Below are 144,179 nucleotides of genomic sequence, written 5' to 3'. Positions count from 1 at the left end.
GCAATTATTCGTTTTCTAGAATGGAAAAACTGTTCTATTTATTTTGTATTTTATGCTTCGTGCGTTGACTTCTTAGGCCCTAACTATTCGGACTGGTGTAACAACGCCCTAGAGTGAAGCCTATGTTGCCCGCAACGTAGAAATGACCATTACTTTCACACTGTATGCAAATATACATTATATACGATGGAAAACCTGTTGTATTTATATTGTATTTTATGCTTCTGGCGTCGACTTCTTAGGCCCTAACTATTTGATCTGGTGGAGCACCGCCCTAGAGTGAAGACTAGGTTGCCCGGAACGTAGAACGCACCATTACCTTCACACTGGTTGCAATTATTGCTGTTATACGATGGAAAAACTGTTGCATCTTTATTGTATTTTATAGTTCTGGAGTTGACTTCTTAGGCCCTATCTATTCGATCTGGTGAAGCAACGCCCTAGAGTGAAGCCTAGGTTGTCCGGAACGTAGAAATGACCATAACTTTCACACTGGTTGCAATTATTCGTTTTATACGATGGAAAAGCTGTTGTATTTATATCGTATTTTATGCTTCTGGTGTTGACTTCTTAGGCCCTAACTATTCCATCTGGTGGAACAACGCACTAGGGTGAAGCCTAGGTTGCCCGGAACGTATAAATGACCATAACGTTCACACTGGTAGCAATTATTCGTTTTATAGAATGGAAAAACTGTTCTATTTATTTTGTATTTTATGCTTCGGCCGTTGACTTCTAAGGCCCTAACTATTCGATCTGGTGGAGCAACGCCCTAGAGTGAAACCTAGGTTGCCCGGAACGTACAAATGAGCATCACTTTGAAACTGGTTGCAATTATTCGTTCTATACGGTGGAAAAACTGGTGTATTTATTTTGTATTTGGTGCTTCTGACGTTGACTTCTTAGGCCCTAGCTATTCGATCTGGAGGAGCAACGCCATAGAGTGAATCGTAGGTTGCCGGTACGTAGAAATGACCAGTACTTTCACACTGTTTGCAAATATACATTATATACGATGGAAATGCTGTTGTATTTATATCGTATTTTATGCTTCTGGCGTTGACTTCTTAGGCCCTAACTATTCCATCTGGTGGAACAACGCCCTAGGGTGAAGCGTAGGTTGCCCGGAACATAGAAATGACCATAACTTTCTCACTGGTAGCAATTATTCATTTTATACGGAGGAAAAACTGTTGTATTTATATTGTGTTTTGTGCTTCTGGCCTTCACTTCTTTGGCCCTCACTATTCGATCTTGTGGAACAACGCCGTAGGGTGAAGCCTAGGTTGCCCGGAACGTAGAAATGACCATTACCTTCACGCTTGTTGCAATTATTCCTGTTACACGAAGATAAAACTGTTGCATTTTTATGGTATTTTATGCTTCAGGCGTTGACTTCTAAGGCCGGGACTATTCTATGTTGTCGAGCTACACACTAGAGTGTAGCCTGGGTTGCCCGGAACGTAAAAATGACCATTCCTTTCGTACTGTTTGCAAATATACATTATATACGATGGAAAAGCTGTTGTATTTATATCGTATTTAATGCTTCTGGCGATGACTTCTTAGGCTCTAACTATTCCTTCTGGTGTAACAACGGCCCAGAGTGAAGCCTAGGTTGCCCGGAACGTAGGAATGACCATTACTTTCACACTGGTTGCAATTATTCGTCTTATACGATGGAAAAGCTGGTGTATATATTTTGTATTTGGTGCTTCTGGCGTTGACTTCTTAGGCCCTAACTATTCGATCTGGTACAGCAACGCCCTAGAGTGAGACCCAGGTTACCCGGGCCGTAGAAGTGACCTGTACTTTCACACTGGCTGCAGTTATTCCTGTTATACGACGGAAAAACTGTTGCATCTTTATCGTGTTTTATGCTTCTGGCGTTGACTTCTAAGGCCCAAACTATTCGATCTAGTGGAGCAACGCCCTAGAGTGAAGCCTAGGTAGCTCGGAATGTAGAAATGTCCATAACTTTCACACTGGTTGCAATTATTCGTTTTATACGATGGAAAAGCTGTTGCATTTTTATTGCATTTCATGCTTCGGGCGTTGACTTCTAAGGCCCTAACTATTCAATCTGTCAGAGCAACGCCCTAGGGTGAAGCCTAGGTTGTCCGAAACGTAGAAATGACCATTACTTTCACACTGTTTGCAAATATACATTATATACGATGGAAAGGCTGTTGTATTTATATTGCATTTTATGCTTCTGGCGTTGACATCTTAGGCCCTAACTATTCGATCTGGAGGAGCAACACCCTAGAGTGTAGCCTAGGTTGCCCGGAACGTACAACACACCATTACCTTCACACTGGTTGCAATTATTCCTGTTATACGATGGAAGACCTGTTGCATTTGTTTTGTATTTTACGCTTCTGGCGTTGAATTCTAACTCCCTAACTATTCGATCTGGTGGTGCAACGCCCTAGAGTGAAGCCTAGGTTGTCCGGAACGTAGAAATGACCATTACTTTCACACTGTTTGCAAATATACGTTATATACGATGGAAAACCTGTTGTATTTATATTGCATTTTACGCTTCTCTGCGTTGACTTCTTAGGCCCTAAGTATTCCATCTGGTGGAACAACGCCCCAGTGTGAAGCCTAGGTTGCCCGGAACGTAGAAATGACCATAACTTTCACACTGGTAGCAATTATTCGTTTTATACAATGGAAAAACCGTTGTATTTATATTGTATTTTATGTTTCTGGCGTTGACTTCTAAGGCACTAACTACTCGATCTGGTGGAGCAATGCCTCAGAGTTAACAACAGGATGCCCGAAACGCCGAAATGATCATTACTTTCACACTGGTTGCAATTATCCATGCTATACAATGGAAAAACTGTTGCATTTATATTGTATTTTATGTTTCTGGCGTTGACTCCTAAGTCCATAGCTATTCGGTATGGTGGATCAACGCCCCAGAGTGAGACCCAGGTTACCCGGAACGTAGAAGTGACCAGTACTTTCACACTGGTTGCAGTTAATCCAGTTATACGATGGAAAAACTGTTGCATCTTTATCGTGGTTGTTGCTTCTGGCGTTGACTTCTAAGGCCCTAACTATTCGATCTGGTGGAGCAACGCCCTAGAGTGAAGCCTAGGTCGTTCGGAATGTAGAAATGTCCATAACCTTCACACTGGTTGCAATTATCCGTTTTATACGATGGAAAAGCTATTGCATTTTTATTGCATTTTATGCTTCGGGCGTTGACTTCTTAGGCCCTAAGTATTCCATCTGGTGGAACAACTCCCTAAGGTGAAGCCTAGGTTGCACGGAACGTAGAAATGACCATTACCTTCACGCTTGTTGCAATTATTCCTGTTATACGAAGATAAAACTGTTGTATTTTATGGTATTTTATGTTTCAGGCATTGACTTCTAAGGCCGGAGCTATTCTATGTGGTGGAGCTACACACTAGAGTGTAGCCTAGGTTGCCCGGAACGTAGAAATGACCATTACTTTCACACTGGTTGCAATTATTCGTTTTATACGATGGAAAAGCTGTTGTATTTATATCGTATTTTATGCTTCTGGCGTTGACTTCCTAGGCCCTAGCTATGCGATCTGGTGGAGCAACGCCCTAGAGTTAAGCCTAGGTTGACCGGAACGTAGAAATGACCATTACTTTCACACTGGTTGCAATTATTCGTTTTATACGATGGAAAAACTGGTGTATATATTTTGTATTTGGTGCTTCCGGCGTTGACTTCTTAGGCCCTAACTATTCGATCTGGTGGAACAACGCCCTAGGGTGAAGCCTAGGTTGCCAGGAACATAGATATGACCATAACTTTCACACTGGTAGCAATTATTCGTTTTATACAATGGAAAAACTGTTCTATTTATTTTGTATTTTATGCTCCGAGCGTTGACTTCTAAGGCCCTAACTATTCGATCTGGTGGAGCAACGCCCTAGGGTGAAGCCTAGGTTGCTCAGAACGTAGAAATGACCATTACTTTCACACAGGTTGCAATTATTCGTTTTATACGATGGAAAAGCTGTTGTATTTATATCGTATTTGATGCTTATGGCGTTCACTTCTTAGGCCCTAGCTATGCGGTCTGGAGGAGCAACGCCCTAGAGTGAATCCTAGGTAGCTCGGAATGTAGAAATGTCCATAACTTTCACACTGGTTGCAATTATTCGTTTTATACGATGGTAAAGCTGTTGCATTTTTATTGCATTTTATGCTTCGGGCGCTGACTTCTAAGGCCCTAACTATTCAATTTGTCAGAGCAACGCCCTGGGGTGAAGCCTAGGTTGCCCGGAAAGTAGAAATGACCATAACTTTCATACTGGTTGCAATTATTCGTTTTATACGGTGGAAAAACTGTTGTATTTATATTGTATTTTATGCTTCTGGCGTTGACTTCTAAGGCACTAACTACTCGATCTGGTGGAGCAATGCCTCGGAGTTAACAACAGGATGCCCGAAACGCCGAAATGGTCATTACTTTCACACTGGTTGCAATTATCCATGCTATACAATGGAAAAACTGTTGTATTTATACGGTATTTTATGCTTCTGGCGTTGACATCTTAGGCCCTAACTATTCGATCTGGTGGAACAACGCCCTAGGGTGAAGCCTAGGTTGCCAGGAACATAGATATGACCATAACTTTCACACTGGTAGCAATTATTCGTTTTATACAATGGAAAAACTGTTCTATTTATTTTGTATTTTATGCTCCGAGCGTTGACTTCTAAGGCCCTAACTATTCGATCTGGTGGAGCAACGCCCTAGAGTGAAGCCTAGGTTGTTCGGAACGTAGAAATGACCAGTACTTTCACACTGTTTGCAATTATTCATTTTATACGGTGGAAAAACTGTTGTATTTATTTTGTATTTTATGCTTCTGGCGTTCACTTCTTTGGCCCTCACTATTCGATCTTGTGGAACAACGCCGTAGGGTGAAGCCTAGGTTACCCGTAACGTAGAAATGACCATTACCTTCACGCTTGTTGCAATTATTCCTGTTATACGAAGATAAAACTGTTGTATTTTTATGGTATTTTAAGCTTCAGGCGTTGACTTCTAAGGCCGGGACTATTCTATGTGGTGGAGCTACACACCAGAGTGTAGCCTAGGTTGCCCGGAACGTAGAAATGACCATTACTTTCACACTGTTTGAAAATATACATTATATACGATGGAAAATCTGTTGAATTTATATCGTATTTTATGCTTCTGGCGTTGACTTCTTAGGCCCTAACTATTCCATCTGGTGTAACAACGGCCCAGAGTGAAGCGTAGGTTGCCCGGAACGTAGCAAAGACCACTACCTTCCAACTGTTTGCAATTACTCCTCTTATACGATGGAAAAACTCTTGTATCTCTATTGTATAATATACTTCGGGTGTTGACCTCTATGGCCGTACCTGTTCGACCTGGTGGAGCAACGCCCTACAGTGAAGCCCAGTTTGCCCGGAACGTAGAAATGACCATCCCTTTCAAACTGGTTGCAATTATTCCTGTTATACGATGGAAAAGCTGTTGTAATTATATCGTATTTTATACTTCTGGCGTTGACTTCTTAGGCCCTAGCTATTCGATCTGATGGAGCAACGCCCTAGAGTGAAGCCTAGGTTGCCCGGAACATAGAAATGACCATTACTATCACACTGGTTGCAATTATTCGTTTTATACGATGGAAAAGCTGTTGTATTTATATCGTATTTGATGCTTCTGGCGTTGACTTCTTAGGCCCTAGCTATTCGATATGGAGGAGCAACGCCCTAGAGTGAAGCCTAGGTTGTCGGGAACGTAGAAATGACCATAACTTTCAGACTGGTTGCAATTATTCGTTTTATACGATGGAAAAGCTGTTGCATTTATATCGTATTTTATGCTTCTGGCGTTGACTTCTTAGGCCCTAACTATTCCATCTGGCGGAACAACGCACTAGGGTGAAGCCTAGGCTGCCCGGAACGTAGAAATGACCATAACTTTCACACCGGTAGCAATTATTCCTTTTTATAGAATGGAAAAACTGTTCTATTTATTTTGTTTTTTATGCTTCGTGCGTTGACTTCTAAAGCCCTAACTATTCGATCTGGTGGAGCAACGCCCTAGAGTGAAACCTAGGTTGCCCGGAACGTAGAAATCAGCATCACTTTCAAACTGGTTGCAATTATTCGTTTTATACGATGGAAAAGCTGTTGTATTTATATCGTATTTTATGCTTCTGGCGTTGACTTCGTAGGCCCTAACTATTCCATCTGGCGGAACAACGCACTATGGTGAAGACTAGGTTGCCCGGAACGTAGAAATGACAATAACTTTCACGCCGGTAGCAATTATTCGTTTTATACGATGGAAAGACTGGTGTATTTATTTAGTATTTGGTGCTTCTGACGTTGACTTCTTAGGCCCTAACTATTCGATCTGGTGGAGCAACGCCCTAGAGTGAGACCTAGGTTGCCCGGAACGTAGAAATGACCATCACTTTCAAACTGGTTGCAATTATTCCTGTTATACGTTGGAAAAACTGTTGTATTTTTATTGCATTTTATGCTTCGGGCGTTGACTTCTAAGGCCCTAACTATTCGATCTGGTGGAGCAACGCCCTAGAGTGAAGCCTAGGTTACCCGGAACGTACAAATGACCAGTACTTACACAATGTTCGCAATTATTCATTTTATACGATGGAAAAGCTGTTGTATTTATATCGTATTTTATGTTTGTGGCGTTGACTTCTTAGGCCCTACCTATGCGATCTGGTGGAGCAACGCCCTAGAGTTAAGCCTAGGTTGACCGGAACGTAGAAATGACCATTACTTTCACACTGGTTGCAATTATTCGTTTTATACGATGGAAAGACTGGTGTATTTATTTAGTATTTGGTGCTTCTGACGTTGACTTCTTAGGCCCTGACTATTCGATCTGGTGGAGCAACGCCCTAGAGTGAGACCCAGGTTACCCGGAACGTAGAAGTGACCTGTACTTTCACACTGGTTGCAGTTATTCCTGTTATACGACGGAAAAACTGTTGCATCTTTATCGTGTTTTATGCTTCTGGCGTTGACTTCTAAGGCCCAAACTATTCGATCTGGTGGAGCAACGCCCTAGAGTGAAGCCTAGGTAGCTCGGAATGTAGAAATGTCCATAACTTTCACACTGGTTGCAATTATTCGTTTTATACGATGGAAAAGCTGTTGCATCTTTATTCTATTTTATGCTTCTGGTGTTGACTTCTAAGGCCCTAACTATGCGATCTGGAGGTGCAATGCCCTAGAGTGAAGCCTAGGTTGCTCGGAACGTAGAAATGGCCATTTCTTTCACAGTGGTTGCAATTACTCCTGTTATACGAAGGAAAAACAGTTGCATTTTTATTGTATTTTATGCTTCAGGCGTTGACTTCTAAGGCCGGGACTATTCTATGTGGTGGAGCTACACACCAGAGTGTAGCCTAGGTTGCCCGGAACGTAGAAATGACCATTACTATCACACTGGTTGCAATTATTCGTTTTATACGATGGAAAAGCTGTTGCATCTTTATTCTATTTTATGCTTCTGGTGTTGACTTCTAAGGCCCTAACTATGCGATCTGGAGGTGCAATGACCTAGAGTGAAGCCTAGGTTGTCCGGAACGTAGAAATGACCATTACTTTCACACTGTTTGCAAATATACATTATATACGATGGAAAGGCTGTTGTATTTATATTGCATTTTATGCTTCTGGCGTTGACATCTTAGGCCCTAACTATTCGATCTGGAGGAGCAACACCCTAGAGTGAAGCCTAGGTTGACCGGAACGTAGAACACACCATTACCTTCACACTGGTTGCAATTATTCCTGTTATACGAAGGAAAAACAGTTGCATTTTTATGGTATTTTATGCTTCAGGCGTTGACTTCTAAGGCCGGGACTATTCTATGTGGTGGAGCTACACACCAGAGTGTAGCCTAGGTTGCCCGGAACGTAGAAATGACCATTACTTTCACACTGTTTGCAAATATACATTATATACGATGGAAAAGCTGTTGTATTTATATCGTATTTTATGTTTCTGGCGTTGACTTCTTAGGCCCTAGCTATGCGATCTGGTGGAGCAACGCCCTAGAGTTAAGCCTAGGTTGACCGGAACGTAGAAATGACCATTACTTTCACACTGGTTGCAATTATTCGTTTTATACGGTGGAAAGACTGGTGTATTTATTTAGTATTTGGTGCTTCTGGCGTTGACTTCTTAGGCCCTAACTATTCGATCTGGTGGAGCAACGCCCTAGAGTGAGACCCAGGTTACCCGGAACGTAGAAGTGACCTGTACTTTCACACTGGTTGCAATTATTCGTTTTATACGATGGAAAAGCTGTTGCATCTTTATTCTATTTTATGCTTCTGGTGTTGACTTCTAAGGCCCTAACTATGCGATCTGGAGGTGCAATGACCTAGAGTGAAGCCTAGGTTGTCCGGAACGTAGAAATGACCATTACTTTCACACTGTTTGCAAATATACATTATATACGATGGAAAGGCTGTTGTATTTATATTGCATTTTATGCTTCTGGCGTTGACATCTTAGGCCCTAACTATTCGATCTGGAGGAGCAACACCCTAGAGTGAAGCCTAGGTTGACCGGAACGTAGAACACACCATTACCTTCACACTGGTTGCAATTACTCCTGTTATACGATGGAAAAACTGTTGCATCTTTATTGTATTTTATGCTTCTGGCGCTGACTTCTAAGGCCCTATCCATTCGATCTGGTGGAGCAACGCCCTAGAGTGAAGCCTAGATTGTCCGGAACGTAGAAATGACCATAACTTTCAGACTGGTTGCAATTATTCGTTTTATACGATGGAAAAGCTGTTGTATTTATATCGTATTTTATGCTTCTGGCGTTGACTTCTTAGGCCCTAACTATTCCATCTGGCGGAACAACGCACTAGGGTGAAGCCTAGGTTGCCCGGAACGTAGAAATGACCATAACTTTCACACCGGTAGCAAGTATTCCTTTTTATAGAATGGAAAAACTGTTCTATTTATTTTGTATTTTATGCTTCGTGCGTTGACTTCTAAAGCCCTAACTATTCGATCTGGTGGAGCAACGCCCTAGAGTGAAACCTAGGTTGCCCGGAACGTAGAAATGACCATCACTTTCAAACTGGTTGCAATTATTCGTTTTATACGATGGAAAAGCTGTTGTATTTATATCGTATTTTATGCTTCTGGCGTTGACTTCTTAGGCCCTAACTATTCCATCTGGCGGAACAACGCACTATGGTGAAGACTAGGTTGCCCGGAACGTAGAAATGAACAATACTTACACAATGTTCGCAATTATTCATTTTATACGATGGAAAAGCTGTTGTATTTATATCGTATTTTATGTTTGTGGCGTTGACTTCTTAGGCCCTACCTATGCGATCTGGTGGAGCAACGCCCTAGAGTTAAGCCTAGGTTGACCGGAACGTAGAAATGACCATTACTTTCACACTGGTTGCAATTATTCGTTTTATACGATGGAAAGACTGGTGTATTTATTTAGTATTTGGTGCTTCTGACGTTGACTTCTTAGGCCCTAACTATTCGATCTGGTGGAGCAACGCCCTAGAGTGAGACCCAGGTTAACCGGAACGTAGAAGTGACCTGTACTTTCACACTGGTTGCAGTTATTCCTGTTATACGACGGAAAAACTGTTGCATCTTTATCGTGTTTTATGCTTCTGGCGTTGACTTCTAAGGCTCAAACTATTCGATCTGGTGGAGCAACGCCCTAGAGTGAAGCCTAGGTAGCTCGGAATGTAGAAATGTCCATAACTTTCACACTGGTTGCAATTATTCGTTTTATACGATGGAAAAGCTGTTGCATCTTTATTCTATTTTATGCTTCTGGTGTTGACTTCTAAGGCCCTAACTATGCGATCTGGAGGTGCAATGCCCTAGAGTGAAGCCTAGGTTGCTCGGAACGTAGAAATGGCCATTTCTTTCACAGTGGTTGCAATTACTCCTGTTATACGAAGGAAAAACAGTTGCATTTTTATTGTATTTTATGCTTCAGGCGTTGACTTCTAAGGCCGGGACTATTCTATGTGGTGGAGCTACACACCAGAGTGTAGCCTAGGTTGCCCGGAACGTAGAAATGACCATTACTTTCACACTGTTTGCAAATATACATTATATACGATGGAAAATCTGTTGTATTTATATCGTATTTTATGCTTCTGGAGTTGACTTCTTAGGCCCTAACTATTCCATCTGGCGTAACGAGGGCCCAGAGTGAAGCCTAGGTTGCCCGGAACGTAGCAAAGACCTCTACCTTCCAACTGTTTGCAATTACTCCTCTTATACGATGGAAAAACTCTTGTATCTCTATTGTATAATATACTTCGGGTGCTGACCTCTATGGCCCTACCTGTTCGACCTGGTGGAGCAACGCCCTACAGTGAAGCCCAGATTGCCCGGAACGTAGAAATGACCATCACTTTCAAACTGGTTGCAATTATTCCTGTTATACGATGGAAAAGCTGTTGTAATTATATCGTATTTTATACTTCTGGCGTTGACTTCTTAGGCCCTAGCTATTCGATCTGGTGGAGCAACGCCCTAGAGTTAAGCCTAGGTTGACCGGAACGTAGAAATGACCATTACTTTCACACTGGTTGCAATTATTCGTTTTATACGGTGGAAAGACTGGTGTATTTATTTAGTATTTGGTGCTTCTGGCGTTGACTTCTTAGGCCCTAACTATTCCATCTGGCGGAACAACGCACTATGGTGAAGACTAGGTTGCCCGGAACGTAGAAATGACAATAACTTTCACGCCGGTAGCAATTATTCGTTTTATACGATGGAAAGACTGGTGTATTTATTTAGTATTTGGTGCTTCTGACGTTGACTTCTTAGGCCCTAACTATTCGATCTGGTGGAGCAACGCCCTAGAGTGAGACCTAGGTTGCCCGGAACGTAGAAATGACCATCACTTTCAAACTGGTTGCAATTATTCCTGTTATACGTTGGAAAAACTGTTGTATTTTTATTGCATTTTATGCTTCGGGCGTTGACTTCTAAGGCCCTAACTATTCGATCTGGTGGAGCAACGCCCTAGAGTGAAGCCTAGGTTACCCGGAACGTACAAATGACCAGTACTTACACAATGTTCGCAATTATTCATTTTATACGATGGAAAAGCTGTTGTATTTATATCGTATTTTATGTTTGTGGCGTTGACTTCTTAGGCCCTACCTATGCGATCTGGTGGAGCAACGCCCTAGAGTTAAGCCTAGGTTGACCGGAACGTAGAAATGACCATTACTTTCACACTGGTTGCAATTATTCGTTTTATACGATGGAAAGACTGGTGTATTTATTTAGTATTTGGTGCTTCTGACGTTGACTTCTTAGGCCCTGACTATTCGATCTTGTGGAGCAACGCCCTAGAGTGAGACCCAGGTTACCCGGAACGTAGAAGTGACCTGTACTTTCACACTGGTTGCAGTTATTCCTGTTATACGACGGAAAAACTGTTGCATCTTTATCGTGTTTTATGCTTCTGGCGTTGACTTCTAAGGCCCAAACTATTCGATCTGGTGGAGCAACGCCCTAGAGTGAAGCCTAGGTAGCTCGGAATGTAGAAATGTCCATAACTTTCACACTGGTTGCAATTATTCGTTTTATACGATGGAAAAGCTGTTGCATCTTTATTCTATTTTATGCTTCTGGTGTTGACTTCTAAGGCCCTAACTATGCGATCTGGAGGTGCAATGCCCTAGAGTGACGCCTAGGTTGCTCGGAACGTAGAAATGGCCATTTCTTTCACAGTGGTTGCAATTACTCCTGTTATACGAAGGAAAAACAGTTGCATTTTTATTGTATTTTATGCTTCAGGCGTTGACTTCTAAGGCCGGGACTATTCTATGTGGTGGAGCTACACACCAGAGTGTAGCCTAGGTTGCCCGGAACGTAGAAATGACCATTACTATCACACTGGTTGCAATTATTCGTTTTATACGATGGAAAAGCTGTTGCATCTTTATTCTATTTTATGCTTCTGGTGTTGACTTCTAAGGCCCTAACTATGCGATCTGGAGGTGCAATGACCTAGAGTGAAGCCTAGGTTGTCCGGAACGTAGAAATGACCATTACTTTCACACTGTTTGCAAATATACATTATATACGATGGAAAGGCTGTTGTATTTATATTGCATTTTATGCTTCTGGCGTTGACATCTTAGGCCCTAACTATTCGATCTGGAGGAGCAACACCCTACAGTGAAGCCTAGGTTGACCGGAACGTAGAACACACCATTACCTTCACACTGGTTGCAATTATTCCTGTTATACGAAGGAAAAACAGTTGCATTTTTATTGTATTTTATGCTTCAGGCGTTGACTTCTAAGGCCGGGACTATTCTATGTGGTGGAGCTACACACCAGAGTGTAGCCTAGGTTGCCCGGAACGTAGAAATGACCATTACTATCACACTGGTTGCAATTATTCGTTTTATACGATGGAAAAGCTGTTGCATCTTTATTCTATTTTATGCTTCTGGTGTTGACTTCTAAGGCCCTAACTATGCGATCTGGAGGTGCAATGCCCTAGAGTGAAGCCTAGGTTGTCCGGAACGTAGAAATGACCATTACTTTCACACTGTTTGCAAATATACATTATATACGATGGAAAGGCTGTTGTATTTATATTGCATTTTATGCTTCTGGCGTTGACATGTTAGGCCCTAACTATTCGATCTGGAGGAGCAACACCCTAGAGTGAAGCCTAGGTTGACCGGAACGTAGAACACACCATTACCTTCACACTGGTTGCAATTATTCCTGTTATACGATGGAAAAACTGTTGCATCTTTATTGTATTTTATGCTTCTGGCGCTGACTTCTAAGGCCCTATCCATTCGATCTGGTGGATCAACGCCCTAGAGTGAAGCCTAGATTGTCCGGAACGTAGAAATGACCATAACTTTCAGACCGGTTGCAATTATTCGTTTTATACGATGGAAAAGCTGTTGTATTTATATCGTATTTTATGCTTCTGGCGTTGACTTCTTAGGCCCTAACTATTCCATCTGGCGGAACAACGCACTAGGGTGAAGCCTAGGTTGCCCGGAACGTAGAAATGACCATAACTTTCACACCGGTAGCAATTATTCCTTTTTATAGAATGGAAAAACTGTTCTATTTATTTTGTATTTTATGCTTCGTGCGTTGACTTCTAAAGCCCTAACTATTCGATCTGGTGGAGCAACGCCCTAGAGTGAAGCCTAGGTTGCCCGGAACGTAGAAATGACCATCACTTTCAAACTGGTTGCAATTATTCGTTTTATACGATGGAAAAGCTGTTGTATTTATATCGTATTTTATGCTTCTGGCGTTGACTTCTTAGGCCCTAACTATTCCATCTGGCGGAACAACGCACTATGGTGAAGACTAGGTTGCCCGGAACGTAGAAATGACCAATACTTACACAATGTTCGCAATTATTCATTTTATACGATGGAAAAGCTGTTGTATTTATATCGTATTTTATGTTTGTGGCGTTGACTTCTTAGGCCCTACCTATGCGATCTGGTGGAGCAACGCCCTAGAGTTAAGCCTAGGTTGACCGGAACGTAGAAATGACCATTACTTTCACACTGGTTGCAATTATTCGTTTTATACGATGGAAAGACTGGTGTATTTATTTAGTATTTGGTGCTTCTGACGTTGACTTCTTAGGCCCTAACTATTCGATCTGGTGGAGCAACGCCCTAGAGTGAGACCCAGGTTACCCGGAACGTAGAAGTGACCTGTACTTTCACACTGGTTGCAGTTATTCCTGTTATACGACGGAAAAACTGTTGCATCTTTATCGTGTTTTATGCTTCTGGCGTTGACTTCTAAGGCTCAAACTATTCGATCTGGTGGAGCAACGCCCTAGAGTGAAGCCTAGGTAGCTCGGAATGTAGAAATGTCCATAACTTTCACACTGGTTGCAATTATTCGTTTTATACGATGGAAAAGCTGTTGCATCTTTATTCTATTTTATGCTTCTGGTGTTGACTTCTAAGGCCCTAACTATGCGATCTGGAGGTGCAATGCCCTAGAGTGAAGCCTAGGTTGCTCGGAACGTAGAAATGGCCATTTCTTTCACAGTGGTTGCAATTACTCCTGTTATACGAAGGAAAAACAGTTGCATTTTTATTGTATTTTATGCTTCAGGCGTTGACTTCTAAGGCCGGGACTATTCTATGTGGTGGAGCTACACACCAGAGTGTAGCCTAGGTTGCCCGGAACGTAGAAATGACCATTACTATCACACTGGTTGCAATTATTCGTTTTATACGATGGAAAAGCTGTTCCATCTTTAATCTATTTTATGCTTCTGGTGTTGACTTCTAAGGCCCTAACTATGCGATCTGGAGGTGCAATGCCCTAGAGTGAAGCCTAGGTTGTCCGGAACGTACAAATGACCATTACTTTCACACTGTTTGCAAATATACATTATATACGATGGAAAGGCTGTTGTATTTATATTGCATTTTATGCTTCTGGCGTTGACATCTTAGGCCCTAACTATTCGATCTGGAGGAGCAACACCCTAGAGTGAAGCCTAGGTTGACCGGAACGTAGAACACACCATTACCTTCACACTGGTTGCAATTATTCCTGTTATACGATGGAAAAACTGTTGCATCTTTATTGTATTTTATGCTTCTGGCGCTGACTTCTAAGGCCCTATCCATTCGATCTGGTGGAGCAACGCCCTAGAGTGAAGCCTAGATTGTCCGGAACGTAGAAATGACCATAACTTTCAGACTGGTTGCAATTATTCGTTTTATACGATGGAAAAGCTGTTGTATTTATATCGTATTTTATGCTTCTGGCGTTGACTTCTTAGGCGCTAACTATTCCATCTGGCGGAACAACGCACTAGGGTGAAGCCTAGGTTGCCCGGAACGTAGAAATGACCATAACTTTCACACCGGTAGCAATTATTCCTTTTTATAGAATGGAAAAACTGTTCTATTTATTTTGTATTTTATGCTTCGTGCGTTGACTTCTAAAGCCCTAACTATTCGATCTGGTGGAGCAACGCCCTAGAGTGAAACCTAGGTTGCCCGGAACGTAGAAATGACCATCACTTTCAAACTGGTTGCAATTATTCGTTTTATACGATGGAAAAGCTGTTGTATTTATATCGTATTTTATGCTTCTGGCGTTGACTTCTTAGGCCCTAACTATTCCATCTGGCGGAACAACGCACTATGGTGAAGACTAGGTTGCCCGGAACGTAGAAATGACCAATACTTACACAATGTTCGCAATTATTCATTTTATACGATGGAAAAGCTGTTGTATTTATATCGTATTTTATGTTTGTGGCGTTGACTTCTTAGGCCCTACCTATGCGATCTGGTGGAGCAACGCCCTAGAGTTAAGCCTAGGTTGACCGGAACGTAGAAATGACCATTACTTTCACACTGGTTGCAATTATTCGTTTTATACGATGGAAAGACTGGTGTATTTATTTAGTATTTGGTGCTTCTGACGTTGACTTCTTAGGCCCTAACTATTCGATCTGGTGGAGCAACGCCCTAGAGTGAGACCCAGGTTACCCGGAACGTAGAAGTGACCTGTACTTTCACACTGGTTGCAGTTATTCCTGTTATACGACGGAAAAACTGTTGCATCTTTATCGTGTTTTATGCTTCTGGCGTTGACTTCTAAGGCTCAAACTATTCGATCTGGTGGAGCAACGCCCTAGAGTGAAGCCTAGGTAGCTCGGAATGTAGAAATGTCCATAACTTTCACACTGGTTGCAATTATTCGTTTTATACGATGGAAAAGCTGTTGCATCTTTATTCTATTTTATGCTTCTGGTGTTGACTTCTAAGGCCCTAACTATGCGATCTGGAGGTGCAATGCCCTAGAGTGAAGCCTAGGTTGCTCGGAACGTAGAAATGGCCATTTCTTTCACAGTGGTTGCAATTTCTCCTGTTATACGAAGGAAAAACAGTTGCATTTTTATTGTATTTTATGCTTCAGGCGCTGACTTCTAAGGCCGGGACTATTCTATGTGGTGGAGCTACACACCAGAGTGTAGCCTAGGTTGCCCGGAACGTAGAAATGACCATTACTTTCACACTGTTTGCAAATATACATTATATACGATGGAAAATCTGTTGTATTTATATCGTATTTTATGCTTCTGGCGTTGACTTCTTAGGCCCTAACTATTCCATCTGGCGTAACAAGGGCCCAGAGTGAAGCCTAGGTTGCCCGGAACGTAGCAAAGACCTCTACCTTCCAACTGTTTGCAATTACTCCTCTTATACGATGGAAAAACTCTTGTATCTCTATTGTATAATATACTTCGGGTGCTGACCTCTATGGTCCTACCTGTTCGACCTGGTGGAGCAACGCCCTACAGTGAAGCCCAGATTGCCCGGAACGTAGAAATGACCATCACTTTCAAACTGGTTGCAATTATTCCTGTTATACGATGGAAAAGCTGTTGTAATTATATCGTATTTTATACTTCTGGCGTTGACTTCTTAGGCCCTAGCTATTCGATCTGATGGAGCAACGACCTAGAGTGAAGCCTAGGTTGCCCGGAACGTAGAAATGACCATTACTTTCACACTGGTTGCAATTATTCGTTTTATACGATGGAAAAGCTGTTGTATTTATATCGTATTTGATGCTTCTGGCGTTGACTTCTTAGGCCCTAGCTATTCGATATGGAGGAGCAGCGCCCTAGAGTGAAGCCTAGGTTGCCCGGAACGTAGAAATGACCATTACTTCCACACTGGTTGCAATTATTCCTGTTATACGATGGAAAAACTGTGGTATTTTTATTGTATTTTATGCTTTTGGCGTTGAATACTAATTTCCTAGTTATTCGATCTGGTGGAGCAACGCCCTAGAGTGAAGCCTAGGTAGCTCGGAATGTAGAAATGTCCATAACTTTCACACTGGTTGCAATTATTCGTTTTATACGATGGTAAAGCTGTTGCATTATTATTGCATTTTATGCTTCGGGCGCTGACTTCTAAGGCCCTAACTATTCCATCTGGTGGAACAAGGCACTAGGGTGAAGACTAGGTTGCCCGGAACGTGGAAATGACCATAACTTTCACACTGGTAGCAATTATTCGTTTTATAGAATGGAAAAACTGTTCTATTTATTTTGTATTTTATGCTTCGGGCGTTGACTTCTAAGGCCCTAACTATTCGTTCTGGTAGAGCAACGCCCTAGAGTGAAACCTAGGTTGCCCGGAACGTAGAAATGACCATCACTTTCAAACTGGTTGCAATTATTCCGGTTATACGTTGGAAAAAGTGTTGTATTTTTATTGCATTTTGTGCTTCGGGCGTTGACTTCTAATGGTCTAACTATTCAATCTGATGGAGCAACGCACTAGGATGAAGCCTAGGTTGCCCGGAACGTAGAGATGACCATTACTTTCACAATGTTTGCAATTATTCATTTTATACGATGAAACAACTGTTGTACTTATATTGTATTTCATCCTTCTGGCGTTGATTTCTAAGTCCCTAGCTATTCGATCGGGTGGAGCAACGCCCTAGAGGGAAGCCTAGGTTACCCGGAACGTAGAAATGACCATAACCTTCACACTGGATGCAATTATTCGTTTTATACGATGGAAAAGCTGTTGTATTTATATCGTATTTTATGCTTCTGGCGTTGACTTCTTAGGCCCTAACTATTCCATCTGGTGGAACAGCGCACTAGTGTGAAGCCTAGGTTGCCCGGAACGTAGAAATGACCATAACTTTCACACTGGTAGCAATTATTCGCTTTATAGAATGGAAAAACTGTTCTATTTATTTTGTATTTTATGCTTCGGGCGAAGACTTCTAAGGCCCTAACTATTCGGTCTGGTGGAGCAACGCCCTAGAGTGAACCCTAGGTTACCCGGAACGTACAAATGACCAGTACTTACACAATGTTTCCAATTATTCATTTGATACGATGGAAAAACTGTTGTACTTATATTGTATTTTATTCTTATGGCGTTGAATTCTAAGTCCCCAGCTATGCGATCTGGTGGAGCAACGCCCTAGAGTGAAACCTAGGTTGCCCGGAACGTAGAAATGACCATAACGTTCATACTGGTTGCAATTATTCGTTTTATACGATGGAAAAACTGTTGTTTTTATATTGCATTTTATGCCTCTGGCGTTGACTTCTAAGGCCCTAACTATTCAATCTGTTGGAGCAACGCCCTAGTGCCAAGCCTAGGTTGCCCGTAAAGTAGAAATGACCATAGCTTTCATTCTGGTTGCAATTATTCATTTTATATGATGGAAAAACTGTTGTATTTATATTGTATTTTATGCTTCTGGCGTTCACTTCTTAGGCCCTAACTATTCGATCTGGTGGAACAACGCCTTGGGGTGAAGCCTAGGTTGCCCGGAACGTAGAAATGACCATAACTTTCACACTGGTTGCTATTATTCGTTCTATACGATGGAAAAACTGTTATATTTATATTGTATCTTATGCTTCCGGCGTTGACTTCTCAGGCCCTAACAATTCGATCTGGTGGAACAACGCCCTAGAGTGAAGCCTAGGTTGCCTGGAACGTACAAATGACCATCACTTTCACAAGGGTTGCAATTATTCCTGTTATAGGATGGCAAGACTGTTGAATTTTTATTGTATTTTATGCTTCAGGCGTTGACTTCTGAAGCCGTAGCTATTCGATGTGGTGGAAGAACGCCATAGAGTGAAGCCTAGGTTGCCCGGAACGTAGAAATGACCATAACTTTCACACCGGTAGCAATTACTCGTTTTATGCGATAGAAAAACTGTTGTATTAATATTGCATTTTATGCTTCTGGCTTCGACTTCTAAGGTCGTAGCTATTCGATCTGGTGGAGCAACGCCCTAGGGTGAAGCCTAGGTTGCCCGGAAAGTAGAAATGACGTTAACTTTCACACTGGTTGCTATTATTCGTTCTATACGATGGAAAAACTGTTATATTTATATTGTATCTTATGCTTCTGGCGTTTACTTATTAGGCCCTAACAATTCGATCTGGTGGAACAACGACCTAGAGTGAGGCCTAGGTTGCCCGGAACGTAGAACTGACCATACCTTTTACACTGGTAGCAATTATTCGTTTTATACAATGGAAAAACTGTTCTATTTATTTTGTGTTTTATGCTTCGGGCGTTGACTTCTAAAGCCCTAGCTGTTTGATCTGGTGGAGCAACGCCCTAGAGTGAAGCCTAGGTTGCCCGGAACGTAGAAATGACCATAACTTTCGCACTGGTTGCAATTAGTCATGCTATACGAAGGAAAATCTGTTGCATATTTATTGTGTTTTATGCTTCTGGCGTTGTCTTCTAAGGCCCTAACTATTTAACCTGTTGGAGCACCGCCCTAGAGTGAAGCCAAGGTTGCCCGGAACGTAGAACATACCATTACCTTCACACTGGTTGCAATTATTCCTGTTATACGATGGAAAAACTGTTGCATCTTCATTGTATTTTATGCTTCTGGCGTTGACTTCTTAGGCCCTAACTATTCCATCAGGTGGAACAACGCCCTAGGGTGAAGCCTAGGTTGCCCGGAACGTAGAAATGACCAACTCTTTCACACTGGTAGCAATTATTCGTTTTATACATGGAAAAGCTGTTATATATATATTGCATTTTATGCTTCTGGCATTGAATTCTAAGTCCCTAGTTATTCGATCTGGTGGAGCAACGCCCTAGAGTGAAACCTGGATTACCCGGAACGTAGAAATGACCTGTACTTTCACACTGTTTGCAATTATTCCTGTTAAACGATGGAACAACTGTTGCATCTTTATTGTATTTTATGCTTCTGGCGTTGACTTCTTAGGCCCTAACGATTCGATCCGGTGGAACATCGTCCTAGAGTGAAGCCTTGGTTGCCGGAACGTAGAAATGACCATAACTTTCACACTGGTTACCATTATTCGTTTTATACGATGGAAAAGCTGTTGTATTTATATCGTATTTTATGTTTCTGGCGTTGACTTCTTAGGCCCTAACTATTCCATGTGATGGAACAACGCCCTCGAGTGAAGCCTAGGTTGCCCGGAACGTAGAAATGACCATAACTTTCACACTGGCAGCAATTATTCGTTCTATACATGGAAAAACTGTTCTATTTATTTTGTATTTTATGCTTCTGGCGTTGACTTCTAAGGCCCTACCTATTCGATCTGGCGGAGCAACCCCCTACAGTGAAGCCTAGGTTGCTCGGAACGTAGAAATGACCATTATCTTCACACTGTTTGCAATAAATCATTTTATACGATGGCAAAGCTGTTGTATTTATATGGTATTTTATGCATCTGGCGTTGACTTCTAAGGCCCTATCTCTTCGATTTGGTGGAGCAACGCCTCAGGGTTAAGACTAGGATGCCCGAAACGTCGAAATGGTCATTACTTTCGCACTGGTTGCAATTAGTCATGCTATACGATGGAAAATCAGTGGCATATTTATTGTGTTTTATGCTTCTGGCGTTGACTTCTAAGGCCCAAACTATTCGATATGGTGGAGCAATGCCCTAGAGTGAAGCCTAGGTTGCCCGGATCGTAGAAATGACCATTACTTTCACACTGGTTGCAATTATTCATTTTATACGATGGAAAAGCTGTTGTATTTATATTGTACTTTATGCTTCTGGCGTTGACTTCTAAGGCCGTAGCTATTAGATGTGGTGGAGCAACGTCCTAGAGTGACGGCTAGGTTGCCGGGAACGTAGAAATGACCATTACTTTCACAATGTTTGCAATCACTCATTTTATACGATGGAAAAACTGTTGTACTTATATTGTATTTTATCCATCTGGCGTTGAATTCTAAGTCCCTAGCTGTTAGATCTGGTGGGGCAACGCCCTAGAGTGAAACCTCGGTTACCTGGAACGTAGAAATGACCATTACTTTCACACTGTTTGCAATTATCCTTTTTATACGATGGAAAAGCTGTTGTTTTTATTTTGTATTTTATGCTTCGGGCGTTGACTTCTTAGTCCCTAACAATTTGATCTGGTGGAGCGCCGCCCTAGAGTGAAGCCTAGGTTCCCGGAACGTAGAAATGATCATAACTTTCACACAGGTTGCTATTATTCGTTTTATACGATGGAAAAGCTGTTGTATTTATATTGCATTTTATGCTTCTGGCGTTCACTTGTTAGGCCCTAACTATTCGATCTGGTGGAGCAATGCCTCAGAGTTAAGTCTAGGATGCCCGAAACGCCGAAATGATCATTACTTTCACGCTTGTTGCAATTATTCCTGTCATACCATGAAAAGACTGTTGTATTTTTATTGTATTTTGTGCCTCAGGCGTAGGCTTCTAAGGCCGTAGCTATTCGATATGGTGGAGCACCGCCCTAGAGTGAAGCCTAGGTTGCTCGGAACGTAGAAATGACCACTTCTTTCACACTGTTTGCAATTATTCATTTAATATGATGGAAAAGCTGTTGTATTTATATCGTATTTTATGCTTCGGGCGTTGACTTCTTAGGCCCTAACATTTCGATGTGGTGGAGCAACGCCCTAGAGTGTAGCCTAGGTTGTTCGGAATGTAGAAATGACCATAACTTTCACACTGGTTGCAATTATTCGTTTTATACGATGGAAAAACTGTTCTATTTATTTTATATTTTATGCTCCTGGCGTTGACTTCTAAGGCACTAACTATTCGATCTGGTGGAGCAACGCCCTTTGGTGTAGCATAGGTTGCCCGTAAAGTAGAAATGACCATAGCTTTCATACTGGTTACAATTATTCGTTTTATATGATGGAAAATCTGTTAAAGTTTTATTGTATTTTATGCTTCTGGCGTTGACTTCTAAGGCACTAACCAGTCGATCTGGTGGAGCAACGCCCTAGGGTGTAGCCTAGGTTGCCCGTAAAGTAGAAATGACCACAGCTTTCACACTGGTTGCTATTATTCGTTCTATACGATGGAAAAACTGTTATATTTATATTGTATCTTATGCTTCTGGCGTTGACTTGTTAGGCCCTAACAATTCGATCTGGTGGAACAACGACCTAGAGTGAGGCCTAGGTAGCCCGGAACGTAGAAATGACGTTAACTTTCACACTGGTTGCAATTATTCGTTCTATACGATGGAAAAACTGTTATATTTATATTGTATCTTATGCTTCTGGCGTTGACTTCTTAGGCCCTAACAATTCGATCTGGTGGAAAAACGACCTAGAGTGAGGCCTAGGTTGCCCGGAACGTAGAACTGACCATAACTTTTACACTGGTAGCATCTATTCGTTTTATACGATGGAAAAACTGTTGTATTTATATTGTATTTTATGCTTCTGGCGTTGACTTCTAAGGCTCTAACTATTCGATCTGATGGAGCAACGCCCTAGAGTGAAGCCTAGGTTTCACGGAAAGTAGAAATGACAATAACTTTCACACTGGTTGCAATTATTCGTTTTCTACGATGGCAAAGCTGTTGCATCTGTATTGTATTTTATGCTTCTGTCGTTGACGTCTAAGGCCGTAGCTATTTGATGTGGTGGAGCAACGCACTAGAGTGACGCCTAGGTTGCCCGGAACGTAGAAATGTCCATTACTTTCGCAATGTTTGCAATTATTCGTTTTATACGATGGAAAAGCTGTAGTACTTATATCGTATTTTATGCTTCTGGCGTTGACTTCTTATGCCCTAACTATTCCATCTGGTGGAACAACGCCCTAGGGTGGAGCCTAGGTTGCTCGGAACGTAGAAATGGAAATAACTTTCACACCGGTAGCAATTATTCGTTTTATACGGTGGAAAAACGGTTCTATTTATTTTGTATTTTATGCTTCGGCCGTTGACTTCTAAAACCATAACTATTCGATCTGTTGGAGCAACGCCCTAGAGTGAGGCCTAGGTTGCCCGGAACGTAGAACTGACCATAACTTTTACACTGGTAGCATTTATTCGTTTTATACGATGGAAAAACTGTTGTATTTATATTCTATTTTATGCCTCTGGCGTTGACTTCTAAGGCACTAACTTTTCGATCTGGTGGAGCAACGCCCTAGGGTGAAGCCTAAGTTGCCGGAAAGTAGAAATGACCATCACTTTCAAACTGGTTGCAACTAATCCTGTTATACGATGGAAAAACTGTTGTATTTATATTGTATTTTATGCTTCGGGCGTTGACTTCTTAGGCCCTAACTATTCGATCTGGTGGAACAACGGCCTAGGGTGAAGCCTAGGTTGCCCGGAACGCAGAAATGACCATAACTTCACACTGGTAGCAATTATTCGTTTTATACAATGGAAAAACAGTTCTATTTATTTTGTATTTAATGCTTCTGGCGTTGGCTTCTAAGGCCCTAACTGTTTGATCTGGTGGAGCAACGCCCTAGAGTGAAGCCTAGGTTGCCCGGAACTTAGAAATGACCATAACTTTCACACTGGCTGCTATTATTCGTTTTATACGATGGAAAAACTGTTATATTTATATTGTATTTAATGCTTCTGGCGTTGACTTCTTAGCCCCTAACTATTCGATCTAGTGGAACAACGCAATAGAGTGAAGCCTCGGTTGTCTGGAACGTAGAATTGGCCATCACTTTCAAACTGGTTGCAATTATTCCTGTCATATGATGGTAACACTGTTGTATTTCTTTTGCATTTTATGTTTCGGGCGTTGACTTCTACGTCCCTAACTATTCAACCTGTTGGAGGAACGCCCTAGGGTGAAGCCTAGGTTGCTCGGAAATTAGGAATGACCATAAGTTTCATACTGGTTGCAATTATTCGTTTTATACGATGGAAAAACTGTTGTATTTATATTGTATTTTATGCTTCTGGCGTTGACTTCTAAGGCACTAACTATTCGATCTGGTGGAGCAACGCAATAGAGTGAAGCCTAGGTTGCCCGGAACGTAGAATTGGCCATCACTTTCAAACTGGTTGCAATTATTCCTGTTATATGATGGTAACACTGTTGTATTTTTTTTGCATTTTATGGTTCGAGCGTTGACTTCTACGACCCTAACTATTCAATCTGTTGGAGCAACGCCCTAGGGTGAAGCCTAAGTTGCTCGGAAAGTAGAAATGACCATAAGTTTCATACTGGTTGCAATTATTCGTTTTATACGATGGAAAAGCTGTTGTATTTATATTGTATTTTAAGCTTCTGGCGTCGACATCTAAGGCACTAACTATTCGATCTGGTGGAGCAACGCAATAGAGTGAAGCCTAGGTTGCCCGGAACGTAGAAATGACCATAAGTTTCTTACTGGTTGCAATTATTCGTTTTATACGATGGAAAAACTGTTGTATTTATATTGTATTTTATGCTGCTGGCGTTCACTTCTTAGGCCCTAACTATTCGATCTGGTGTAACAACGCCCTGGGGTGAAGCCTAGGTTGCCGGAACGTAGAAATGACCATAACTTTCATACTGGTTGCAATTATTCGTTTTATATGATGGAAGAACTGTTGTATTTATATTGTATTTTATGCTTCGGGCGTTCACTTCTTAGGCCCTAACTATTCGATCTGGTGGAACAACGCCCTGGGGTGAAGCCTAAGTTGCCGGAACGTAGAAATGACCATAACTTTCACACTGGTTGCTATTATTCGTTTTATACGATGGAAAAACTGTTCTATTTATATTGTATTTTATGCTGCTGGCGTTCACTTCTTAGGCCCTAACAATTTGATCTGGTGGAACAACGCCCTGAGGTGAAGCCTAGGTTGCCGGAACGTAGAAATGACCATAACTTTCACGCTGGTTGCTATTATTCGTTTTATACGATGGAAAAACTGTTGTATTTATATTGTATTACATGCTTCTGGCGTTGACTTTTAATGCACTAACTATTCGAACTGGTGGAGCAACGCCCTAGAGTGAAGTCTAGGTTGCCCGGAACGTAGAAATGACCATAACGTTCACACTGGTTGCTATTATTCGGTCTATACGATGGAAAAACTGTTATATTTATATTGTATCTTATGCTTCTGGTGTTGACTTCTTAGGCCCTAACAATTTGATCTGGTGGAACAACGCCCTAGAGTTAAGCCTAGGTTGCCTGGAACGTACAAATGACCATCACTTTCACAAGGGTTGCAATTATTCCTGTTATAGGATGGAAATACTGTTGTATTTCTATTGTATTTTATGCTTCAGGCGTTGACTTCTGAGGCCTCAGCTATTCGACGTGGTGGAAGAACGCCGTAGAGTGAAGCCTAGGTTGCCCGGAACGTAGAAATGACCATAACTTTCATACTGGTTGCAATTATTCGTTTTATACGATGGAAAAACTGTTATATTTATATTGTATTTTATGCTTCTGGCGTTGACTTATAAGGCACTAACTATTCGATCTGGTGGAGCAACACCCTAGAGAGAAGCCTAGGTTGCCCGGAACGTAGAAATGACCATCACTTTCAAACTGGTTGCAATTATTCCTGTTATATGATGGAAAAACTGTTGTATTTATATTGTATTTTATGCTTCGGGCGTTGACTGCTAAGGCCCTAACTATTCAATCTGTTGGATCAACGCCCTAGAATGAAGCCTAGGTTGCTCGGAATGTAGAAATGACCATAACATTCAGGCTGGTTGAAATTATTCGTTTAATACGGTGGAAAAGCTGTTGCATCTTTATTGTATTTTATGATTTTGGCGTTGACTTCTAAGGCTCTAACTATTCGAACTGGTGGAGCAACGCCCTAGAGTAAAGCCTAGGTTGCCCGGAACGTAGAAATGACCATCACTTTCAAACTGGTTGCAATTATTCCTGTTATATGATGGAAAAACTGTTGTATTTTTATTGCATTTTATGCTTCTGGCGTTGACTTGTTAGATCCTAACAATTCGATCTGGTGGAACAACGGCCTAGAGTGAGGCCTAGGTATACCGGAACGTAGAAGTGACCATCACTTCCATACTGGTAGCAATTATTCGTTTTATACGATGGAAAAACTGTTTTATTTATATTGTATTTTATGCATCTAACGCTGACTTCTAAGGCTCTAACTATTCGATCTGGTAGAGCAACGCCCTAGAGTGAAGCCTAGGTTGCCCGGAACGTAGAAATGACCATCACTTTCAAACTGGTTGCAATTATTCCTGTTATATGATGGAAAAACTGTTGTATTTTTATTGCATTTTATGCTTCGGGCATTGACTTCTTAGGCCCTAACAATTCGATCTGGTGGAACAACGCCCTAGAGTGAAGCCTAGGTTGCCTGGAACGTGCAAATGACCATCACTTTCACACGGGTTGTAATTATTCCTGTTATAGGACGGAAAGACTGTTGTATTTTTATTGTATTTTATGCTTCTGGCGTTGTCTTCTGAGGCCGTTGCTATTCGATGTAGTGGAAGAACGCCATAGAGTGAAGCCTAGGTTGCCCGGAACGTAGAAATGTCCATAACTTTAATACTGGTTGCAATTATTCGTTTTATACGATGGAAAAACTGTTATATTTATATTGTACTTTATGCTTCTGGCGTTGACTTATAAGGCACTAACTATACGATCTGGTGGAGCAACACCCTAGAGAGAAGCCTAGGTTGCCCGGAACGTAGAAATGACCATCACTTTCAAACTGGTTGCAATTATTCCTGTTATATGATGGAAAAACTGTTGTATTTATATTGTATTTTATGCTTCGGGCGTTGACTGCTAAGGCCCTAACTATTCAATCTGTTGGATCAACGCCCTAGAGTGAAGCCTAGGTTGCTCGGAATGTAGAAATGACCATAACATTCAGGCTGGTTGAAATTATTCGTTTAATACGGTGGAAAAGCTGTTGCATCTTTATTGTATTTTATGATTCTGGCGTTGACTTCTAAGGCCCTAACTATTCGATCTGGTGGAGCAACGCCCTAGAGTGAAGCCTATGTTGCCCGGAACGTAGAACTGACCATCACTTTCAAACTGGTTGCAATTAATCCTTTTATACGATGGAAAAACTGTTGTATTTTTATTGCATTTTATGCTTCCGGCGTTGACTTCTAAGGCCCTAACTATTCAATGTGTTGGAGCAACGCCCAAGGGTGAAGCCTATGTTGCCCGGGAAGAAGAAATGACGTTAACTTTCATACTGGTTGCAATTATTCGTTTTATTCGATGGAAAAACTGTTGTATTTATATTGCATTTTATGCTTCTGGCGTTGACTTCTATTGCACTAACTATTCGATCTGGTGGAACAGCGCCCTAGGGTGAAGCCTAGGTTGCCCGGAACGTAGAAATGACCATTACTTTTACACTGGTTGCAATTATTCGTTTTATACAATGGAAAAACTGTTCTATTTATTTTGTATTTTATGCTTCGGGCGTTGACTTCTAAGGCCCTAACTGTTTGATCTGGTGGAGCAACGCCCTAGAGTGAAGCCTAGGTTGCCCGGAACGTAGAAATGACCATAACTTTCACACTGGTTGCTATTATTCGTTCTATACGTTGGAAAAACTGTTATATTTATATTGTATCTTATGCTTCTGGCGTTGACTTCTTAGACCCTAACAATTCGATCTGGTGGAACAACGCCCTAGAGTGAAGCCTAGCTTGCCTGGAACGTACAAATGACCATCACTTTCACAAGGGTTGCAATTATTCCTGTTATAGGATGGAAATACAGTTGTATTTATATTGTATTTTATGCTTCTGGCGTTGACTTATAAGGCACTAACTATACGATCTGGTGGAGCAACACCCTAGAGAGAATCCTAGGTTGCCCGGAACGTAGAAATGACCATAACTTTCAAACTGGTTGCAATTATTCCTGTTATATGATGGAAAAACTGTTGTATTTATATTGTATTTTATGCTTCGGGCGTTGACTGCTAAGGCCCTAACTATTCAATCTGTTGGAGCAACGCCCTAGGGTGTAGCCTAGTTTGACCGGAAAGTAGAAATGACCACAACTTTCATACTGGTTGTAATTACTCGTTTTATATGATGGAAATACTGTTGTATTTATATTGTATTTTATGCTTCTGGCGTTCACTTCTTAGGCCCTAACTATTCGATCTGATGGAACAGCGCCCTAGGGTGAAGCCTAGGTTGCCCGGAACGTAGAAATGACCATAACTTTTACACTGGTAGCAATTATTCGTTTTATACAATGGAAAAACTGTTCTATTTATTTTGTATTTTATGCTTCTGGCGTTGACTTCTAAGGCACTAACTATTCGATCTGGTGGAGCAACGCAACAGAGTGAAGCCTAGGTTGCCCGGAACGTGGAATTGGCCATCACTTTCAAACTGGATGCAATTAGTCCTGTTATACGATGGAAAAACTGTTGTATTTATATCGTATTTTATGCTTCAAGCGTAGACTTCGGAGGTCCTGGCTACTCGAGCTGGTGGAGCAACGCCCTAGAGTGAAACCTAGGTTGCCCGGAACGTAGAAATAACCATTACTTTCACACTGGTTGCAATTATTCCTGTTATACAATGGAAAAACTGTTGTATTTTTATTGTATTTTGTGCTTCTGGCGTTTAATTCTAAGTCCCTAGCTATTCGATATGGTGGAGCAATGCCCTAGAGTGAAGCCTAGGTTGCCCGGATCGTAGAAATGACCATTACTTTCACACTGGTTGCAATTATTCGTTTTATACGATGGAACAGCTGTTGTATTTATATCGTATTTTATGCTTCTTGCGTTGACATCTAAGGACCTAACTATTCGATCTGGTGGAGCAACGCCCTAGAGTGGAACCTGGGTTGCCCGGAACGTAGAAATGACCACTACTATCACACTGGTTGCAAATTATTCCCGCTAAACGATGGAAAAACTGTTGTATTTTTATTGGATTTTATGCTTCTGGCGTTCACTTCTTAGGCCCTAACTATTCGATCTGGTGGAACAACGGCCTAGGCCGAAGCCTAGGTTGCCCGGAACGTAGAAATGACCATAACTTTCATACTGGTTGCAATTATCGTTTTATATGATGGAAGAACTGTTGCATTTACATTGTATTTTATGCTGCTGGCGTTTACTTCTTAGGCCCTAACTATTCGATCTGGTGGAACAACGCCCTGGGGTGAAGCCTAGGTTGCCGGAACGTAGAAATGACAATAACTTTCACACTGGTTGCAATTATTCGTTTTATACGATGGAAAAGCTGTTGCATCTGTATTGTATTTTATGCTTCTGTCGTTGACGTCTAAGGCCGTAGCTATTAGATGTGGTGGAGCAACGCACTAGAGTGACGCCTAGGTTGCCCGGAACGTAGAAATGTCCATTACTTTCGCAATGTTTGCAATTATTCGTTTTATACGATGGAAAAGCTGTAGTACTTATATCGTATTTTATGCTTCTGGCGTTGACTTCTTATGCCCTAACTATTCCATCTGGTGGAACAACGCCCTAGGGTGGAGCCGAGGTTGCTCGGAACGTAGAAATGGAAATAACTTTCACACCGGTAGCAATTATTCGTTTTATACGATGGAAAAACGGTTCTATTTATTTTGTATTTTATGCTTCGGCCGTTGACTTCTAAAGCCATAACTATTCGATCTGTTGGAGCAACGCCCTAGAGTGAGGCCTAGGTTGCCCGGAACGTAGAACTGACCATAACTTTTACACTGGTAGCATTTATTCGTTTTATACGATGGAAAAACCGTTGTATTTATATTGTATTTTATGCTTCTGGCGTTGACTTCTAAGACACTAACTATTCGATCTGGTTTAGCAACGCCCTAGAGTGAAGCCTAGGTTTCACGGAAAGCAGAAATGACAATAACTTTCACACTGGTTGCAATTATTCGTTTTATACGATGGAAAAGCTGTTGCATGTGTATTGTATTTTATGCTTCTGTCGTTGACGTCTAAGGCAGTAGCTATTAGATGTGGTGGAGCAACGCACTAGAGTGACGCCTAGGTTGCCGGGAACGTAGAAATGTCCATTACTTTCGCAATGTTTGCAATTATTCGTTTTATACGATGGAAAAGCTGTAGTACTTATATCGTATTTTATGCTTCTGGCGTTGACTTCTTATGCCCTAACTATTCCATCTGGTGCAACAACGCCCTCGGGTGGAGCCTAGGTGGCTCGGAACGTAGAAATGGAAATAACTTTCACACCGGTAGCAATTATTCGTTTTATACGATGGAAAGACGGTTCTATTTATTTTGTATTTTATGCTTCGGCCGTTGACTTCTAAAGCCATAACTATTCGATCTGTTGGAGCAACGCCCTAGGGTGAAGCATAGGTTGCCCGGAAAGTAGAAATCACCATAACTTTCATACTGGTTGCAATTATTCGTTTTATACGATGGAAAAACTGTTGTATTTATATTGCATTTTATGCTTCGGGCGTGACTTCTGTGGCCCTAAATATTCAATCTGTTGGATCAACGCCCTAGGGTGAAGCCTAGGTTGCGCGGAACGTAGAATTGGCCATCACTTTCAAACTGGTTGCAATTATTCCTGTTATATGATGGTAACACCATTGTATTTTTTTTGCATTTTATGGTTCGGGCGTTGACTTCTACGGCCCTAACTATTGAACCTGTTGGAGCAACGCCCTAGGGTGAAGCCTAGGTTGCTAGGAAAGTAGAAATGACCATAAGTTTCATACTGGTTGCAATTATTTGTTTTATACGATGGAAAAACTGTTGTATTTATATTGTATTTTATGCTTCTGGCGTAGACTTCTTATGCCTTAACTATTCGATCTGGTGGAGCAATGCCTCAGAGTTAAGTCTAGCATGCCCGAAACGCCGAAATGATCATTACTTTCACGCTTGTTGAAATTATTCCTCTTATACGTTGAAAAGGCTGTTGTATTTGTATTGTATTTTATGCTTCAGGCGTAGGCTTCTAAGGCCGTAGCTATTCGATATGGTGGAGCACCGCCCTAGAGTGACGCCTAGGGTGCTCGGAACGTAGAAATGACCACTACTTTCACACTGGTTGCATTATTCGTTTTATACGATGGAAAAGCTGTTGTATTTATATCGTATTTTATGCTTCTGGCGTTGACTTCTTAGGCCGTAACTATTCGATCTGGTGGAGCAACGCCCTGGAGTGAAGCCTAGGTTGCGCGGAACGTAGAATTGGCCATCACTTTCAAACTGGTTGCAATTATTCCAGTTATATGATGGAAACACTGTTGTATTTTTATTGCATTTTATGCTTCGGGCGTTGACTTCTAAGGCCCTAACTATTCCATCTGTTGGAGCAACGGGCTAGGGTGAAGCCTAGGTTGCTCGGAAAGTAGAAATGACCATAAGTTTCATACTGGTTGCAATTATACGTTTTATACAATGGAAAGACTGTTGTATTTATATTGTATTTTATGCTTCTGGCGTTGACTTCTAAGGCACTAGCTATTCGATCTGGTGTAGCAACGCAATAGAGTGAAGCCTGGGTTGCCCGGAACGTAGAATTGGCCATCACTTTCAAACTGGTTGCAATTATTCCTGTCATATGATGGTAACACTGTTGTATTTTTTTTGCATTTTATGGTTCGGGCGTTGACTTCTACGGCCCTAACTATTCAACCTGTTGGAGCAACGCCCTAGGGTGTAGCCTAGGTTGCTCGGAAAGTAGGAATGACCATAAGTTTCATACTGGTAGCAATTATTCGTTTTATACGATGGAAGAACTGTTTTATTTATAATGTATTTTATGCTTCTGGCGTTGACTTCTTAGGCCCTAACAATTCGATCTGGTGTAACAACGCCCTAGAGTGAAGCCTAGGTTGCCTGGAACGTACAAATGACCATCACTTTCACAAGGGTTGCAATTATTCCTGTTATAGGATGGAAAGACTGTTTTATTTTTATTGTATTTTATGCTTCAGGCGTTGACTTCTGAGGCCGCAGCTATTCGATGTGGTGGAAGAACGCCATAGGGTGAAGCCTAGGTTGCCCGGAACGTAGAAATGACCATAACTTTCATACTGCTTGCAATTATTCGTCTTATATGTTGGAAGAACTGTTGTATTTATATTGTATTTTATGCTGCTGGCGTTCACTTCTTCGGCCCTAACTATTCGATCTGGCGGAACAACGCCCTGGGGTGAAGCCTAGGTTGCCCGAACGTAGAAATGACCATAACTGTCACACTGGTTGCTATTATTCGTTTTATACAATGGAAAAACTGTTCTATTTATATTGTATTTTATGCTTCTGGCGTTGACTCTTAATGCACTAACTATTCGACCTGGAGGAGCAACGCCCTAGAGTGAAGCCGAGGTTTCCCGGAACGTAGAAATGACCATCACTTTCAAACTGGTTGCAATTATTCCTGTTATGTGATGGAAAAACTGTTGTATTTTTAATGCATTTTATGCCTCGGGCATTGACTTCTAAGGCCCTAACTATTCAATCTGTTGGAGCAACTCCGTGGGGTGTAGCCTAGGTTGCCCAGAACGTGGAAATGGCCAGAACTCTCACACTGGTTGCAATTATTCGTTTTATACGATGTAAAAGCTGTTGTATTTATATCGTATTTTATGCTTCTGGCGTTGACTTCTTAGGCTCTAACTATTCGACCTGGTGGAGCAACGCCCTAGAGTGAAGCCTAGGCTGCCCGGAACGTAGAAATGACCATCACTTTCAAACTGGTTACAATTATTCCTGTTATATGATGGAAAAACTGTTGTATTTTTATTGCATTTTATGCTTGGGGCATTGACTTTTAAGGTCCTAACTATTCAATCTGTTGGAGCAACGCCCTAGGGTGAAGCCTAGGTTGCGCGGAAAGTAGAAATGACAATAACTTTCACACTGGGTGCAATTATTCGTTTTATACGATGGAAAATCTGTTGCATTTATATTGTATTTTATGCTTCTGGCGTTGACTTCTAATGCCCTAACTATTCAATCTGTTGGAGCAACGCCCTAGGGTGTAGCCTAGGTTGCCCGGGAAGTAGAAATGACCACAACTTTCATACTGGTTGCAATTACTCGTTTTATATGATGGAAAAACTGTTGTATTTATATTGTATTTTATGCTTCTGGCGTTTACTTCTTAGGCCCTAACTATTCGATCTGGTGGAACAACGCCCTAGGGTGAAGCCTAGGTTGCCCGGAACGCAGAAATGACCATAACTTTTACACTGGTAGCAGTTATTCGTTTTATACAATGGAAAAACTGTTCTATATATTTTGTATTTTATTCTTCGGGCGTTGACTTCTAAGGCCCTAACAGTTTGATCTGGTGGAGCAACGCCGTAGAGTGAAGCCTAGGTTGCCCGGAACGTAGAAATGACCATAACTTTCACACTGGTTGCTATTATTCGTTCTATACGATGGAAAAACTGTTATATTTATATTGTATCTTATGCTTCTGGCGTTGACTTCTTAGGCCCTAACAATTCGATCTGGTGGAACAACGCCCTAGAGTGAAGCCTAGGTTGCCTGGAACGTACAAATGACCATCACTTTCACACGGGTTGCAATTATTCCTGTTATAGGACGGAAAGACTGTTGTATTTTTATTGTATTTTAAGCTTCTGGCGTTGTCATCTGAGGCCGTTGCTATTCGATGTAGGGGAAGAAGGCCATAGAGTGAAGCCTAGGTTGCCCGGAACGTAGAAATGACCATTACTTTCACACTGTTTGCAATTATTCCTGTTATAGGATGGAAAGACTGTCGTATTTTTATTGTATTTCATTCTTCTGGTGTTGACTTCTTAGGCCCTAACTATTCGATCTGGTGGCAAAACGCCGTAGAGTGAAGCCTAAGTTGCCCGGAACGTAGAAATGACCATTACTTTCGCACTGTTTGCAATTATTCCTTTTATACGATGGAACAGCTGTTGTATTTATATCGTATTTTATGCTTCTGGCGTTGACTTCTAGGGACCTAACTATTCAATCTGGTGGAGCAACGCCCTAGAGTGAAGCCTAGGTTGCTCGGAATGTAGAAAAGACCATAAGTTGCATACTGGTTGCAATTATTCGTTTTATACGATGGAAAAACTGTTGTATTTATATTGTATTTTATGCTTCTGGGGTTGACTTCTAAGGCCCTAAATATTCGATCTGGTGGAGCAATGCCCCAGAGATAAGTCTAGGATGCCCGAAACGCCGAAATGATCATTACTTTCACGCTTGTTGCAATTATTCCTGTTATACGATGAAAAGACTGTTGTATTTTTATTGTACTTTATGCTTCAGGCGTGGACTTCTGAGGCCGTAGCTATTCGATGTGGTGGAAGAACGCCATACAGTGAAGCCTAGGTTGCCCGGAACGTAGAAATGACCATTACTTTCACACTGTTTGCAATTATTCATTTAATATGATGGAAATGCTGTTGTATTTATATCGTATTTTATGCTTCGGGCGTAGACTTCTTAGGCCCTCACATTTCGATCTGGTGGAGCAACGCCCGACAGTGAAGCCTAGGTTGCCCGGAACGTAGATATGACCATAACCTTGACACAGGTGGCAATTATTCGTTTTATACGGTGTAAAGGCTGTTGTATTTATATCGTATTTTATCCTTCTGGCGTTGAATACTAAGTCCCTAGCTATTCGATCTGGTAGAGCAACGCCCTAGAGTGAAACCTAGGTTATCCGAAACGTAGAAATGACCCTTACTTTTACAATGTTTGCAACTATTCATTTTATACGATGGAATAACTGTTGTACTTATATTGTATTTTATCCTTCTGGCGTTGAATTCTAAGTCCCTAACAATTCGATCTGGTGGAACAATTCCCTAGAGTGAAGCCTAGGTTGCCTGGAACGTACAAATGACCATCACTTTCACACGGGTTGCAATTATTCCTGTTATAGGACGGAAAGACTGTTGTATTTTTATTGTATTTTATTCTTCTGGTGTTGACTTCTTAGGCCCTAACTATTCGATCTGGTGGAAAAACGCCGTAGAGTGAAGCCTAGGTTGCCCGGAACGTAGAAATGACAATTACTTTCACACTGTTTGCAATTATTCATTTTGTACGATGGAAAAGCTGTTGTATTTATATTGTATTTTATGCTTCTGGCGTTGACTTCTAAGGCCGTAGCTATTAGAAGTGGTGGAGCAGCGCCCGAGAGTGACGCCCAGCTTGCCCGGAACGTAGAAATGACCATAACTCTCACACTGGTTGCAATTATTCGTTTTATACGATGGAAAAGCTGTTGTATTTTTATTGTATTTTATGCTTTGGGCGTTTAATTCTAAGTCCCTAGCTATTCGATCTGGTGGAGCAACGCCCTAGAGTGAAACCTAGGTTACCGGGAACGTAGAAATGACCATAACTCTCACACTGGTTGCAATTATTCGTTTGATACGATGGAAAACCTGTTGCACCTTTACTGTATTTTATGCTTCTGCCGTTGACTTCTAAGGCCCTAACTATTCGACCTGGTTTAGCAACACCCTATAGTGACGCCTAGGTTGCCCGGAACGTAGGACATAGCATTACCTTCACACTGGTTGCAATTATTCCTGTTATACGATGGAAAAACTGTTGCAACTTTATTGTATTTTATGCTTCTGGCGTTGACTTCTAAGGCCTTAACTATTTGATCTGGTGGAGCAACGCCCTAGAGTGAAGCCTAGGTTGCCCGGAACGTGGAAATGACCATAACTTTCATACCGGTTGCAATTATTCGTTTTATACGATTTAAAGGCTGTTGCATTTATATTGTATTTTATGCTTCAGACGTTGACTTCGAAGGCCGTAGCTATTCGATGTGGTGGAGCGACGCCCTAGGGTGGAGCCTATGTTGCCCGCAACTTAGAAAAGACCATTCCTTCCACACTGTTTGCAATTATTCATTTTATACAATGGAAGAACTGTTGTATTTATATTGTATTTTATGCTTCTGTGGTTGACTTGTAAGGCCCTAACTAGTCGATGTGGTGGAGCAACGCCCTAGAGTGAAGCCTAGGTTGCCCAGCACGTAGAAATGAGCATAACTTTCACACTGGTTGCAATTATTCCTGTTATACGATGGAAAAACTGTTCTATTTTTATTGTATTTTATGCTTCAGGTGTTGACTTCTTAAGCCCTATCTATTGGATCTGGTGTACCAGCGCCCTAGAGTGAAGTCTAGGTTGCCCGGAACGTAGAAATGACCATAACTTTCATACCGGTTGCAATTATTCGTTTTATACGATGGAAAAACTGTTGTATCTTTATTGTATTTTATGCTTCTGGCGTAGAGTTGTAAGTCCCTAACTATTCGATCTGGTGGAGCAACGCCCTAGAGTGACGCCTAGGCTGCCCGGAATCGTAGAATTGACCGTAACTTTCACATTGTTTGCAATTATTCATTCTATACAAAGGAAAAGCTGTTGTATTTATATTGTATTTTATGCTTCTGGCGATAACTTCTTAAGCCCTATCTAAAGGATCTGGTGGACCAGCGCCCTAGAGCGAAGCCTAGGTTGCCCGGAACGTAGAAATGACCATTGCCTTCACGCTTGCTGCAATTATTCCTGTTATACGATGAAAAAACTGTTGTATTTTTATTGCATTTTATGCTTCAGGCGCTGACTTCTAAGGCTGTAGCTATCCGATGTGGTGGAACAACGCCCTAGAGTGAAGCCTAGGTCGCCCGGATCGTAGAAATGACCATAACCTTCACACTGTTTGCAATTATTCATTCTATACAAAGGAAAAGCTTTTGTATTTATATTGTATTTTATGCTTCTGGCGATGACTTCTTAAGCCCTATCTAAAGGATCTGGTGGACCAGCGCCCTAGAGTGAAGTCTAGGTTGCCCGGAACGTAGAAATGACCATAACTTTCATACCGGTTGCAACTATTCGTTTTATACGATTTAAAGGCTGTTGTATTTATATAGTATTTTATGCTTCAGGCGTTGACTTCGAAGGCCGTAGCTATTCGATGTGGTGGAGCGACGCCCTAGAGTGGAGCCTAGGTTGCCCGGAACGTAGAAATGACCATTACATTCACACTGGTTGCAATTATTCGTTTTATACAATGGAAAAACTGTTGAATTTACATTGTATTTTATGCTTCTGGCGTTGACTTCTGAGGCCCTATGTATCTGAACTGGTGGAGCAGTGCCTCAGAGTTAAGTCTAGGATGCCCGGAAATTAGAAATGGCCATTACCTTCACACTGGTTGCAATTATTCATTTTATACGATGGAGAAACTGTTGTATTTACATTGTATTTTATGCTTCTGGCGTTGACTCCCAAGGCCTTATCTATTTGAACTGGTGGAGCAGTGCCTCAGAGTTAAGTCTAGGATGCCCGTATCGTAGAAATGACCATAACTTTCACACTGGTTGCAATTATTCGTTTTATACGATGGAAATACTGTTGTTTTTACTTTGTATTTTATGCTTCTGGCGGGGACTTCTAAGGCCCTAACTATTCGATGTGGTGGAACAACGCCCTAGAGTGAAGCCTAGGTTGCCCGGAACGTAGAAATGACCATATCTTTCACACTGGTTGCAATTATTCCTGTTACACGATGGAAAAACTGTTGCATTTATATTGCATTTTATGCTTCTGTCGTTGACTTTTAAGGCCCTAACTATTCGATCTGGTGGAGCATCGCCCTAGAGTGAAGCCTATGTCGCCCGGATCGTAGAAATGACCATAACCTTCACACTGTTTGCAATTATTCATTTTATACAATGGAAAAACTGTTGTATTTATATTGTATTCTATGCTTCTGGCGTTGATTTCTAAGGCCGTAGCTATTCGATGTGGTGGACCAACGCCCTAGACTGAAGCCTAGGTTGCCCGGAACGTAGAAATGTCAATACCTTTCACACTGGTTGTAATAATTCCTGTTATACGATGGAAAAACTGTTGCATTTATATTGTATTTTATGCTTCTGGCGTTTACTTCTAAGGCTCTAACTATTCGATCTGTTGGAGCAACGCCCTCGAGTGAAGCCTAGGTTGCCCGGAACGTAGAAATGACCATAACTTTCATACCGGTTGCATTATTCGTTGTATACGATGGAAAGGCTGTTGTATTTATATTGTATTTTATGCTTCAGGCGTTGACTTCGAAGGCCGTAGCTATTCGATGTGGTGGAGGGACGCCCTAGAATGGAGCCTAGGTTGCCCGCAACTTAGAAATGGCCATTACTTCCACACTGTTTGCAACTATTCATTTTATACAGTGTAAACACTGTTGTATTAATATTGTATTTTATGCTTCTGGTGTTGACTTCTTAAGCCCTATCTATTGGATCTGGTGGACCAGCGCCCTAGAGCGAAGCCTATGTTGCCCGGAACGTAGAAATGACCATTACTTTCACACTGGTTGCAATTATTCCCGTTATACGATGGATAAACTGTTGTATTTTTATTGTATTGTATACTTCTGGCGTTGAATTCTAAGTCTCTAGCTATTCGATCTCGTGGAGCGACGACCTAGAGTGAAGCCTAGGTTACCCAGAACGTAGAAACGACCAGTACTTTCACACTGGTGGTAGTAACACCTGTTATACGGGGGAAAAACTGTTGCATTTTTATTGTATTTTATGCTTCTGGCGTAGAATTCTAGGTCTCTAGCTATTCGATCTGGTGGAGCAACGCCCAAGCGTGAAGCCTAGGTTATCCGGACAGTAGAAATTACCATTACTTTCACACTGTTTGCAAATATACATTATATACGATGTAAAAGCTGTTGTATTTATATTGTATTTTATGCTTCTGGTGTTGACTTCTTTGTCCCTAACTATTTGATCTGGTGGAGCACCGCCCTAGAGTGAAGCCTAGGTTGCACGGAACGTAGAAAATACCATTACCTTCACACTCGCTGCAATTATTCCTGTTATACGATGCAAAAACTGTTGCATGTTTATTGGATTTTATGTTTCGTGCACTGACTTCTAAGGCCCTAACTATTCGATCTGGTGGAGCAACGCCCTAGAGTGAAGCCTAGGTCGCCCGGATCGTGGAAATGACCATAACCTTCACACTGTTTGCAATTATTCATTTTATACAATGGAAGAACTGTTGTATTTATATTGTATTCTATGCTTCTGGCGGGGACTTCTAAGGCCCTAACTATTCGATGTGGTGGAACAACGCCCTAGAGTGAAGCCTAGGTTGCCCGGAACGTAGAAATGACCATATCTTTCACACTGGTTGCAATTATTCCTGCTACACGATGGAAAAACTGTTGCATTTATATTGCATTTTATGCTTCTGTCGTTGACTTTTAAGGCCCTAACTATTCGATCTGGTGGAGCATCGCCCTAGAGTGAAGCCTAGGTTGCCCGGATCGTAGAAATGACCATAACCTTCACACTGTTTGCAATTATTCATTTTATACAATGGAAAAACTGTTGCATTTATATTGTATTCTATGCTTCTGGCGTTGATTTCTAAGGCCGTAGCTATTCGATGTGGTGGAGCAACGCCCTAGACTGAAGCCTAGGTTGCCCGGAACGTAGAAATGTCAATACCTTTCACACTGGTTGTAATAATTCCTGTTATACGATGGAAAAACTGTTGCATTTATATTGTATTTTATGCTTCTGGCGTTTACTTCTAAGGCTCTAACTATTCGATCTGTTGGAGCAACGCCCTAGAGTGAAGCCTAGGTCTCCCGGGTCGTAGAAATGACCATAACCTTCACACTGTTTGCAATTATTCATTTTATACAATGGAAAAACTGTTGTATTTATATTGTATTCTATGCTTCTGGCGTCGATTTCTAAGGCCGTAGCTGTTCGATGTGTTGGAGCAACGCCCTAGACTGAAGCCTATGTTGCCCGGAACGTAGAAATGGCCATTACTTTCACACTGGTTGCAATTATTCGTTTTATACGCTGGAGAAACTCTTGTACAAATATCGTATTTTATGCTTCTGTCGTTGAATTCTAAGTCCCTACCTATTGGATCTGGTGGAGCAACGCCCTCGAGTGAAGCCTAGGTTGCCCGGAACGTAGAAATGACCATAACTTTCATACCGGTTGCATCATTCGTTGTATACGATGGAAAGGCTGTTGTATTTATATTGTATTTTATGCTTCAGGCGTTGACTTCGAAGGCCGTAGCTATTCGATGTGGTGGAGGGACGCCCTAGAATGGAGCCTAGGTTGCCCGCAACTTAGAAATGGCCATTACTTCCACACTGTTTGCAACTATTCATTTTATACAGTGTAAACACTGTTGTATTTATATTGTATTTTATGCTTCTGGTGTTGACTTTTTAAGCCCTATCTATTGGATCTGGTGGACCAGCGCCCTAGAGCGAAGCCTAGGTTGCCCGGAACGTAGAAATGACCATTACTTTCACACTGGTTGCAATTATTCCTGTTATACGATGGATAAACTCTTGTATTTTTATTGTATTGTATACTTCTGGCGTTGAATTCTAAGTCTCTAGCTATTCGATCTCGTGGAGCGACGACCTAGAGTGAAGCCTAGGTTACCCAGAACGTAGAAACGACCAGTACTTTCACACTGGTGGTAGTAACACCTGTTATACGGGGGAAAAACTGTTGCATTTTTATTGTATTTTATGCTTCTGGCGAAGATTTCTAGGTCTCTAGCTATTCGATCTGGTGGAGCAACGCCCAAGCGTGAAGCCTAGGTTATCCGGACAGTAGAAATGACCATTACTTTCACACTGTTTGCAAATATACATTATATACGATGGAAAAGCTGTTGTATTTATATTGTATTTTATGCTTCTGGTGTTGACTTCTTTGTCCCTAACTATTTGATCTGGTGGAGCACCGCACTAGAGTGAAGCCTAGGTTGCACGGAACGTAGAAAATACCATTACCTTCACACTCGCTGCAATTATTCCTGTTATACGATGCAAAAACTGTTGCATGTTTATTGGATTTTATGTTTCGTGCACTGACTTCTAAGGCCCTAACTATTCGATCTGGTGGAGCAACGCCCTAGAGTGAAGCCTAGGTCGCCCGGATCGTAGAAATGTCCATAACCTTCACAACTGTTTGCAATTATTCATTTTACACAATGGAAAAACTGTTGTATTTATATTGTATTCTATGCTTCTGGCGTTGATTTCTAAGGCCGTAGCTATTCGATGTGGTGGAGCAACGCCCTAGACTGAAGCCTAGGTCGCCCGGAACGTAGAAATGTCCATACCTTTCACGCTGGTTGCAATTATTCCTGTTATACGATGGAAAAACTGTTGTATTTATATTGTATTTTATGCTTCAGGCGTTGACTTCGAAGGCCGTAGCTATTCGATGTGGTGGAGCGACGCCCTAGAGTGGAGCCTAGGTTGCCGGCAACTTAGAAATGACCATTACTCCCACACTGTTTGCAATTATTCGTTTTATACGATGGAAAGTGTGGTGTATTTATTTTGTATTTTATGCTTCTTGCGTTGACCCCTAAGGCCCTAACAATTGGATCTGATGGAACAACGCCATAGAGTGAAGCCTAGGTTGCCCGGAACGTAGAAATGACCATCACTTTCACACTGGTTGCAATTATTCCTGTTATACGATGGAAAAACTGTTGCAACTTTATTGTATTTTATGCTTCTGGCGTTGACTTCTAAGGCCTTAACTATTTGATCTGGTGGAGCAACGCCCTAGAGTGAAGCCTAGGTTGCCCGGAACGTGGAAATGACCATAACTTTCATACCGGTTGCAATTATTCGTTTTATACGATTTAAAGGCTGTTGCATTTATATTGTATTTTATGCTTCAGACGTTGACTTCGAAGGCCGTAGCTATTCGATGTGGTGGAGCGACGCCCTAGGGTGGAGCCTATGTTGCCCGCAACTTAGAAAAGACCATTCCTTCCACACTGTTTGCAATTATTCATTTTATACAATGGAAGAACTGTTGTATTTATATTGTATTTTATGCTTCTGTGGTTGACTTGTAAGGCCCTAACTAGTCGATGTGGTGGAGCAACGCCCTAGAGTGAAGCCTAGGTTGCCCAGCACGTAGAAATGAGCATAACTTTCACACTGGTTGCAATTATTCCTGTTATACGATGGAAAAACTGTTCTATTTTTATTGTATTTTATGCTTCAGGTGTTGACTTCTTAAGCCCTATCTATTGGATCTGGTGTACCAGCGCCCTAGAGTGAAGTCTAGGTTGCCCGGAACGTAGAAATGACCATAACTTTCATACCGGTTGCAATTATTCGTTTTATACGATGGAAAAACTGTTGTATCTTTATTGTATTTTATGCTTCTGGCGTAGAGTTGTAAGTACCTAACTATTCGATCTGGTGGAGCAACGCCCTAGAGTGACGCCTAGGCTGCCCGGAATCGTAGAATTGACCGTAACTTTCACATTGTTTGCAATTGTTCATTCTATACAAAGGAAAAGCTGTTGTATTTATATTGTATTTTATGCTTCTGGCGATAACTTCTTAAGCCCTATCTAAAGGATCTGGTGGACCAGCGCCCTAGAGCGAAGCCTAGGTTGCCCGGAACGTAGAAATGACCATTGCCTTCACGCTTGCTGCAATTATTCCTGTTATACGATGAAAAAACTGTTGTATTTTTATTGCATTTTATGCTTCAGGCGCTGACTTCTAAGGCTGTAGCTATCCGATGTGGTGGAACAACGCCCTAGAGTGAAGCCTAGGTCGCCCGGATCGTAGAAATGACCATAACCTTCACACTGTTTGCAATTATTCATTCTATACAAAGGAAAAGCTGTTGTATTTATATTGTATTTTATGCTTCTGGCGATGACTTCTTAAGCCCTATCTAAAGGATCTGGTGGACCAGCGCCCTAGAGTGAAGTCTAGGTTGCCCGGAACGTAGAAATGACCATAACTTTCATACCGGTTGCAACTATTCGTTTTATACGATTTAAAGGCTGTTGTATTTATATAGTATTTTATGCTTCAGGCGTTGACTTCGAAGGCCGTAGCTATTCGATGTGGTGGAGCGACGCCCTAGAGTGGAGCCTAGGTTGCCCGGAACGTAGAAATGACCATTACATTCACACTGGTTGCAATTATTCGTTTTATACAATGGAAAAACTGTTGAATTTACATTGTATTTTATGCTTCTGGCGTTGACTTCTGAGGCCCTATGTATCTGAACTGGTGGAGCAGTGCCTCAGAGTTAAGTCTAGGATGCCCGGAAATTAGAAATGGCCATTACCTTCACACTGGTTGCAATTATTCATTTTATACGATGGAGAAACTGTTGTATTTACATTGTATTTTATGCTTCTGGCGTTGACTCCCAAGGCCTTATCTATTTGAACTGGTGGAGCAGTGCCTCAGAGTTAAGTGTAGGATGCCCGTATCGTAGAAATGACCATAACTTTCACACTGGTTGCAATTATTCGTTTTATACGATGGAAATACTGTTGTTTTTACTTTGTATTTTATGCTTCTGGCGTTGATTTCTAAGGCCGTAGCTATTCGATGTGGTGGAGCAACGCCCTAGACTGAAGCCTAGGTTGCCCGGAACGTAGAAATGTCAATACCTTTCACACTGGTTGTAATAATTCCTGTTATACGATGGAAAAACTGTTGCATTTATATTGTATTTTATGCTTCTGGCGTTTACTTCTAAGGCTCTAACTATTCGATCTGTTGGAGCAACGCCCTAGAGTGAAGCCTAGGTCGCCCGGGTCGTAGAAATGACCATAACCTTCACACTGTTTGCAATTATTCATTTTATACAATGGAAAAACTGTTGTATTTATATTGTATTCTATGCTTCTGGCGTCGATTTCTAAGGCCGTAGCTGTTCGATGTGTTGGAGCAACGCCCTAGACTGAAGCCTATGTTGCCCGGAACGTAGAAATGGCCATTACTTTCACACTGGTTGCAATTATTCGTTTTATACGCTGGAGAAACTCTTGTACAAATATCGTATTTTATGCTTCTGTCGTTGAATTCTAAGTCCCTACCTATTGGATCTGGTGGAGCAACGCCCTCGAGTGAAGCCTAGGTTGCCCGGAACGTAGAAATGACCATAACTTTCATACCGGTTGCATTATTCGTTGTATACGATGGAAAGGCTGTTGTATTTATATTGTATTTTATGCTTCAGGCGTTGACTTCGAAGGCCGTAGCTATTCGATGTGGTGGAGGGACGCCCTAGAATGGAGCCTAGGTTGCCCGCAACTTAGAAATGGCCATTACTTCCACACTGTTTGCAACTATTCATTTTATACAGTGTAAACACTGTTGTATTTATATTGTATTTTATGCTTCTGGTGTTGACTTTTTAAGCCCTATCTATTGGATCTGGTGGACCAGCGCCCTAGAGCGAAGCCTAGGTTGCCCGGAACGTAGAAATGACCATTACTTTCACACTGGTTGCAATTATTCCTGTTATACGATGGATAAACTCTTGTATTTTTATTGTATTGTATACTTCTGGCGTTGAATTCTAAGTCTCTAGCTATTCGATCTCGTGGAGCGACGACCTAGAGTGAAGCCTAGGTTACCCAGAACGTAGAAACGACCAGTACTTTCACACTGGTGGTAGTAACACCTGTTATACGGGGGAAAAACTGTTGCATTTTTATTGTATTTTATGCTTCTGGCGAAGATTTCTAGGTCTCTAGCTATTCGATCTGGTGGAGCAACGCCCAAGCGTGAAGCCTAGGTTATCCGGACAGTAGAAATGACCATTACTTTCACACTGTTTGCAAATATACATTATATACGATGGAAAAGCTGTTGTATTTATATTGTATTTTATGCTTCTGGTGTTGACTTCTTTGTCCCTAACTATTTGATCTGGTGGAGCACCGCACTAGAGTGAAGCCTAGGTTGCACGGAACGTAGAAAATACCATTACCTTCACACTCGCTGCAATTATTCCTGTTATACGATGCAAAAACTGTTGCATGTTTATTGGATTTTATGTTTCGTGCACTGACTTCTAAGGCCCTAACTATTCGATCTGGTGGAGCAACGCCCTAGAGTGAAGCCTAGGTCGCCCGGAACGTAGAAATGTCCATACCTTTCACGCTGGTTGCAATTATTCCTGTTATACGATGGAAAAACTGTTGTATTTATATTGTATTTTATGCTTCAGGCGTTGACTTCGAAGGCCGTAGCTATTCGATGTGGTGGAGCGACGCCCTAGAGTGGAGCCTAGGTTGCCGGCAACTTAGAAATGACCATTACTCCCACACTGTTTGCAATTATTCGTTTTATACGATGGAAAGTGTGGTGTATTTATTTTGTATTTTATGCTTCTTGCGTTGACCCCTAAGGCCCTAACAATTGGATCTGATGGAACAACGCTATAGAGTGAAGCCTAGGTTGCCCGGAACGTAGAAATGACCATCACTTTCACACTGGTTGCAATTATTCCTGTTATACGATGGATAAACTGTTGTATTTTTATTGTATTGTATACTTCTGGCGTTGAAATCTAAGTCTCTATCTATTCGATCTGGTGGAGCGACGACCTAGAGTGAAGCCTACGTTACCCGGAACGTAGAAACGACCAGTACTTTCACACTGGTGGTAGTTACTCCTGTTATACGGGGGAAAAACTGTTGCATTTTTATTGTATTTTATGCTTCTGGCGTAGAATTCTAGGTCTCTAGCTATTCGATCTGGTGGAGCAACGCCCAAGCGTGAAGCCTAGGTTTTCCGGACAGTAGAAAAGACCATTACTTTCACACTGTTTGCAAATATATATTATATACGATGGAAAAGCTGTTGTATTTATATTGGATTTTATGTTTCGGGCACTGACTTCTAAGGCCCTAACTATTCGATCTGGTGGAGCAACGCCCTAGAGTGAAGCCTAGGTTGCCCGGAACGTAGAAATGACCATTAGCTTCACGCTTGCTGCAATTATTCTTGTTATACGATGAAAAAACTGTTGTATTTTTATTGCATTTTATGCTTCAGGCGCTGACTTCTAAGGCCGTAGCTATTCGATGTGGTGGAGCAACGCCCTACAGTGAAACCTATGTTGCCGGGAACGTAGAAATGACCATAACCTTCACACTGGTTGCAATTATTCGTTTTATACGATGGAAATACTGTTGTTTTTAGTTTGTATTTTATGCTTCTGGCGTTGACTTCTAAGGCCCTAACTATTCGATGTGGTGGAACAGCGCCCTAGAGTGAGGCATAGGTTGCCCGGAACGTAGAAATGACCATATCTTTCACACTGGTTGCAATTATGCCTGTTACACGATGGAAAAACTGTTGTATTTATATTGCAGTTTATCCTTCTGTCGTTGACTTTAAGGCCCTAACTATCCGATCTGGTGGAGCAACGCACTAGAGTGAAGCGTAGGTCGCCCGGATCGTAGAAATGACCATAACCTTCACACTGTTTGCAATTATTCATTTTATACAATGGAAAAACTGTTGTATTTATATTGTATTCTATGCTTCTGGCGTTGATTTCTAAGGCCGTAGCTATTCGATGTGGTGGAGCAACGCCCTAGACTGAAGCCTAGGTTGCCCGGAACGTAGAAATGTCCATACCTTTCACACTGGTTGCAATTATTCCTGCTATACGATGGAAAAACTGTTGCATTTATACTGTATTTTATGCTTGTGGCGTTTACTTCTAAGGCTCTAACTATTCGATCTGTTGGAGCAACGCCCTAGAGTGAAGCCTAGGTCGCCCGGATCGTAGAAATGACCATAACCTTCACACTGTTTGCAATTATTCATTCTATACAATGGAAAAACTGTTGTATTTATATTGTATTCTATGCTTCTGGCGTTGATTTCTAAGGCCGTAGCTATTCCATGTGGTGGAGCAACGCCCTAGACTGAAGCCTAGGTTGCCCGGAACGTAGAAATGGCCATTACTTTCACACTGGTTGCAATTATTCGTTTTATACGCTGTAGAAACTGTTGTACATATATCGTATTTTATGCTTCTGTCGTTGAATTCTAAGTCCCTACCTATTGGATCTGGTGGCGCAACGCCCTCGAGTGAAGCCTAGGTTGCCCGGAACGTAGAAATGACCATAACTTTCATACCGGTTGCAATTATTCGTTGTATACGATGGAAAGGCTGTTGTATTTATATTGTATTTTATGCTTCAGGCGTTGACTTCGAAGGCCGTAGCTATTCGATGTGGTGGAGCGACGCCCTAGAATGGAGCCTAGGTTAACCGCAACTTAGAAATGACCATTACTTCCACACTGTTTGCAACTATTCATTTTATACAATGTAAACACTGTTGTATTTATATTGTATTCTATGCTTCTGGTGTTGACTTCTTAAGCCCTATCTATTGGATCTGGTGGGCCAGCGCCCTAGAGCGAAGCCTAGGTTGCCCGGAACGTAGAAATGACCATTACTTTCACACTGGTTGCAATTATTCCTGTTATACGATGGATAAACTGTTGTATTTTTATTGTATTGTATACTTCTGGCGTTGAAATCTAAGTCTCTATCTATTCGATCTGGTGGAGCGACGACCTAGAGTGAAGCCTACGTTACCCGGAACGTAGAAACGACCAGTACTTTCACACTGGTGGTAGTTACTCCTGTTATACGGGGGAAAAACTGTTGCATTTTTATTGTATTTTATGCTTCTGGCGTAGAATTCTAGGTCTCTAGCTATTCGATCTGGTGGAGCAACGCCCAAGCGTGAAGCCTAGGTTTTCCGGACAGTAGAAAAGACCATTACTTTCACACTGTTTGCAAATATATATTATATACGATGGAAAAGCTGTTGTATTTATATTGGATTTTATGTTTCGGGCACTGACTTCTAAGGCCCTAACTATTCGATCTGGTGGAGCAACGCCCTAGAGTGAAGCCTAGGTTGCCCGGAACGTAGAAATGACCATTAGCTTCACGCTTGCTGCAATTATTCTTGTTATACGATGAAAAAACTGTTGTATTTTTATTGCATTTTATGCTTCAGGCGCTGACTTCTAAGGCCGTAGCTATTCGATGTGGTGGAGCAACGCCCTACAGTGAAACCTATGTTGCCGGGAACGTAGAAATGACCATAACCTTCACACTGGTTGCAATTATTCGTTCTATACGATGGAAATACTGTTGTTTTTAGTTTGTATTTTATGCTTCTGGCGTTGACTTCTAAGGCCCTAACTATTCGATGTGGTGGAACAACGCCCTAGAGTGAGGCATAGGTTGCCCGGAACGTAGAAATGACCATATCTTTCACACTGGTTGCAATCATGCCTGTTACACGATGGAAAAACTGTTGTATTTATATTGCAGTTTATCCTTCTGTCGTTGACTTTAAGGCCCTAACTATCCGATCTGGTGGAGCAACGCACTAGAGTGAAGCGTAGGTCGCCCGGATCGTAGAAATGACCATAACCTTCACACTGTTTGCAATTATTCATTTTATACAATGGAAAAACTGTTGTATTTATATTGTATTCTATGCTTCTGGCGTTGATTTCTAAGGCCGTAGCTATTCGATGTGGTGGAGCAACGCCCTAGACTGAAGCCTAGGTTGCCCGGAACGTAGAAACGACCAGTACTTTCACACTGGTGGTAGTAACTCCTGTTATACGGGGGAAAAACTGTTGCATTTTTATTGTATTTTATTCTTCTGGCGTAGAATTCTAGGTCTCTAGCTATTCGATCTGGTGGAGCAACGCCCAAGCGTGAAGCCTAGGTTTTCCGGACAGTAGAAATGACCATTACTTTCACACTGTTTGCAAATATACATTATATACGATGGAAAAGCTGTTGTATTTATATTGGATTTTATGTTTCGGGCACTGACTTCTAAGGCCCTAACTATTCGATCTGGTGGAGCAACGCCCTAGAGTGAAGCCTAGGTTGCCCGGAACGTAGAAATGACCATATCTTTCACACTGGTAGCAATTATTCCTGTTACACGATGGAAAAACTGTTGTATTTATATTGCATTTTATGCTTCTGTCGTTGACTTTTAAGGCCCTAACTATTCGATCTGGTGGAGCAACGCCCTAGAGTGAAGCCTAGGTCGCCCGGATCGTAGAAATGACCATAACCTTCACACTGTTTGCAATTATTCATTTTATACAATGGAAAAACTGTTGTATTTATATCGTATTCTATGCTTCTGGCTTTGCTTTCTAAGGCCGTAGCTATTCGATGTGGTGGAGCAACGCCCTAGACTGAAGCCTAGGTTGCCCGGAACGTAGAAATGTCCATACCTTTCACACTGGTTGCAATTATTCCTGTTATACGATGGAAAAACTGTTGCATTTATATTGTATTTTATGCTTCTGGCGTTTACCTCTAAGGCTCTAACTATTCGATCTGTTGGAGCAACGCCCTAGAGTGAAGCCTAGGTCGCCCGGATCGTAGAAATGACCATAACCTTCACACTGGTTGCAATTATTCCTGTTACACGATGGAAAAACTGTTGCATTTATATTGTATTTTATGCTTCTGGCGTTTACTTCTAAGGCTCTAACTATTCGATCTGTTGGAGCAACGCCCTAGAGTGAAGCCTAGGTCGCCCGGATCGTGGAAATGACCATAACCTTCACACTGCTTGCAATTATTCATTTTATACAATGGAAGAACTGTTGTATTTATATTGTATTCTATGCTTCTGGCGTTTACTTCTAAGGCCCTAAGTATTCGATCTGGTGGAGCAACGCCCTAGGGTGAAGCCTAGGTCGCCCGGATCGTAGAAGTGACCATAACCTTCACACTGTTTGCAATTATTCATTTTATACAATGGAAAAACTGTTGTATTTATATTGTATTCTATGCTTCTGGCGTTGATTTCTATGGCCGTAGCTATTCGATGTGGTGGAGCAACGCCCTGGACTGAAGCCTAGGTCGCCCGGAACGTAGAAATGTCCATACCTTTCACACTGGTTGCAATCATTCCTGTTATACGATGGAAAAACTGTTGCGTTTATATTGTATTTTATGCTTCAGGCGGTTACTTCTAAGGCTCTAACTATTCGATCTGTTGGAGCAACGCCCTAGACTGAAGCCTAGGTTGCCCGGAACGTAGAAATGGCCATTACTTTCACACTGGTTGCAATTATTCGTTTTATACGCTGGAGAAACTCTTGTACATATACCGTATTTTATGCTTCTGTCGTTGAATTCTAAGTCCCTACCTATTGGATCTGGTGGAGCAACGCCCTCGAGTGAAGCCTAGGTTGCCCGGAACGTAGAAATGACCATAACTTTCATACCGGTTGCATTATTCGTTGTATACGATGGAAAGGCTGTTGTATTTATATTGTATTTTATGCTTCAGGCGTTGACTTCGAAGGCCGTAGCTATTCGATGTGGTGGATCGACGCCCTAGAATGGAGCCTAGGTTGCCCGCAACTTAGAAATGACCATTACTTCCACACTGTTTGCTACTATTCATTTTATACAATGTAAACACTGTTGTATTTATATTGTATTTTATGCTTCTGGTGTTGACTTCTTAAGCCCTATCTATTGGATCTGGTGGACCAGCGCCCTAGAGCGAAGCCTAGGTTGCCCGGAACGTAGGAACGACCAGTACATTCACACTGGTGGTAGTAACACCTGTTATACGGCGGAAAAACTGTTGCATTTTTATTGTATTTTATGCTTCTGGCGTAGAATTCTAGGTCTCTAGCTATTCGATGTGGTGGAGCGACGCCCTAGAATGGAGCCTAGGTTGCCCGCAACTTAGAAATGACCATTAATTTCACACTGTTTGCAAATATACATTATATACGATGGAAAAGCTGTTGTATTTATATTGTATTTTATGCTTCTGGTGTTGACTTCTTTGGCCCTAACTATTTGATCCGGTGGAGCACCGCCCTAGAGTGAAGCCTAGGTTGCACGGAACGTAGAAAGTACCATTACCTTCACACTGGCTGCAATTATACCTCTTATACGATGGAAAAACTGTTGCATCTTTATTGGATTTTATGTTTCGGGCACTGACTTCTAAGGCCCCGACTATTCGATCTGGTGGAGCAACGCCCTAGAGTGAAGCCTAGGTTGCCCGGAACGTAGACATGACCATTACCTTCACACTTGCTGCAATTATTCCTGTTATACGATGAAAAAACTGTTGTATTCTTATTGGATTTTATGCTTCAGGCGCTGACTTCTAAGGCCGTAGCTACTCGATGTGGTGGAGCAACGCCCTAGAGTGAAGCCTATGTTGCCCGGAACGTAGAAATGACCATATCTTTCACACTGGTTGCAATTATTCCTGTTACACGATGGAAAAACTGTTGTATTTATATTGCATTTTATGCTTCTGTCGTTGACTTTTAAGGACCTAACTATTCGATCTGGTGGAGCAACGCCCTAGGGTGAAGCCTAGGTCGCCCGGATCGTAGAAATGACCATAACCTTCACGCTGGTTGCAATTATTCCTGTTATACGATGGAAAAACTGTTGTATTTATATTGTATTTTATGCTTCAGGCGTTGACTTCGAAGGCCGTAGCTATTCGATGTGGTGGAGCGACGCCCTAGAGTGGAGCCTAGGTTGCCGGCAGCTTAGAAATGACCATTACTCCCGCACTGTTTGCAATTATTCGTTTTATACGATGGAAAGTGTGTTGTATTTATTTTGTATTTTATGCTTCTTGCGTTGACCCCTAAGGCCCTAACAATTGGATCTGATGGAACAACGCCATAGAGTGAAGCCTAGGTTGCCCGGAACGTAGAAATGACCATCACCTTCACACTGGTTGCAATTACTCCTGTTATACGATGGAAAAACTGTTGTATTCCTTTTGTACTTTATGCTTCCGTCGTTGACTTCTAAGGCCGTAGCTATTCGATCTGGTGGAGCAACGTCCTGGAGTGAAGCCTATGTTTCCCGGAACGTAGAAATGACCATTACTTTCACACTGCTTGCAAATATACATTGTATACGATGGAAAAGCTTTTGTATTTATACTGTATTTTATGCTTCTTGTCTTGACTTCTTAGGTCCTAACTATTTGATCTGGTGGAGCACCGCCCTCGTGTAAAGCCTAGCTTGCACGGAACGTAGAAAATACCATTACCTTCACTCTGGTTGCAAATGTACATTATATACGCTGGAAAAGCTGTTGTATTTATATTGTATTTTATGCTTCTGGCGTTGACTTCAAAGGCCCTAACTATTCGATGTGGAGGAGCAACGCCTCAGAGTTAAGTCTAGGATGCCCGGAAAGTAGAAATGGTCACTACTTTCACACTGGTTGCAATTATTCGTTTTATACGCTGGAGAAACTGTTGTACATATATCGTATTTTATGCTTCTGTCGTTGAATTCTAAGTCCCTACCTATTGGATCTGGTGGAGCGACGCCCTAGAGTGAAGCCCAGGTTGCCCGGAACGTAGAAATGACGATCACTTTCACACTGGTTGCAATTATTCCTGTTATACGATGGACGAACTGTTGGATTTTTATTGTACTTTATGCTTCTGGAGTAGAATTCTAAGTCCCTAGCTATTCGATCTGGTGGAGCAACGCCCTAGAGAGAAGCCTAGGTTGCGCGGAACGTAGAAATGACCATTACTTTCACACTGTTTGCAATTATTCATTTCATGCGATGGAAAAGCAGTTGTATTTATATCGTATTTTATGCTTCGGGCCTTGATTTCTTAGGCCCTGACTATTCGATCTGGTGGAGCAACGGCCTAGGGTGAAGCCTAGGTTGCTCGGAATGTAGAAATGTCCATAACTTTCATACTGGTTGCAATTATTCGTTTCTTACGATGCAAAAGCTGTTGTATTTATATTGTATTTTATGCTTCTGGCGTTAACTTCTTAGGCCCTATGTATTCGGTCAGGTGGAGCAACCTCCAAGTGTGAAGCCTACGTTGCCGGGAACGTAGAAATGACTATAAATTTGACACTGGTTGCAATCATCCGTTTTATACGATGGAAAAGCTGTTGTATTTATATTGTATTTTATGCTTCTGGCGTTGACTTCTTAGGCCCTAACTATTCGATCTGGTGGAGCAATGCCTCAGCGTTATGTCTAGGATGCCCGAAACGACGAAATGAGCATTAATTTCACACTGGCTGCAATTATTCGTATTATACGATGGAAAAGCTGTTGTATTTATATCGTATTTTATGCTTCTGGCGTTCACCTCTTAGGCCCTAACTATTCGATCTGGTGGAGCAACGTCCAAGTGTGAAGCCTATGTTGCCCGGAACGTGGATTTGACCATTACTTTCACACTGGTTGCAATTATTCGTTTTATACGATGGAAAAGCTGTTGAATTTATATCGTATTTTATGCTTCTGGCGTTGACTTCTTAGGCCCTAACTATTCGATCTGGTGGAACAACGCCATAGAGTGAAGCCTAGGTTGCGCGGAACGTGGAAATGACATATACTTTCACACTGTTTGTAATTATTCATTATCTACGATGGAAAAGCTGTTGTATTTATATTGAATTTTATGCTTCTGGCGTTGAGTTCTTAGGCCCTAACTATTTGATCTGGTGGAGCACCGCCCTAGAGTGAAGCCTAGGTTGCCCGGAACGTAGAAATGACCATTACCTTCACGTTTGTTGCAATTATTCCTGTTACACGATGAAAAAACTGTTGTATTTTTATCGGATTTTATGATTCAGGTGTTGACATCTTAGGCCGTAGCTAATCGATGTGGTGGAGCAACGCCATAGAGTGAAGCCTAGGTTGCCCGGAACGTAGAAATGACCACAACTTTCACACAGGTTGCAACTATTCCTGTTATACGATGGTAAAACTGTTGTATTTATATTGTATATTATGATTCTGGCGTTGACGTCTAAGACCCTATGTATCCGATCTGGTGGAGCAACGTCCAAGGGTGAAGCCTATGTTTCCCGGAACGCAGAAATGCCCATAAATTTCACACTGGTTGCAATTATCCGTTTTATACGATGGAAAAGCTGTTGTATTTATATAGTATTTTATGCTTCTGGCGTTGACTTCTTAGGCCCTAACTATTGTATCTGGTGGAGCAATGCCTCAGAGTTAAGTCTAGGATGCCCGAAACGACGAAATGGGCATTAATTACAAACTGGTTGCAATTATTCGTTTTATACGATAGAAATGCTATTGTAGTTATATCGTATTTTATGCTTCTGGCGCTGACTTCTCAGGCCCTAACCATTCGACCTGGTGGAGCAACGCCATAGAGTGAAACCTAGTTAGCACGGAACGTAGAAATGATCATTACTTTCACACTGGTTTCAACTATTCCTGTTAGACGATGGAAAAACTGTTGTATTTTTAATGTATTTTATGCTTCTGGCGTTGAATTCTAAGTCCCTAGCTATTCGATCTGGTGGAGCAACGCCCTAGAGTGAAGCCTATGTTGCGCGGAGCGTAGAAATGACATATACCTTCACACTGTTTGTAATTATTCATTATAAAGGATGGAAGAGCTGTTGTATTTATATTGTATTTTATGCTTCTGGCGTTGAGTTCTTAGGCACTAACTATTTGATCTGGTGGAGCACCGCCCTAGAGTGAAGCCTAGGTTGCCCGGAACGTAGAAATGCCCATTACCTTCACGTTTGTTGCAATTATTCCTGTTACACGATGAAAAAACTGTTGTATTTTTATCGGATTTTATGATTCAGGCGTTGACCTCTAAGGCCGTAGCTATCCGATGTGGTGGAGCAACGCCATAGAGTGAAGCCTAGGTTGCGCGGAACGTAGAAATGACCATTACTTTCACACTATTTGCAATTATTCATTTTACACGATGGAAAAGCAGTTGTATTTATATCGTATTTGATGCTTCGGGCGTTGACTTGTTAGGCCCTAACTATTCGATCTGGTGGATCAGCGGTCTGGAGTGAAGCCTAGGTTGCGCGGAATGTAGAAATGTCCATAACTTTCACACTGGTTGCAATCATCCGCTTTATACGATGGAAAAACTGTTGTATTTATATCGTATTTTATGCTTCTGGCGTTCACCTCTTAGGCCCTAACTATTCGATCTGGTGGAGCAACGTCCAAGTGTGAAGCCTATGTTGCCCGGAACGTAGATATGACCATTACTTTCACACTGGTTGCAATTATTCGTTTTATACGATGGAAAAGCTGTTGAATTTATATCGTATTTTATGCTTCTGGCGTTGACTTCTTAGGCCCGAACTATTTGATCTGGTGGAGCACCGCCCTAGAGTGAAGCCTAGGTTGCCCGGAACGTAGAAATGACCATTACCTTCACGTATGTTGCAATTATTCCTGTTATACGATGCAAAAACTTTTGTATTTTTATCGGATTTTATGCTTCAAGCGTTGACATGTAAGCCCGTAGCTATTCGATGTGGTGGGGCAACGCCATAGAGTGAAGCCTAGGTTGCGCGGCGCGTAGAAATGACATATACCTTCACACTGTTTGTAATTAATCATTATATACGATGGAAAAGCTGTTGTATTTATATTGTATTTTATGCTTCTGGCGTTGAGTTCTTAGGCACTAACTATTTGATCTGGTGGAGCACCGCCCTAGAGTGAAGCATAGGTTGCCCGGAACGCAGAAATGCCCATTACCTTCACGTTTGTTGCAATTATTTCTGTTACACGATGAAAAAACTGTTGTATTTTTATCGGATTTTATGATTCAGGCGTTGACCTCTAAGGCCGTAGCTATCCGATGTGGTGGAGCAACGCCATAGAGTGAAGCCTAGCTTGCGCGGAACGTAGAAATGACCATTACTTTCACACTGTTTGCAATTATTCATTTTACACGATGGAAAAGCAGTTGTATTTATATCGTATTTGATGCTTCGGGCGTTGACTTGTTAGGCCCTAACTATTCGATCTGGTGGATCAGCGGTCTAGAGTGAAGCCTAGGTTGCTCGGAATGTAGAAATGTCCATAACTTTCACACTGGTTGCTATTATTCGTTTTATACGATGGAAAAGCTGTTATCTTTGTATTGGATTTCATGCTTCTGGCGTTGACTTCTAAGGCCCTAACTATTCGATATGGTACAGCAACGCCCTAGAGTGAAGCCTATGTTGCTCGGAATGTAGAAAGGTCCATAACTTTCACACTGGTTGCAATTATTCGTTTCTTACGATGCAAAAGCTGTTGTATTTATATTGTATTTTATGCTTCTGGCGTTAACTTCTTAGGCCCTAACCATTCGACCTGGTGGAGCAACGCCATAGAGTGAAACCTAGTTAGCACGGAACGTAGAAATGATCATTACTTTCACACTGGTTTCAACTATTCCTGTTAGACGATGGAAAAACTGTTGTATTTTTAATGTATTTTATGCTTCTGGCGTTGAATTCTAAGTCCCTAGCTATTCGATCTGGTGGAGCAACGCCCTAGAGTGAAGCCTATGTTGCGCGGAGCGTAGAAATGACATATACCTTCACACTGTTTGTAATTATTTATTATAAAGGATGGAAAAGCTGTTGTATTTATATTGTATTTTATGCTTCTGGCGTTGAGTTCTTAGGCACTAACTATTTGATCTGGTGGAGCACCGCCCTAGAGTGAAGCCTAGGTTGCCCGGAACGTAGAAATGCCCATTACCTTCACGTTTGTTGCAATTATTCCTGTTACACGATGAAAAAACTGTTGTATTTTTATCGGATTTTATGATTCAGGCGTTGACCTCTAAGGCCGTAGCTATCCGATGTGGTGGAGCAACGCCATATAGTGAAGCCTAGGTTGCGCGGAACGTAGAAATGACCATTACTTTCACACTATTTGCAATTATTCATTTTACACGATGGAAAAGCAGTTGTATTTATATCGTATTTGATGCTTCGGGCGTTGACTTGTTAGGCCCTAACTATTCGATCTGGTGGATCAGCGGTCTAGAGTGAAGCCTAGGTTGCTCGGAATGTAGAAATGTCCATAACTTTCACACTGGTTGCAATCATCCGCTTTATACGATGGAAAAGCTGTTGTATTTATATTGTATTTTATGCTTCTGGCGTTGACTTCTTAGGCCCTAACTATTCGATCTGGTGGAGCAATGCCTCAGCGTCATGTCTAGGATGCCCGAAACGACGAAATGAGCATTAATTTCACACTGGCTGCAATTATTCGTATTATACGATGGAAAAGCTGTTGTATTTATATCGTATTTTATGCTTCTGGCGTTCACCTCTTAGGCCCTAACTATTCGATCTGGTGGAGCAACGTCCAAGTGTGAAGCCTATGTTGCCCGGAACGTAGATATGACCATTACTTTCACACTGGTTGCAATTATTCGTTTTATACGATGGAAAAGCTGTTGAATTTATATCGTATTTTATGCTTCTGGCGTTGACTTCTTAGGCCCTAACTATTCGATCTGGTGGAACGACGCCATAGAGTGAAGCCTAGGTTGCGCGGAACGTAGAAATGACATATACTTTCACACTGTTGGTAATTATTCATTATCTACGATGGAAAAGCTGTTGTATTTATATTGAATTTTATTCTTCTGGCGTTGAGTTCTTAGGCCCTAACTATTTGATCTGGTGGAGCACCGCCCTAGAGTGAAGCCTAGGTTGCCCGGAACGTAGAAATGCCCATTACCTTCACGTTTGTTGCAATTATTCCTGTTACACGATGAAAAAACTGTTGTATTTTTATCGGATTTTATGATTCAGGCGTTGACCTCTAAGGCCGTAGCTATCCGATGTGGTGGAGCAACGCCATAGAGTGAAGCCTAGGTTGCGCGGAACGTAGAAATGGCCATTACTTTCACACGGTTTGCAATTATTCCTGTTATACGATTGTAAAACTGTTGCATTTATATTGTATATTATGCATCTGGCGTTGACTTCTAAGACCCTATGTATCCGATCTGGCGGAGCAACGTCCAAAGGTGATGCCTTTGTTTCCCGGAACGTAGAAATGACCATAAATTTCACACTGGTTGAAATTATCTGTTTTATACGATGGAAAAGCTGTTGTATTTATATAGTATTTTATGCTTCTGGCGTTGACTTCTAAGGCTGTATCTATTCGATGTGGTGGAGCAATGCCATTGAGTGTAGCCTAGGTTGCCCGGAACGTGGAAATGACCATTACCTTCACACTGGTTGCAATTATTCGTTTTATACGATGGAAAAGCTGTTGTATTTATATCGAGTTTTATGCTTCTGGCGTTGACTTCTTAGGCCCTAACTATTTGATCTGGTGCAGAAACGCCATAGGGTGAAACGTAGATTGCCCGGAACGTAGAAATGACCATTACTTTCACACCTGTTGCAATTATTCCTGTTATACGATGGAAAAACTGTAGTATTTTTATTGTATTTTATGCTTCTAGCGTTGTATTCTAAGGCCGTAGCTATTCGATGTGGTGGAGCAACGCCATAGAGTGAAGCCTAGGTTGCACGGAACGCAGAAATGACCATACCTTTCACACAGGTTGCAATTATTCCTGTTATACGATGGAAAAGCTGTTGTATTTATATTGTATTTCATGCTTCTGGCGCTGACTTCTAAGGCCCTAACTATTCAATCAGGTGGACCAACGCCCTAGAGTGAAGCCTAGGTTGCTCGGAATGTAGAAAGGTCCATAACTTTGACACTGGTTGCAATTATTCGCTTTATACGATGGAAAAGCGGTTGTATTTATATTGTATTTTATGCTTCTGGCGCTGACTTCTTAGGCCCTAACTATTCGAACTGTCGGAACGACGCCCTAGAGTGAAGCCTAGGTTGCCCGAAACGTAGAAATGACCATTACTTTCACACTGTTTGCAAATATACATTATATACGATGGAAAAACTGTTGTATTTATATTGTATTTTATGCTTCTGGCGTTGACGTCTTAGGGCCTAACTATTTCATCTGGTGGAGCACCGCCCTAGAGTGAAGCCTAGTTTGCCCGGAACGTAGAACAAACCATTACCTTCACACTGGTTGCTATTATTCCTGTCATACGATGGAAAAGCTGTTGTATTTATATTGTATTTTATGCTTCTGGCGTTGACTTCTTAGGCCCTAACTATTCGAACTGGCGGAACAACGCCCTAGAGTGTAGCCTAGGTTGCCCGGAACGCAGAAATGACCATTACTTTCACACTCTGTGCAAATATACGTTATATACGATGGAAAAACTGTTGTATTTATATTGTATTTTATGCTTCTGGCGTTGACTTCGTAAGCCCTAACTATTTCATCTGGTGGAGCACCGCCCTAGCGTGAAGCGTAGTTTGCCCGGAACGTAGAACATACATTTAGCTTCACACTGGTTGCTATTATTCCTGTCATACGATGCAAAAGGGTAGTATTTATATTGTATTTTATGCTTCTGGCGTTGACTTCTAAGGCCGTAGCTATTCGATGTGGTGGAGCAACGCCATAGAGTGAAGCCTACGTTGGCCAGAATGTAGAAATGACAATATCTTTCAAACTGCTTGCAATTATTCCTGTTATACGAAGGAAAAACTGTAGTATTTTTATTGTATTTTATGCTTCTAGCGTTGTATTGTAAGGCCGTAGCTATTCGATGTGGTGGAGCACCGGCATAGAGTGAAGCCAAGGTTGCACGGAACGCAGAAATGACCATACCTTTCACACAGGTTGCAATTATTCCTGTTATACGGTGGAAAAACTGTAGTATTTTTATTGTATTTTATGCTTCTAGCGTTGTATTCTAAGGCCGTAGCTATTCGATGTGGTGGAGCAACGCCATAGAGTGAAGCCTAGGTTGCACGGAACGCAGAAATGACCATACCTTTCACACAGGTTGCAATTATTCCTGTTATACGATGGTAAAACTGTTGTATTTTTAATCTATTTTATGCTTCTGGCGTTGAATTCTAAGTCCCTAGCTATTCGATCTGGTGGAGCAACGCCCTAGAGTGAAGCCTAGGTTGCCCGGAACGTAGAAATGACCATTACTTTCACACTGTTTGCAAATATACATTATATACGATGGAAAAACTGTTGTATTTATATTGTATTTTATGCTTCTGGCGTTGACGTCTTAGGGCCTAACTATTTCATCTGGTGGAGCACCGCCCTAGAGTGAAGCCTAGTTTGCCCGGAACGTAGAAAAAACCATTACCTTCACACTGGTTGCTATTATTCCTGTCATACGATGGAAAAGCTGTTGTATTTATATTGTATTTTATGCTTCTGGCGTTGACTTCTTAGGCCCTAACTATTCGAACTGGCGGAACAACGCCCTAGAGTGTAGCCTAGGTTGCCCGGAACGTAGAAATGACCATTACTTTCACACTCTTTGCAAATATACGTTATATACGATGGAAAAACTGTTGTATTTATATTGTATTTTATGCTTCTGGCGTTGACTTCGTAAGCCCTAACTATTTCATCTGGTGGAGCACCGCCCTAGCGTGAAGCGTACTTTGCCCGGAACGTAGAACATACATTTAGCTTCACACTGGTTGCTATTATTCCTGTCATACGATGCAAAAGGGTAGTATTTATATTGTATTTTATGCTTCTGGCGTTGACCTCTAAGGCCGTAGCTATTCGATGTGGTGGAGCAACGCCATAGAGTGAAGCCTAGGTTGCGCGGAACGTAGAAATGACCATTACTTTCACACTGTTTGCAATTATTCATTTTACACGATGGAAAAGCTGTTGTATTTATATTGTATTTCATGCTTCTGGCGCAGACTTCTAAGGCCCTAACTATTCGATCAGGTGGACCAACGCCTCAGAGTTAAGTATAGGATGCCCGAAATTCCGAAATGATTATTACTTTCACACTGGTGGCAATTATTTGTGCTATACAATGGTAAAAGTGTTGTATTTATATTGTTTTATATGCTTGTTGCGTTGTCTTCTAAGGCCGTAGCTATTCGATGTGGTGGAGAAACCTCCAAGGCTGAAGCCTATGTTGCCGAGAACGTAGAAGTGACCATTACTTTCACACTGGTTGCAATTATTCGTTTGATACGATAGAAAAGCTGTTGCATTTATATTGTATTTTATACTTCCGGCGTTGACTTCGAAGGCCCTAACGATTCGATCTGGTGGAGCAACGCCCTGGAGTGAAGCCTAGGTTGCCCGGAATGTAGAAATGACGATAACTTTCACACTGGTTGCAATTATTCGTTTTATACGATGGAAAAGCTGTTGTATTTATATTGTATTTTATGCTTCTGGCGTTCACTTCTTAGGCCCTAACTATTCGATCTGGTGGAATAACGCCCTATGGTGAAGCCTAGGTTGCTCGGAATGTAGAAATGACCACAACATTCACACTGGTTGAAATTATTCGTTTTACACGATGGAAAAACTGTTGTATTTATATTGTATTTTATGCATCGGGCGTTGACTTCTAAGGCCCTAACTATTCAATCTGCTGGAGCAACGCCCTAGGGTGAAGCCTAGGTTGCCCGGAAAGTAGAAATGACGTTAACTTTCACACTGGTTGCTATTATTCTTTCTATACGATGGAAAAACTGTTATATTTATCTTGTATTTTATCATTCTGGCGTTGACTTCTTAGGCCCTAACTGTTCGATCTGGTGGAACAACGCCCTAGAGTGAAGCCTAGGTTACCCGGAACGTAGAAATGACCAGTACTTTCACACTGTTTGCAGTTATTCCTGCTATACGATGGAAAAACTGTTGCATCTTTATTGAATTTTATGCTTCTGGCGTTGACTTCTAAGGCCCTAACTATTCTATCTGGTGGATCAACGCCCTAGAGTGAAGCCTAGGTTGCCCGGAACGTAGAAACGACCATCACTTTCAAACTGGTTGCACTTATTCCTGTTATACGATGGAAAGACTGTTGTATTTTTATTGTATTTTATGCTTCAGGCGTTGACTTTTGAGGCCGTAGCTATTCCATGTGGTGGAAGAACGCCATAGAGTGAAGCCTGGGTTGCCCGGAACGTAGAAATGACCATAACTTTCATACTGGTTGCAATTATTCGTTTTATATGATGGAATAACTGTTGTATTTATATTGTATTTTATGCTGCTGGCGTTCACTTCTTAGGCCCTAACTATTCGATCTGGTGGAACAACGACCTGGGGTGAAGCCTAGGTTGCCCGGAACGTAGAAATGACCATAACTTTCACACTGGTTGCAATTATTCGTTTTATACGATGGAAAAGCTGTTGTATTTATATCGTATTTTAAGCTTCTGGCATTGACTTCTTAGGCCGGAGCTATTCGATCTGGTGGAGCAACGCCCTAGGGTGAAGCCTAGGTTGCTCGGAAAGTATAAATGACCATAAGTTTCATACTGGTTGCAATTATTCATTTTATACGATGGAAAAACTGTTGTATTTTTACTGCATTTTATGCTTCGGGCATTGACTTCCAAGGTCCTAACTATTCAATCTGTTGGAGCAACGCCCTAGGGTGAAGCCTAGGTTGCGCGGAAAGTAGAAATGACAATAACTTTCACACTGGGTGCAATTATTCGTTTAATACGATGGAAAAGCTGTTGCATCTTTATTGTATTATATGCTTCTGTCGTTGACGTCTAAGGCCGTAGCTATTAGATGTGGTGGAGCAACGCACTAGAGTGACGCCTAGGTTGCCCGGAACGTGGAATGACCATTACTTTCGCAATGTTTGCAATTATTTATTTTATACGATGGAAAAACTGTTGTACTTATATTGTATTTTATGCGTCTGGCGTTAATTTCTATGGCCCTAACTATTCGATCTGGTGGAGCAACGCCCTAGAGTGAAGTCTAGGTTGCCCGGAACGTAGATATGACCATCACGTTCAAATTGGTTGCAATTAATCCTTTTATACGATGGAAAAACTGTTGTATTTTTATTGCATTTTATGCTTCGTGCATTAACTTCTAAGGCCCTAACTATTCAATCTGTAAGAGCAACGCCCTAGGGTGTATCCTAGGTTGCCCGTAATGTAGAAATGACCCTAGCTTTCATACTGGTTGCAATTATCCGTTTTGTATGATGGAAAAACTGTTGTATTTATATTGTATTTTATGCTTCTGGCGCTGACTTCTTAGGCCCTAACTATTCGAACTGTCGGAACGACGCCCTAGAGTGAAGCCTAGGTTGCCCGGAACGTAGAAATGACCATTACTTTCACACTGTTTGCAAATATACATTATATACGATGGAAAAACTGTTGTATTTATATTGTATTTTATGCTTCTGGCGTTGACGTCTTAGGGCCTAACTATTTCATCTGGTGGAGCACCGCCCTAGAGTGAAGCCTAGTTTGCCCGGAACGTAGAACAAACCATTACCTTCACACTGGTTGCTATTATTCCTGTCATACGATGGAAAAGCTGTTGTATTTATATTGTATTTTATGCTTCTGGCGTTGACTTCTTAGGCCCTAACTATTCGAACTGGCGGAACAACGCCCTAGAGTGTAGCCTAGGTTGCCCGGAACGCAGAAATGACCATTACTTTCACACTCTGTGCAAATATACGTTATATACGATGGAAAAACTGTTGTATTTATATTGTATTTTATGCTTCTGGCGTTGACTTCGTAAGCCCTAACTATTTCATCTGGTGGAGCACCGCCCTAGCGTGAAGCGTAGTTTGCCCGGAACGTAGAACATACATTTAGCTTCACACTGGTTGCTATTATTCCTGTCATACGATGCAAAAGGGTAGTATTTATATTGTATTTTATGCTTCTGGCGTTGACTTCTAAGGCCGTAGCTATTCGATGTGGTGGAGCAACGCCATAGAGTGAAGCCTACGTTGGCCAGAATGTAGAAATGACAATATCTTTCAAACTGCTTGCAATTATTCCTGTTATACGAAGGAAAAACTGTAGTATTTTTATTGTATTTTATGCTTCTAGCGTTGTATTGTAAGGCCGTAGCTATTCGATGTGGTGGAGCACCGCCATAGAGTGAAGCCAAGGTTGCACGGAACGCAGAAATGACCATACCTTTCACACAGGTTGCAATTATTCCTGTTATACGGTGGAAAAACTGTAGTATTTTTATTGTATTTTATGCTTCTAGCGTTGTATTCTAAGGCCGTAGCTATTCGATGTGGTGGAGCAACGCCATAGAGTGAAGCCTAGGTTGCACGGAACGCAGAAATGACCATACCTTTCACACAGGTTGCAATTATTCCTGTTATACGATGGTAAAACTGTTGTATTTTTAATCTATTTTATGCTTCTGGCGTTGAATTCTAAGTCCCTAGCTATTCGATCTGGTGGAGCAACGCCCTAGAGTGAAGCCTAGGTTGCGCGGAACGTAGAAATGACCATTACTTTCACACTGTTTGCAATTATTCATTTTACACGATGGAAATGCTGTTGTATTTATATTGTATTTCATGCTTCTGGCGCTGACTTCTAAGGCCCTAACTATTCAATCAGGTGGACCAACGCCCTAGAGTGAAGCCTAGGTTGCTCGGAATGTAGAAAGGTCCATAACTTTGACACTAGTTGCAATTATTCGCTTTATACGATGGAAAAGCTGTTGTATTTATATTGTATTTTATGCTTCTGGCGTTGACTTCTTAGGCCCTAACTATTCGAACTGTCGGAACGACGCCCTAGAGTGAAGCCTAGGTTGCCCGGAACGTAGAAATGACCATTACTTTCACACTGTTTGCAAATATACATTATATACGATGGAAAAACTGTTGTATTTATATTGTATTTTATGCTTCTGGCGTTGACGTCTTAGGGCCTAACTATTTCATCTGGTGGAGCACCGCCCTAGAGTGAAGCCTAGTTTGCCCGGAACGTAGAAAAAACCATTACCTTCACACTGGTTGCTATTATTCCTGTCATACGATGGAAAAGCTGTTGTATTTATATTGTATTTTATGCTTCTGGCGTTGACTTCTTAGGCCCTAACTATTCGAACTGGCGGAACAACGCCCTAGAGTGTAGCCTAGGTTGCCCGGAACGTAGAAATGACCATTACTTTCACACTCTTTGCAAATATACGTTATATACGATGGAAAAACTGTTGTATTTATATTGTATTTTATGCTTCTGGCGTTGACTTCGTAAGCCCTAACTATTTCATCTGGTGGAGCACCGCCCTAGCGTGAAGCGTAGTTTGCCCGGAACGTAGAACATACATTTAGCTTCACACTGGTTGCTATTATTCCTGTCATACGATGCAAAAGGGTAGTATTTATATTGTATTTTATGCTTCTGGCGTTGACTTCTAAGGCCGTAGCTATTCGATGTGGTGGAGCAACGCCATAGAGTGAAGCCTACGTTGGCCGGAATGTAGAAATGACAATATCTTTCAAACTGCTTGCAATTATTCCTGCTATACGATGGAAGAACTGTTGTATTTGTATTGTATTTTATGCTTCGGGCGCTGACTTCTATGGACCTACCTATTAGATCTGGTGGAGCAACACCCTACAGTGAAGCCTAGGTTGCCCGGAACGTAGGTATGTCCATAACCATCACACAGGCTGCAACTATTCGTTTTATACGATGGAAAGACTGTTGCATTTATTTTGTAGTTTATGCTTCTGGCGTTGACTTCTTAGGCCCTAACTATTCGATGTGGTGGAGCAACGTCCAACGGTGAAGCCTATGTTGCCCGGAACGTAGATATGACCATTACTTTCACACTGGTTGCAATTACTCGCTTTATACGACGAAAAAACAGTTGTATTTTTATTGTATTTTATGCTTCAGGCGTTTACTTCTAAGGCTGTATCTATTCGATGTGGTGGAGCAATGCCATTGAGTGTAGCCTAGGTCGCCCGGAACGTGGAAATGACCATTACCTTCACACTGGTTGCAATTATTCGCTTTATACGATGGAAGAGCTGTTGTATTTATATCGAGTTTTATGCTTCGGGCGTTGACTTCTTAGGCCCTAACATTTCGATCTGGTGGAGCAACGCCCGACAGTGAAGCCTAGGTTGCCCGGACCGTAGATATGACCATAACCTTCACACAGGTTGCAATTATTCGTTTTATACGGTGTACAGGCTGTTGCATTTATTTTGTATTTTATGCTTCTGGCGTTCACTTCTTAGGCCGTAACTATTCGATCTGGTGGAGCAACACCCTGGAGTGAAACCTGGGTTGCCCGAAACGTAGAAATGACCACTACTATCACACTGGTTTCAAATTATACCTGCTATACGATGGAAAAACTGTTGTATTTTTATTGCATTTTATGCTTCTGGCGTTCACTTCTTAGGCCCTAACTATTCGATCTGGTGGAACAACGCCCTAGGGTGAAGCCTAGGTTGCCGGAACGTAGAAATGACCATAAGTTTCATACTGGTTGCAATTATTCGGTTCATACGATGGAAAAACTGTTGTATTTATATTGTATTTTATGCTTCTGGCGTTCACTTCTTAGGCCCTAACTATTCGAACTGGTGGAACAACGCCCTAGGGTGAAGCCTACGTTGCCCGGAACGTAGAAATGACCATAGCTTTTACACTGGTAGCAATTATTCGTTTTATACAATGGAAAAACCGTTCTATTTATTTTGTATTTTATGCTTCGGGCGTTGACTTCTAAGGCCCTAACTATTCAATCTGTTGGAGCAACGCCCTAGGGTGAAGCCTAGGTTGCTCGGAAAGTAGAAATGACAATTACTTTCACACTGTTTGCAATTATTCCTTTTATACGACGGAAAAGCTGTTGTATTTATATCGTATTTTATGCTTCTGGCGTTGACTTCTTATGACCAAACTATGCGAACTGGTGGAGCAACGCCCTGGAGTGAAACCTAGGTTGCCCGGAACGTAGAAATGACCATAACTTTCACACCGGTAGCAACTATTCGTTATATACGATGGAAAAACTGTTATATTTATATTGTATTTTATGATTCAGGCGTTGGCTTCTTAGGCCCTAACTATTCCATCTGGTGGAACAACGCCCTAGGGTGAAGCCTAGGTTGCCTGGAACGTAGAAATTACCATAACTTTCACACGGGTTGCAATTATTCCTGTTATAGGATGTAAAGACTGTTGTATTTTTATTGTATTTTACACTTCAGGCGTTGACTTCTGAGGCCGTAGCTATTCGATGTGGTGGAAGAACGCCATAGGGTGAAGCCTAGGTTGCCCGGAACGTAGAAATGACCATAACTTTCACACCGGTAGCAATTATTCGTTTTATACGATGGAAAAACTGTTGTACTTATATTGTATTTTATGCTTCTGGCGTTGACTTCTTATGCCCTAACTATTCCATCTGGTGGAACAACGCCCTAGGGTGAAGCCTAGGTTGACCGGAACGTAGAAATGACCATAACTTTCACACCGGTACCAATTATTCGTTTTACACGATGGAAAAACTGTTCTATTTATTTTATATTTTATGCTTCGGGCATTGACTTCCAGGGTCCTAACTATTCAATCTGTTGGAGCAACGCCCTAGGGTGAAGCCTAGGTTGCGCGGAAGGTAGAAATGACAATAACTTTCACACTGGGTGCAATTATTCGTTTAATACGATGGAAAAGCTGTTGCATCTTTATTGTATTATATGCTTCTGTCGTTGACGTCTAAGGCCGTAGCTATTAGATGTGGTGGAGCAACGCACTAGAGTGACGCCTAGGTTTCCCGGAACGTGGAATGACCATTACTTTCGCAATGTTTGCAATTATTTATTTTATACGATGGAAAAACTGTTGTACTTATATTGTATTTTATGCGTCTGGCGTTGATTTCTATGGCCCTAACTATTCGATCTGGTGGGGCAGCGCCCTAGAGTGAAGCCTAGGTTGCCCGGAACGTAGATATGACCATCACTTTCAAACTGGTTGCAATTAATCCTTTTATACGATGGAAAAACTGTTGTATTTTTATTGCATTTTATGCTTCGGGCATTAACCTCTAAGGCCCTAACTATTCAATCTGTAAGAGCAACGCCCTAGGGTGTATCCTAGGTTGCCCGTAACGTAGAAATGACCCTAGCTTTCATACTGGTTGCAATTATTCGCTTTGTATGATGGAAAAACTGTTGTATTTAAATTGTATTTTATGCTTCTGGCGTTCACTTCTTAGGCCCTAACTATTCGATCTGGTGGAATAACGCCCTATGGTGAAGCCTAGGTTGACCGGAACGTAGAAATGACCATAACTTTCACAGGGGTAGCAATTATTCGTTTTACACGATGGAAAAACTGTTCTATTTATTTTGTATTTTATGCACCGGGCGTTGACTTCTAAGGCCCTAACTATTCAATCTGCTGGTGCAACGCCCTAGGGTGAAGCCTAGGTTGCCCGGAAAGTATAAATGACGTTAACTTTCACACTGGTTGCTATTATTCGTTCTATACGATGGAAAAACTGTTATATTTATATAGTATTTTATACTTCTGGCGTTGACTTCTTATGCCCTAACTGTTCGATCTGGTGGAACAACGCCCTAGAGTGAAGCCTAGGTTACCCGGAACGTAGAAATAACCAGTACTTTCACACTGTTTGCAGTTATTCCTGCTATACGATGGAAAAACTGTTGCATCTTTATTGAATTTTATGCTTCTGGCGTTGTCTTCTAAGGCCCTAACTATTCTATCTGGTGGATCAACGCCCTGGTGTGATGCCTAGGTTGCCGGAACGTAGAAATGACCAGTACTTTCACACTGTTTGCAGTTACTCCTGTTATACGATGGAAAAACTGTTGCATCTTTATTGAATTTTATGCTTCTGGCGTTGACTTCTAAGGCCCTCACTATTCTATCTGGTGAATCAACGCCCTAGAGTGAAGCCTAGGTTGCCCGGAATGTAGAAATGACCATAACATTCACACTGGTTGAAATAATTCGTTTTACACGATGGAAAAACTGTTGTATTTATATTGTATTTTATGCTGCTGGCGTTCACTTCTTAGGCCCTAACTATTCGATCTGGTGGAACAACGCCCTGTGGTGAAGCCTAGGTTGCCCGGAACGTAGAAATGGCCATAACTTTCACACTGGTTGCTATTATTCGTTTTATACGATGGAAAAACTGTTATATTTATATTGTATTTTATGCTTCTGGCGTTGACTTCTAAGGCACTAACTATTCGATCTGGTGGAGCAACGCTCTAGAGTGAAGCCTAGGTCGCCCGGAACGTAGTAATGACCATCACTTTCAAACTGGTTGCAATTATTCCTGTTATATGATGGAAAAACTGTTGTATTTATATTGTATTTTATGCTTCGGGCGTTGACTGCTAAGGCCCTAACTATTCAATCTGTAAGAGCAACGCCCTAGGGTGTAGCCAAGGTTGCCCGTAAAGTAGAAATGACCCTAGCTTACATACTGGTTGAAATTATTCGTTTTATACGAGGGAAAAGCTGTTATATTTATCTTGTATTTTATGATTCTGGCGTTGACTTCTTAGACCCTAACTGTTCGATCTGGTGGAACAACGCCCTAGAGTGAAGCCTAGGTTACCCGGAACGTAGAAATGACCAGTACTTTCACACTGTTTGCAGTTATTCCTGCTATACGATGGAAAAACTGTTGCATCTTTATTGAATTTTATGCTTCTGGCGTTGACTTCTAAGGCCCTAACTATTCGATCTTGTGGAACAACGTCCTAGACTGAAGCCTAGGTTGCCTCGAACGTAGAAATGACCATCACTTTCACACGGGTTGCAATTATTCCTGTTATAGAATGGAAAGACTGTTGTATTTTTATTGTATTTTATACTTCAGGCGTTGACTTCTGAGGCCGTAGCCATTCGATGTGGTGGAAGAACGCCATACAGTGAAGCCTAGGTTGCCCGGAACGTAGAAATGACCATAAGTTTCATACTGGTTGCAATTATTCGGTTTATACGATGGAAAAACTGTTGTATTTATATTGTATTTTATGCTCCTGGCTTTCACTTCTTAGGCCCTAACTATTCGATCCGGTGGAACAACGCCCTAGGGTGAAGCCTAGGTTGCCCGGAACGTAGAAATGACCATAGCTTTTACACTGGTAGCAATTATTCGTTTTATACAATGGAAAAACCGTTCTATTTATTTTGAATTTTATGCTTCGGACGTTGACTTCTATGGCCCTAACTATTCAATCTGTTGGAGCAACGCCCTAGGGTGAAGCCTAGGTTGCTCGGAAAGTAGAAATGACCATAAGTTTCATACTGGTTGCAATTATTCGTTTTATACGATGGAAAAACTGTTGTATTTATATTGTATTTTATGCTTCTGGCGTTGACTTCTAAGGCCCTAATTATTCGATTTGGTGGAGCAATGCCTCAGAGTTAAGTCTAGGATGCCCGCAACGCCGAAATGATCATTACTTTCCCGCTTGTTGCAATTATTCCTGTTATACGATGAAAAGACTGTAGTATTTTTATTGTATTTTATGCTTCAGGCGTGGACTTCTGAGGCCGTAGCTATTCGATGTGGTGGAAGAACGCCATACAGTGAAGCCTAGGTTGCACGGAACGTAGAAATGACCACTACCTTCACGCTGTTTGCAATTATTCATTTAATACGATGGAAATGCTGTTGTATTTATACCGTATTTTATGCTTCGGGCGTTGACTTCTTAGGCCCTAACATTTCGATCTGGTGGAGCAACGCCCGACAGTGAAGCCTAGGTTGCCCGGACCGTAGATATGACCATAACCTTCACACAGGTTGCAATTATTCGTTTTATACGGTGTACAGGCTGTTGCATTTATTTTGTATTTTATGCTTCTGGCGTTCACTTCTTAGGCCGTAACTATTCGATCTGGTGGAGCAACACCCTGGAGTGAAACCTGGGTTGCCCGAAACGTAGAAATGACCACTACTATCACACTGGTTTCAAATTATACCTGCTATACGATGGAAAAACTGTTGTATTTTTATTGCATTTTATGCTTCTGGCGTTCACTTCTTAGGCCCTAACTATTCGATCTGGTGGAACAACGCCCTAGGGTGAAGCCTAGGTTGCCGGAACGTAGAAATGACCATAAGTTTCATACTGGTTGCAATTATTCGGTTCATACGATGGAAAAACTGTTGTATTTATATTGTATTTTATGCTTCTGGCGTTCACTTCTTAGGCCCTAACTATTCGAACTGGTGGAACAACGCCCTAGGGTGAAGCCTACGTTGCCCGGAACGTAGAAATGACCATAGCTTTTACACTGGTAGCAATTATTCGTTTTATACAATGGAAAAACCGTTCTATTTATTTTGTATTTTATGCTTCGGGCGTTGACTTCTAAGGCCCTAACTATTCAATCTGTTGGAGCAACGCCCTAGGGTGAAGCCTAGGTTGCTCGGAAAGTAGAAATGACAATTACTTTCACACTGTTTGCAATTATTCCTTTTATACGACGGAAAAGCTGTTGTATTTATATCGTATTTTATGCTTCTGGCGTTGACTTCTTATGACCAAACTATGCGAACTGGTGGAGCAACGCCCTGGAGTGAAACCTAGGTTGCCCGGAACGTAGAAATGACCATAACTTTCACACCGGTAGCAACTATTCGTTATATACGATGGAAAAACTGTTATATTTATATTGTATTTTATGATTCTGGCGTTGGCTTCTTAGGCCCAAACTATTCCATCTGGTGGAACAACGCCCTAGGGTGAAGCCTAGGTTGCCTGGAACGTAGAAATTACCATAACTTTCACACGGGTTGCAATTATTCCTGTTATAGGATGTAAAGACTGTTGTATTTTTATTGTATTTTATACTTCAGGCGTTGACTTCTGAGGCCGTAGCTATTCGATGTGGTGGAAGAACGCCATAGAGTGAAGCCTAGGTTGCCCGGAACGTAGAAATGACCATAAGTTTCATACTGATTGCAATTATTCGTTTTATATGATGGAAAAGCTGTTGTATTTTTATTGCATTTTATGCTTCGGTCATTGACTTCTAAGGTCCTAACTATTCAATCTGTTGGAGCAATGCCCTAGGGTGAAGCCTATGTTGCCGGGAAAGTAGAAATGACTTTAACTTTCACACTGGTTGCAATTATTCGTTTTATACGTAGGAAAAGCTGTTGCATCTTTATTGAATTTTATGCTTCTGTCGTTGACGTCTAAGACCGTAGCCATTAGATGTGGTGAAGCAACGCACTAGAGTGACGCCTAGGTTGCCCGGAACGTAGAAATGACCATAACTTTCACACCGGTAGCAATTATTCGTTTTATACGATGGAAAAACTGTTGTACTTATATTGTATTTTATGCTTCTGGCGTTGACTTCTTATGCCCTAACTATTCCATCTGGTGGAACAACGCCCTAGGGTGAAGCCTAGGTTGACCGGAACGTAGAAATGACCATAACTTTCACACCGGTACCAATTATTCGTTTTACACGATGGAAAAACTGTTCTATTTATTTTATATTTTATGCTTCGGGCATTGACTTCCAGGGTCCTAACTATTCAATCTGTTGGAGCAACGCCCTAGGGTGAAGCCTAGGTTGCGCGGAAAGTAGAAATGACAATAACTTTCACACTGGGTGCAATTATTCGTTTAATACGATGGAAAAGCTGTTGCATCTTTATTGTATTATATGGTTCTGTCGTTGACGTCTAAGGCCGTAGCTATTAGATGTGGTGGAGCAACGCACTAGAGTGACGCCTAGGTTTCCCGGAACGTGGAATGACCATTACTTTCGCAATGTTTGCAATTATTTATTTTATACGATGGAAAAACTGTTGTACTTATATTGTATTTTATGCGTCTGGCGTTGATTTCTATGGCCCTAACTATTCGATCTGGTGGGGCAGCGCCCTAGAGTGAAGCCTAGGTTGCCCGGAACGTAGATATGACCATCACTTTCAAACTGGTTGCAATTAATCCTTTTATACGATGGAAAAACTGTTGTATTTTTATTGCATTTTATGCTTCGGGCATTAACCTCTAAGGCCCTAACTATTCAATCTGTAAGAGCAACGCCCTAGGGTGTATCCTAGGTTGCCCGTAACGTAGAAATGACCCTAGCTTTCATACTGGTTGCAATTATTCGCTTTGTATGATGGAAAAACTGTTGTATTTAAATTGTATTTTATGCTTCTGGCGTTCACTTCTTAGGCCCTAACTATTCGATCTGGTGGAATAACGCCCTATGGTGAAGCCTAGGTTGACCGGAACGTAGAAATGACCATAACTTTCACAGGGGTAGCAATTATTCGTTTTACACGATGGAAAAACTGTTCTATTTATTTTGTATTTTATGCACCGGGCGTTGACTTCTTAGGCCCTAACTATTCAATCTGCTGGAGCAACGCCCTAGGGTGAAGCCTAGGTTGACCGGAACGTAGAAATGACCATAACTTTCACACCGGTAGCAATTATTCGTTTTACACAATGGAAAAACTGTTCTATTTATTTCGTATTTTATGCTTCGGGCATTAACCTCTAAGGCCCTAACTATTCAATCTGTAAGAGCAACGCCCTAGGGTGTATCCTAGGTTGCCCGTAATGTAGATATGACCCTAGCTTTCATACTGGTTGCAATTATTCGCTTTGTATGATGGAAAAACTGATGTATTTAAATTGTATTTTATGCTTCTGGCGTTCACTTCTTAGGCCCTAACTATTCGATCTGGTGGAATAACGCCCTATGGTGAAGCCTAGGTTGACCGGAACGTAGAAATGACCATAACTTTCACAGGGGTAGCAATTATTCGTTTTACACGATGGAAAAACTGTTCTATTTATTTTGTATTTTATGCACCGGGCGTTGACTTCTAAGGCCCTAACTATTCAATCTGCTGGAGCAACGCCCTAGGGTGAAGCCTAGGTTGCCCGGAAAGTATAAATGACGTTAACTTTCACACTGGTTGCTATTATTCGTTCTATACGATGGAAAAACTGTTATATTTATATTGCATTTTATACTTCTCGCGTTGACTTCTTATGCCCTAACTGTTCGATCTGGTGGAACAACGCCCTAGAGTGAAGCCTAGGTTACCCGGAACGTAGAAATAACCAGTACTTTCACACTGTTTGCAGTTATTCCTGCTATACGATGGAAAAACTGTTGCATCTTTATTGAATTTTATGCTTCTGGCGTTGTCTTCTAAGGCCCTAACTATTCTATCTGGTGGATCAACGCCCTGGTGTGATGCCTAGGTTGCCGGAACGTAGAAATGACCAGTACTTTCACACTGTTTGCAGTTACTCCTGTTATACGATGGAAAAACTGTTGCATCTTTATTGAATTTTATGCTTCTGGCGTTGACTTCTAAGGCCCTCACTATTCTATCTGGTGGATCAACGCCCTAGAGTGAAGCCTAGGTTGCCCGGAATGTAGAGATGACCATAACATTCACACTGGTTGAAATAATTCGTTTTACACGATGGAAAAACTGTTGTATTTATATTGTATTTTATGCTGCTGGCGTTCACTTCTTAGGCCCTAACTATTCGATCTGGTGGAACAACGCCCTGTGGTGAAGCCTAGGTTGCCCGGAACGTAGAAATGACCATAACTTTCACACTGGTTGCTATTATTCGTTTTATACGATGGAAAAACTGTTATATTTATATTGTATTTTATGCTTCTGGAGTTGCCTTCTTAGTCCCTAACTGTTCAATCTGGTGGAACAACGCCCTAGAGTGAAGCCTAGGTTACCCGGAACGTAGAAATGACCAGTACTTTCACACTGTTTGAAATTATTCGTTTTACACGATGGAAAAACTGTTGTATTTTTATTGCATTTTATGCTTCCGGCGTTGACTTCCAAGGCCCTAACTATTCAATCTGTTGGAGCAACGCCCTAGGGTGAAGGCTAGGTTGCCCGGAAAGTAGAAATGACGTTAACTTTCATACTGGTTGCAATTATTCGTCTTATACGATGGAAAAACTGTTGTATTTATAGTGTATTTTATGCTTCTAGCGTTGACTTCTAAGGCACTAACTATTCGATCTGGTGGAGCAACGCCCTAGAGTGAAGCCGATGTTGCCCGGAACGTAGAAATGACCATCACTATCAAACTGGTTGCAATTATTCCGTTTATATGATGGAAAGACTGTAGTATTTTTATTGCATTTTATGCTTCCGGCATTGACTTCTAAGGCCTTAACTATTCAATCGGTAAGAGCAACGCCCTAGGGTGTAGCCTAGGTTGCCCGTAAAGTAGAAATGACCATAGCTTTCATACTGGTTGCAATTATTCGTCTTATACGATGGAAAAACTGTTGTATTTATAGTGTATTTTATGCTTCTAGCGTTGACTTCTAAGGCACTAACTATTCGATCTGGTGGAACAACGCCCTATGGTGAAGCCTAGGTTGACCGGAACGTAGAAATGACCATAACTTTCACACCGGTAGCAATTATTCGTTTTACACGATGGAAAAACTGTTCTATTTATTTTGTATTTTATGCATCGGGCGGTGACTTCTAAGGCCCTAACTATTCAATCTGTTGGAGCAACGCCCGAGGGTGAAGCATAGGTTGCCCGGAAAGTAGAAATGACGTTAACTTTCACACTGGTTGCTATTATTCGTTCTATACGATGGAAAAACTGTTATATTTATATTGTACCTTACGCTTCTGGCGTTGACTTCTTAGGCCCTAACAATTCGATCTGGTGGAAAAACGACCTAGAGTGTGGCCTAGGTTGCCAGGAACGTAGAACTGACCATAACTTTTACACTGGTAGCAATTATTCGTTTTATACAATGGAAAAACTGTTCTATTTATTTTGTATTTTATGCTTCGGGCGTTGACTTCTAAGGCCCTAGCTGTTTGAACTGGTGGAGCAACGCCCTAGAGTGAAGCCTAGGTTGCCCGGAACGTAGAAGTGACCATAACCTTCACACTGGTTGCTATTATTCGTTCTATACGATGGAAAAACTGTTGTATTTATATTGTATTTTATGCTTCTGTCGTTCACTTCTTAGGCCCTAACTATTCGATCTGGTGGAGCAACGGCCTAGGGTGAAGCCTAGGTTGCCCGGAACGTAGAAATGACCATAACTTTCATACTGGTTGCAATTATTCGTTTTATATGGTGGAAAAACTGTTGTATTTATTTTGTATTTTATTCTTCTGGTGTTGACTTCTTAGGCCCTAACTATTCGATCTGGTGGAACAACGCCCTAGAGTGAAGCCTAGGTTGCCCGGAGCGTAGAAATGACCATAACTTTCACACTGGCTGCTATTATTCGTTTTATACGATGGAAAAGCCGTTATATTTATATTGTATTTTATGCTTCTGGCGTTGGCTTCTGAGGCCGTTGCCATTCGATGTGGTGGAAGAACGCCATAGAGTGAAGCCTAGGTAGCCCGGAACGTAGAAATGTCCATATCTTTCACACTGTTTGCAATTATTCATTTTATACGATGGCAAAGCTGTTGTATTTATATTGTATTTTATGCTTCTGGCGTTGACTTCTTAGGCCCTAACTATTCGATCAGGTGGAGCGATGCCTCAGAGTTAAGTCTAGGATGCCCGAAACGCCGAAATGATAATTTCTTTCACGCTTGTTGCAATTATTCCAGTTATAGGATGGAAAGACAGTTGTATTTATATTGCATTTTATGCTTCCGGCGTTGACTTCCAAGGCCCTAACTATTCAATCTGTTGGAGCAACGCCCTAGGGTGAAGGCTAGGTTGCCCGGAAAGTAGAAATGACGTTAACTTTCATACTGGTTGCAATTATTCGTCTTATACGATGGAAAAACTGTTGTATTTATAGTGTATTTTATGCTTCTAGCGTTGACTTCTAAGGCACTAACTATTCGATCTGGTGGAGCAACGCCCTAGAGTGAAGCCGATGTTGCCCGGAACGTAGAAATGACCATCACTATCAAACTGGTTGCAATTATTCCGTTTATATGATGGAAAGACTGTAGTATTTTTATTGCATTTTATGCTTCCGGCATTGACTTCTAAGGCCTTAACTATTCAATCGGTAAGAGCAACGCCCTAGGGTGTAGCCTAGGTTGCCCGTAAAGTAGAAATGACCATAGCTTTCATACTGGTTGCAATTATTCGTCTTATACGATGGAAAAACTGTTGTATTTATAGTGTATTTTATGCTTCTAGCGTTGACTTCTAAGGCACTAACTATTCGATCTGGTGGAACAACGCCCTATGGTGAAGCCTAGGTTGACCGGAACGTAGAAATGACCATAACTTTCACACCGGTAGCAATTATTCGTTTTACACGATGGAAAAACTGTTCTATTTATTTTGTATTTTATGCATCGGGCGGTGACTTCTAAGGCCCTAACTATTCAATCTGTAGGAGCAACGCCCTAGGGTGAAGCCTAGGTTGCCCGGAAAGTAGAAATGACGTTAACTTTCACACTGGTTGCTATTATTCGTTCTATACGATGGAAAAACTGTTATATTTATATTGTACCTTACGCTTCTGGCGTTGACTTCTTAGGCCCTAACAATTCGATCTGGTGGAAAAACGACCTAGAGTGTGGCCTAGGTTGCCAGGAACGTAGAACTGACCATAACTTTTACACTGGTAGCAATTATTCGTTTTATACAATGGAAAAACTGTTCTATTTATTTTGTATTTTATGCTTCGGGCGTTGACTTCTAAGGCCCTAGCTGTTTGAACTGGTGGAGCAACGCCCTAGAGTGAAGCCTAGGTTGCCCGGAACGTAGAAGTGACCATAACCTTCACACTGGTTGCTATTATTCGTTCTATACGATGGAAAAACTGTTGTATTTATATTGTATTTTATGCTTCTGTCGTTCACTTCTTAGGCCCTAACTATTCGATCTGGTGGAGCAACGGCCTAGGGTGAAGCCTAGGTTGCCCGGAACGTAGAAATGACCATAACTTTCATACTGGTTGCAATTATTCGTTTTATATGGTGGAAAAACTGTTGTATTTATTTTGTATTTTATTCTTCTGGTGTTGACTTCTTAGGCCCTAACTATTCGATCTGGTGGAACAACGCCCTAGAGTGAAGCCTAGGTTGCCCGGAGCGTAGAAATGACCATAACTTTCACACTGGCTGCTATTATTCGTTTTATACGATGGAAAAGCCGTTATATTTATATTGTATTTTATGCTTCTGGCGTTGGCTTCTGAGGCCGTTGCTATTCGATGTGGTGGAAGAACGCCATAGAGTGAAGCCTAGGTAGCCCGGAACGTAGAAATGTCCATATCTTTCACACTGTTTGCAATTATTCATTTTATACGATGGCAAAGCTGTTGTATTTATATTGTATTTTATGCTTCTGGCGTTGACTTCTTAGGCCCTAACTATTCGATCAGGTGGAGCGATGCCTCAGAGTTAAGTCTAGGATGCCCGAAACGCCGAAATGATAATTTCTTTCACGCTTGTTGCAATTATTCCAGTTATAGGATGGAAAGACAGTTGTATTTTTATTGTATTTTATACTTCAGGCGCTGACTTCTGAGGCCGTAGCCATTCGATGTGGTGGAAGAACGCCATACAGTGAAGCCTAGGTTGCCCGGAACGTAGAAATGACCATTACTTTCACACTGTTTGCAATTATTCCTTTTATACGATGGAAAAGCTGTTGTATTTATATCGTATTTAATGCTTCTGGCGTTGACTTCTAAGGACCTAACTATTCGGCCTGGTGGAGCAACGCCCTAGAGTGAAGCCTAGGTTGCTCGGAATGTAGAAATGACCATAACTTTCACACTGGTTGCAATTATTCGTTTTATACGACGGAAAAACTGTTGCATCTTTATCGTATTTTGTGCTTCTGGCGTTGACTTCTTAGGCCGTAACTATTCGATCTGGTGGAGCACCGCCCTGGAGTGAAACCTAGGTTGCCCGGAACGTAGAAATGACCACTACTATCACACTGGTAGCAAATTATTCCTGCTATACGATGGAAAAGCTGTTGTATTTTTATTGCATTTTATGCTTCGGGCATTGACTTCTAAGGCTCTAACTATTCAATCTGTTGGAGCAACGCCCTAGGGTGAAGCCTAGGTTGCCCGGAACGTAGAAATGACCATAACTTTCGCACTGGTTGCAATTATTCGTTTTATACGATGGAAAAGCTGTTGTATTTATATCGTATTTTATGCTTCTGGCGTTGACTTCTTAGGCCCTAACTATTCCATCTGGTGGAACAACGCCCCAGGGTGCAGTCTAGGTTGCCCCGAAAGTAGAAATGACCGTAACTTTCACACTGGTAGCAATTATTCGTTTTATACGATGGAAAAACTGTTCTACTTATTATATATTTTATGCTTCGGGCGTTGACTTCTAAGACCCTAACTATTCGATCTGGTGGAGCAACGCCCTAGAGTGAAGCCTAGGTTGCCCGGTACGTAGAAATGACCATCACTATCAAACTGGTTGCAATTATTTGTTTTATACGATGGAAAAGCTGTTGTATTTATATCGTATTTTATGCTTCTGGCGTTGACTTCTTAGGCCCTAACTATTCCATCTGGTGGAACAACGCCCTAGGGTGAAGCCTAGGTTGCCCGGAAAGTAGAAATGACCATAACTTTCACACTGGTAACAATTATTCGTTTTATACGATGGAAAAACTGTTCTATTTATTTTGTATTTTATGCTTCGGGCGTTGACTTCTAAGGGCCTAACTATTCGATCTGGTAGGGCAACGCCCTAGAGTGAAGCCTAGGTTGCCCGGTACGTAGGAATGACCATAAGTTTCATACTGGTTGCAATTATTCGTTTTATACGATGGAAAAACTGTTGTATTTATATTGTACTTTATGCTTCTGGCGTTCACTTCTTAGGCCCTAACTATTCGATCTGGTGGTACAACGCCCTAGGGTGAAGCCTAGGTTGCCCGGAACGTAGAAGTGACCATAACTTTTACACTGGCAGCAATTATTCGTTTTATACAATGGAAAACCCGTTCTATTTATTTTGTATTTTATGCTTCGGGCGGTGACTTCTAAGGCCCGAACTGTTTGATCTGGTGGAGCATCGCCGTAGAGTGAAGCCTAGGTTGCCCGGAACGTAGAACTGACCATAACTTTCACACTGGTTGCTTTTATTCGTTTTATACGATGGAAGAACTGTTATATTTATATTGTATTCAAGCTTCTGGCGTTGACTTCTGAGGCCGTTGCTATTCGATGTGGTGGAAGAACGCCATAGAGTGAAGCCTAGGTAGCCCGGATCGTAGAAATGTCCATATCATTAACACTGTTTGCAATTTTTCGTTTTATACGATGGAAAAACTGTTTTATTTATTTTGTATTTTATGCTTCGGGCGTTGACTTCTAAGGCCCTAACTATTCGATCTGGTGGAGCAACGCCCTAGAGTGCAGCCTAGATTGCCCGGAACGTAGAAATGACCATAACTTTCACACTGGTTGCTATCATTCGTTTTATATGATGGAAAAACTGTTGTATTTATATTGTATTTTATGCTTCTGGTGTTCACTTCTTATGCCCTATCTATTCCATCTGGTGGAACAACGGCCTAGGGTGAAGCCTAGGTAGCCCGGAACGTAGAAATGACCATAACTTTCACACTGGTAGCAATTATTCGTTTTATACTATGGTAAAACTGTTCTATTTATTTTGTATTTTATGCTTCGGGCGTTGACTTCTAAGGGCCTAACTATTCGATCTGGTAGAGCAACGCCCTAGAGAGAAGCCTAGTTTGCCCGGTACGTAGAATTGACCATAAGTTCCATACTGGTTGCAATTATTCGTTTTATATGATTAAAAAACTGTTGTATTTATATTGTATTTTATGCTTCTGGCGTTCACTGCTTAGGCCCTAACTATTCCATCTGTTGGGGCAACGGCCTAGGGTGAAGCCTAGGTAGCCCGCATCGTAGAAATGTCCATATATTTCACACTGTTTGCAATTTTTCGTTTTATACGATGGAAAAACTGTTTTATTTATTTTGTATTTTATGCTTCGGGCGTTGACTTCTAAGGCCCTAACTATTCGATCTGGTGTTGCAACGCCCTAGAGTGCAGCCTAGATTGCCCTGAACGTAGAAATGACCATAACTTTCACACTGGTTGCTATCAGTCGTTCTATATGATGGAAAAACTGTTGTATTTATATTGTATTTTATGCTTCTGGCGTTCATTTCTTAGGCCCTAACTATTCGATCTGGTGGAACAACAGCCTATGGTGAAGCCTAGGTTGCCCGGAACGTAGAAGTGACCATAACTTTTACACTGGCAGCAATTATTCGTTTTATACAATGGAAAACCCGTTCTATTTATTTTGTATTTTATGCTTCGGGCGTTGACTTCTAAGGCCCTCACTATTCTATCTGGTGGATCAACGCCCTAGAGTGAAGCCTAGGTTGCCCGGAATGTAGAAATGACCATAACATTCACACTGGTTGAAATAATTCGTTTTACACGATGGAAAAACTGTTGTATTTATATTGTATTTTATGCTGCTGGCGTTCACTTCTTAGGCCCTAACTATTCGATCTGGTGGAACAACGCCCTGTGGTGAAGCCTAGGTTGCCCGGAACGTAGAAATGACCATAACTTTCACACTGGTTGCTATTATTCGTTTTATACGATGGAAAAACTGTTATATTTATATTGTATTTTATGCTTCTGGAGTTGCCTTCTTAGTCCCTAACTGTTCAATCTGGTGGAACAACGCCCTAGAGTGAAGCCTAGGTTACCCGGAACGTAGAAATGACCAGTACTTTCACACTGTTTGAAATTATTCGTTTTACACGATGGAAAAACTGTTGTATTTTTATTGCATTTTATGCTTCCGGCGTTGACTTCCAAGGCCCTAACTATTCAATCTGTTGGAGCAACGCCCTAGGGTGAAGGCTAGGTTGCCCGGAAAGTAGAAATGACGTTAACTTTCATACTGGTTGCAATTATTCGTCTTATACGATGGAAAAACTGTTGTATTTATAGTGTATTTTATGCTTCTAGCGTTGACTTCTAAGGCACTAACTATTCGATCTGGTGGAGCAACGCCCTAGAGTGAAGCCGATGTTGCCCGGAACGTAGAAATGACCATCACTATCAAACTGGTTGCAATTATTCCGTTTATATGATGGAAAGACTGTAGTATTTTTATTGCATTTTATGCTTCCGGCATTGACTTCTAAGGCCTTAACTATTCAATCGGTAAGAGCAACGCCCTAGGGTGTAGCCTAGGTTGCCCGTAAAGTAGAAATGACCATAGCTTTCATACTGGTTGCAATTATTCGTTTTGTGTGATGGAAAAACAGTTGTATTTATATTGTATTTTATGCTTCTGGCGTTCACTTCTTAGGCCCTAACTATTCGATCTGGTGGAACAACGCCCTATGGTGAAGCCTAGGTTGACCGGAACGTAGAAATGTCCATATCTTTCACACTGTTTGCAATTATTCATTTTATACGATGGCAAAGCTGTTGTATTTATATTGTATTTTATGCTTCTGGCGTTCACTTCTTAGGCCCTAACTATTCGATCTGGTGGTACAACGCCCTAGGGTGAAGCCTACGTTGCCCGGAACGTAGAAATGACCATAACTTTTACACTGGTAGCAATTATTCGTTTTATACAATGGAAAACCCGTTCTATTTATTTTGTATTTTATGCTTCGGGCGTTGACTTCTAAGGCCCTCACTATTCTATCTGGTGGATCAACGCCCTAGAGTGAAGCCTAGGTTGCCCGGAATGTAGAAATGACCATAACATTCACACTGGTTGAAATAATTCGTTTTACACGATGGAAAAACTGTTGTATTTATATCGTATTTAATGCTTCTGGCGTTGACTTCTAAGGACCTAACTATTCGGCCTGGTGGAGCAACGCCCTATGGTGAAGCCTAGGTTGACCGGAACGTAGAAATGACCATAACTATCACACCGGTAGCAATTATTCGTTTTACACGATGGAAAAACTGTTCTACTTATTTTGTATTTTATGCTTCGGGCATTAACCTCTAAGGGCCTAACTATTCAATCTGTAAGAGCAACGCCCTAGGGTGTATCCTAGGTTGCCCGTAATGTAGATATGACCCTAGCTTTCATACTGGTTGCAATTATTCGCTTTGTATGATGGAAAAACTGTTGTATTTAAATTGTATTTTATGCTTCTGGCGTTCACTTCTTAGGCCCTAACTATTCGATCTGGTGGAATAACGCCCTATGGTGAAGCCTAGGTTGACCGGAACGTAGAAATGACCATAACCTTCACAGGGGTAGCAATTATTCGTTTTACACGATGGAAAAACTGTTCTATTTATTTTGTATTTTATGCACCGGGCGTTGACTTCTAAGGCCCTAACTATTCAATCTGCTGGAGCAACGCCCTAGGGTGAAGCCTAGGTTGCCCGGAAAGTAGAAATGACGTTAACTTTCACACTGGTTGCTATTATTCGTTCTATACGATGGAAAAACTGTTATATTTATATTGTATTTTATGCTTCTGGCGTTCACTTCTTAGGCCCTAACTGTTCGATCTGGTGGAACAACGCCCTATGGTGAAGCCTAGGTTGACCGGAACGTAGAAATGACCATAACTTTCACACCGGTAGCAATTATTCGTTTTACACGATGGAAAAACTGTTCTATTTATTTTGTATTTTATGCATCGTGCGTTGACTTCTAAGGCCCTAACTATTCAATCTGTTGGAGCAACGCCCGAGGGTGAAGCATAGGTTGCCCGGAAAGTAGAAATGACGTTAACTTTCACACTGGTTGCTATTATTCGTTCTATACGATGGAAAAACTGTTATATTTATATTGTACCTTATGCTTCTGGCGTTGACTTCTTAGGCCCTAACAATTCGATCTGGTGGAAAAACGACCTAGAGTGTGGCCTAGGTTGCCCGGAACGTAGAACTGACCATAACTTTTACACTGGTAGCAATTATTCGTTTTATACAATGGAAAAACTGTTCTATTTATTTTGTATTTTATGCTTCGGGCGTTGACTTCTAAGGCCCTAGCTGTTTGAACTGGTGGAGCAACGCCCTAGAGTGAAGCCTAGGTTGCCTGGAACGTAGAAGTGACCATAACCTTCACACTGGTTGCTATTATTCGTTCTATACGATGGAAAAACTGATGTATTTATATTGTATTTTATGCTTCTGTCGTTCACTTCTTAGGCCCTAACTATTCGATCTGGTGGAGCAACGGCCTAGGGTGAAGCCTAGGTTGCCCGGAACGTAGAAATGACCATAACTTTCATACTGGTTGCAATTATTCGTTTTATATGGTGGAAAAACTGTTGTATTTATTTTGTATTTTATTCTTCTGGTGTTGACTTCTTAGGCCCTAACTATTCGATCTGGTGGAACAACGCCCTAGAGTGAAGCCTAGGTTGCCCGGAACGTAGAAATGACCATAACTTTCACACTGGCTGCTATTATTCGTTTTATACGATGGAAAAGCCGTTATATTTATATTGTATTTTATGCTTCTGGCGTTGGCTTCTGAGGCCGTTGCTATTCGATGTGGTGGAAGAACGCCATAGAGTGAAGCCTAGGTAGCCCGGAACGTAGAAATGTCCATATCTTTCACACTGTTTGCAATTATTCATTTTATACGATGGCAAAGCTGTTGTATTTATATTGTATTTTATGCTTCTGGCGTTGACTTCTTAGGCCCTAACTATTCGATCAGGTGGAGCGATGCCTCAGAGTTAAGTCTAGGATGCCCGAAACGCCGAAATGATAATTTCTTTCACGCTTGTTGCAATTATTCCAGTTATAGGATGGAAAGACAGTTGTATTTTTATTGTATTTTATACTGCAGGCGCTGACTTCTGAGGCCGTAGCTATTCGATGTGGTGGAAGAACGCCATACAGTGAAGCCTAGGTTGCCCGGAACGTAGAAATGACCATTACTTTCACACTGTTTGCAATTATTCCCTTTATACGATGGAAAAGCTGTTGTATTTATATCGTATTTAATGCTTCTGGCGTTGACTTCTAAGGACCTAACTATTCGGCCTGGTGGAGCAACGCCCTAGAGTGAAGCCTAGGTTGCTCGGAATGTAGAAATGACCATAACTTTCACACTGGTTGCAATTATTCGTTTTATACGACGGAAAAACTGTTGCATCTTTATCGTATTTTGTGCTTCTGGCGTTGACTTCTTAGGCCGTAACTATTCGATCTGGTGGAGCACCGCCCTGGAGTGAAACCTAGGTTGCCCGGAACGTAGAAATGACCACTACTATCACACTGGTAGCAAATTATTCCTGCTATACGATGGAAAAGCTGTTGTATTTTTATTGCATTTTATGCTTCGGGCATTGACTTCTAAGGCTCTAACTATTCAATCTGTTGGAGCAACGCCCTAGGGTGAAGCCTAGGTTGCCCGGAACGTAGAAATGACCATAACTTTCGCACTGGTTGCAATTATTCGTTTTATACGATGGAAAAGCTGTTGTATTTATATCGTATTTTATGCTTCTGGCGTTGACTTCTTAGGCCCTAACTATTCCATCTGATGGAACAACGCCCCAGGGTGCAGTCTAGGTTGCCCCGAAAGTAGAAATGACCATAACTTTCACACTGGTAGCAATTATTCGTTTTATACGATGGAAAAACTGTTCTACTTATTATATATTTTATGCTTCGGGCGTTGACTTCTAAGGGCCTAACTATTCGATCTGGTAGGGCAACGCCCTAGAGTGAAGCCTAGGTTGCCCGGTACGTAGGAATGACCATAAGTTTCATACTGGTTGCAATTATTCGTTTTATACGATGGAAAAACTGTTGTATTTATATTGTACTTTATGCTTCTGGCGTTCACTTCTTAGGCCCTAACTATTCGATCTGGTGGTACAACGCCCTAGGGTGAAGCCTAGGTTGCCCGGAACGTAGAAGTGACCATAACTTTTACACTGGCAGCAATTATTCATATTATAGGATGGAAAACCTGTTGTATTTATATAGTATTTTATGCTCCTGGTGTTGACTTCTAAGGCCCTAACTATTCGATCTGGTGGAGCAACGCCCTAGAGTGAAGCCTAGGTTGCCCGGAACGTAGAAATGACCATAACTTTCACACTGGTAGCAATTATTCGTTTTATACGATGGAAAAACTGTTGTATTTATATTGTATTTTATGCTTCTGGCGTTCACTGCTTAGGCCCTAACTATACGATCTGGTGGTACAACGCCCTAGGGTGAAGCCGAGGTTGCCCGGAACGTAGAAATGACCTTCATTTTCACACGGGTTGCAATCATTCCTGTTATAGGATGGAAAGACTGCTGTATTTTTATTGTATTTTATACTTCAGGCGTTGACTTCTGAGGCCGTAGCTATTTGATGCGGTGGAAGAACACCATACAGTGAAGCCTAGGTTGCCCGGAATGCAGAAATGACCATTACATTCACACTGCTTGCAATTATTCATTTTATACGATGGAACAGCTGTTGTATTTATATCGTATTTTATGCTTCCGGCGTTGACTTCTAAGGACCTAGCTATTCGATCTGGTGGAGCAACGCCCTAGAGTGAAGCCTAGGTTGCTCGGAATGTAGAAATGACCATATGTTGCATACTGGTTGCAATTATTCGTTTTATACACTGGAAAAACTGTTGTATTTATATTGTATTTTATGCTTCTGGCGTTGACTTCTAAGGCCCTAAATATTCGATCTGGTGGAGCAATGCCTCAGAGTTATGTCTAGGATGCCCGAAACGCCGAAATGATCATTACTTTCACGCTTGTTGCAATTATTCCTGTTATACGATGAAAAGACTGTTTTATTTTTATTGTATTTTATGCTTCAGGCGTGGACTTCTTAGGCCCTAACATTTCGATCTGGTGGAGGAACGCCCTAGAGTGAAGCCTAGGTTGCCCGGAACGTAGAAATGACCATAACTTTCACACTGGTTGCTATCATTCGTTCTATATGATGGAAAAACTGTTGTATTTATATTGTATTTTATGCTTCTGGCGTTCATTTCTTAGGCCCTAACTATTCGATCTGGTGGAACAACAGCCTAGGGTGAAGCCTAGGTTGCCCGGAACGTAGAAATGACCATAACTTTTACACTGGTAGCAATTATTCGTTTTATACAATGGAAAAAGTGTTCTATTTATTTTGTATTTAATGCTTCGGGCGTTGACTTCCAAGGCCCTAACTGTTTGATCTGGTGGAGCAACGCCCTAGAGTGAAGCCTAGGTTGCCTGGAGCGTAGAAATGACCATACCTTTCACACGGGTTGCAATTATTCGTTCTATATGATGGAAAAACTGTTGTATTTATATTGTATTTTATGCTTCTGGCGTTCATTTCTTAGGCCCTAACTATCCGATCTGGTGGAACAACAGCCTAGGGTGAAGCCTAGGTTGCCCGGAACGTAGAAATGACCATAACTTTTACACTGGTAGCAATTATTCGTTTTATACAATGGAAAAAGTGTTCTATTTATTTTGTATTTAATGCTTCGGGCGTTGACTTCTAAGGCCCTAACTATTCGATCTGGAGTTGCAACGCCCTAGAGTGCAGCCTAGATTGCCCGGAACGTAGAAATGACCATAACTTTCACACTGGTTGCTATCATTCGTTCTATATGATGGAGAAACTGTTGTATTTATATTGTATCTTATGCTTCTGGCGTTAATTTCTTAGGCCCTAACTATTCGATCTGGTGGAACAACAGCCTAGGGTGAAGCCTAGGTTGCCCGGAACGTATAAATGACCATAACTTTTACACTGGTAGCAATTATTCGTTTTATACAATGGAAAAAGTGTTCTATTTATTTTGTATTTAATGCTTCGGGCGTTGACTTCCAAGGCCCTAACTGTTTGATCTGGTGGAGCAACGCCCTAGAGTGAAGCCTAGGTTGCCTGGAACGTAGAAATGACCTTCACTTTCACACGGGTTGCAATCATTCCTGTTATAGGATGGAAAGACTGCTGTATTTTTATTGTATTTTATACTTCAGGCGTTGACTTCTGAGGCCGTAGCTATTTGATGCGGTGGAAGAACACCATACAGTGAAGCCTAGGTTGCCCGGAATGCAGAAATGACCATTACTTTCACACTGCTTGCAATTATTCCTTTCATACGATGGAACAGCTGTTGTATTTATATCGTATTTTATGCTTCTGGCGTTGACTTCTAAGGACCTAACTATTCGACCTGGTGGAGCAACGCCCTAGAGTGAAGCCTAGGTTGCTCGGAATGTAGAAATGACCATAAGTTGCATACTGGTTGCAATTATTCGTTTTATACACTGGAAAAGCTGTTGTATTTATATTGTATTTTATGCTTCTGGCGTTGACTTCTAAGGCCCTAAATATTCGATCTGGTGGAGCAATGCCTCAGAGTTATGTCTAGGATGCCCGAAACGCCGAAATGATCATTTCTTTCACGCTTGTTGCAATTATTCCTGTTATACGATGAAAAGACTGTTGTATTTTTATTGTATTTTATGCTTCAGTCGTGGACTTCTTAGGCCCTAACATTTCGATCTGGTGGAGGAACGCCCTAGAGTGAAGCCTAGGTTGCCCGGAACGTAGAAATGACCATAACTTTCACACTGGTTGCTATCATTCGTTTTATATGATGGAAAAACTGTTGTATTTATATTGTATTTTATGCTTCTGTCGTTCATTTCTTAGGCCCTAACTATTCGATCTGGTGTTGCAACGCCGTAGAGTGCAGCCTAGATTGCCCGGAACGTAGAAATGACCATAACTTTCACACTGGTTGCTATCATTCGTTCTATATGATGGAAAAACTGTTGTATTTATATTGTATTTTATGCTTCTGGCGTTCATTTCTTAGGCCCTAACTATTCGATGTGGTGGAACAACAGCCTAGGGTGAAGCCTAGGTTGCCCGGAACGTAGAGATGACCATAACTTTTACACTGGTAGCAATTATTCGTTTTATACAATGGAAAAGTGTTCTAATTATTTTGTATTTAATGCTTCGGGCGTTGACTTCCAAGGCCCTAACTGTTTGATCTGGTGGAGCAACGCCCTAGAGTGAAGCCTAGGTTGCCCGGAACGCAGAAATGATCATAACTTTCACACTGGTTGCTATGATTCGTTTTATACGATGGAGAAACTGTTATATTTATATTGTATTTTATGTTTCTGGCGTTGACATCTTAGGCCCTAACTATGCGATCTTGTCGAACAACGCCCTGCAGTGAAGCCTAGGTTGCCTGGAACGTAGAAATGACATTCACTTTCACACGGGTTGCAATCATTCCTGTTATACGATGGAAAGACTGCTGTATTTTTATTGTATTTTATACTTCAGGCGTTGACTTCTGAGGCCGTAGCTATTTGATGCGGTGGAAGAACACCATACAGTGAAGCCTATGTTGCCCGGAATGCAGAAATGACCATTACTTTCACACTGCTTGCAATTATTCCTTTTATACGATGGAACAGCTGTTGTATTTATATCGTATTTTATGCTTCTGGCGTTGACTTCTAAGGACCTAACTATTCGATCTGGTGGAGCAACGCCCTAGAGTGAAGCCTAGGTTGCTCGGAATGTCGAAATGACCATGAGTTGCATACTGGTTGCAATTATTCGTTTTATACACTGGAAAAACTGTTGTATTTATATTGTATTTTATGCTTCTGGCGTTGACTTCTAAGGCCCTAAATATTCGATCTGGTGGAGCAATGCCTCAGAGTTATGTCTAGGATGCCCGAAACGCCGAAATGATCATTACTTTCATGCTTGTTGCAATTATTCCTGTTATACGATGAAAAGACTGTTGTATTTTTATTGTATTTTATGCTTCAGGCGTGGACTTCTTAGGCCCTAACATTTCGATCTGGTGGAGGAACGCCCTAGAGTGAAGCCTAGGTTGCCCGGAACGTAGAAATGACCATAACTTTCACACGGGTTGCAATTATTCGTTCTATATGATGGAAAAACTGTTGTATTTATATTGTATTTTATGCTTCTGGCGTTCATTTCTTAGGCCCTAACTATCCGATCTGGTGGAACAACAGCCTAGGGTGAAGCCTAGGTTGCCCGGAACGTAGAAATGACCATAACTTTTACACTGGTAGCAATTATTCGTTTTATACAATGGAAAAAGTGTTCTATTTATTTTGTATTTAATGCTTCGGGCGTTGACTTCCAAGGCCCTAACTGTTTGATCTGGTGGAGCAACGCCCTAGAGTGAAGCCTAGGTTGCCTGGAGCGTAGAAATGACCATACCTTTCACACGGGTTGCAATTATTCGTTCTATATGATGGAAAAACTGTTGTATTTATATTGTATTTTATGCTTCTGGCGTTCATTTCTTAGGCCCTAACTATCCGATCTGGTGGAACAACAGCCTAGGGTGAAGCCTAGGTTGCCCGGAACGTAGAAATGACCATAACTTTTACACTGGTAGCAATTATTCGTTTTATACAATGGAAAAAGTGTTCTATTTATTTTGTATTTAATGCTTCGGGCGTTGACTTCTAAGGCCCTAACTATTCGATCTGGAGTTGCAACGCCCTAGAGTGCAGCCTAGATTGCCCGGAACGTAGAAATGACCATAACTTTCACACTGGTTGCTATCATTCGTTCTATATGATGGAAAAACTGTTGTATTTATATTGTATCTTATGCTTCTGGCGTTAATTTCTTAGGCCCTAACTATTCGATCTGGTGGAACAACAGCCTAGGGTGAAGCCTAGGTTGCCCGGAACGTATAAATGACCATAACTTTTACACTGGTAGCAATTATTCGTTTTATACAATGGAAAAAGTGTTCTATTTATTTTGTATTTAATGCTTCGGGCGTTGACTTCCAAGGCCCTAACTGTTTGATCTGGTGGAGCAACGCCCTAGAGTGAAGCCTAGGTTGCCTGGAACGTAGAAATGACCTTCACTTTCACACGGGTTGCAATCATTCCTGTTATAGGATGGAAAGACTGCTGTATTTTTATTGTATTTTATACTTCAGGCGTTGACTTCTGAGGCCGTAGCTATTTGATGCGGTGGAAGAACACCATACAGTGAAGCCTAGGTTGCCCGGAATGCAGAAATGACCATTACTTTCACACTGCTTGCAATTATTCCTTTTATACGATGGAACAGCTGTTGTATTTATATCGTATTTTATGCTTCTGGCGTTGACTTCTAAGGACCTAACTATTCGACCTGGTGGAGCAACGCCCTAGAGTGAAGCCTAGGTTGCTCGGAATGTAGAAATGACCATAAGTTGCATACTGGTTGCAATTATTCGTTTTATACACTGGAAAAGCTGTTGTATTTATATTGTATTTTATGCTTCTGGCGTTGACTTCTAAGGCCCTAAATATTCGATCTGGTAGAGCAATGCCTCAGAGTTATGTCTAGGATGCCCGAAACGCCGAAATGATCATTTCTTTCACGCTTGTTGCAATTATTCCTGTTATACGATGAAAAGACTGTTGTATTTTTATTGTATTTTATGCTTCAGTCGTGGACTTCTTAGGCCCTAACATTTCGATCTGGTGGAGGAACGCCCTAGAGTGAAGCCTAGGTTGCCCGGAACGTAGAAATGACCATAACTTTCACACTGGTTGCTATCATTCGTTTTATATGATGGAAAAACTGTTGTATTTATATTGTATTTTATGCTTCTGTCGTTCATTTCTTAGGCCCTAACTATTCGATCTGGTGTTGCAACGCCGTAGAGTGCAGCCTAGATTGCCCGGAACGTAGAAATGACCATAACTTTCACACTGGTTGCTATCATTCGTTCTATATGATGGAAAAACTGTTGTATTTATATTGTATTTTATGCTTCTGGCGTTCATTTCTTAGGCCCTAACTATTCGATGTGGTGGAACAACAGCCTAGGGTGAAGCCTAGGTTGCCCGGAACGTAGAGATGACCATAACTTTTACACTGGTAGCAATTATTCGTTTTATACAATGGAAAAGTGTTCTAATTATTTTGTATTTAATGCTTCGGGCGTTGACTTCCAAGGCCCTAACTGTTTGATCTGGTGGAGCAACGCCCTAGAGTGAAGCCTAGGTTGCCCGGAACGCAGAAATGATCATAACTTTCACACTGGTTGCTATGATTCGTTTTATACGATGGAGAAACTGTTATATTTATATTGTATTTTATGTTTCTGGCGTTGACATCTTAGGCCCTAACTATGCGATCTTGTCGAACAACGCCCTGCAGTGAAGCCTAGGTTGCCTGGAACGTAGAAATGACATTCACTTTCACACGGGTTGCAATCATTCCTGTTATACGATGGAAAGACTGCTGTATTTTTATTGTATTTTATACTTCAGGCGTTGACTTCTGAGGCCGTAGCTATTTGATGCGGTGGAAGAACACCATACAGTGAAGCCTAGGTTGCCCGGAATGCAGAAATGACCATTACTTTCACACTGCTTGCAATTATTCCTTTTATACGATGGAACAGCTGTTGTATTTATATCGTATTTTATGCTTCTGGCGTTGACTTCTAAGGACCTAACTATTCGATCTGGTGGAGCAACGCCCTAGAGTGAAGCCTAGGTTGCTCGGAATGTCGAAATGACCATAAGTTGCATACTGGTTGCAATTATTCGTTTTATACACTGGAAAAACTGTTGTATTTATATTGTATTTTATGCTTCTGGCGTTGACTTCTAAGGCCCTAAATATTCGATCTGGTGGAGCAATGCCTCAGAGTTATGTCTAGGATGCCCGAAACGCCGAAATGATCATTACTTTCATGCTTGTTGCAATTATTCCTGTTATACGATGAAAAGACTGTTGTATTTTTATTGTATTTTATGCTTCAGGCGTGGACTTCTTAGGCCCTAACATTTCGATCTGGTGGAGGAACGCCCTAGAGTGAAGCCTAGGTTGCCCGGAACGTAGAAATGACCATAACTTTCACACGGGTTGCAATTATTCGTTCTATATGATGGAAAAACTGTTGTATTTATATTGTATTTTATGCTTCTGGCGTTCATTTCTTAGGCCCTAACTATCCGATCTGGTGGAACAACAGCCTAGGGTGAAGCCTAGGTTGCCCGGAACGTAGAAATGACCATAACTTTTACACTGGTAGCAATTATTCGTTTTATACAATGGAAAAAGTGTTCTATTTATTTTGTATTTAATGCTTCGGGCGTTGACTTCTAAGGCCCGAACTGTTTGATCTGGTGGAGCATCGCCGTAGAGTGAAGCCTAGGTTGCCCGGAACGTAGAACTGACCATAACTTTCACACTGGTTGCTATTATTCGTTTTATACGATGGAAGAACTGTTATATTTATATTGTATTCAAGCTTCTGGCGTTGACTTCTGAGGCCGTTGCTATTCGATGTGGTGGAAGAACGCCATAGAGTGAAGCCTAGGTAGCCCGGATCGTAGAAATGTCCATATCATTCACACTGTTTGCAATTTTTCGTTTTATACGATGGAAAAACTGTTTTATTTATTTTGTATTTTATGCTTCGGGCGTTGACTTCTAAGGCCCTAACTATTCGATCTGGTGGAGCAACGCCCTAGAGTGCAGCCTAGATTGCCCGGAACGTAGAAATGACCATAACTTTCACACTGGTTGCTATCATTCGTTTTATATGATGGAAAAACTGTTGTATTTATATTGTATTTTATGCTTCTGGTGTTCACTTCTTAGGCCCTAACTATTCGATCTGGTGGAACAACGGCCTAGGGTGAAGCCTAGGTAGCCCGGAACGTAGAAATGACCATAACTTTCACACTGGTAGCAATTATTCGTTTTATACGATGGAAAAGCCGTTATATTTATATTGTATTTTATGCTTCTGGCGTTGGCTTGTGAGGCCGTTGCTATTCGATGTGGTGGAGGAACGCCATAGAGTGAAGCCTAGGTAGCCCGGAACGTAGAAATGTCCATATCTTTCACACTGTTTGCAATTATTCATTTTATACGATGGCAAAGCTGTTGTATTTATATTGTATTTTATGCTTCTGGCGTTGACTTCTTAGGCCCTAACTATTCGATCAGGTGGAGCGATGCCTCAGAGTTAAGTCTAGGATGCCCGAAACGACGTAATGATAATTTCTTTCACGCTTGTTGCAATTATTCCAGTTATAGGATGGAAAGACAGTTGTATTTTTATTGTATTTTATACTTCAGGCGCTGACTTCTGAGGCCGTAGCTATTCGATGTGGTGGAAGAACGCCATACAGTGAAGCCTAGGTTGCCCGGAACGTAGAAATGACCATTACTTTCACACTGTTTGCAATTATTCCTTTTATACGATGGAAAAGCTGTTGCATCTTTATCGTATTTTGTGCTTCTGGCGTTGACTTCTTAGGCCGTAACTATTCGATCTGGTGGAGCACCGCCCTGGAGTGAAACCTAGGTTGCCCGGAACGTAGAAATGACCACTACTATCACACTGGTAGCAAATTATTCCTGCTATACGATGGAAAAGCTGTTGTATTTTTATTGCATTTTATGCTTCGGGCATTGACTTCTAAGGCTCTAACTATTCAATCTGTTGGAGCAACGCCCTAGGGTGAAGCCTAGGTTGCCCGGAACGTAGAAATGACCATAACTTTCGCACTGGTTGCAATTATTCGTTTTATACGATGGAAAAGCTGTTGTATTTATATCGTACTTTATGCTTCTGGCGTTGACTTCTTAGGCCCTAACTATTCCATCTGGTGGAACAACGCCCCAGGGTGCAGTCTAGGTTGCCCCGAAAGTAGAAATGACCATAACTTTCACACTGGTAGCAATTATTCGTTTTATACGATGGAAAAACTGTTCTACTTATTATATATTTTATGCTTCGGGCGTTGACTTCTAAGACCCTAACTATTCGATCTGGTGGAGCAACGCCCTAGAGTGTAGCCTAGGTTGCCCGGTACGTAGAAATGACCATCACTATCAAACTGGTTGCAATTATTTGTTTTATACGATGGAAAAGCTGTTGTATTTATATCGTATTTTATGCTTCTGGCATGGACTTCTTAGGACCTAACTATTCCATCTGGTGGAACAACGGCCTAGGGTGAAGCCTAGGTTGCCCGGAAAGTAGAAATGACCATAACTTTCACACAGGTAACAATTATTCGTTTTATACGATGGAAAAACTGTTCTATTTATTTTGTATTTTATGCTTCTGGCGTTCACTTCTTAGGCCCTAACTATTCGATCTGGTGGTACAACGCCCTAGGGTGAAGCCTAGGTTGCTCGGAATGTAGAAATGACTTTAACTTTCACACTGGTCCCAATTATTCGTTTTATACGATGGAAAAGTTGTTGTATTTTGTATCGTATTTTATGCTTCGGGCGTTTACTTCTAAGGCCCTCACTATTCGATCTGGAGGAGCAACGCCCTAGAGTGAAACCTAGGTTGCCCGGAACATAGAAATAACTTTCATACTTGGTGCAATTATTCGATTTATACGATGGAAAAACTGTTGTATTTATATTGTTTTTTATGCTTCTGGCGTTGACTTCTAAGGCCCTACCTATTCAATCTGTTGGAGCAACGCCCTATGGTGTAGCCTAGGTTGCCCGGAAAGTAGAAAGGACCTCAACTTTCATGCTGGTTGCAATTACTCGTTTTATATGATGGAAAAACTGTTGTATTTATATTGTATTTTATGCTTCTGGCGTTCACTTCTTAGGCCCTAACTATTCGATCTGGTGGAGCAACGCCCTAGAGTGAAGCCGAGGTTGCCCTGAACGTAGAAATGACCATCACTTTCAAACTGGTTGCAATTATTCCGGTTATATGATGGAAAAACTGTTGTATTTTTATTGCATTTTATGCTTCGGGCTTTGACTTCTAAGGCCCTAACTATTCAATCTGTTGGAACTACGCCCTAGAGTGAAGCCTAGGTTGCCTGGCACGTACAAATGACCATCACTTTCACACGGGTTGCAATTATTCCTGTTATAGGATGGAAACGCTGTTGTATTTTTATTGTATTTTATGCTTCAGGCGTTGACTTCTGAGGCCGTAGCTATTCGATCTGGTGGAGCAACGCCCTAGAGTGAAACCTAGGTTGCTCGGAATGTAGAAATGACTTTAACTTTCACACTGGTATCAATTATTCGTTTTATACGATGGAAAAGTTGTTGTATTTTGTATCGTATTTTATGCTTCGGGCGTTTACTTCTAAGGCCCTCGCTATTCGATCTGGAGGAGCAACGCCCTGGAGTGAAACCTAGGTTGCCCGGAACGTAGAAATAACCACAACTTTCATACTTGTTGCAATTATTCGATTTATACGATGGAAAAACTGTTGTATTTATATTGTTTTTTATGCTTCTGGCGTTGACATCTAAGGCCCTACCTATTCAATCTGTTGGAGCAACGCCCTATGGTGTAGCCTAGGTTGCCCGGAAACTAGAAATGACCTCAACTTTCATACTGGTTGCAATTACTCGTTTTATATGATGGAAAAACTGTTGTATTTATATTGTATTTTATGCTTCTGGCGTTCACTTCTTAGGCCCTAACTATTCGATCTGGTGGAGCAACGCCCTAGAGTGAAGCCGAGGTTGCCCGGAACGTAGAAATGACCATCACTTTCAAACTGGTTGCAACTATTCCGGTTATATGATGGAAAAACTGTTGTATTTTTATTGCATTTTATGTTTCGGGCATTGACTTCTAAGGCCCTAATTATTCAATCTGTTGGAACAACGCCCTAGAGTGAAGCCTAGGTTGCCTGGCACGTACAAATGACCATCACTTTCACACGGGTTGCAATTATTCCTGTTATAGGATGGAAACGCTGTTGTATTTTTATTGTATTTTATGCTTCAGGCGTTGACTTCTGAGGCTGTAGCTATTCGATCTGGTGGAGCAATGCCCTAGAGTGAAACCTAGGTTGCCCGGAACGTAGAAATAACCACAACTTTCATACTTGTTGCAAATATTCTATTTATACGATGGAAAAACCGTTGTATTTATATTGTTTTTTATGCTTCTGGCGTTGACATCTAAGGCCCTACCTATTCAATCTGTTGGAGCAACGCCCTATGGTGTAGCCTAGGTTGCCCGGAAAGTAGAAATGACCTCAACTTTCATACTGGTTGCAATTACTCGTTTTATACGATGGAAAAACTGTTATATTTATATGGTATTTTATGCTTCTGGCGTTGCCTTCTTAGGCCCTAACTGTTCGATCTGGTGCAACAACGCCCTAGAGTGAAGCCTAGGTTACCCGGAACGTAGAAATGACCAGTACTTTCACATTGTTTGCAATTATTCATTTTATACGATGGAAAAGCTGTTGTATTTAAATTGTAATTTATGCTTCTGGCGCTGACTTCTAGGGCACTAACTATTCGATCTGGTGGAGCAGCGCCCTAGTGTGAAGCCTAGGTTGCCCGGTACGTAGAAATGACCATCACTATCAAACTTGTTGCAATTATTTGTTTTATACGATGGAAAAGCTGTTGTATTTATATCGTATTTTATGCTTCCGGCGTTGACTTCTAAGGCCCTAACTATTCAATCTGTTGGAGCAACGCCCTAGGGTGAAGCCTAGGTTGCCCGGAAAGTAGAAATGACCTCAACTTTCATACTGGTTGCAATTACTCGTTTTATACGATGGAAAAGCTGTTGTATTTAAATTGTAATTTATGCTTCTGGCGCTGACTTCTAGGGCACTAACTATTCGATCTGGTGGAACAACGCCCTAGAGTGAAGCCTAGGTTGGCTGGAACGTACAAATGACCATCACTTTCACACGGGTTGCAATTATTCCAGTCACAGGATGGAAAGACTGTTGTATTTTTATTGTATTTTATGCTTCAGGCGTTGACTTCTGAGGCCGCAGCTATTCGATGTGGAGGAGGAACGCCATAGAGTGAAGCCTAGGTTGCCCGGAACGTAGAAATGACCATAACTTTCACACTGGTTGCAATTATTCGTTTTATATGATGGAAGATCTGTTGTATTTATATTGTATTTTATGCTGCTGGCGTTCACTTCTTAGGCCCTAACTATTCGATCTGGTGGTACAACGCCCTAGAGTGAAGCGTAGGTTGCCTGGCACGTACAAATGACCATCACTTTCACACGGGTTGCAATTATTCCTGTTATAAGATGGAAACGCTGTTGTATTTTTATTGTATTTTATGCTTCAGGCGCTGACTTCTGAGGCCGTAGCTATTCGATCTGGTGGAGCAACGCCCTAGAGTGAAACCTAGGTTGCTCGGAATGTAGAAATGACTTTAACTTTCACACTGGTCCCAATGATTCGTTTTATACGATGGAAAAGTTGTTGTATTTTGTATCGTATTTTATGCTTCGGGCGTTTACTTCTAAGGCCCTCACTATTCGATCTGGAGGAGCAACGCCCTAGAGTGAAACCTAGGTTGCCCGGAACGTAGAAATAACCACAACTTTCATACTTGGTGCAATTATTCGATTTATACGATGGAAAAACTGTTGTATTTATATTGTTTTTTATGCTTCTGGCGTTGACTTCTAAGGCCCTACCTATTCAATCTGTTGGAGCAACGCCCTATGGTGTAGCCTAGGTTGCCCGGAAAGTAGAAATGACCTCAACTTTCATACTGGTTGCAATTACTCGTTTTATATGATGGAAAAACTGTTGTATTTATATTGTATTTTATGCTTCTGGCGTTCACTTCTTAGGCCCTAACTATTCGATCTGGTGGAGCAACGCCCTAGAGTGAAGCCGAGGTTGCCCGGAACGTAGAAATGACCATCACTTTCAAACTGGTTGCAATTATTCCGGTTATATGATGGAAAAACTGTTGTACTTTTATTGCATTTTATGCTTCGGGCTTTGACTTCTAAGGCCCTAACTATTCAATCTGTTGGAACTACGCCCTAGAGTGAAGCCTAGGTTGCCTGGCACGTACAAATGACCATCGCTTTCACACGGGTTGCAATTATTCCTGTTATAGGATGGAAACGCTGTTGTATTTTTATTGTATTTTATGCTTCAGGCGTTGACTTCTGAGGCCGTAGCTATTCGATCTGGTGGAGCAACGCCCTAGAGTGAAACCTAGGTTGCTCGGAATGTAGAAATGACTTTAACTTTCACACTGGTCCCAATTATTCGTTTTATACGATGGAAAAGTTGTTCTATTTTGTATCGTATTTTATGCTTCGGGCGTTTACTTCTAAGGCCCTCACTATTCGATCTGGAGGAGCAACGCCCTAGAGTGAAACCTAGGTTGCCCGGAACGTAGAAATAACCACAACTTTCATACTTGGTGCAATTATTCGATTTATACGATGGAAAAACTGTTGTATTTATATTGTTTTTTATGCTTCTGGCGTTGACTTCTAAGGCCCTACCTATTCAATCTGTTGGAGCAATGCCCTAGAGTGAAACCTAGGTTGCTCGGAATGTAGAAATGACTTTAACTTTCACACTGGTCCCAATGATTCGTTTTATACGATGGAAAGGTTGTTGTATTTTGTATCGTATTTTATGCTTCGGGCGTTTACTTCTAAGGCCCTCACTATTCGATCTGGAGGAGCAACGCCCTGGAGTGAAACCTAGGTTGCCCGGAACGTAGAAATAACCACAACTTTCATACTTGTTGCAATTATTCGATTTATACGATGGAAAAACTGTTGTATTTATATTGTTTTTTATGCTTCTGGCGTTGACATCTAAGGCCCTACCTATTCAATCTGTAGGAGCAACGCCCTATGGTGTAGCCTAGTTTGCCCGGAAAGTAGAAATGACCTCAACTTTCATACTGGTTGCAATTACTCGTTTTATATGATGGAAAAACTGTTGTATTTATATTGTATTTTATGCTTCTGGCGTTCAGTTCCTAGGCCCTAACTATTCGATCTGGTGGAGCAACGCCGTAGAGTGAAGCCGAGGTTGCCCGGAACGTAGAAATGACCATCACTTTCAAACTGGTTGCAATTATTCCGGTTATATGATGGAAAAACTGTTGTATTTTTATTGCATTTGATGCTTCGGGCATTGACTTCTAAGGCCCTAACTATTCAATCTGTTCGAGCAACGCCCTAGGGTGCAGCCAAGGTTGCCCGGAAAGTAGAAATGACCACAACTTTCATACTGGTAGCAATTATTCGTTTTATATGATGGAAAAACTGTTGTATTTATATTGTATTTTATGCTTCGGGCGTTGACTTCCAAGGCCCAAACTGTTTGATCTGGTGGAGCGACGCCCTAGAGTGAAGCCTAGATTGCACGGAACGTAGAAATGACCATAACTTTCACACTGGTTGCTATCATTCGTTCTATATGATGGAAAAACTGTTGTATTTATATTGTATTTTATGCTTCTGGCGTTCATTTCTTAGGCCCTAACTATTCGATCTGGTGGAACAACAGCCTAGGGTGAAGCCTAGGTTGCCCGGAACGTAGAGATGACCATAACTTTTACACTGGTAGCAATTATTCGTTTTATACAATGGAAAAAGTGTTCTATTTATTTTGTATTTAATGCTTCGGGCGTTGACTTCTAAGGCCCGAACTGTTTGATCTGGTGGAGCATCGCCGTAGAGTGAAGCCTAGGTTGCCCGGAACGTACAACTGACCATAACTTTCACACTGGTTGCTATTATTCGTTTTATACGATGGAAGAACTGTTATATTTATATTGTATTCAAGCTTCTGGCGTTGACTTCTGAGGCCGTTGCTATTCGATGTGGTGGAAGAACGCCATAGAGTGAAGCCTAGGTAGCCCGGATCGTAGAAATGTCCATATCATTCACACTGTTTGCAATTTTTCGTTTTATACGATGGAAAAACTGTTTTATTTATTTTGTATTTTATGCTTCGGGCGTTGACTTCTAAGGCCCTAACTATTCGATCTGGTGGAGCAACGCCCTAGAGTGCAGCCTAGATTGCCCGGAACGTAGAAATGACCATAACTTTCACACTGGTTGCTATCATTCGTTTTATATGATGGAAAAACTGTTGTATTTATATTGTATTTTATGCTTCTGGTGTTCACTTCTTAGGCCCTAACTATTCGATCTGGTGGAACAACGGCCTAGCGTGAAGCCTAGGTAGCCCGGAACGTAGAAATGACCATAACTTTCACACTGGTAGCAATTATTCGTTTTATACGATGGAAAAGCCGTTATATTTATATTGTATTTTATGCTTCTGGCGTTGGCTTGTGAGGCCGTTGCTATTCGATGTGGTGGAAGAACGCCATAGAGTGAAGCCTAGGTAGCCCGGAACGTAGAAATGTCCATATCTTTCACACTGTTTGCAATTATTCATTTTATACGATGGCAAAGCTGTTGTATTTATATTGTATTTTATGCTTCTGGCGTTGACTTCTTAGGCCCTAACTATTCGATCAGGTGGAGCGATGCCTCAGAGTTAAGTCTAGGATGCCCGAAACGACGTAATGATAATTTCTTTCACGCTTGTTGCAATTATTCCAGTTATAGGATGGAAAGACAGTTGTATTTTTATTGTATTTTATACTTCAGGCGCTGACTTCTGAGGCCGTAGCTATTCGATGTGGTGGAAGAACGCCATACAGTGAAGCCTAGGTTGCCCGGAACGTAGAAATGACCATTACTTTCACACTGTTTGCAATTATTCCTTTTATACGATGGAAAAGCTGTTGCATCTTTATCGTATTTTGTGCTTCTGGCGTTGACTTCTTAGGCCGTAACTATTCGATCTGGTGGAGCACCGCCCTGGAGTGAAACCTAGGTTGCCCGGAACGTAGAAATGACCACTACTATCACACTGGTAGCAAATTATTCCTGCTATACGATGGAAAAGCTGTTGTATTTTTATTGCATTTTATGCTTCGGGCATTGACTTCTAAGGCTCTAGCTATTCAATCTGTTGGAGCAACGCCCTAGGGTGAAGCCTAGGTTGCCCGGAACGTAGAAATGACCATAACTTTCGCACTGGTTGCAATTATTCGTTTTATACGATGGAAAAGCTGTTGTATTTATATCGTACTTTATGCTTCTGGCGTTGACTTCTTAGGCCCTAACTATTCCATCTGGTGGAACAACGCCCCAGGGTGCAGTCTAGGTTGCCCCGAAAGTAGAAATGACCATAACTTTCACACTGGTAGCAATTATTCGTTTTATACGATGGAAAAACTGTTCTACTTATTATATATTTTATGCTTCGGGCGTTGACTTCTAAGACCCTAACTATTCGATCTGGTGGAGCAACGCCCTAGAGTGAAGCCTAGGTTGCCCGGTACGTAGAAATGACCATCACTATCAAACTGGTTGCAATTATTTGTTTTATACGATGGAAAAGCTGTTGTATTTATATCGTATTTTATGCTTCTGGCGTTGACTTCTTAGGACCTAACTATTCCATCTGGTGGAACAACGGCCTAGGGTGAAGCCTAGGTTGCCCGGAAAGTAGAAATGACCATAACTTTCACACTGGTAACAATTATTCGTTTTATACGATGGAAAAACTGTTCTATTTATTTTGTATTTTATGCTTCTGGCGTTCACTTCTTAGGCCCTAACTATTCGATCTGGTGGTACAACGCCCTAGGGTGAAGCCTAGGTTGCTCGGAATGTAGAAATGACTTTAACTTTCACACTGGTCCCAATTATTCGTTTTATACGATGGAAAAGTTGTTGTATTTTGTATCGTATTTTATGCTTCGGGCGTTTACTTCTAAGGCCCTCACTATTCGATCTGGAGGAGCAACGCCCTAGAGTGAAACCTAGGTTGCCCGGAACGTAGAAATAACCACAACTTTCATACTTGGTGCAATTATTCGATTTATACGATGGAAAAACTGTTGTATTTATATTGTTTTTTATGCTTCTGGCGTTGACTTCTAAGGCCCTACCTATTCAATCTGTTGGAGCAACGCCCTATGGTGTAGCCTAGGTTGCCCGGAAAGTAGAAAGGACCTCAACTTTCATGCTGGTTGCAATTACTCGTTTTATATGATGGAAAAACTGTTGTATTTATATTGTATTTTATGCTTCTGGCGTTCACTTCTTAGGCCCTAACTATTCGATCTGGTGGAGCAACGCCCTAGAGTGAAGCCGAGGTTGCCCGGAACGTAGAAATGACCATCACTTTCAAACTGGTTGCAATTATTCCGGTTATATGATGGAAAAACTGTTGTATTTTTATTGCATTTTATGCTTCGGGCATTGACTTCTAAGGCCCTAACTATTCAATCTGTTGGAACTACGCCCTAGAGTGAAGCCTAGGTTGCCTGGCACGTACAAATGACCATCACTTTCACACGGGTTGCAATTATTCCTGTTATAGGATGGAAACGCTGTTGCATTTTTATTGTATTTTATGCTTCAGGCGTTGACTTCTGAGGCCGTAGCTATTCGATCTGGTGGAGCAACGCCCTAGAGTGAAACCTAGGTTGCTCGGAATGTAGAAATGACTTTAACTTTCACACTGGTCCCAATGATTCGTTTTATACGATGGAAAAGTTGTTGTATTTTGTATCGTATTTTATGCTTCGGGCGTTTACTTCTAAGGCCCTCACTATTCGATCTGGAGGAGCAACGCCCTGGAGTGAAACCTAGGTTGCCCGGAACGTAGAAATAACCACAACTTTCATACTTGTTGCAATTATTCGATTTATACGATGGAAAAACTGTTGTATTTATATTGTTTTTTATGCTTCTGGCGTTGACATCTAAGGCCCTACCTATTCAATCTGTTGGAGCAACGCCCTATGGTGTAGCCTGGGTTGCCCGGAAAGTAGAAATGAGCTCAACTTTCATACTGGTTGCAATTACTCGTTTTATATGATGGAAAAACTGTTGTATTTATATTGTATTTTATGCTTCTGGCGTTCAGTTCCTAGGCCCTAACTATTCGATCTGGTGGAGCAACGCCGTAGAGTGAAGCCGAGGTTGCCCGGAACGTAGAAATGACCATCACTTTCAAACTGGTTGCAATTATTCCGGTTATATGATGGAAAAACTGTTGTATTTTTATTGCATTTGATGCTTCGGGCATTGACTTCTAAGGCCCTAACTATTCAATCTGTTGGAGCAACGCCCTAGGGTGCAGCCAAGGTTGCCCGGAAAGTAGAAATGACCACAACTTTCATACTGGTAGCAATTATTCGTTTTATATGATGGAAAAACTGTTGTATTTATATTGTATTTTATGCTTCGGGCGTTGACTTCTAAGGCCCAAACTGTTTGATCTGGTGGAGCGACGCCCTAGAGTGAAGCCTAGGTTTCCCGGAACGTAGAAATGACCATAACTTTCACACTGGATGCTATTATTCGTTCTATACGATGGAAAAACTGTTATATATATATTGTATCTTATGCTCCTGGCGATGACTTCTTAGGCACTAACTATTCGATCTGGTGGAACAACGCCCTAGGGTGAAGCCTAGGTTGCCCGGATCGTAGAAATGACCATTACTTTCACACTGTTTGCTATTATTCATTTTATACGATGGAAAAGGTGTTGTATTTATATTGTATTTTATGCTTCTAGCGTTGGCTGCTAAGGCCGTAGCTATTAGGTGTGGTGGAGTAACGCCCTAGAGTGCCGCCTACGTTGCCTGGAACGTAGAAATGACCATTACTTTCACAATGTTTCCAATTATCCATTTTATACGATGGAAAAACTGTTGTACTTATATTGTATTTTATTCTTATGGCGTTGAATTCTAAGTCCCTAGCTATGCGATCTGGTGGAGCAACGCCCTAGACTGAAACCTAGGTTGCCCGGAACGTAGAAATTACCATAACTTTCACACCGGTAGGAATTATTCGTTTTATACGATGGAACAACTGTTCTATTTATTTTGTATTTCATGCTTCGGGCGTTGACTTCTAAGGCCCTACCTATTCAATCTGTTGGAACAACGCTCTAGGGTGAAGCCTATGTTGCCCGGAAAGTAGAAATGACCATAACTTTCACACTGGTTGCAATTATTCGTTTTATACGATGGAAAAACTGTTGTATTTATATTGTATTTTATGCTTCTGGTGGTGACTTCTAAGGCCCTACCTATTCAATCTGTTGGAGCAACGCCCTATGGTGTAGCCTAGGTTGCCCGGAAAGTAGAAATGACCTCAACTTTCATACTGGTTGCAATTACTCGTTTTATATGATGGAAAAACTGTTGTATTTATATTGTATTTTATGCTTCTGGCGTTCACTTCTTAGGCCCTCACTATTCGATCTGGTGGAGCAACGCCCTAGAGTGAAGCCGAGGTTGCCCGGAACGTAGAAATGACCATCACTTTCAAACTGGTTGCAATTATTCCGGTTATATGATGGAAAAACTGTTGTATTTTTATTGCATTTTATGCTTCGGGCTTTGACTTCTAAGGCCCTAACTATTCAATCTGTTGGAACTACGCCCTAGAGTGAAGCCTGGGTTGCCTGGCACGTACAAATGACCATCGCTTTCACACGGGTTGCAATTATTCCTGTTATAGGATGGAAACGCTGTTGTATTTTTATTGTATTTTATGCTTCAGGCGTTGACTTCTGAGGCCGTAGCTATTCGATCTGGTGGAGCAACGCCCTAGAGTGAAACCTAGGTTGCTCGGAATGTAGAAATGACTTTAACTTTCACACTGGTCCCAATTATTCGTTTTATACGATGGAAAAGTTGTTCTATTTTGTATCGTATTTTATGCTTCGGGCGTTTACTTCTAAGGCCCTTACTATTCGATCTGGAGGAGCAACGTCCTGGAGTGAAACCTAGGTTGCCCGGAACGTAGAAATAACCACAACTTTCATACTTGTTGCAATTATTCGATTTATACGATGGAAAAACTGTTGTATTTATATTGTTTTTTATGCTTCTGGCGTTGACATCTAAGGCCCTACCTATTCAATCTGTTGGAGCAACGCCCTATGGTGTAGCCTAGGTTGCCCGGAAAGTAGAAATGACCTCAACTTTCATACTGGTTGCAATTACTCGTTTTATATGATGGAAAAACTGTTGTATTTATATTGTATTTTATGCTTCTGGCGTTCACTTCTTAGGCCCTAACTATTCGATCTGGTGGAGCAACGCCCTAGAGTGAAGCCGAGGTTGCCCGGAACGTAGAAATGACCATCACTTTCAAACTGGTTGCAATTATTCCGGTTATATGATGGAAAAACTGTTGTATTTTTATTGCATTTTATGCTTCGGGCATTGACTTCTAAGGCCCTAACTATTCAATCTGTTGGAACTACGCCCTAGAGTGAAGCCTAGGTTGCCTGGCACGTACAAATGACCATCACTTTCACACGGGTTGCAATTATTCCTGTTATAGGATGGAAACGCTGTTGCATTTTTATTGTATTTTATGCTTCAGGCGTTGACTTCTGAGGCCGTAGCTATTCGATCTGGTGGAGCAACGCCCTAGAGTGAAACCTAGGTTGCTCGGAATGTAGAAATGACTTTAACTTTCACACTGGTCCCAATGATTCGTTTTATACGATGGAAAAGTTGTTGTATTTTGTATCGTATTTTATGCTTCGGGCGTTTACTTCTAAGGCCCTCACTATTCGATCTGGAGGAGCAACGCCCTGGAGTGAAACCTAGGTTGCCCGGAACGTAGAAATAACCACAACTTTCATACTTGTTGCAATTATTCGATTTATACGATGGAAAAACTGTTGTATTTATATTGTTTTTTATGCTTCTGGCGTTGACATCTAAGGCCCTACCTATTCAATCTGTTGGAGCAACGCCCTATGGTGTAGCCTGGGTTGCCCGGAAAGTAGAAATGACCTCAACTTTCATACTGGTTGCAATTACTCGTTTTATATGATGGAAAAACTGTTGTATTTATATTGTATTTTATGCTTCTGGCGTTCAGTTCCTAGGCCCTAACTATTCGATCTGGTGGAGCAACGCCGTAGAGTGAAGCCGAGGTTGCCCGGAACGTAGAAATGACCATCACTTTCAAACTGGTTGCAATTATTCCGGTTATATGATGGAAAAACTGTTGTATTTTTATTGCATTTGATGCTTCGGGCATTGACTTCTAAGGCCCTAACTATTCAATCTGTTGGAGCAACGCCCTAGGGTGCAGCCAAGGTTGCCCGGAAAGTAGAAATGACCACAACTTTCATACTGGTAGCAATTATTCGTTTTATATGATGGAAAAACTGTTGTATTTATATTGTATTTTATGCTTCGGGCGTTGACTTCTAAGGCCCAAACTGTTTGATCTGGTGGAGCGACGCCCTAGAGTGAAGCCTAGGTTTCCCGGAACGTAGAAATGACCATAACTTTCACACTGGATGCTATTATTCGTTCTATACGATGGAAAAACTGTTATATATATATTGTATCTTATGCTCCTGGCGATGACTTCTTAGGCACTAACTATTCGATCTGGTGGAACAACGCCCTAGGGTGAAGCCTAGGTTGCCCGGATCGTAGAAATGACCATAACTTTTACACTGGTAGCAATTATTCGTTTTATACAATGGAAAAACTGTTCTATTTAATTTGTATTTTATGCTTCGGGCGTTGACTTCTAAGGCCCTAACTGTTTGATCTGGTGGAGCAACGCCCTACAGTGAAGCCTAGGTTGCCCGGAACGTAGAAATGACCACAACTTTCATACTTGTTGCAATTATTCGATTTATACGATGGAAAACATGTTGTATTTATACCGTATTTAATGCTTCTGGCGTTGACTTCTTATGCCCTAACTATTCCATCTGGTGGAACAACGCCCTAGGGTGAAGCCTGGGTTGTCCGGTACGTAGAAATGACCATTACTTTCACACTGTTTGCTATTATTCATTTTATACGATGGAAAAGGTGTTGTATTTATATTGTATTTTATGCTTCTAGCGTTGGCTGCTAAGGCCGTAGCTATTAGGTGTGGTGGAGTAACGCCCTAGAGTGACGCCTACGTTGCCTGGAACGTAGAAATGACCATTACTTTCACAATGTTTCCAATTATCCATTTTATACGATGGAAAAACTGTTGTACTTATATTGTATTTTATTCTTATGGCGTTGAATTCTAAGTCCCTAGCTATGCGATCTGGTGGAGCAACGCCCTAGACTGAAACCTAGGTTGCCCGGAACGTAGAAATTACCATAACTTTCACACCGGTAGGAATTATTCGTTTTATACGATGGAACAACTGTTCTATTTATTTTGTATTTCATGCTTCGGGCGTTGACTTCTAAGGCCCTACCTATTCAATCTGTTGGAACAACGCTCTAGGGTGAAGCCTATGTTGCCCGGAAAGTAGAAATGACCATAACTTTCACACTGGTTGCAATTATTCGTTTTATACGATGGAAAAACTGTTGTATTTATATTGTATTTTATGCTTCTGGTGCTGACTTCTAGGGCACTAACTATTCGATCTGGTGGAGCAGCGCCCTAGGGTGAAGCCTAGGTTGCCCGGAACGTAGAAATGACCATAACTTTCACACCGGTAGCAATTATTTGTTTTATACGATGGAAAAGCTGTTGTATTTATACCGTATTTTATGCTTCTGGCGTTGACTTCTTATGCCCTAACTATTCCATCTGGTGGAATAACGCCCTAGGCAGAAGCCTGGGTTGCCCGGAACGTAGAAATGACCATAACTTTCACACCGGTAGCAATTATTCGTTTTATACGATGGAAAAACTTTTCAATTTATTTTGTATTTTATGCTTCGGGCGTTGACTTCTAAGGCCCTAACTATTCAATCTGTCGGAGCAACGCCCTAGAGTGAAGCCTAGGTTGCCCGGAAAGTAGAAATAACCACAACTTTCATACTTGTTGCAATTATTCGTTCTATACGATGGAAAAACTGTTATATTTATATTGTATTTTATGCTTCTGGCGTTGACTTCTTAGGCCCTAACTATTCGATCTGGCGGAACGACGCCCTAGAGTGAAGCCTAGGTTGCCGGAACGTAGAAATGACCATAACTTTCACACTGGTAGCAATTATTCGTTATATACAATGGAAAAACTGTTCTACTTATTTTGTATTTTATGCTTCGGGCGTTGACTTCCATGGCCCTACCTATTTGATCTGGTGGAGCAACGCCCTACAGTGAAGCCTAGTTTGCCCGGAACGTAGATATGACCTTAACCTTCACACAGGTTGCAGTTATTCGTTTTATACGATGTAAAGGCTGTTGTATTTATTTTGTAGTTTATGCTTCTGGCGTTGACTTCTAAGGCCCTAACTCTTCGATCTGGTGGAGCAACGCCTCTGAGTTAAGTCTGGGATGCCCGAAACGTCGAAATGATCATTACTATCGCACTGGTTGCAATTAGTCATGCTACACGATGGAAAAACTGTTGCATTTTTATTGTATTTACTGCTTCTGGCTTCGACTTCTAAGGTCGTAGCTACTCGATCTGGTGGAGCAACTCCCTAGAGTGATTCCTAGGCTGCCCGGAACGTAGAAATGACCATAACATTCACACCGGTTGCAATTATTCGTTTTATACGATGGAAAAGCTGTTGTATTAATATTGCATTTTATGCTTCTGGCGTTGACTTCGTAGGCCCTAACTACTCGACCTGGTGGAGTAATGCCTCACAGTTAAGTCTAGGATGCCCGAAACGCCGAAATGGTCATTACTTTCACACTGGTAGCAATTATTCATGCTATAGGATGGAAAATATGTTGCATTCTTGTTGTATTTTCTGTTTCTGGCTTCGACTTCTAAGGTCCTAGCTGTTCGATCTGGTGGGGCAACGTCCAAGAGTGAAGCCTATGTTGCCCGGAACGTAGAAGTGACCATAACTTTCACACTGGTTGCAATTGCTCGTTTTATACAATGGAAAAACTGTTCTATTTATTTTGTATTTTATGCTTCGGGATTTGACTTCTATGGCCCTACCCATACGATCTGGTGGAGCAACACCCAACAGTCAAGCCTAGGTTTCCCGGAACGTAGAAATGAAAATAACATTCACACCGGTTGCAATTATTCATGCTATACGATGGAAAAGGTGTTGTATTTATATTGTATTTTATGCTTCTGGCGTTGGCTTCTAAGGCCGTAGCTATTAGATGCGGTTGAGTAACGCCCTAAAGTGACACCTAGGTAGCCTGGAACGTAGAAATGTCCATTACTTTCACAATGTTTCCAATTATTCATTTTATACGATGGAAAAGGTGTTGTATTTATATTGTATTTTATGCTTCTGGCGTTGACTTCTAAGGCCGTAGCTATTAGATGTGGTGGAGTAACGCACTAGAGTGACACCTAGGTAGCCTGGAACGTAGAAATGTCCATTACTTTCACAATGTTTCCAATTATTCATTTTATACGATGGAAAAACTGTTGTACTTATATTGTATTTTATTCTTATGGCGTTGAATTCTAAGTCCCTAGCTATGCCATTTGGTGGAGCAACGCCCTAGAGTGAAACCTTGGTTGCCCGGAACGTAGAAATTACCATAACCTTCACACTGATAGCAATTATTCGTTTTATACGATGGAATAACTCTTCTATTTATTCTGTATTTCATGCTTCGGGCGTTGACTTCTAAGGCCCTAACTATTCAATCTATTCGAACGACGCCCTAGGGTGAAGACTAGGTTGCCCGGAATGTAGAAATGACCATAACCTTCATACTGGTTGCAATTATTCGTTTTATACGATGGAAAAACTGTTGTATTTATATTGTATTTTATGCTTCTGGCGCTGACTTCTAGGGCACTAACAATTCGATCTGGTGGAGCAGCGCCCTAGGGTGAAGCCTAGGTTGCCCGGAACGTAGAAATGACCATAACTTTCACACCGGTAGCAATTATTTGTTTTATACGATGGAAAACCTTTTGTATTTATACCGTATTTTATGCCTCTGGCGTTGACTTCTTATGCCCTAACTATTCCATCTGGTGGAACAACGCCCTAGGGAGAAGCCTGGGTTGCCCGAAACGTAGAAATGACCATAACTTTCACACCGGTAGCAATTATCCGTTTTATACGATGGAAAAACTGTTCTATTTATTTTGTATTTTATGCTTCGGGCGTTGACTTCTTAGGACCTAACTACTCGATCTGGTGGAGTAATGCCTCACAGTTAAGTCTAGGATGCCCGAAACGCCGAAATGATCATTACTTTCACACTGGTAGCAATTATTCATGCTATACGATGGAAAAAATGTTGCATTCTTGTTGTATTTTCTGTTTCTGGCTTCGACTTCTAAGGTCCTAGCTATTCGATCTGGTGGGGCAACGTCCAAGAGTGAAGCCTATGTTGCCCGGAACGTAGAAATGACCATAACTTTCACACTGGTTGCTATTATTCGTTTTATACGATGGAAAAACTGTTATATTTATATTATATTTTATGCTTCTGGCGTGGACTTCTTAGGCCCTAACTTTTCGATCTGGTGGAACAACGCCTTAGAGTGATGCCTAGGTCGCCCGGAACGTAGAAATGGCCATCACTTTCACACTGGTAGCAATTATTCGTTTTATACGATGGAAAAACTGTTGTATTTATATTGTATTTTATGCTTCTGGCGCTGACTTCTAGGGCACTAACAATTCGATCTGGTGGAGCAGCGCCCTAGGGTGAAGCCTAGGTTGCCCGGAACGTAGAAATGACCATAACTTTCACACCGGTAGCAATTATTTGTTTTATACGATGGAAAAGCTGTTGTATTTATACCGTATTTTATGCCTCTGGCGTTGACTTCTTATGCCCTAACTATTCCATCTGGTGGAACAACGCCTTAGAGTGAAGCCTAGGTCGCCCGGAACGTAGAAATGGCCATCACTTTCACACTGGTAGCAATTATTCGTTTAATACAATGGAAAAACTGTTCTATTTATTTTGTATTTTATGCTTCGGGCGTTGACTTCTATGGCCCTACCTATTCGATCTGGTGGAGTAACACGCTACAGTCAAGCCTAGGTTGCCCGGAACGTAGAAATGAAAATAACATTCACACCGGTTGCAATTATTCATGCTATACGATGAAAAACTGTTGCATTTTTATTGTACTTTATGCTTCTAGCGTTGACTTCTAAGGCCGTAGCTATGCGATCTGGTGGAGCAACGCCCTAGAGTGAAACCTAGGTTGCTCGGAATGTAGAAATGACTTTAACTTTCACACTGGTCCCAATTATTCGTTTTATACGATGGAAAAGTTGTTGTATTTTGTATCGTATTTTATGCTTCGGGCGTTTACTTCTAAGGCCCTCACTATTCGATCTGGAGGAGCAACGCCCTGGAGTGAAACCTAGGTTGCCCGGAACGTAGAAATAACCACAACTTTCATACTTGTTGCAATTATTCGATTTATACGATAGAAAAACTGTTGTATTTATATTGTTTTTTATGCTTCTGGCGTTGACATCTAAGGCCCTACCTATTCAATCTGTTGGAGCAACGCCCTATGGTGTAGCCTAGGTTGCCCGGAAAGTAGAAATGACCTCAACTTTCATACTGGTTGCAATTACTCGTTTTATATGATGGAAAAACTGTTGTATTTATATTGTATTTTATGCTTCTGGCGTTCAGTTCCTAGGCCCTAACTATTCGATCTGGTGGAGCAACGCCCTAGAGTGAAGCCGAGGTTGCCCGGAACGTAGAAATGACCATCACTTTCAAACTGGTTGCAATTATTCGTTTTATACGATGGTAAAACTGTTGTATTTATTTTGTATTTTGTGCTTTTGGCGTTGACTTCTAAGGCCCTAACAATTCGATCTGGTGGAACAACGCAAGGGAGTGAAGCCTAGGTTGCCCGGAACGTAGAAATGACCATCACTTTCACACTGGTTGCAGTTATTCCTGATATACGATGGAAAAACTGCTGTATTTTTATTGTATTTTATGCTTCGTGCTTTGACTGCTAAGGTCCTAACTATTCGGTCTGGTGGAGCAACGCCATAGAGTGAAGCCTAGGTTGCCCGGAACGTAGAAATAACCACAACTTTCATACTTGTTGCAATTATTCGATTTATACGATGGAAAAACTGTTGTATTTATATTGTTTTTTATGCTTCTGGCGTTGACATCTAAGGCCCTACCTATTCAATCTGTTGGAGCAACGCCCTATGGTGTAGCCTAGGTTGCCCGGAAAGTAGAAATGACCTCAACTTTCATACTGGTTGCAATTACTCGTTTTATACGATGGAAAAACTGTTGTATTTATATTGTATTTTATGCTTCTGGTGCTGACTTCTAGGGCACTAACTATTCGATCTGGTGGAGCAGCGCCCTAGGGTGAAGCCTAGGTTGCCCGGAACGTAGAAATGACCATAACTTTCACACCGGTAGCAATTATTTGTTTTATACGATGGAAAAGCTGTTGTATTTATACCGTATTTTATGCTTCTGGCGTTGACTTCTTATGCCCTAACTATTCCATCTGGTGGAACAACGCCCTAGGCAGAAGCCTGGGTTGCCCGGAACGTAGAAATGACCATAACTTTCACACCGGTAGCAATTATTCGTTTTATACGATGGAAAAACTGTTCTATTTATTTTGTATTTTATGCTTCGGGCGTTGACTTCTAAGGCCCTAACTATTCAATCTGTCGGAGCAACGCCCTAGAGTGAAGCCTAGGTTGCACGGAAAGTAGAAATAACCACAACATTCATACTTGTTGCAATTATTCGTTCTATACGATGGAAAAACTGTTATATTTATATTGTATTTTATGCTTCTGGCGTTGACTTCTTAGGCCCTAACTATTCGATCTGGCGGAACGACGCCCTCGAGTGAAGCCTAGGTTGCCGGAACGTAGAAATGACCATAACTTTCACACTGGTAGCAATTATTCGTTATATACAATGGAAAAACTGTTCTACTTATTTTGTATTTTATGCTTCGGGCGTTGACTTCCATGGCCCTACCTATTTGATCTGGTGGAGCAACGCCCTACAGTGAAGCCTAGTTTGCCCGGAACGTAGATATGACCTTAACCTTCACACAGGTTGCAGTTATTCGTTTTATACGATGTAAAGGCTGTTGTATTTATTTTGTAGTTTATGCTTCTGGCGTTGACTTCTAAGGCCCTAACTCTTCGATCTGGTGGAGCAACGCCTCTGAGTTAAGTCTGGGATGCCCGAAACGTCGAAATGATCATTACTATCGAACTGGTTGCAATTAGTCATGCTACACGATGGAAAAACTGTTGCATTTTTATTGTATTTACTGCTTCTGGCTTCGACTTCTAAGGTCGTAGCTACTCGATCTGGTGGAGCAACTCCCTAGAGTGAATCCTAGGCTGCCCGGAACGTAGAAATGACCATAACATTCACACCGGTTGCAATTATTCGTTTTATACGATGGAAAAGCTGTTGCATTAATATTGCATTTTATGCTTCTGGCGTTGACTTCGTAGGCCCTAACTACTCGACCTGGTGGAGTAATGCCTCACAGTTAAGTCTAGGATGCCCGAAACGCCGAAATGGTCATTACTTTCACACTGGTAGCAATTATTCATGCTATACGATGGAAAATATGTTGCATTCTTGTTGTATTTTCTGCTTCTGGCTTCGACTTCTAAGGTCCTAGCTGTTCGATCTGGTGGGGCAACGTCCAAGAGTGAAGCCTATGTTGCCCGGAACGTAGAAGTGACCATAACTTTCACACTGGTTGCAATTGCTCGTTTTATACACTGGAAGAACTGTTGTATCTATATTGTATTTTATGCTTCTGGCGTTGTCTTCTAAGGCCGTAGCTATTCGATGTGGTTGAGCAACGCTCTAGATTGAAGCCTAGGTTGACCGGAACGTAGAAATGACCATTGATTTCACAATGTTTGCAATTATTCATTTTATACAATGGAAAAACTGTTGTACTTTTCCTGTATTTTATTCTTCTGGCGTTGAATACCAAGTCCCTAGCCATTCGATCTGGTGGAGCAACACCCTACAGTCAAGCCTAGGTTGCCCGGAACGTAGAAATGAACATAACTTTCACACTGGTAGCAATTATTCGTTTTATACAATGGAAAAACTGTTCTATTTATTTTGTATTTTATGCTTCGGGATTTGACTTCTATGGCCCTACCCATTCGATCTGGTGGAGCAACACCCAACACTCAAGCCTAGGTTTCCCGGAACGTAGAAATGAAAATAACATTCACACCGGTTGCAATTATTCATGCTATACGATGGAAAAGGTGTTGTATTTATATTGTATTTTATGCTTCTGGCGTTGGCTTCTAAGGCCGTAGCTATTAGATGCGGTTGAGTAACGCCCTAAAGTGACACCTAGGTAGCCTGGAACGTAGAAATGACCATTACTTTCACAATGTTTCCAATTATCCATTTTATACGATGGAAAAACTGTTGCACTTATATTGTATTTTATTCTTATGGCGTTGAATTCTAAGTCCCTAGCTATGCGATCTGGTGGAGCAACGCCCTAGAGTGAAACCTAGGTTGCCCGGAACGTAGAAATTACCATAACTTTCACACCGGTAGGAATTATTCGTTTTATACGATGGAACAACTGTTCTATTTATTTTGTATTTCATGCTTCGGGCGTTGACTTCTAAGGCCCTACCTATTCAATCTGTTGGAACAACGCCCTAGGGTGAAGCCTATGTTGCCCGGAAAGTAGAAATGACCATAACTTTCATACTGGTTGCAATTATTCGTTTTATACGATGGAAAAACTGTTGTATTTATATTGTATTTTATGCTTCTGGTGCTGACTTCTAGGGCACTAACTATTCGATCTGGTGGAGCAGCGCCCTAGGGTGAAGCCTAGGTTGCCCGGAACGTAGAAATGACCATAACTTTCACACCGGTAGCAATTATTTGTTTTATACGATGGAAAAGCTGTTGTATTTATACCGTATTTTATGCTTCTGGCGTTGACTTCTTATGCCCTAACTATTCCATCTGGTGGAACAACGCCCTAGGCAGAAGCCTGGGTTGCCCGGAACGTAGAAATGACCATAACTTTCACACCGGTAGCAATTACTCGTTTTATACGATGGAAAAACTGTTCTATTTATTTTGTATTTTATACTTCGGGCGTTGACTTCTAAGGCCCTAACTATTCAATCTGTCGGAGCAACGCCCTAGAGTGAAGCCTAGGTTGCACGGAAAGTAGAAATAACCACAACATTCATACTTGTTGCAATTATTCGTTCTATACGATGGAAAAACTGTTATATTTATATTGTATTTTATGCTTCTGGCGTTGACTTCTTAGGCCCTAACTATTCGATCTGGCGGAACGACGCCCTCGAGTGAAGCCTAGGTTGCCGGAACGTAGAAATGACCATAACTTTCACACTGGTAGCAATTATTCGTTATATACAATGGAAAAACTGTTCTACTTATTTTGTATTTTATGCTTCGGGCGTAGACTTCCATGGCCCTACCTATTTGATCTGGTGGAGCAACGCCCTACAGTGAAGCCTAGTTTGCCCGGAACGTAGATATGACCTTAACCTTCACACAGGTTGCAGTTATTCGTTTTATACGATGTAAAGGCTGTTGTATTTATTTTGTAGTTTATGCTTCTGGCGTTGACTTCTAAGGCCCTAACTCTTCGATCTGGTGGAGCAACGCCTCTGAGTTAAGTCTGGGATGCCCGAAACGTCGAAATGATCATTACTATCGAACTGGTTGCAATTAGTCATGCTACACGATGGAAAAACTGTTGCATTTTTATTGTATTTACTGCTTCTGGCTTCGACTTCTAAGGTCGTAGCTACTCGATCTGGTGGAGCAACTCCCTAGAGTGAATCCTAGGCTGCCCGGAACGTAGAAATGACCATAACATTCACACCGGTTGCAATTATTCGTTTTATACGATGGAAAAGCTGTTGTATTAATATTGCATTTTATGCTTCTGGCGTTGACTTCGTAGGCCCTAACTACTCGATCTGGTGGAGTAATGCCTCACAGTTAAGTCTAGGATGCCCGAAACGCCGAAATGGTCATTACTTTCACACTGGTAGCAATTATTCATGCTATACGATGGAAAAAATGTTGCATTCTTGTTGTATTTTCTGTTTCTGGCTTCGACTTCTAAGGTCCTAGCTATTCGATCTGGTGGGGCAACGTCCAAGAGTGAAGCCTATGTTGCCCGGAACGTAGAAATGACCATAACTTTCACACTGGTTGCTATTATTCGTTTTATACGATGGAAAAACTGTTATATTTATATTGTATTTTATGCTTCTGGCGTGGACTTCTTAGGCCCTAACTTTTCGATCTGGTGGAACAACGCCTTAGAGTGATGCCTAGGTCGCCCGGAACGTAGAAATGGCCATTACCTTCACACTGGTAGCAATTATTCGTTTTATACGATGGAAAAACTGTTGTATTTATATTGTATTTTATGCTTCTGGCGCTGACTTCTAGGGCACTAACAATTCGATCTGGTGGAGCAGCGCCCTAGGGTGAAGCCTAGGTTGCCCGGAACGTAGAAATGACCATAACTTTCACACCGGTAGCAATTATTTGTTGTATACGATGGAAAAGCTGTTGTATTTATACCGTATTTTATGCCTCTGGCGTTGACTTCTTATGCCCTAACTATTCCATCTGGTGGAACAACGCCCTAGGGAGAAGCCTGGGTTGCCCGGAACGTAGAAATGACCATAACTTTCACACCGGTAGCAATTATCCGTTTTATACGATGGAAAAACTGTTCTATTTATTTTGTATTTTATGCTTTGGGCGTTGACTTCTTAGGACCTAACTACTCGATCTGGTGGAGTAATGCCTCACAGTTAAGTCTAGGATGCCCGAAACGCCGAAATGATCATTACTTTCACACTGGTAGCAATTATTCATGCTATACGATGGAAAAAATGTTGCATTCTTGTTGTATTTTCTGTTTCTGGCTTCGACTTCTAAGGTCCTAGCTATTCGATCTGGTGGGGCAACGTCCAAGAGTGAAGCCTATGTTGCGCGGAACGTAGAAATGAACATAACTTTCACACTGGTTGCAATTACTCTTTTTATACAATGGAAAAACTGTTGTATCTATATTGTATTTTATGCTTCTGGCGTTGACTTCTAAGGCCGTAGCTATTCGATGTGGTGGAGCAACGCCCTAGATTGAAGCCTAGGTTGACCAGAACGTAGAAATGACCATATCATTCAAACTGGTTGCAATTATTCCTGTTATACGATGGAAAAACTGTTGTATTTTTATTGTATTTTATGCTTCTGGCGTTGAATTCTAAGTCCATAGCTATTCGATCTGGTGGAGCAACGCCCTAGAGTGAAGCCTAGGTTGCCCGGAACGTAGAAATTACCATAACTTTCACACCGATAGCAATTATTCGTTTTATACAATGGAAAAACTGCTCTATTTATTTTGTATTTTATGCTTCGGGATTTGACTTCTATGGCCCTACCTATTCGATCTAGTGGAGCAACACCCTACAGTCAAGCCTAGGTTGCCCGGAACGTAGAAATGAAAATAACATTCACACCGGTTGCAATTATTCATGCTATACGATGGAAAAACTGTTGCATTTTTATTGTATTTTATACTTCTAGCGTTGGCTGCTAAGGCCGTAGCTATTAGGTGTGGTGGAGTAACGCCCTAGAGTGACGCCTACGTTGCCTGGGACGTAGAAATGACCATTACTTTCACAATGTTTCCAATTATCCATTTTATACGATGGAAAAACTGTTGCACTTATATTGTATTTTATTCTTATGGAGTTGAATTCTAAGTCCCTAGCTATGCGATCTGGTGGAGCAACGCCCTAGAGTGAAACCTAGGTTGCCCGGAACGTAGAAATTACCATAACTTTCACACCGGTAGGAATTATTCGTTTTATACGATGGAACAACTGTTCTATTTATTTTGTATTTCATGCTTCGGGCGTTGACTTCTAAGGCCCTACCTATTCAATCTGTTGGAACAACGCCCTAGGGTGAAGCCTATGTTGCCCGGAAAGTAGAAATGACCATAACTTTCATACTGGTTGCAATTATTCGTTTTATACGATGGAAAAACTGTTGTATTTATATTGTATTTTATGCTTCTGGTGCTGACTTCTAGGGCACTAACTATTCGATCTGGTGGAGCAGCGCCCTAGGGTGAAGCCTAGGTTGCCCGGAACGTAGAAATGACCATAACTTTCACACCGGTAGCAATTATTTGTTTTATACGATGGAAAAGCTGTTGTATTTATACCGTATCTTATGCTTCTGGCGTTGACTTCTTATGCCCTAACTATTCCATTTGGTGGAACAACGCCCTAGGCAGAAGCCTGGGTTGCCCGGAACGTAGAAATGACCATAACTTTCACACCGGTAGCAATTATTCGTTTTATACGATGGAAAAACTGTTCTATTTATTTTGTATTTTATGCTTCGGGCGTTGACTTCTAAGGCCCTAACTATTCCATCTGTCGGAGCAACGCCCTAGAGTGAAGCCTAGGTTGCACGGAAAGTAGAAATAACCACAACATTCATACTTGTTGCAATTATTCGTTCTATACGATGGAAAAACTGTTATATTTATATTGTATTTTATGCTTCTGGCGTTGACTTCTTAGGCCCTAACTATTCGATCTGGCGGAACGACGCCCTAGAGTGAAGCCTAGGTTGCCGGAACGTAGAAATGACCATAACTTTCACACTGGTAGCAATTATTCGTTATATACAATGGAAAAACTGTTCTACTTATTTTGTATTTTATGCTTCGGGCGTTGACTTCCATGGCCCTACCTATTTGATCTGGTGGAGCAACGCCCTACAGTGAAGCCTAGTTTGCCCGGAACGTAGATATGACCTTAACCTTCACACAGGTTGCAGTTATTCGTTTTATACGATGGAAAAGCTGTTGTATTAATATTGCATTTTATGCTTCTGGCGTTGACTTCGTAGGCCCTAACTACTCGACCTGGTGGAGTAATGCCTCACAGTTAAGTCTAGGATGCCCGAAACGCCGAAATGATCATTACTTTCACACTGGTAGCAATTATTCATGCTATACGATGGAAAATATGTTGCATTCTTGTTGTATTTTCTGTTTCTGGCTTCGACTTCTAAGGTCCTAGCTATTCGATCTGGTGGGGCAACGTCCAAGAGTGAAGCCTATGTTGCCCGGAACGTAGAAGTGACCATAACTTTCACACTGGTTGCAATTACTCGTTTTATACACTGGAAGAACTGTTGTAACTATATTGTATTTTATGCTTCTGGCGTTGTCTTCTAAGGCCGTAGCTATTCGATGTGGTTGAGCAACGCTCTAGATTGAAGCCTAGGTTGACCGGAACGTAGAAATGACCATTGATTTCACAATGTTTGCAATTATTCATTTTATGCGATGGAAAAACTGTTGCACTTATATTGTATTTTATTCTTATGGAGTTGAATTCTAAGTCCCTAGCTATGCGATCTGGTGGAGCAACGCCCTAGAGTGAAACCTAGGTTGCCCGGAACGTAGAAATGACCATAACTTTCACACCGGTAGCAATTATTTGTTTTATACGATGGAAAAGCTGTTGTATTTATACCGTATTTTATGCTTCTGGCGTTGACTTCTTATGCCCTAACTATTCCATCTGGTGGAACAACGCCCTAGGCAGAAGCCTGGGTTGCCCGGAACGTAGAAATGACCATAACTTTCACACCGGTAGCAATTACTCGTTTTATACGATGGAAAAACTGTTCTATTTATTTTGTATTTTATGCTTCGGGCGTTGACTTCTAAGGCCCTAACTATTCAATCTGTCGGAGCAACGCCCTAGAGTGAAGCCTAGGTTGCACGGAAAGTAGAAATAACCACAACATTCATACTTGTTGCAATTATTCGTTCTGTACGATGGAAAAACTGTTATATTTATATTGTATTTTATGCTTCTGGCGTTGACTTCTTAGGCCCTAACTATTCGATCTGGCGGAACGACGCCCTCGAGTGAAGCCTAGGTTGCCGGAACGTAGAAATGACCATAACTTTCACACTGGTAGCAATTATTCGTTATATACAATGGAAAAACTGTTCTACTTATTTTGTATTTTATGCTTCGGGCGTTGACTTCCATGGCCCTACCTATTTGATCTGGTGGAGCAACGCCCTACAGTGAAGCCTAGTTTGCCCGGAACGTAGATATGACCTTAACCTTCACACAGGTTGCAGTTATTCGTTTTATACGATGTAAAGGCTGTTGTATTTATTTTGTAGTTTATGCTTCTGGCGTTGACTTCTAAGGCCCTAACTCTTCGATCTGGTGGAGCAACGCCTCTGAGTTAAGTCTGGGATGCCCGAAACGTCGAAATGATCATTACTATCGAACTGGTTGCAATTAGTCATGCTACACGATGGAAAAACTGTTGCATTTTTATTGTATTTACTGCTTCTGGCTTCGACTTCTAAGGTCGTAGCTACTCGATCTGGTGGAGCAACTCCCTAGAGTGAATCCTAGGCTGCCCGGAACGTAGAAATGACCATAACATTCACACCGGTTGCAATTATTCGTTTTATACGATGGAAAAGCTGTTGTATTAATATTGCATTTTATGCTTCTGGCGTTGACTTCGTAGGCCCTAACTACTCGATCTGGTGGAGTAATGCCTCACAGTTAAGTCTAGGATGCCCGAAACGCCGAAATGGTCATTACTTTCACACTGGTAGCAATTATTCATGCTATACGATGGAAAAAATGTTGCATTCTTGTTGTATTTTCTGTTTCTGGCTTCGACTTCTAAGGTCCTAGCTATTCGATCTGGTGGGGCAACGTCCAAGAGTGAAGCCTATGTTGCCCGGAACGTAGAAATGACCATAACTTTCACACTGGTTGCTATTATTCGTTTTATACGATGGAAAAACTGTTATATTTATATTGTATTTTATGCTTCTGGCGTGGACTTCTTAGGCCCTAACTTTTCGATCTGGTGGAACAACGCCTTAGAGTGATGCCTAGGTCGCCCGGAACGTAGAAATGGCCATTACTTTCACACTGGTAGCAATTATTCGTTTTATACGATGGAAAAACTGTTGTATTTATATTGTATTTTATGCTTCTGGCGCTGACTTCTAGGGCACTAACAATTCGATCTGGTGGAGCAGCGCCCTAGGGTGAAGCCTAGGTTGCCCGGAACGTAGAAATGACCATAACTTTCACACCGGTAGCAATTATTTGTTGTATACGATGGAAAAGCTGTTGTATTTATACCGTATTTTATGCCTCTGGCGTTGACTTCTTATGCCCTAACTATTCCATCTGGTGGAACAACGCCCTAGGGAGAAGCCTGGGTTGCCCGGAACGTAGAAATGACCATAACTTTCACACCGGTAGCAATTATCCGTTTTATACGATGGAAAAACTGTTCTATTTATTTTGTATTTTATGCTTTGGGCGTTGACTTCTTAGGACCTAACTACTCGATCTGGTGGAGTAATGCCTCACAGTTAAGTCTAGGATGCCCGAAACGCCGAAATGATCATTACTTTCACACTGGTAGCAATTATTCATGCTATACGATGGAAAAAATGTTGCATTCTTGTTGTATTTTCTGTTTCTGGCTTCGACTTCTAAGGTCCTAGCTATTCGATCTGGTGGGGCAACGTCCAAGAGTGAAGCCTATGTTGCGCGGAACGTAGAAATGAACATAACTTTCACACTGGTTGCAATTACTCTTTTTATACAATGGAAAAACTGTTGTATCTATATTGTATTTTATGCTTCTGGCGTTGACTTCTAAGGCCGTAGCTATTCGATGTGGTGGAGCAACGCCCTAGATTGAAGCCTAGGTTGACCAGAACGTAGAAATGACCATATCATTCAAACTGGTTGCAATTATTCCTGTTATACGATGGAAAAACTGTTGTATTTTTATTGTATTTTATGCTTCTGGCGTTGAATTCTAAGTCCATAGCTATTCGATCTGGTGGAGCAACGCCCTAGAGTGAAGCCTAGGTTGCCCGGAACGTAGAAATTACCATAACTTTCACACCGATAGCAATTATTCGTTTTATACAATGGAAAAACTGCTCTATTTATTTTGTATTTTATGCTTCGGGATTTGACTTCTATGGCCCTACCTATTCGATCTAGTGGAGCAACACCCTACAGTCAAGCCTAGGTTGCCCGGAACGTAGAAATGAAAATAACATTCACACCGGTTGCAATTATTCATGCTATACGATGGAAAAACTGTTGCATTTTTATTGTATTTTATACTTCTAGCGTTGGCTGCTAAGGCCGTAGCTATTAGGTGTGGTGGAGTAACGCCCTAGAGTGACGCCTACGTTGCCTGGAACGTAGAAATGACCATTACTTTCACAATGTTTCCAATTATCCATTTTATACGATGGAAAAACTGTTGCACTTATATTGTATTTTATTCTTATGGAGTTGAATTCTAAGTCCCTAGCTATGCGATCTGGTGGAGCAACGCCCTAGAGTGAAACCTAGGTTGCCCGGAACGTAGAAATTACCATAACTTTCACACCGGTAGGAATTATTCGTTTTATACGATGGAACAACTGTTCTATTTATTTTGTATTTCATGCTTCGGGCGTTGACTTCTAAGGCCCTACCTATTCAATCTGTTGGAACAACGCCCTAGGGTGAAGCCTATGTTGCCCGGAAAGTAGAAATGACCATAACTTTCATACTGGTTGCAATTATTCGTTTTATACGATGGAAAAACTGTTGTATTTATATTGTATTTTATGCTTCTGGTGCTGACTTCTAGGGCACTAACTATTCGATCTGGTGGAGCAGCGCCCTAGGGTGAAGCCTAGGTTGCCCGGAACGTAGAAATGACCATAACTTTCACACCGGTAGCAATTATTTGTTTTATACGATGGAAAAGCTGTTGTATTTATACCGTATCTTATGCTTCTGGCGTTGACTTCTTATGCCCTAACTATTCCATTTGGTGGAACAACGCCCTAGGCAGAAGCCTGGGTTGCCCGGAACGTAGAAATGACCATAACTTTCACACCGGTAGCAATTATTCGTTTTATACGATGGAAAAACTGTTCTATTTATTTTGTATTTTATGCTTCGGGCGTTGACTTCTAAGGCCCTAACTATTCCATCTGTCGGAGCAACGCCCTAGAGTGAAGCCTAGGTTGCACGGAAAGTAGAAATAACCACAACATTCATACTTGTTGCAATTATTCGTTCTATACGATGGAAAAACTGTTATATTTATATTGTATTTTATGCTTCTGGCGTTGACTTCTTAGGCCCTAACTATTCGATCTGGCGGAACGACGCCCTAGAGTGAAGCCTAGGTTGCCGGAACGTAGAAATGACCATAACTTTCACACTGGTAGCAATTATTCGTTATATACAATGGAAAAACTGTTCTACTTATTTTGTATTTTATGCTTCGGGCGTTGACTTCCATGGCCCTACCTATTTGATCTGGTGGAGCAACGCCCTACAGTGAAGCCTAGTTTGCCCGGAACGTAGATATGACCTTAACCTTCACACAGGTTGCAGTTATTCGTTTTATACGATGGAAAAGCTGTTGTATTAATATTGCATTTTATGCTTCTGGCGTTGACTTCGTAGGCCCTAACTACTCGACCTGGTGGAGTAATGCCTCACAGTTAAGTCTAGGATGCCCGAAACGCCGAAATGATCATTACTTTCACACTGGTAGCAATTATTCATGCTATACGATGGAAAATATGTTGCATTCTTGTTGTATTTTCTGTTTCTGGCTTCGACTTCTAAGGTCCTAGCTATTCGATCTGGTGGGGCAACGTCCAAGAGTGAAGCCTATGTTGCCCGGAACGTAGAAGTGACCATAACTTTCACACTGGTTGCAATTACTCGTTTTATACACTGGAAGAACTGTTGTAACTATATTGTATTTTATGCTTCTGGCGTTGTCTTCTAAGGCCGTAGCTATTCGATGTGGTTGAGCAACGCTCTAGATTGAAGCCTAGGTTGACCGGAACGTAGAAATGACCATTGATTTCACAATGTTTGCAATTATTCATTTTATGCGATGGAAAAACTGTTGCACTTATATTGTATTTTATTCTTATGGAGTTGAATTCTAAGTCCCTAGCTATGCGATCTGGTGGAGCAACGCCCTAGAGTGAAACCTAGGTTGCCCGGAACGTAGAAATTACCATAACTTTCACACCGGTAGGAATTATTCGTTTTATACGATGGAACAACTGTTCTATTTATTTTGTATTTCATGCTTCGGGCGTTGACTTCTAAGGCCCTACCTATTCAATCTGTTGGAACAACGCCCTAGGGTGAAGCCTATGTTGCCCGGAATGTAGAAATGACCATAACCTTCATACTGGTTGCAATTATTCGTTTTATACGATGGAAAAACTGTTGTATTTATATTGTATTTTATGCTTCTGGCGCTGACTTCTAGGGCACTAACAATTCGATCTGGTGGAGCAGCGCCCTAGGGTGAAGCCTAGGTTGCGCGGAACGTAGAAATGACCATAACTTTCACACCGGTAGCAATTATTTGTTTTATACGATGGAAAACCTTTTGTATTTATACCGTATTTTATGCCTCTGGCGTTGACTTCTTATGCCCTAACTATTCCATCTGGTGGAACAACGCCCTAGGGAGAAGCCTGGGTTGCCCGAAACGTAGAAATGACCATAACTTTCACACAGGTAGCAATTATCCGTTTTATACGATGGAAAAACTGTTCTATTTATTTTGTATTTTATGCTTCGGGCGTTGACTTCTTAGGACCTAACTACTCGATCTGGTGGAGTAATGCCTCACAGTTAAGTCTAGGATGCCCGAAACGCCGAAATGATCATTACTTTCACACTGGTAGCAATTATTCATGCTATACGATGGAAAAAATGTTGCATTCTTGTTTTATTTTCTGTTTCTGGCTTCGACTTCTAAGGTCCTAGCTATTCGATCTGGTGGGGCAACGTCCAAGAGTGAAGCCTATGTTGCCCGGAACGTAGAAATGACCATAACTTTCACACTGGTTGCTATTATTCGTTTTATACGATGGAAAAACTGTTATATTTATATTGTATTTTATGCTTCTGGCGTGGACTTCTTAGGCCCTAACTTTTCGATCTGGTGGAACAACGCCTTAGAGTGATGCCTAGGTCGCCCGGAACGTAGAAATGGCCATTACTTTCACACTGGTAGCAATTATTCATGCTATACGATGGAAAAAATGTTGCATTCTTGTTGTATTTTCTGTTTCTGGCTTCGACTTCTAAGGTCCTAGCTATTCGATCTGGTGGGGCAACGTCCAAGAGTGAAGCCTATGTTGCGCGGAACGTAGAAATGACCATTACTTTCACACTGTTTGCTATTATTCATTTTATATGATGGAAAAGGTGTTGTATTTATATTGTATTTTATGCTTCTGGCGTTGACTTCTAAGGCCGTAGCTATTAGATGTGGTGGAGTAACGCCCTAGAGTGACACCTAGGTAGCCTGGCACGTAGAAATGTCCATTACTTTCACAATGTTTCCAATTATTCATTTTATACGATGGAAAAACTGTTGTACTTATATTGTATTTTATTCTTATGGCGTTGAATTCTTAGTCCCTATCTATGCGATTTGGTGGAGCAACGCCCTAGAGTGAAACCTTGGTTGCCCGGAACGTAGAAATTACCATAACTTTCACACTGATAGCAATTATTCGTTTCATACGATGGAACAACAGTTCTATTTATTTTGTATTTCATGCTTCGGGCGTTGACTTCCAAGGCCCTAACTATTCAATCTATTCGAACAACGCCCTAGGGTGAAGCCTAGGATGCCCGGAAAGTAGAAATGACCATAACCTTCATACTGGTTGCAATTATTCGTTTTATACGATGGAAAAACTGTTGTATTTATATTGTATTTTATGCTTCTGGCGCTGACATCTAGGGCAGTAACAATTCGATCTGGTGGAGCAGCGCCCTAGGGTGAAGCCTAGGTCGCCCGGAACGTAGAAATGGCCATCACTTTCACACTGGTAGCAATTATTCGTTTAATACAATGGAAAAACTGTTCTATTTATTTTGTACTTTATGCTTCGGGCGTTGACTTCTAAGGCCCTAACTATTCGATCTGGTGGAGCAACGCCCTAGAGTGCAGCCTAGGTTGCCCGGAACGTAGAAATGAACATAACTTTCACACTGGTAGCAATTATTCGTTTTATACAATGGAAAAGCTGTTCTATTTATTTTGTATTTTATGCGTCGGGCGTTGACTTCTTTGGCCCTACCTATTCGATCTGGTGGAGCAACACCGTACAGTCAAGCCTAGGTTGCCCGGAACGTAGAAATGACCATAACATTCACACCCGTTGCAATTATTCATGCTATACGATGGAAAAACTGTTGCATTTTTATTGTATTTTATGCTTCTAGCGTTGACTTCTAAGGCCGTAGCTATTAGATGTGGTGGAGTAACGCCCGAGAGTGACGCCTAGGTTGCCTGGAACGTAGAAATGACCATTACTTTCACAATGTTTCCAATTATTCACTTTATACGATGGAAAAACTGTTGTACTTATATTGTATTTTATTCTTATGGCGTTGAATTCTAAGTCCCTAGCTATGCGATCTGGTGGAGCAACACCATAGAGTGAGACCAAGGTTGCCCGGAACGTAGAAATTACCATAACTTTCAAACTGGTAGCAATTACTCGTTTTATACGATGGAACAACTGTTCTATTTATTTTGTAGTTTATGCTTCGGGCGTTGGCTTCTAAGGCCCTAACTATTCGATTCGGTGGTGCAACGCCCTAGAGTGAGGCCTAGGTTGCCCGGAACGTAGAAATGACCATAACTTTCACACTGGTTGCTATTATTCGTTTTATACAGTGGAAAAACTGTTCTATTTATTTTGCATATTATGCTTCGGGCGTTGACTTCTAAGGCGCTAACTATTCGATCTGGTTTAACAACACCCTAGGGTGAAGCCAAGCTTGCTCGGAACGTAGGACATACCATTACCTTCACACTGGTTGCAATTATTCCTGTTATACGATGGATAAACTGTTGCATCTTTATTGTATTTTATGCTTGTGGCGTTGACTTCTAAGGCCCTACCTATTTGATCTGGTGGAGCAACGCCCTACAGTGAAGCCTAGTTTGCCCGGAACGTAGAATTGTCCATCACTTTCAAACTGGTTGCAATTACTCCTGATATATGATGGAAACACTGTTGTATTTTTTTTGCATTTTATGCTTCGGGCGTTGACTTCTAAGGCCCTAACTATTCAATCTGTTGGAGCAACGCCCTAGGGTGAAGCCTAGCTTGCTCGGAAAGTAGAAATGGCCATAAGTTTCATACTGGTTGCAATTATTCGTTTTATACGATGGAAAAGCTGTTGTATTTATATCGCGTTTTATGCTTCTGGCGTTGACTTCTTAGGCCGCAACTATTCGGTCTGGTGGAGCAACGCCCTGGAGTGAAACCTAGGATGCCCGGAACGTAGAATTGGCCATCACTTTCAAACTGGTTGCAATTATTCCTGATATAGGATGGAACCACTGTTGTATTTTTTTTGCATTTTATGGTTCGGGCGTTGACTTCTAAGGCCCTAACTATTCAGTCTGTTGGAGCAACGCCCTAAGGTGAAACCTTGGTTGCTCGGAAAGTAGAAATGACCATAAGTTTCATACTGGTTGCATTTATTCGTTTTATACGATGGAAAAACTGTTGTATTAATATTGTATATTATGCTTCTGGCGTTGACTTCTAAGGCACTAACTATTCGATCTTGTGGAGCAACGCCCTAGAGTGAAGCCTAGGTTGCCCGGAAAGTAGAATTGGCCATCACTTTCAAACTGGTTGCAATTATTCCTGTTATATGATGGAAAAACTGTTGTATTTATATTGCATTTTATGCTTCGGGCATTGACTTCTAAGGCCCTAACTATTCAATCTGGTGGAACAACGGCATAGGGTGAAGCCTAGGTTGCCCGGAACGTAGAAATAACCATAACTTTTACACTGGTAGCAATTATTCGTTTTATACTATGGAAAAACTGTTCTATTTATTTTGTATTTAATGCTTCGGGCGTGGGCTTCTAAGGCCCTAACTGTTTGATCTGGTGGAGCAACGCCCTAGAGTGAAACCTAGGTTGCCCGGAACGTAGAAATGACCATAACTTTCACACTGGTTCCTATTATTCGTTTTATACGATGGAAAAACTGTTATATTTATATTGTATTTTATGCTTGTGGCGTTGATTTCTTAGGCCCTTACTATTCGGTCTGGTGGAACAACGCCCTAGAGTGAAGCCTAGGTTGCCTGGAACGTAGAATTGGCCATCACTTTCAAAGTGGTTCCAATTATTCCTGATATATGATGGAAACACTGTTGTATTTTTTTTGCATTTTATGGTTCGGGCGTTGACTTCTGAGGCCCTAACTATTCAGTCTGTTGGAGCAACGCCCTAGGGTGAAGCCTAGCTTGCTCGCAAAGTAGAAATGACCATAAGTTTCATACAGGTTGCAATTATTCGTTTTATACGATGGAAAAGCTGTTGTATTTATATCGTATTTTATGCTTCTGGCGTTGACTTCTTAGGCCGTAACTATTCGGTCTGGTGGAGCAACGCCCTGGAGTGAAACCTAGGTTGCCCGGAACGTAGAATTGGCCATCACTTTCAAACTGGTTGCAAATATTCCTGATATATGATGGAAACACTGTTGTATTTTTATTGCATTTTATGCTTCGGGCGTTGACTTCTAAGGCCCTAACTATTCAGTCTGTTGGAGCAACGCCCTAGGGTGAAGCCTAGCTTGCTCGGAAAGTAGAAATGACCATAAGTTTCATACTGGTTGCAATTAATCGTTTTATACGATGGAAAAGCTGTTGTATTTATATCGTATTTTATGCTTCTGGCGTTGACTTCTTAGGCCGTAACTATACGGTCTGGTGGAGCAACGCCCTGGAGTGAAACCTAGGTTGCCCGGAACGTAGAATTGGCCATCACTTTCAAACTGGTTGCAATTATTCCTGATATATGATGGAAACACTGTTGTATTTCTTTTTGCATTTTATGGTTCGGGCGTTGACTTCTAAGGCCCTAACTATTCAATCTGTTGGAGCAACGCCCTAAGGTGAAGCCTAGGTTGCTCGGAAAGTAGAAATGACCATAAGTTTCATACTGGTTGCATTTATTCGTTTTATACGATGGAAAAACTGTTGTATTAATATTGTATTTTATGCTTCTGGCGTTGACTTCTAAGGCACTAACTATTCGATCTGGTGGAGCAACGCCCTAGAGTGAAGCCTAGGTTGCCCGGAACGTAGAATTGGCCATCACTTTCAAACTGGTTGCAATTATTCCTGATATATGATGGAAACACTGTTGTATTTTTTTTGCATTTTATGGTTCGGGCGTTGACTTCTAAGGCCCTAACTGTTCAATCTGTTGGAGCAACGCCCTCGGGTGAAGACTAGGTTGCTCGGAAAGTAGAAATGACCATAAGTTTCATACTGGTTGCAATTATTCGTTTTATACGAAGGAAAAACTGTTGTATTTATATTGTATTTTATGCTTCTGGCGTTCACTTCTAAGGCACTATCTATTCGATCTGGTGGAGCAACGCCATATAGCGAAGCCTAGGTTGCCCGGAGCGTAGAGTTGGCCATCACTTTCAAACTGGTTGCAATTATTCCTGTTATATGATGGAAACACTGTTGTATTTTTATTGCATTTTATGCTTCGGGCATTGACTTCTAAGGCCCTAACTATTCAATCTGTTCGAGCAACGCCCTAAGGTGAAACCTAGGTTGCTCGGAAAGTAGAAATGACCATAAGTTTCATACTGCTTGCAATTATTCGTTTTATACGATGGAAAAACTGTTCTATTTATTTTGTATTTAATGCTTCGGGCGTTGACTTCTAAGGCACAAACTATTCGATCTGGTGGAGCAACGCCCTAGAGTGAAGCCTAGGCTGCCGGGAACGTAGAATTGGCCATCACTTCCAAACTGGTTGCAATTATTCCTGATATATGATGGAAACACTGTTGTATTTTTTTTGCATTGTATGGTTCGGGTGTTGACTTCTAAGGCCCTAACTGTTCAATCTGTTGGAGCAACGCCCTAGAGTGAAACCTAGGTTGCCCGGAACGTAGAAATGACCATAACTTTCACACTGGTTGCTATTATTCGTTTTATACGATGGAAAAACTGTTATATTTATATTGTATTTTATGCTTCTGGCGTTGACTTCTTAGGCCCTTACTATTCGATCTGGTGGAACAACGCCCTAGAGTGAAGCCTAGGTTGCCTGGAACTTAGAATTGGCCATCACTTTCAAAGTGGTTGCAATTATTCCTGATATATGATGGAAACGCTGTTGGATTTTTTTTGCATTTTATGGTTCGGGCGTTGACTTCTAAGGCCCTAACTGTTCAATCCGTTGGAGCAACGCCCTAGGGTGAAGCCTAGGTTGCTCGGAAAGTAGAAATGACCATAAGTTTCATACTGGTTGCAATTATTCGTTTTATACGATGGAAAAACTGTTGTATTTATATTGTATTTTATATATCTGGCGTTGACTTCTAAAGCACTATCTATTCGATCTGGTGGAGCAACGCCCTAGAGCGAAGCCTAGGTTGCCCGTAACGTAGAGTTGGCCATCACTTTCAAACTGGTTGCAATTATTCCTGTTATATGATGGAAACACTGTTGTATTTTTATTGCATTTTATGCTTCGGGCGTTGACTTCTAAGGCCCTAACTATTCAATCTGTTGGAGCAACGCCCTAGGGTGAAGCCTAGCTTGCTCGGAAAGTAGAAATGACCATAAGTTTCATACTGGTTGCAATTATTCAATTTATACGATGGAAAAGCTGTTGTATTTATATCGTATTTTATGCTTCTGGCGTTGACTTCTTAGGCCGTAACTATTCGGTCTGGTCGAGCAACGCCCTGGAGTGAAACCTAGGTTGCCCGGAACGTAGAATTGGCCATCACTTTCAAACTGGTTGCAATTATTCCTGTTATATGATGGAAACACTGTTGTATTTTAATTGCATTTTCTGCTTCGGGCGTTGACTTCTAAGGCCCTAACTATTCAGTCTGTTGGAGCAACGCCCTAGGGTGAAGCCTAGCTTGCTCGGAAAGTAGAAATGACCATAAGTATCATACTGGTTGCATTTATTCGTTTTATACGATGGAAAAACTGTTGTATTAATATTGTATATTATGCTTCTGGCGCTGACTTCTAAGGCACTAACTATTCGATCTGGTGGAGCAACGCCCTAGAGTGAAGCCTAGGATGCCCGGAGCGTAGAATTGGCCATCACTTTCAAACCGGTTGCAATTATTCCTGATATAGGAGGGAAACACGGTTGTATTTTTTTTGCATTTTATGGTTCGGGCGTTGACTTCTAAGGCCCTAACTATTCAGTCTGTTGGAGCAACGCCCTAAGGTGAAACCTTGGTTGCTCGGAAAGTAGAAATGACCATAAGTTTCATACTGGTTGCATTTATTCGTTTTATACGATGGAAAAACTGTTGTATTAATATTGTATATTATGCTTCTGGCGTTGACTTCTAAGGCACTAACTATTCGATCTTGTGGAGCAACGCCCTAGAGTGAAGCCTAGGTTGCCCGGAACGTAGAATTGGCCATCACTTTCAAACTGGTTGCAATTATTCCTGTTATATGATGGAAAAACTGTTGTATTTTTATTGCATTTTATGCTTCGGGCATTGACTTCTAAGGCCCTAACTATTCAATCTGGTGGAACAGCGGCCTAGGGTGAAGCCTAGGTTGCCCGGAACGTAGAAATAACCATAACTTTTACACTGGTAGCAATTATTCGTTTTATACTGTGGAAAAACTGTTCTATTTATTTTGTATTTAATGCTTCGGGCGTGGGCTTCTAAGGCCCTAACTGTTTGATCTGGTGGAGCAACGCCCTAGAGTGAAACCTAGGTTGCCCGGAACGTAGAAATGACCATAACTTTCACACTGGTTCCTATTATTCGTTTTATACGATGGAAAAACTGTTATATTTATATTGTATTTTATGCTTCTGGCGTTGATTTCTCAGGCCCTTACTATTCGGTCTGGTGGAACGACGCCCTAGAGTGAAGCCTAGGTTGCCTGGAACGTAGAATTGGCCATCACTTTCAAAGTGGTTCCAATTATTCCTGATATATGATGGAAACACTGTTGTATTTTTTTTGCATTTTATGGTTCGGGCGTTGACTTCTGAGGGCCTAACTATTCAGTCTGTTGGAGCAACGCCCTAGGGTGAAGCCTAGCTTGCTCGGAAAGTAGAAATGACCATAAGTTTCATACAGGTTGCAATTATTCGTTTTATACGATGGAAAAGCTGTTGTATTTATATCGTATTTTATGCTTCTGGCGTTGACTTCTTAGGCCGTAACTATTCGGTCTGGTGGAGCAACGCCCTGGAGTGAAACCTAGGTTGCCCGGAATGTAGAATTGGCCATCACTTTCAAACTGGTTGCAATTATTCCTGATATATGATGGAAACACTGTTGTATTTTTTTTGCATTTTATGGTTCGGGCGCTGACTTCTAAGGCCCTAACTGTTCAATCTGTTGGAGCAACGCCCTCGGGTGAAGACTAGGTTGCTCGGAAAGTAGAAATGACCATAAGTTTCATACTGGTTGCAATTATTCGTTTTATACGATGGAAGAACTGTTGTATTTATATTGTATTTTATGCTTCTGGCGTTGACTTCTAAGGCACTATCTATTCGATCTGGTGGAGCAACGCCATATAGCGAAGCCTAGGTTGCGCGGAGCGTAGAGTTGGCCATCACTTTCAAACTGGTTGCAATTATTCCTGTTATATGATGGAAACACTGTTGTATTTTTATTGCATTTTATGCTTCGGGCGTTGACTTCTAAGGCCCTAACTATTCAATCTGTTGGAGCAACGCCCTAGGGTGAAGCCTAGGTTGCTGGGAAAGTAGAAATGACCATAAGTTTCATACAGGTTGCATTTATTCGTTTTATACGATGGAAGAACTGTTGTATTAATATTGTATTTTATGCTTCTGGCGTTGACTTCTTCGGCCGTAACTATTCGGTCTGGTGGAGCAACGCCCTGGAGTGAAACCTAGGGTACCCGGACCGTAGAATTGACCATCACTTTCAAACTGGTTGCAATTATTCCTGATATATGATGGAAACAATGTTGTATTTTTTTTGCATTTTATGGTTCGGGCGTTGACTTCTAAGGCCCTAACTATTCAATCTGTTCGAGCAACGCCCTAAGGTGAAACCTAGGTTGCTCGGAAAGTAGAAATGACCATAAGTTTCATACTGGTTGCAATTATTCGTTTTATACGATGGAAAAACTGTTCTATTTATTTTGTATTTAATGCTTCGGGCGTTGGTTTCTAAGGCCCTAACTGTTTGATCTGGTGGAGCAATGCCCTAGAGTGAAACCTAGGTTGCCCGGAACGTAGAAATGACCATAACTTTCACACTGGTTGCTATTATTCGTTTTATACGATGGAAAAACTGTTGTATTTATATTGTATTTTATGCTTCTGGCGTTGACTTCTTAGGCCCTTACTATTCGATCTGGTGGAACAACGCCCTAGAGTGAAGCCTAGGTTGCCCGGAGCGTAGAGTTGGCCATCACTTTCAAACTGGTTGCAATTATTCCTGTTATATGATGGAAACACTGTTGTATTTTTATTGCATTTTATGGTTCGGGCGTTGACTTCTAAGGCCCTAACTATTCAATCCGTGGGAGCAACGCCCTACGGTGAATCCTAGGTTGCTCGGAAAGTAGAAATGACCATAAGTTTCATACTGGTTGCAATTATTTGTTTTATACGATGGAAAAACTGTTGTATTTATATTGTATTTTATATATCTGGCGTTGACTTCTTAGGCCCTAACTATTCGATCTGGTGGAACAACGGCCTAGAGTCAAGCCTAGGTTGCCTGGAACGTAGAATTGGCCATCACTTTCAAACTGGTTGCAATTATTCCTGATATATGATGGAAACACTGTTGTATTTTTTTTGCATTTTATGGTTCGGGCGTTGACTTCTAAGGCCCTAACTATTCAATCTGTTGGAGCAACGACCTAGGGTGAAGCCTAGGTTGCTCGGTAAGTAGAAATGACCATAAGTTTCATACTGGTTGCAATTATTCGTTTTATACGATGGAAAAACTGTTGTATTTATATTGTATTTTATGCTTCTGGCGTTGACTTCTAAAGCACTATCTATTCGATCTGGTGGAGCAACGCCCTAGAGCGAAGCCTAGGTTGCCCGTAATGTAGAGTTGGCCATCACTTTCAAACTGGTTGCAATTATTCCTGTTATATGATGGAAACACTGTTGTATTTTTATTGCATTTTATGCTTCGGGCGTTGACTTCTAAGGCCCTAACTATTCAATCTGTTGGAGCAACGCCCTAGGGTGAAGCCGAGCTTGCTCGGAAAGTAGAAGTGACCATAAGTTTCATACTGATTGCAATTATTCGTTTTATACGATGGAAAGGCTGTTGTATTTATATCGTATTTTATGCTTCTGGCGTTAACATCTTAGGCCGTAACTATTCGGTCTGGTGGAGCAACGCCCTGGAGTGAAACCTAGGTTGCACGGAACGTAGAATTGTCCATCACTTTCAAACTGGTTGCAATTATTCCTGATATATGATGGAAACACTGTTGTATTTTTTTTGCATCTTATGCTTGGGGCGTTGACTCCTAAGGCCCTAACTATTCAATCTGTTGCAGCAACGCCCTAGGGTGAAGCCTAGCTTGCTCGGAAAGTAGAAATGGCCATAAGTTTCATACTGGTTGCAATTATTCGTTTTATACGATGGAAAAGCTGTTGTATTTATATCGCGTTTTATGCTTCTGGCGTTGACTTCTTAGGCCGCAACTATTCGGTCTGGTGGAGCAACGCCCTGGAGTGAAACCTAGGATGCCCGGAACGTAGAATTGGCCATCACTTTCAAACTGGTTGCAATTATTCCTGATATAGGATGGAAACACTGTTGTATTTTTTTTGCATTTTATGGTTCGGGCGTTGACTTCTAAGGCCCTAACTATTCAGTCTGTTGGAGCAACGCCCTAAGGTGAAACCTTGGTTGCTCGGAAAGTAGAAATGACCATAAGTTTCATACTGGTTGCATTTATTCGTTTTATACGATGGAAAAACTGTTGTATTAATATTGTATATTATGCTTCTGGCGTTGACTTCTAAGGCACTAACTATTCGATCTTGTGGAGCAACGCCCTAGAGTGAAGCCTAGGTTGCTCGGAACGTAGAATTGGCCATCACTTTCAAACTGGTTGCAATTATTCCTGTTATATGACGGAAAAACTGTTGTACTTTTATTGCATTTTATGCTTCGGGAATTGACTTCTAAGGCCCTAACTATTCAATCTGGTGGAACAACGGCCTAGGGTGAAGCCTAGGTTGCCCGGAACGTAGAAATAACCATAACTTTTACACTGGTAGCAATTATTCGTTTTATACTATGGAAAAACTGTTCTATTTATTTTGTATTTAATGCTTCGGGCGTGGGCTTCTAAGGCCCTAACTGTTTGATCTGGTGGAGCAACGCCCTAGAGTGAAACCTAGGTTGCCCGGAACGTAGAAATGACCATAACTTTCACACTGGTTCCTATTATTCGTTTTATACGATGGAAAAACTGTTATATTTATATTGTATTTTATGCTTCTGGCGTTGATTTCTTAGGCCCTTACTATTCGGTCTGGTGGAACAACGCCCTAGAGTGAAGCCTAGGTTGCCTGGAACGTAGAATTGGCCATCACTTTCAAAGTGGTTCCAATTATTCCTGATATATGATGGAAACACTGTTGTATTTTTTTTGCATTTTATGGTTCGGGCGTTGACTTCTGAGGCCCTAACTATTCAGTCTGTTGGAGCAACGCCCTAGGGTGAAGCCTAGCTTGCTCGGAAAGTAGAAATGACCATAAGTTTCATACAGGTTGCAATTATTCGTTTTATACGATGGAAAAGCTGTTGTATTTATATCGTATTTTATGCTTCTGGCGTTGACTTCTTAGGCCGTATTATTCGGTCTGGTGGAGCAACGCCCTGGAGTGAAACCTAAGTTGCCCGGAACGTAGAATTGGCCATCACTTTCAAACTGGTTGCAAATATTCCTGATATATGATGGAAACGCTGTTGTATTTTTTTTGCATATTATGGTTCGGGCGTTGACTTCTAAGGCCCTAACTATTCAATCTGTTGGAGCAACGCCCTAGGGTGAAGCCTAGGTTGCTCGGAAAGTAGAAATGACCATAAGTTTCATACTGGTTGCAATTATTCGTTTTATACGATGGAAAAACTGTTGTATTTATATTGTATTTTATGCTTCTGGCGTTGACTTCTAAGGCACTAACTATTCGATCTGGTGGAGCAACGCCCTAGGGTGAAGCCTAGGTTGCCCGGAACGTAGAATTGGCCATCACTTCCAAACTGGTTGCAATTATTACTGTTATATGATGGAAACACTGTTGTATTTTTATTGCATTTTATGCTTCGGGCGTTGACTTCTAAGGCCCTAACTATTCAGTCTGTTGGAGCAACGCCCTAGGGTGAAGCCTAGCATGCTCGGAAAGTAGAAATGACCATAAGTTTCATACTGGTTGCAATTAATCGTTTTATACGATGGAAAAGCTGTTGTATTTATATCGTATTTTATGCTTCTGGCGTTGACTTCTTAGGCCGTAACTATTCGGTCTGGTGGAGCAACGCCCTGGAGTGATACCTAGGTTGCCCGGAACGTAGAATTGGCCATCACTTTCAAACTGGTTGCAATTATTCCTGATATATGATGGAAACACTGTTGTATTTCTTTTTGCATTTTATGGTTCGGGCGTTGACTTCTAAGGCCCTAACTATTCAATCTGTTGGAGCAACGCCCTAAGGTGAAGCCTAGGTTGCTCGGAAAGTAGAAATGACCATAAGTTTCATACTGGTTGCATTTATTCGTTTTATACGATGGAAAAACTGTTGTATTAATATTGTATTTTATGCTTCTGGCGTTGACTTCTAAGGCACTAACTATTCGATCTGGTGGAGCAACGCCCTAGAGTGAAGCCTAGGTTGCCCGGAACGTAGAATTGGCCATCACTTTCAAACTGGTTGCAATTATTCCTGATATATGATGGAAACACTGTTGTATTTTTTTTGCATTTTATGGTTCGGGCGTTGACTTCTAAGGCCCTAACTGTTCAATCTGTTGGAGCAACGCCCTAGGGTGAAGCCTAGGTTTCTCGGAAAGTAGAAATGACCATAAGTTTCATACTGGTTGCAATTATTCGTTTTATACGATGGAAAAACTGTTGTATTTATATTGTATTTTATGCTTTTGGCGTTGACTTCTAAGGCACTATCTATTCGATCTGGTGGAGCAACGCCATATAGCGAAGCCTAGGTTGCCCGGAGCGTAGAGTTGGCCATCACTTTCAAACTGGTTGCAATTATTCCTGTTATATGATGGAAACACTGTTGTATTTTTATTGCATTTTATGCTTCGGGCGTTGACTTCTTAGGCCCTAACTATTCAATCTGTTGGAGCAACGCCCTAGGGTGAAGCCTAGGTTGCTGGGAAACTAGAAATGACCATAAGTTTCATACAGGCTGCATTTATTCGTTTTATACGATGGAAAAACTGTTGTATTAATATTGTATTTTATGCTTCTGGCGTTGACTTCTTAGGCCGTAACTATTCGGTCTGCTGGAGCAACGCCCTGGAGTGAAACCTAGGTTGCCCGGAACGTAGAATTGACCATCACTTTCAAACTGGTTGCAATTATTCCTGATATATGATGGAAACACTGTTGTATTTTTTTTCCATTTTATGGTTCGGGCGTTGACTTCTAAGGCCCTAACTATTCAATCTGTTCCAGCAACGCCCTAAGGTGAAACCTAGGTTGCTCGGAAAGTAGAAATGACCATAAGTTTCATACTGGTTGCAATTATTCGTTTTATACGATGGAAAAACTGTTCTATTTATTTTGTATTTAATGCTTCGGGCGTTGGCTTCTAAGGCCCTAACTGTTTGATCTGGTGGAGCAATGCCCTAGAGTGAAACCTAGGTTGCCCGGAACGTAGAAATGACCATAACTTTCACACTGGTTGCTATTATTCGTTTTATACGATGGAAAAACTGTTGTATTTATATTGTACTTTATGCTTCTGGCGTTGACTTCTTAGGCCCTTACTATTCGATCTGGTGGAACAACGCCCTAGAGTGAAGCCTAGGTTGCCTGTAACGTAGAATTGGCCATCACTTTCAAACTGGTTGCAATTATTCCTTATATATGATGGAAACGCTGCTGTATTTTTTTTGCATTTTATGGTTCGGGCGTTGACTTCTAAGGCCCTAACTATTCAATCTGTTGGTGCAACGCCCTAGGGTGAAGCCTAGGTTGCTCGGAAAGTAGAAATGACCATAAGTTTCATACTGGTTGCAATTATTCGTTTTATACGATGGAAAAGCTGTTGTATTTATATCGTATTTTATGCTTCTGGCGTTGACTTCTTAGGCCGTAACTATTCGATCTGGTGGAGGAACGCCCTGGAGTGAAACCTAGGTTGCCCGGAACGTAGAATTGGCCATCACTTTCAAACTGGTTGCAATTATTCCTGTTATATGATGGAAACACTGTTGTATTTTAATTGCATTTTCTGCTTCGGGCGTTGACTTCTAAGGCCCTAACTATTCAGTCTGTTGGAGCAACGCCCTAGGGTGAAGCCTAGCTTGCTCGGAAAGTAGAAATGACCATAAGTTTCATACTGGTTGCAATAATTCGCTTTATACGATGGAAAAGCTGTTGTATTTATATCGTATTTTATGCTTCTGGCGTTGACTTCTTAGGCCGTAACTATTCGGTCTGGTGGAGCAACGCCCTGGAGTGAAGCCTAGGTTGCCGGAACGTAGAATTGGCCATCACTTTCAAACTGGTTGCAATTATTCCTGATATATGATGGAAACTCTGTTGTATTTTTTTTGCATTTTATGGTTCGGGCGTTGACTTCTAAGGCCCTAACTATTCAATCTGTTGGAGCAACGCCCTAAGGTGAAGCCTAGGTTGCTCGGAAAGTAGAAATGACCATAAGTATCATACTGGTTGCATTTATTCGTTTTATACGATGGAAAAACTGTTGTATTAATATTGTATATTATGCTTCTGGCGTTGACTTCTAAGGCACTAACTATTCGATCTGGTGGAGCAACGCCCTAGAGTGAAGCCTAGGCTGCCCGGAACGTAGAATTGGCCATCACTTTCAAACTGGTTGCAATTATTCCTGATATATGATGGAAACACTGTTGTATTTTTCTTGCACTGTATGGTTCGGGTGTTGACTTCTAAGGCCCTAACTGTTCAATCTGTTGGAGCAACGCCCTAGAGTGAAACCTAGGTTGCCCGGAACGTAGAAATGACCATAAGTTTCATACTGGTTGCAATTATTCGTTTTATACGGTGGAAAAACTGTTGTATTTATATTGTATTTTATGCTTCTGGCGTTGACTTCTAAGGCACTAACTATTCGATCTGGTGGAGCAACGCCCTAGAGTGAAGCCTCGGTTGCCCGGAACGTAGAATTGGCCATCACTTTCAAACTGGTTGCAATTATTCCTTATATATGATGGAAACACTGTTGTATTTTTTTTGCATTTTATGGTTCGGGCGTTGACTTCTAAGGCCCTGACTATTCGATCTGGTGGTACAACGCCCTAGGGTGAAGCCTACGTTGCCCGGAACGTAGAAATGACCATAACTTTTACACTGGCAGCAATTATTCGTTTTATACAATGGAAAATCGTTCTATTTATTTTGTATTTAATGCTTCGGGCGTTGACTTCTAAGGCCCTAACTATTCGATCAGGTGGATCAACGCCCTAGAGTGAAGCCTAGGTTGCCCGGAACGTTGAAATGACCATAACATTTACACTGGCAGCAATTATTCGTTTTATACAATGGAAAAGCTGTAGTATTTATATCGTATTTTATGCTTCTGGCGTTGACTTCTTAGGCCCTAACTATTCGATCTGGTGGTACAACGCCCTAGGGTGAAGCCTAGGTTGCCCGGAAAGTAGAAATGACCATAACTTTCACACTGGTAGCAATTATTCGTTTTATACGATGCAAAAACAGTTCTATTTATTTTGTATTTCATGCTTCGGGCGTTGACTTCTAAGGCCCTAGCTATTCGATCTGGTAGAGCAACGCCCTAGAGTGAAGCCTAGGTTGCCCGGTACGTAGAAATGACCATAAGTTTCATACTGGTTGCAATTATTCGTTTTATACGATGGAAAAACTGTTGTATTTTTATTGTATTTTATACTTCAGGCCCTGACTTCTGAGGCCGTAGCTATCCGATGTGGCGGAAGAACGCCATACAGTGAAGCCTAGGTTGCCCGGATCGTAGAAATGACCATAACTTTCACACTGGTTGATATTATTCGTTTTATACGATGGAAAAGCCGTTATATTTAAATTGTATTTTATGCTTCTGGCGTTGACTTCTGAGGCCCTAACTATTCCAGCTGGTGGAACAACGCCCTAGGGTGAAGCCTAGGTTGCACGGAAAGTAGAAATGACCATAACTTTCACACTGGTAGCAATTATTCGTTTTTACGGTGCAAAAACAGTTCTATTTATTTTGTATTTTATGCTTCGGGCGTTGACTTCTAAGGCCCTAGCTATTCGATCTGGTAGAGCAACGCCCTAGAGTGAAGCCTAGGTTGCCCGGTACGTAGAAATGACCATAAGTTTCATACTGGTTGCAATTATTCTTTTTATGCGATGGAAAAACTGTTGTATTTATATTGTATTTTATGCTTCTGGCGTTCACTTCTTAGGCCCTAACTATTCGATCTGGTGGTACAACGCCCTAGGGTGAAGCCTAGGTTGCCCGGAACGTAGAAATGACCATAACTTTTACACTGGCAGCAATTATTCGTTTTATACAATGGAAAAACCGTTCTATTTATTTTGTATTTAATGCTTCGGGCGTTGACTTCTAAGGCCCTAACTATTCGATCAGGTGGATCAACGCCCTAGAGTGAAGCCTAGGTTGCTCGAAATGCAGAAATGACCATAACTTTCACACTGGTTGCTATCATTCGTTTTATATGATGGAAAATCTGTTGTATTTATATTGTATTTTATGCTTCGGGCGTTGACTTCTAAGGCCCTAACTGTTTGATCTGGTGGAGCAACGCCCTGGCGTGAAGCCTAGGCTGCCCGGAACGTAGAAATGACCATCACTTTCACACGGGTTGCAATTATTCCTGTTATAGGATGGAAAGACTGTTGTATTTTTATTGTATTTTATACTTCAGGCGTTGACTTCTGAGGCGGTAGCTATCCGATGTGGTGGAAGAACGCCAAGCAGTGAAGCCTAGGTTGCCCGGAACGTAGAAATGACCATTACTTTCACACTGTTTGCAATTATTCCTTTTACACGATGGAAAAACTGTTGTATTTTTATTGTATTTTATACTTCAGGCGTTGACTTCTGAGGCGGTAGCTATCCGATGTGGTGGAAGAACGCCAAGCAGTGAAGCCTAGGTTGCCCGGAACGTAGAAATGACCATTACTTTCACACTGTTTGCAATTATTCCTTTTATACGATGGAAAAAGTGTTGTATTTATATTGTATTTTAATGCTTCTGGCGTTCACTTCTTAGGCCCTAACTATTCGATCTGGTGGTACAACGCCCTAGGGTGAAGCCTAGGTTGCCCGGAACGTTGAAATGACCATAACTTTTACACTGGCAGCAATTATTCGTTTTATACAATGGAAAAACCGTTCTATTTATTTTGTATTTAATGCTTCGGGCGTTGACTTCTAAGGCCCTAACTATTCGATCTGGTGGAGCAACGCCCTAGAGTGAAGCCTAGGTTGCTCGGTACGTAGAAATGACCATCACTATCAAACTGGTTGCAATTATTTGTTTTATACGATGGAAAAGCTGTAGTATTTATATCGTATTTTATGCTTCTGGCGTTGACTTCATAGGCCCTAACTATTCCATCTGGTGGAAGAACGCCCTAGGGTGAAGCCTAGGTTGCACGGAAAGTAGAAATGACCATAACTTTCACACTGGTAGCAATTATTCGTTTTATACGATGGAAAAACTGTTCTATTTATTTTGTATTTTATGCTTCGGGCGTTGACTTCTAAGGCCCTAACTATTCGATCTGGTAGAGCAACGCCCTAGAGTGAAGCCTAGGTTGCTCGAAATGCAGAAATGACCATAACTTTCACACTGGTTGCTATCATTCGTTTTATATGATGGAAAATCTGTTGTATTTATATTGTATTTTATGCTTCGGGCGTTGACTTCTAAGGCCCTAACTGTTTGATCTGGTGGAGCAACGCCCTGGAGTGAAGCCTAGGTTGCCTGGAGCGTATAAATGACCATCACTTTCACACGGGTTGCACTTATTCCTGTTATAGGATGGAAAGACTGTTGTATTTTTATTGTATTTTATACTTCAGGCGTTGACCTCTGAGGCGGTAGCTATCCGATGTGGTGGAAGAACGCCAAGCAGTGAAGCCTAGGTTGCCCGGAACGTAGAAATGACCATCACTATCAAACTGGTTGCAATTATTTGTTTTATACGATGGAAAAGCTGTAGTATTTATATCGTATTTTATGCTTCTGGCGTTGACTTCTTAGGCCCTAACTATTCCATCTGGTGGAACAACGCCCTAGGGTGAAGCCTAGGTTGCACGGAAAGTAGAAATGACCATAACTTTCACACTGGTAGCAATTATTCGTTTTATACGATGGAAAAACTGTTGTATTTATATTGTATTTTATGCTTCTGGCGTTCACTTCTTAGGCCCTAACTATTCGATCTGGTGGTACAACGCCCTAGGGTGAAGCCTACGTTGCCCGGAACGTAGAAATGACCATAACTTTTACACTGGCAGCAATTATTCGTTTTATACAATGGAAAAACCGTTCTATTTATTTTGTATATAATGCTTCGGGCGTTGACTTCTAAGGCCCTAACTGTTTGTTCTGGTGGAGCAACGCCCTAGAGTGAAGCCTAGGTTGCCTGGAACGTAGAAATGACCATCCCTTTCACACGGGTTGCAATTATTCCTGTTATAGGATGGAAAGACTGTTGTATTTTTATTGTATTTTATACTTCAGGCCCTGACTTCTGAGGCCGTAGCTATCCGATGTGGTGGAAGAACGCCATACAGTGAAGCCTAGGTTGCCCGGAACGTAGAAATGACCATAACTTTCACACTGGTTGCAATTATTTGTTTTATACGATGGAAAAGCTGTAGTATTTATATCGTATTTTATGCTTCTGGCGTTGACTTCTTAGGCCCTAACTATTCCATCTGGTGGAACAACGCCCTAGGGTGAAGCCTAGGTCTCCCGGAACGTAGAAATGACCATAACTCTCACACTGATTGCTATCATTCGTTTTATACGATGGAAGAACTGTTATATTTATATTGTATTTTATGCTTCTGGCGTTGACTTCTTAGGCCCTAACTGTTCGATCTGGTAGAGCAACGCCCTAGAGTGAAGCTTAGACTGCCCGGTACGTAGAAATGACCATAACTTTCACACTGGTAGCAATTATTCGTTTTATACGATGGACAAACTGTTTTATTTATTTCGTATTTTATGCTTCGGGCGTTGACTTCTAAGGCCCTAACTATTCCATCTGGTGGAGCAACGCCCTAGAGTGCAGCCTAGGTTACCCGGAACGTAGAAATGACCATCACTTTCACACGGGTTGCAATTATTCCTGTTATAGGATGGAAAGACTGTTGTATTTTTATTGTATTTTATACTTCAGGCGTTGACTTCTGAGGCCGTAGCTATCCGATGTGGTGGAAGAACGCCAAACAGTGAAGCCTAGGTTGCCCGGAACGTAGAAATGACCATAGCTTTCACACTGGTTGCAATTATTTGTTTTATACGATGGAAAAGCTGTTGTATTTATATCGTATTTTATGCTTCGGGCGTTGACTTCTAAGGCCCTAACTGTTTGATCTGGTGGAGCAACGCCCTGGAGTGAA

This window comes from Calliopsis andreniformis, unplaced genomic scaffold (assembly GCF_051401765.1).
Source record: "Calliopsis andreniformis isolate RMS-2024a unplaced genomic scaffold, iyCalAndr_principal scaffold0027, whole genome shotgun sequence".
NCBI lineage: Eukaryota > Metazoa > Arthropoda > Insecta > Hymenoptera > Andrenidae > Calliopsis > Calliopsis andreniformis.
The sequence above is the reverse complement of the archived record's forward strand: the minus strand, read 5'-3'. Positions refer to the sequence as shown.